The sequence below is a fragment of the Nothobranchius furzeri genome, chromosome 13 (genome assembly GCF_043380555.1).
Source record: "Nothobranchius furzeri strain GRZ-AD chromosome 13, NfurGRZ-RIMD1, whole genome shotgun sequence".
Lineage (NCBI taxonomy): Eukaryota > Metazoa > Chordata > Actinopteri > Cyprinodontiformes > Nothobranchiidae > Nothobranchius > Nothobranchius furzeri.
Window position 1 is genome coordinate 44,958,312 of NC_091753.1, and position 144,179 is coordinate 45,102,490.

The 144,179-nt window shown below is 41.3% G+C and overlaps 5 protein-coding genes across 7 annotated transcripts in view; 3 read left to right on the forward strand and 2 right to left on the reverse strand.

The window, feature by feature from the left end:
• Window positions 1–4,041: 4,041 nt before the first annotated feature.
• maml2 (mastermind like transcriptional coactivator 2) lies at window positions 4,042–69,726 on the forward strand. The gene is made up of 5 exons (XM_015951292.3): window positions 4,042–4,671; window positions 55,403–56,587; window positions 68,241–68,405; window positions 68,493–68,601; window positions 68,682–69,726. Exons 1-5 carry the CDS (start codon window positions 4,258–4,260, stop codon window positions 69,521–69,523), a joined length of 2,715 nt encoding a protein of 904 aa, XP_015806778.3. The 5' UTR covers window positions 4,042–4,257; the 3' UTR covers window positions 69,524–69,726.
• Window positions 69,727–73,620: 3,894 nt separating this feature from the next.
• On the reverse strand, window positions 73,621–103,679 carry yap1 (Yes1 associated transcriptional regulator). 2 transcript variants are annotated; one of them, XM_015951294.3, is made up of 8 exons: window positions 103,261–103,679; window positions 101,244–101,479; window positions 88,668–88,786; window positions 88,048–88,161; window positions 80,146–80,303; window positions 76,947–77,074; window positions 74,928–75,040; window positions 73,621–74,065 (listed from the first exon to the last, which is right to left on the reverse strand). In XM_015951294.3, the coding sequence occupies exons 1-8, from the start codon at window positions 103,459–103,461 to the stop codon at window positions 73,830–73,832; spliced, it is 1,305 nt and encodes a 434-aa protein (XP_015806780.1). In that variant the 5' UTR covers window positions 103,462–103,679; the 3' UTR covers window positions 73,621–73,829. The 2 variants fall into 2 exon arrangements, with proteins under 2 accessions (XP_015806780.1, XP_054598591.1); XM_054742616.2 differs by lacking the exons at window positions 101,244–101,479; window positions 103,261–103,679 and adding an exon at window positions 89,388–89,741.
• Window positions 103,680–112,226: 8,547 nt separating this feature from the next.
• Window positions 112,227–121,842, reverse strand: cep126 (centrosomal protein 126). 2 transcript variants are annotated; one of them, XM_015951291.3, is made up of 10 exons: window positions 121,326–121,842; window positions 121,006–121,125; window positions 117,171–117,316; window positions 116,964–117,075; window positions 116,744–116,879; window positions 113,978–115,772; window positions 113,729–113,835; window positions 113,404–113,467; window positions 112,423–112,602; window positions 112,227–112,336 (listed from the first exon to the last, which is right to left on the reverse strand). In XM_015951291.3, the coding sequence occupies exons 1-10, from the start codon at window positions 121,358–121,360 to the stop codon at window positions 112,317–112,319; spliced, it is 2,715 nt and encodes a 904-aa protein (XP_015806777.3). In that variant the 5' UTR covers window positions 121,361–121,842; the 3' UTR covers window positions 112,227–112,316. The 2 variants fall into 2 exon arrangements, with proteins under 2 accessions (XP_015806777.3, XP_070399307.1); XM_070543206.1 differs by lacking the exon at window positions 121,326–121,842 and adding an exon at window positions 118,091–118,169 and having other exon boundaries at window positions 121,006–121,110.
• Window positions 121,843–122,457: 615 nt separating this feature from the next.
• Window positions 122,458–138,289, forward strand: trpc6b (transient receptor potential cation channel, subfamily C, member 6b). Its single transcript, XM_054742615.2, has 12 exons — window positions 122,458–122,719; window positions 126,132–126,900; window positions 126,983–127,156; window positions 131,831–131,995; window positions 132,226–132,442; window positions 132,551–132,778; window positions 133,684–133,948; window positions 134,750–134,945; window positions 135,057–135,263; window positions 135,357–135,410; window positions 137,945–138,020; window positions 138,128–138,289. The coding sequence occupies exons 2-12, from the start codon at window positions 126,163–126,165 to the stop codon at window positions 138,280–138,282; spliced, it is 2,475 nt and encodes an 824-aa protein (XP_054598590.2). The 5' UTR covers window positions 122,458–122,719; window positions 126,132–126,162; the 3' UTR covers window positions 138,283–138,289.
• Window positions 138,290–142,740: 4,451 nt separating this feature from the next.
• Window positions 142,741–144,179, forward strand: part of pgr (progesterone receptor) — an 8,381-nt gene continuing 6,942 nt past the window's right edge. Inside the window, exons 1-2 of the mRNA XM_015951289.3 lie at window positions 142,741–143,633; window positions 143,856–143,965. Coding sequence (XP_015806775.1) covers window positions 142,741–143,633; window positions 143,856–143,965 — 1,003 coding nt within the window. The remainder of the gene's footprint in view (window positions 143,634–143,855; window positions 143,966–144,179) is intronic.

Below are 144,179 nucleotides of genomic sequence, written 5' to 3' on the forward strand. Positions count from 1 at the left end.
CTATGGAAACCCATTGTCCATATATTTATGTCGATGGTTATATCTTGTAGCACAGGTGACTAATCAGTCGTTGCCATGAATGCAACAATACTGGTTTAGTTGAAGGGGAGAATGATTGACTTCAAATAGTTTCTGATGAGGTTTAGGATTTTAAAATGCAATGCAAGTGTGCCCCAGGGCAGCTGCGGCTTCATTGTAGCTCATCGCTCTCATTGTATGAATGGGTGAATGGCTGACGGTACTGTAAAGTGTTTTGAAGTCCTCTGACTCAGAAAGGTGCTACAAGTGCAGGTTCTTTATTACTTATCACTTAGAAATGAGAAAACTGCAATGAAACACAGGTTGAGACTAAAAGAAAACAGATTTAGGCATGGCTTACTGGGCATCATTAACGAGCAAGGTCACCGCCTACCAGAGCATAACTCCACTCCTATTTCCTGTTTGAAAATTGAGCCACAAAGAGGTGTTGCCTAGCAGACTGAGAGGACAGAGCCCCCACCACACACACACACACACACACACACACACACACACACACACACACACACACACACACACACACACACACACACACACACACAGAGCTGCATTGTGACATCATGTGGTACCAGCTCACGTCATAGGGTACCTCTTAGCAAATAGCGATGGCAGATTTAAATTCAAATGTAGTGCAGAGTTTTTACCTAAGGGGGGCGCAACACTGTCAGTTTTAGACAGAATATTTAAATTTTAACTAAGATGCACTAAAGTGCAAAATTATTAACTACGTGTACAGCACAATCAGACACTCATTTATATTGTTTGTCAGCAAAAAATAAAATAAAATAAAATAAAATAAAAAGGTTGATATGGGGGTGACTTGCTCTTTAGGAGTTGCCATTAAAGGTGTGGAACACTGAAAAAAACTTTTAAATCTTTTTTCTGATTATGAAAAATTAGTCACTGAGATTTTTCATGCAGGCTGAACATGAAAATAGTCTTTTACACCCATCTCCTGCATTAACTTCTGATAAAAAAATAGACTGAATCTCTAGGACTTGAAAAACCTGACAGATCTATGTCACACTGTCACTTAATAACATTCATGGACTCACTTATCTTGACGTGTAGATGGTTTAGCGCCCAGAAAACAGCAGAGAACGTTCCGGCTAGTAGAAACTAACCATTAGCATTAGCAACATCACATCACAGCAGAAAGCATTCAGGCTTGTGTTATTTGTGGAGACAAAACATCTACAGGTGCTGGCCAGTAAATTAGAATATCATCAAAAGGTTGAAAATATTTCAGTAATTCCATTCAAAACGTGAAACTTGTACATTATATTCATGCAATGCACACAGACCAATGTATTTCCAATGTTCATTACATTTAAATTTGATATTCATAAGTGACAACTAATGAAAACTCCAAATTTGGTATCTCAAAAAATTAGAATATTCTGAAAAGGCTGAATATAGAAGACACCTGCTGCCACTCTAATCAGCTGATTTACTCAAAACACCTGCAAAGGCCTTTAAAAGGTCCCTCAGTCTTGTTTTGAAGGCACCACAATCATGGGGAAGACTTCTGACTTAACAGCTGTCCAAAAGACAATCATTGACACCTTGCACAAGGAGGGCAAGACACAAAAGGTGATTGCTAAAGAAGCTGGCTGTTCGCAGAGCTCTGTGTCCAAGCACATTAACAGACAGGCGAAGGGACGGATAAAATGTGGTAGAAAAAAGTGTACAAGCTCTAGGGATAACCACACCCTGCAGAGAATTGTGACGACAAACCCATTCAAAAATGTGGGGGAGATCCACAAAGAGTGGACTGCAGCTGGAGTCAGCGCTTCAAGAACCACCACGAGGAGACTCATGAAAGACATGGGATTCAGGTGTCGCATTCCGTGTGTCAAGCCACTCTTGAACAAGAAACAGCGCAAGAAGCGTCTCGCCTGGGCCAAGGACAAAAAGGACTGGACTGATGCTGAGTGGTCCAAAGTTATGTTTTCTGATGAAAGCAAGTTCTGCATTTCCTTTGGAAATCAAGGACCCAGAGTCTGGAGGAAGAGCGGAGAAGCACAGAATCCACGTTGCATGAGGTCCAGTGTAAAGTTTCCACCGTCAGTGATGGTGTGGGGTGCCATGTCATCTGCCGGTGTTGGCCCACTCTGTTTCCTGAGGTCCAGGGTCAATGCAGCCGTCTACCAGGAAGTTTTAGAGCACTTCATGCTTCCTGCTGCTGACCAACTTTATGGGGATGCAGACTTCACCTTTCAACAGGACTTGGCACCTGCACACAGTGCCAAAACCACCAGCACCTGGTTCAAGGACCATGGTATCCCTGTCCTTGATTGGCCAGCAAACTCGCCTGACCTTAACCCCATAGAAAATCTATGGGGTATTGTGAAGCGGAGGATGCAATACGCTAGACCCAACAATGCAGAGGAGCTGAAGACGACTATCAGAGCAACCTGGGCTCTCATAACACCTGAGCAGTGCCACAGACTGATCGAGTCCATGCCACGCCGCATTACTGCAGTTATTGAGGCAAAAGGAGCCCCGACTAAGTATTGAGTGCTATACATGCACATTCTTTTCATGTTCATTCTTTTCAGTTGGCCAACATTAGAGAAACAAACATTTTTTCATTGGCCTTTAGAATATTCTAATTTTCTGAGATACCAGATTTGATGTTTTCATTGGTTGTCACCTATAAATATCAAAATTAAACGTAATAAACATCGGAAATACATTGGTCTGTGTGCATTGCATGAATATAATGTACAAGTTTCACGTTTTGAATGGAATTACTGAAATATTTTCAACCTTTTGATGATATTCTAATTTACTGGCCAGCACCTGTATGTAGCAAGTCAGAGGTAGCGTCGTGCTGCTGTTATCCAATCCGAGGAGAGATGTCCAAATATCAGGAAATAAGACTCCAAAAGCTCATCTGTGACGTGGATCACTAGTTCCAATGTTCTGCCATTTATTCCTACATAAAACCACTGCAAATTAAATGTATTGATTAAATTAGTTTTCCACACCTTTAAATGTTAGGAAGATATTCCAACACCAGTCTTATTGAAGCAAGATTATTGAAAAAAAATCCTTTAAAATAATCATGTTGAAATCAGCAATAAGCAATGACAGTCCCATTTGTAAACATCAAGGAAAGGTGTGTGCTGCTGAACATCAGCAACCCAAAGACAGTTAATAGTTCCGCTTCGAGCTTCAAAATGTTTAAAAACCAAAACTAAACTAAACTGGAGCAAAAAATAAAAAATAAAAACAAGTCCCATTTTCTTATGAAAGATTTTTTCCCCCCAAACACAACAAGAAATCTCTGAATGTCTTTTACTTCCCTTGGAGAGAAGTTCCCCCTTTCCGCCACTGGAGGGGGCTTTTGTGCCCAGCTTCTCCCATAAGAGTGCATCATGTCAAAGGAGGAATGTTGATACAATGAGGGTCTGTGTAGCAGCCCTGCTGCTGCCTCGGTCTACCACACGGACAAATGACTGTCAATGGACTGTTTGAGACGGATCTGAATCGGTTCCTATAACGGCTTCTCGCGCTTCGCCTCTCTGCGCTTTCACGTCCACATTCCTCTCTGGTTGGAGATGGAAAACAGACCGGAAGGATTCTTTTCCAAACAATGATGTCGTGAGTCTTGGAAGTTTTGTGATTTTTTTTTCTGAGTGTATTTTTTTGAGGGATTCCTTCCCTCGTTAAATTATTATTATTATTATTTTGATGGGGGAGATTCGCTGACTTCCAGACGCCTGGCTCCTCGTGAGGAAGAGGAATCCAGATTTAGCTGAAAACGTTCCTCTTGGATGTGGCGTGAGCCGTTCTGGTGAAACTGCGTGTGCGTGCCGCGCTTCTGAATCATCCGAGGGATTCATGCTGAACGCAGCCCGTTTATCTTTGCGCAGAGGTCGCGTCGTTAAGGCAGAGCGGATCCATCCTGCTGCGACTCTTTCATGTTCGTAAATCATTTCACATTTAATTATAGGCGGACTCTGACGAGGCTGGGAAATAACACCAAACTGCAACTTTGAGACTTTTTAAAGACACATTTCATTTGGATACACTTTTCTTTATACATTTATTCTTTTTATAACAGGTTGACCAAAAATATATATAATTGGTGACGTCTTTCGATAAGTTGCTTTATTAATATGTATATTTTTTTATTTCATGGCGCTTTTGTTTTCATGATTGTGGCTCAGAGGACTTGAGCGTTTGCAAACTTATCAGGGATCTGCGGCTATGATGGGAGAAGCGACCCCGGCTCAGTCCGCCGCGGGGACTTTTGTGCCCATGTTGGGTGTCGGGATGGGAGGTCTGCCCGGTGGGGTCGGTGGCGGACCCATGGTGGGCCCTTCCAGAGGCTCCGCGGTTCCTCAGCTGCACAACGCCATCGTGGAGCGTCTGCGCGCCCGCATCGAGCAGTGCAGGAGGCACCACTCCACCTGCGAGAACCGCTACCAGAGGGGCCAGGCCGAGAGCTTGGACCGGGAACACGAGAATACGCTTCATCTGCTCAACATCGTCCACCAAGGTCCAGGGAACCGTAAGGCTAAAGGCAGCCGGGGATCGAACCAGCAACCTCCTGATTACAGCAGGACCAACGGAGAGCAGAAGTGCTCAGAGGGGGAGCAGAAGATCTCCACGCGTCACGTGGTGAGTTATGGATCAAAGACTGAATTAATGTCATCAATGAAGTTATTTATAGTAATTGTTATAGTGGTGATGTCTGCTGGTTCTGGAATGAGGGGAAGAAAAAGAGAGGCTTATTCCCAAATTCTTCAGGGCGGATCTACGATTTTTTTTAAGGTGGCAAAGCTTGGGGTTCTGGGGGTCAGGATTAGCCAGGCGCGTTGCAAGCTTTTCAAAAGTGTGGGGGATGTTGTCTGTGCCTAAACTAATTTTATGTTATTCATCTTGTTAGTTTAATTTCCATAATAGCGGAGCAGGTGCGAATTTTAGACGTGTCGCACATGTCTCCGTTTTAAACATGTTTAAACTGTTCAGAATACAAATCCAGGCTCTGTCTCGTTAGATTGGTGTAACTGAAGTTTGTACTGAATGAAACTACATTAATCCATGTTGAAAAAAAAAAGGATCCGATTAAATCGTTTCCCCCTCATTTTACAGTCACGGAGTACAGAGCAGTGCGCGTGGCTCTGGGGTTAATCAAGTTTAGTTGTTTCTCTTTGCAACAATCTTCACAAGAAGGCAAAACAGTTAAATGGCAGGTTACAGATATTTCCATTTGACTGTTTATTTTGACCGATAAACTCAAGGATGTTGGTTGTTTTGAAAGAATTACCCCGACACACACTGATGCGCATGGATGAGCTGACATTTTAATCGTTAACGCACATCGCGGAGGTAACTAAATCAATCAAGAAATGATTCCCATCGGAACGTCAGAGCTTTATACTGGACACTGTGCTCAGCACGGCTCGGAGCGCACACGGTGGACAGTGGGCTGAAGATCTATAGAGGGGTTCGCAGCGCAGTGCAGAACCACGGTAAGCGGTAAGATTTCCTCCCACTGAAGCGGACTGGAAAGCCGGTCTCTCTGAGGGATGTGTCACTTGGAAAAATGTTCTCTAATTATGAAACTTTGGCTGAACAGCGCTTGTTCCCGTCTCTAATACGCTGGTCTGGTTGGTTAGACCAGTGTTTGAAGTGGAAAACACACACACACACACACACACACACACACACACACACACACACACACACACACACACACACACACACACACACACACCTATTAAAATAATGCTGATAGCGTGGACTAGATGACAGGTGATGGGTTACGTATTTAACCAAACAATGATCAGGCTGCTGTAAAATGTAATCTCCATCCACATCCAGACAGAATTATCCTCTATTCTTTCTCTATTTGCTCTGCTGTTGTCTGGGCTGATGTAGCTGACGGTGCGCGCGGCGCTCCTAACTAGCGGCTGATGCACATTTTACGCATTTGGAGAGGTGGGCTGGATGCTTTGCTTTTACTGGAAGATGGTCCACTTAACGCACGGGTGTAGACTACATATTAATGACAAATGAATGAAAATTAAATTGTGAGGTTTTACTTCATATTTTAGAAATTAAAATGACAGGGAAACACATTTATGACGTCTTTTTAAACTAAATTTTCTAGCGCGACCTGCCTGCTTCACTTAAGTCACTGCTTATTAAGGTCCGTCCAGAATTACCGTGGCCCACCCAAAAATGAAAACCTGGCGCCGCGCCTGTTATAAACCTCTGCAAATTGTTGTTCTTCACTCTATCAAACTCAGACTTTGTACAGCTAATGTCAAGATGTAAAATTATGAATTCAGTCGAGCTCTTCCGTCCCTCCCTCTCCTGCTCTCATTGAAACCCGACTTCGGCTGTCAGAAGCGGGAGGTGAAGAAGGAGATGAGGCAAACAGAGTGAGTGCGACATAAAGAAACCAGACTGGTGTGGAAGTGAGCAAAACAGCTGGAAAAGTGAGGGTGTCAGTTGAACGATCTCAATAAGAAAAATGTGGGTGTTGCCCCCCCCCCCCCCCCCCCCCACACACACACACACACACTTTTTCCAAAGTCAAGTTTTGACCCCTGCACTTTTTACCATCCAAAAACAATATTACACTATATTAAATTGACACTAGTTGAGCTATAGGATCAAGCAGAAAGCAACCATTTGTGTTGAAGCCTGTTTCCCATTAGAACATACTGCAGGGGCGTGTCCGGGCAGTGGCCTGGGGTAGCACATGCCGCCCTTGGAATCTGATTGGCCACCCCAGGTGCCACCACACTAATTTACTTTTAAATAGGCTTTTCATTGTCCATCACCATTGGTGCCACCCATGCACAAAGGTGTGCCTCGCCTGGGCCACCCCATTTTAAAAGATCTGGACACGCCACTGACATACTGTAAAGATACCCCCCACCCCACCCATGTCCCCCCCACTTCTAAAGTGAAAATTACATCCATGAGTGCACCCTTACCTTCTTTCCATCAGCCATTTGTGTTCAAATATGGAGTTAAGTTAACCACCCCATGTTATTCCTTAAGCCCCCAGTGTCACCATACAGTTCAGAGTAAGTACTGCAACTGTAGTCTTGTTTAGGTTGGCCCACCCTTGCGGCCTAGTTTTATTCACAATATTATTCACAGCCTTCTCAGGAACGCAGATGTCTTCGGACAAGTGGGCGGGGCAAAAGAAGCATGGAGAAGTCCATGGTGTTCCCCTTAAATAAGTAAACCAGGGCAGCCGTGAGCAGTGTTGGCTTTTAGAGTCTCCGATATGAAGCACATGGTTCCCTACTGTCTCACTGAGAGTGCTGTGTGCTCCTCACAGCAGCCTGTCCTTGTGCTACTGTGGCTGGAGCAGTGGTTCCGAGCTGCAGTCAGAAAAGATGTGTACGTGCACGCAGACTGATTATGAATCACGCATATGGGAAGCCACTGCTAGCCCATTTTACCCACCAGTCACATTCTCTAGTAGGTAGGCATGAACTTCAGTGGGTGTGTTGGATTGGCTCCACACGAAGCTGACCGCTGGGGAGCAGGTCTGACATTTTCAGTTGGCTGAGCATGAAAAAACGCACAGATTACCCAGATGTGAACAAATTTTACCTACCAGAGCTGGGCTGGGCCGACCCATATGTGAACGCCCTATAAAGGGAGCCCACATGTATCAAAAAGGCAATAGGTCATTGTGGTGGTACCTGCACGGCTGCGGGGGAGAGGGAGACACTGCAGCACTGACTGCTTCCTCTTGGTCACACAGACACCACAACATTTATAATTTCTGCCTCCTGCAGTCGGTGTCTCTACTGCTTCTATTGCTGCTGTCCACTCCTTTCGCCACAGCTGTGCGTGCTCCGCCACAAACATCGACTTCCAGCTGTCCATCCAGTGATGACATGAGGTTAGAGCAGAGCAAGCGACCTAAGGGGAAGGGACATAATTTCCCAAACCCAGCAAGGCTGCCACAGACAGAACCAGCGCCATGCCATGCACAATATTTGCAGGGAGATGGAGAACTTTCACGTCAAAGCGCAAACGCAAAACTTTTTTTGCATGTCCCTAAACAGCTACGGTATTTGAAGATGGTTCATGACTGTGGAGAGTTAACCAGTTTATGTATACAAACATTCAAGCCAACAGAAACATTTAGAATAGATGTTAAGAGTTATTGATGAAAAAGGACAAGTTTGTAATCTAGATACACAAAATGTGATCCTACACAAGTCAAAATAGTACAGACTGTGCCTTTAATAGGAATTTAAACAGTAAAAGAGAAATGTTTACCCATTATACTGCACGAGTGCTTTTATTTTGAAAATCCCAGGACAGTTATGGTTTTCTCTGATGTCAGACTGCACCACTCCAATCATATTACGTTTCCTTTACTTTGTAAATGGTAAAATGGTAAATAGCCTGGCCACTCTGACCACCACCAGCAGGCAAGTAAGTCTTGCCCAAGAACAACGACAGACTGAGCCGTGCTCAAACCTGCAATCCTGCGGTTCTGGGGCGGACACATAACTCCTCTGTCACCATCAGCCCAACTTGCCCTAAAAATTGGTTACAAAGTCTAAATGTAACCAATACGGATCACACAAAAGTAGAAACTGAAATTATTTGCAGACACTGATGGGTTATTAAAACAAAGTTAAACAATTTTAGTGGACTAAGCCCTAATAATAATAATAATAATAATAATAATAATAATAATAATAAACTCCATTCCTAGTAATGGTGATAAAAGACAGTTGATAGCAGATTGCAAAGTTTGCAAAAACAGTCAAGTATGAAGGAACAGTTTTGGGGTCACTGGGTCATGGAGAGGTTTTGTATTTCCTGCACTCTGTATCAACATCTCTGCTGATCCAGACCAAGTGATGCAGGTGCATTTTGTATTTCATTTAGCCCATTTATTATGCAGCGTTATCTTACTTCGTAGCACAGAAAAGTCAAGTTTCTTTCCGCCACTAGAGTAAATAAATGCTCTGGAGGTGGTTTGGGCCACCTGTCGAAATAACAGCTGTTTACAGTGTGAGGATGAAATAAAAAAAGGCTATTTTTTTTAATTCTCAGGTCAGGAGCAAACAAGCTTAAAGGGCATTGCTGTACGCCCGTAGCCTTACAAAAAATAAATAAACGGATGAAACACGATTTTGATGTGATCAAAAGCTCAGTTTGAACCAACTTTCTGCACCATCGCAGGCAATGAAACACAAGGTTTATTCTGTTTTCTCTCATTGGGCATAAGGGAGGTCAGCTTCTAGACCGTGATTCATTTCCCAAGCAGCATTTCAATATCAAGTCAAAAGGGCGAAAGCTTGCAGATGTTCCCTCTCTGAATGGAAAAACAAACAATAAAACTTTTTTCTTTTTTTTCAATAAACCCATAAAAGGGCAGCTCTGATTGCTCTGCACGTTTTATTTTCATACACTAGAATTGAGCTTGCGATTGCATCATCTATGCATCATGCAAGTCACTCCTTCATCCAGATTTGTAAAATAAAGCAGTTTCTCTGTTTCTACTCCTCACCCTGTTCGCTAAAGACACAGCAGTAAAGGATGATGGGAGGTAAGACGCAACAACACTGTTGATTATATTGACTGTCTAAAGGAGGTCAGGGAACATCATTATCATGCACCGTTTCATTTTTACTGATGTTGGAGCAGTGTGTTCTATATAAAACTGATGAGTGCAGCAAGATGTGGGGAGGAAATGAAGTCCTGGCGGTCGTGTTCGCATCAAGCCTGAGGTTAAAGTTTTTCACAGCTCGGGATGAATTTGGTGAAGCGGGACAGAAACCGGTGCAAAAAAACCTGTCGTGATCTTCCCTTCAGTGGCACGTTTTACAGAGTACATCCTCAGAAGTCAACTTTAAATATGGCTTTGTGTTTATTTTTTATAGCTAACATTTTGCTTGGCGCATTTTGAGGTGCAGCAAACATGTTTTTGTAAATTACAAAATATGAGGCCACATCTGTGCAGGTTATTGACGGTTCGCATTGGAATTTGAAATGGAAAGGTTTACTGTGTGTGTGTGTGTGTGTGTGTGTGTGTGTGTGTGTGTGTGTGTGTGTGTGTGTGTGTGTGTGTGTGTGTGTGTGTGTGTGTTTAACACAATGGATTATGACTGGTTCAGCGTTCTGAGCTAGCAGCACTTAGCAGAAAGGCTCGTTGAGACAAGCTTAGCAAGGGATATTCTTCTAGATGAATTTAGAGATTTTAAGAAGGAGAAATCAGAGCTTTGTTATTGACTCAGACTAAAAGAGAAAAAATACAATAATTTCCATAATGCTTGGTTGGACTCGCTGAAAGCCTTCGAATATTAATATTTTAGATTGCTTTTCCCCCACCAGTTTGTTTTTGTACCTGTATCGGTAAAAGCACAGAAATAGGTCACACGGTAGAGCTTACCAAACGTCATTCCCCATATTAAAACATACAGACATTTGTTTTCATCAGATCGAGATCCAGCGTGATCTTACACTGTCAGCGAGACGCTTGGTGAGTATGGAAACTAAAAGGCCACTGATGCAGCCCCACTGCATGCTAGCATGCCATGTATTGTCATAGCCTATTATGTGTCTAACAAATGGCTCTCTAAGCACCTTCTTGAAATATTTGCTGACCGTGAAACGGTTTGAGCCACAAGGCCCCCGTATAAATGTTTGGAGCCTCTGAATACATTTCCTGCACGTGTTTACTTTGAGTCAAACAGGCCTTGAAAATGCAGTAGGCGAGGGAAGCCTGGTGATTAACAGTCCTTGTGTGCTCTGGGAGGATTTTGTTATTACCCAGTGAAAGATCTGGGAACAAGGGTTGTAGAATGCTGGTGCGTCGCCTTTGTTTTGCATCTTCCTCGAGGATGCAGTGTGACAGAGTTCTCCCCTCTTTGAAATCTGTTTGACATGATTTCAGGACAAATGACAGCTGCAGATGTTGTCTTTGTGCTCATCAGAAGACCAAACTGGTCACATTATTAATTTAGACACACGTTCCAGCCGACCACTGGATTGACAACTTAGTCTAACAGCACAGAGAGACAGAAAATCCTTGTAGTCCCTCGTGGCCGTGTGGAGTATGAGGATTTTTTGCCTGAGCGAGGGTGTGGGGTGGGGTGTGAGTGTTTCCTGGCATTCCAAGCTTGGCTGTTGAGCAGCCTGATTCAGAGCTGCCGGTACTCTGATCTCAGCCAGCCTCGACTGTGATGTGAAACAATTAGCTCTAGTCCTGGGGAGCCACCCACGGTGAAGCCCATAGCTAACCCTTCTCACAGATAGGCTGACGTTTTATTTTTATTTTTTAGGAATAACTGGTTATCAGTTGCTCTAAGGCCTGTTTTTAGGTGAAAGGTCAATTATCATTGCCGCCTTTTATTTGATGGCGGAAAAAAATTCCGCGAAACAGCAAAGCCACGAAGGATGTAAACACATCTGCTAATCTCTTCCCTCTATGAGGAATGACTGCACATTTAAAGATGCACTTCAGTCTGAGCTATGATGAATTAAAACTTTTGCAAGAGAAAACGCATTTAGAATGTACACAGAAGATTAATAAATAAAACTCTGTTCATGTGATAATTATGCAGATTTTTTACACAACTCCTTCCAATAATCTAAAGAGGTGCCCGATTATCACAACTGCTCAAAAATTAATTGGATCAGTTATTAAGAGTGTTAAGAGGGGTCTGGTACACTTGGAAGGATATTGGGACCAGTCCAATGACATATCGGCGATATTGGATCATCTTGCCCCAATTTCAAAGATAAACAAGAATGCTAGCCAGGCAGAAAGTGAGATTATGGAAGGGCGCTAAATGCTACTCCTCCAAATTTGTATACTTTAAAGTCATGTTCGATGTCAAGAGGTTTTGAGAAGTTTTTCAACTGACTGGGGTACTGTGAAAATCAGATTGTGTGTTTTTGTCGTGCTGCAAAACCCCACACACAGTAGGACCAGAACTGTTAAATTCATGATTGTTATTGCCACATGTGGGGTCTCTCATCTGAAAATTCTAAAATCCTGCTGTGTGAACCAAGACCAAGTTTATTTAGGGCGTTTGTTCACAATTTATAATAATTACTAAGATTTTAAGAATATACTGATGCACTAAAATCACAATATTTTTTGTTATCGATACAGAATCAGTATTTAAAAGTGCATGGATTTTTCGTAGAGAACAAACATTTGCTGTACTTTTGTGTGCTGCATTTCAAACTCTGACTGCTAGATGGCAGCAGTTTTTACTGCTTTGCAATGGTAACCTTCTCCTTTCTGGAACCTGTCCCCTAGTGGATGAGGGGGGACTGCATTTTTTTTGTCACTTCCACCTTGGCTTCAGTTTTGGCAGGCAGAGTGAACCTCTTGCTCTGTCACTTTTGTCCCTGCTGTGTCCGTTTACAGTTTATGCACCACGATGACACTAAGGAGTGCCAACTACTGTAACTAGCTTAGTGGCCTAGTGGTACGAGTGTCCGTCCTGAGACTGGGAGATTGTGAGTCAAATCCACTGTCGGGTCATACCAAAGACTTTAAAAAAAATGAGACCCAATGCCTCCATGCTTGACACTCAGCATTAAGAGGTTTGATTGGAGGGTTAAACCACCAAATCGTTAGAGTGCAGACATGTTTGCACCTCACCACTCCCCACAGGAGTGGGTCAAATGTGGAGATTTAATTTCACCGCACACACCCACACACCAGTGTGCGTGTGACGACTAATTGGGACTTTAAACAGTGCCGTTTGTTTTGTAAATGTGATGCTAAGAGGCAACGGTCAGCAGGAGGGGTGAATGCGCTATGTGATAGTGGCTTTCAGTTTCCACTGCATGGCATGCTTCAGTATCTGAAAACTGAAGAGAGTTTAAGTCCTTTTCCCAATGTTGATTAGCTGTGGTGGCCATCTTGAATTTGGTTGACTCCAAAAGTGAGTCAGCTGTATGTCTGATGAAGACTTTAGCTCAGGGCTGTTCATTTCCAGGCCTCGAGGACCAGTGTCCAGCACATTTTAATTGTTTCTCTGGTCCAACACACCTGATTCAGTGGTTGAATCACCTGTGCAGCAGTTCATCAGCTCCTGTTAATCACCTCGGAAATCAGGTGTGTTGAAGCAGGGTAAAAGCAAAACATGCCGGATACTGGCCCTCAAGGCCGGGAATTTAATAGCCCTGCTTTAGTTGCTTCTTTAAAATCTATTCTGTAACTCGAGACACACACACACACGCACACACACACACACACACACACACACACACACACACACACACACACACACACACGCACACACGCACACACACACACACACACACACACACACACACACACACACGTTCCCTTCTTCAAATTCCTTAATGAATTTCACCCAACTGCCCCTATGTCAGAGTACATTTCTCCTTCGTTTGCGTGACTTTTTGGAGATTAATTTCGGGCCGTAACATGTTTCCAAAAATATGACTTCTCCCATCTCTACAGGCCTGTGTTGAATCCTCTGACACCACATAAACGGAAGGAATCATCGCAGAAACATCACAGCAACCTTTTACTGAAACACAACCAGATTTACAGACTTGTGCAATAAAAGCTTGGAGCCACATTACATTTTCTTCTGGACATTCCACAGCCATAACCCAGGGCAGTTCGTAAAAATTTATCACCAAATAGTTTTAAGTAAACACAGCATGTCTTTGGGGAACAGAGACGTGGCATGTTAATATCGCTGTTTCCAGGAAGCCGTTTCCTACGCTTGAACGTTACACACCACGTCTTCTGGAAAAATTAGGTAAGAACTCACATCTAGATTCGGCAGTAAGTTATATTTTTTACATTTGCAGATTTGCTCTAAACCGCTTATGATTATGATTCATGCACTCTCTAGAGGCTGCTTTACAGGCTTTGACAAGTTTCTACTTTGGTGGCCGACCCAGACACCAGATTTAAAGTGACACAAATCAAGTTTGCTGATGACTGAGATTTCTCACTGGAGCCTTATTTTTTCACCCCTTTCTCTCTAGACAGCTTCATCTACTAGGGATGATCTGAGCAGCCATGTTCACTGCTATAAATTGATTTTGTTGGTGTGTTACTGAAAGGCAAGGTGGCTTAATTCAGGACATTTAGCAACTCCTTCTGGTATTAATGTGTGAGAGTATGTCAGATTACATTTTATGTGTATGAAATGGTTTTAGGCTTTCTTGAGATGAAATAATTTGCTCTGGCAGTTTTTAGGTGACTACCCAATTCCAAACGGTCATATTAATTATGAGAGTAATAATAGTAAAAGTTTTAATGAATGCACATCAGTGGCTTTATTTCTCAACAGTTCACCAAGATTCTTTATAAGAAGATGTTGTAAAAGTTTTCAAGAGGTGAATAATCACTTTGGAGCAAAAGTCAGATTACAGCATCTCAAGTTGTTCAGTGCAATCAGTGTTTGGTGCAAATAAAAATAGGAAATAATGTGCACTAGTGGACATTTGTCAGTCAGTACAGCAGAGGTCAGCTGGGATTTGAAATGAAATGTTACTGATTGCACAGTTTTAGTAAAAAAAAAAAAAAAAAAGGAAGAAATATCTCATTTGATGTGTTGGATCACAACTTATTCCCATCAGCATGAATAGTATTATTACCTCTCAAAGGCTCTCTGAGCCATTTTTATTTAATCGGTTTTGCTGAAGCTAACATCTAAAATCAGTCCCCCACTGGGCTGCAACTGTTGGGAGATTTACTGGATGTAAAATTGCTGGAGAATATGCAAATTATGAGTTGGAATGCATCAGACATTTTTGCAACCAATTACAAAACTGCAAGCAGCTAATTTTCTTGAAGTTTAAACAAAAGTGCCTTTATTGTCTCAGTTTGGAGTTTGTGCTAGTTTTTATTTTATTTATGTTTATTTAGTCACCAACCTTACCAGCCTCAACTAATCACACAGAAGTATTACAGGTGGATTTCCAAAACCAAGAAGCACTGAGACCGTTTTCATAAGAAATCCATTGAATAATATATTTAACAAACAAACCCTGCAAAGCCATGCAGCTCGTGATGGTATTAAAACACTTTGCAAATGTTTCATGACATTTTAGAAACTCTCTTGTGTAGGGATGGGTACCTTTGACATTTGAATCGATGCGGTACTAATTCCCGGTACCTACGAATCGATACCGGTACTTAACAGTACCAGTTTTCGATACTTTTGAGTGTTTATTACTTTAATTCTCTTTTATAATTAAATATATATTTTTCTCAATATATAACAATATTTGATAAATATCACGATAAATAACATACAACTGTTTGTATTTTAACATCGTCCTTGTAGTTTTATAAGCTGATAATTAAACTGAAGCAAACATCTTTACTGTGAACTAAATTTACTGTGTATCTTCATTCCTTTTGCCATCTTTTTTCATTTGATTTTTCCTACTGGGAAGTTAGAATTTCCGAGGAGAAAGTGAACGCACCATTAGCTGATAACAATGGTAGTAATGGAAGCTAACATACCAAGCTAACGTTATCTTAAACAGTTCATTTAGCTGCTGGAGCAGATTAAAACGATGATGCCTCACACTTAGATCGTTGTCACTGGTTTCGTCTTCACCCGTCACATTTAGTAAAGTGAAGCCAAACTTTAGAGCGCGTTCATGTTCTTCTAGTCGGGATTTCGGAGTTCTGAGGAGAAAGCGAATGCACCATTAGCGAAACGGAAGCTAACATATCAAGCTAATTATATTTACCTACTGGAGCAGATTAAGATGAGGATGTCTCACTTAGATCGTTGTCGCTGGTTTCATCATCACCCAGTTACCCATCACATTTAGTGAAGTGGACCCAAGCTTTAGCCTGCGTTCTTTCTACCATGCTGCTCTGTTTACAACTGGTTCGCAGCGAGCGACGACATAACGCTCTTGCGCATGCGCAGCTGTCTTGGCAAGTTCTCGTTATGATGGACGGGTAACGAAACGAGGCACCGTTTGAAATGAGGTGAATCGGTGCTCGGTCGGTACTACGGAATTCAGTCGGAACCTTAAAATGTACCGAATTCGGTACCCATCCAGTCTTGTGAATATGTATCTTCTCCCCAACAGTTCCAGTAGCCTCATGGCCAAGATAAACTTTGCATTGGTGTTATTGTTGTTGCCGTTTTTATTGCTATTGTAGAGGTGAGGACGCAATCCAAAGGCAGTCAGTTAATTCTAACATACATTTTAATAAATCACACTCCAGCACTCCCAACAAGAGGAATCTTCTTTAGTTTAAATGGCAGGTGCGGCATCCAACTTAAGGTGCATTTCCACCACCTACTGTGTAGGAGTGTGAGTCAGAGTGAGGAATACTAAATAAAATCAATCAACTATATTCTTTTAACTAAACTACTTTTCCTAAGGAATTCCAACTCTAAGTTATAAATTCTGTTATCCCCATTTAACAAAGTCCTTAAAGTCAATACTCAAACTTTTAATTTTTCTTAACATTTTTCTATATACCACATATTACTACAATAACATAAAACATGCTCTACTGTTTCCCGATCTTTTCCAAATTCACACAAACCTGTAGGATTTTTCCCTATTAAAGAAAAGTGCTATTTAAACCTGTTTGTCTCATTCAGTCCCTTGTTTCCCTTGATGTCCCTTCACCTACTGTATATAAGGTGTCTCACATCACATTCCCCTTGTTGGTGTTCAGAACTAATCAGCAGGTGAGTCTAATAAAGTAAAGTAACAGAACATGAGGGGATAAACTGGAGAACCAAGGTAAAGAATCACAAAATAAAAAGACGTAAAAAATTAACCTATGCAATAATGAATAATATTAACACAGAGGTAAAGAAATTCTTAGTATAATTTCATAATTTGATTGGATTTAATTCTTTTCATTGCATTTTGCATTAGAGATGTCGAGTTTAAAGAAATCCAGGTTCAGCAGATTTGAGTGTCTGCACCAGAAACGGTGCTCTATGAATCTGGGACACCACAGTACCTGCCAAGATTTGCATTTTCCTTCCCCTCCTGAAAAAAAAAAATAAAAACACTTTTATCTGTTTTCTGGACCAATTTAGATTTTGTTAATAATCTCTGCTTCTGTAAGAAACACATAGAAAGTAATAAAAATAATAAATAAAGGACAAAATAGCAGAACAAAGGAGAACCTCAGAATGGAGACAGAAGTTTCCAGACGCTCAGCGGGGCAGTGAGGATGTGTGTCAAATCAAAGGCATTTATGGATCATGTGTTATACAGTATCTGCAGAAGCAGTGCCACAAGACCCCCCTCCTCTTTCCATTCCTCCATTTCTACACCCTTCCACACACAAAACCCACCCTGCTGCACACTCCTCATGTTTTATTCAGCATCCTATGGGATGACTGTATTTGTCTTTGAAGAGTGCCGCAAAACATCATGTAGTAAACCCGTCTCCCTCTTAGTCTTCAAGGGATGGTACCATGTAAGTGGAATATGCTGAGAAGAACACACTCTTCTGACGGTCCAGGTGGGCCGGGCCTACTGTCCTGATTCATGAGCTAACAGACAGACTTTTAGGGTAAATCCAGCCTGCAGTTTTATTGGAACTGCTGCCTTTCCGAGACGTGAAGCGCTTTCTCTCCACAAGCATTTCCCAGCTGTCCTTGGCAGCCGTCCCCAGCCTCTAACAGGAGCTTACAAGGCAACAGTTTTACCTTGAGATGAGAACAGTTTAGAAAATATCAAAGATCAGCATTTGCTAAACAACCTCCCTGGTGGTGAAACTTTTATTTTTGTGTCAAATCAGCTTATTTACTTTCATTAATTATCATAATAGTAAAAATAGGCGATAACTTTGTATATTCTCACGTATTAAAAGCTGAACAGAGCTGTTGAAATAATATGAATAGCATTTTTATGGCAATATAAAGTGATGATTCATAATAAAAAAGATAGTTATTGACCTACAAACCTTCTGCACTTCATAATTTAGAAGCTCCACTATTTCACCTGTACTAATAAAACAGGTCCTCTCTACAGGCCGACTGATTTTTGTTTTTCTATTGCCAATACCAATAGGTTAGGGTCATGGTCAGCTGATGGTCAATTTTTACGGTGGATATCTAGACGTTTTTCCCCTCATTTTCATGCTCTGTCACTAATAACATCAAGTTATTCACAAATTTTCTGAAACTGAATCCGTTTTTGACCCCCAGTGAACACCGGGTGAGTCTCAACTGCAAAGCCGCTCCTCTGCTGTGCTCCTTGCTCAACTCACGAGATCACAAAATCTCTCCAGACTTCCGCCATCCTCCTCGCTTAACTTGCAAGATCACAAAATCCCTCGAGTTTATGCCGTCTGCCATTAAACCAAAAAGAAGGAAATCACGTTTGATATCGCTATTTGATGTCATATATGATGTTGTTCCTCTCCACTGCCACGATTAAAGCCGTGAAAAACACACCCCTGCAGTTATGGCACAGTGCTGGAAGTAAATAAGCCGTTAGGGTCACACGTATTGATGTAATCCTTGTCGATGTAAAAGTGCATCACTGCAATAGACTTTTATTTTGAAAATAACCAGGGGTTTTACATTGAAACGTGTGATTTCCTGTCTAACCCTATGTTAACTGTGGAAATTGTCCCAGAAGTGGCTCGTGGCAAAAATAGAACCCAATCTTGTCTTTAGCGGCGCGGTGTGCTGCTTCTAGGAAGCACCTAAAAATTGCCGCGTTTGCTGGTTTGAATCACCCTCATAGACTCTAATAGATTATATTTGAAGAAGTGACATTCCGCCGCCATCCCGCGCCGCTGATGCTTCCAGTGTGCAGCAGGCTTTAGTGCTAAGTGTCAAATTTTGTGCACTGCTTAATGTTAAAATCAGACATCTAAGTAAAATTAATCAAACAAATTAGTAAACTGACCAAATATTAAAGGTGTGGTTTACTCATTTATTCACAATAAACGACGCTCAGTTTCTCATAAACAACAAAGACAGCAGCGGAGTATCCACGTCACACTGTGAATTAGCATTCATGGACTCACGTTCTTGACTCACGACGGGGAAGGCTGTTGTTGGTTTAGCGTCTGGTAATAAGCAGAGGACGTCTTGGCTAGTTTAAGCTAACTGTTAGCATTGACAACTCCACCACATGGCAGAACTCCTCTAGGCTTGAGTTATTTGTGGAGATAAAACATCCACGTTACAAGTGAGTGGTAGAGTTGCGATGCTGTTATCAAATCTGGGGTGAGATGTCTAAATATCAGGAAACAAGACTATAAAACAAGTTGTCTGAAGCTCAGCTGTGATGTGGGCATCTTTTATACCCAAGAAATGGTGCGCTACTTTGTCCTTTATGGTAAAACAAGTTGATTGTGTTACCAGACTTGGTTTTTCCCTATTGTCTGCAATTTTAGCAAACGATCATTTGTTTTTTATCAAGCATGTAAAAATCTAAATATTGCCATGCTGGTGAACTACTGTCACCTTTTTCGGGAGCATTTCCTTCACTTCTCTTTGCTGCAACATCTTGTTTAAATAATGCGCTGTCTGTTTTGGTCTGCGAGGGGAAGAATTGGTGACATCCCTGGCTGTTATTAAGCTACCTGATAAGCTTTAATGAAAAAAGAAAGGGAACTTTTTATTAACTTATTTTTTTTCTATTGCACTACACGCCTATTGATAAATGTTGAATTATTGTCCGGCCCTAATTTATGTCTAATTCTTGTCCTGCCCGATTCAAATACACTTACATTTGAAACTGTAATCCTCTTCTGATTCGCTTGCCATGATTACAAGAATAAAAATGTCCTATTCGGCCCGCAATGACTCTTGGGATAATTTGATCATATAAGGATACACTAGACCCATCCATGAAATATCGACACATTATGAGCATCCTTAGAATTTGGACATCTTTGTTGCTACACTGTGACATAATCAGCCTTCATCTTCACAATAAAGTCAATATTTGTTCTATACCTGTACATGTTTTCCCATACCTCAACACAATACATCATATACGGAATAATGAGGGTAAAATACAATAAAGGCGTACATCTTTTGTTCAAAAAACACTTGCTTTGTATATAATTCCAGTAGATTTTTTCTAACTTATTTTTATGTATTGCATGTGTGGCTTTCAACTAAGCCTGTGATCTAAAATTACTCCTAAGAATTTAACATAATTTTTTTTCACTGTTAGATGCAGCACCCCCAGATTTTAGCTTTACTTTAATTAAGTGATATCTTTTTAATGTATTTTAACCTAATCAAGTCTTCTTCTACTACTGTCAACAGTTCTCTTATGGCCGATCCAGAAAAAAAAAACTAAGTTGTGTCATCCGCAAATGTAATGATTCTTAATTTCTGGAGTCACAACCCAATATCATTCACATATTGTGTGAATAATTTAGGCCCCAATACAGAACCTTGTGGAATGCCACAGGTAACTCTTTTAATATAAGGAGCCTAAGTCACGCCCATCTACTTCCGGACCATGGCTCCCTGGAAGAACAAAAAAATGTATGCAAGTCAATGGGGCTGAAAATGCAAATTTCCAATTTCACTTGTTATGTGCCATGGATTTTACATATGATGTCTGTGGATTTTAAAGATGCATTATGACACTAAGAACACTCTTATTTTCAAAATGGGGAGAAACAATACTTTAGATTTTGTGTGAAAATAAGTCCAGGACTAAAAATGTGCATCACCAAAGTGACGTCACCGAACCAGACACGGAGAAAAACAGAGGGAAAATGGCTGCAAGTTCAGTGAACCTCAAATCCTTCCTTCAGGAGGAAAGAACCACCATAAATCTGGACATGTGGTAAGTAGCAGCTACGCTAGGGGAGAAGAGATTATGAGACGTTCAAATATCTGATTTGTAATTACAAACTATCACAGGCTGATGAATCTCAAAGTACCTGATTGGTGTGGTTGAAGCACACTTCATTACTTTTCCGTTAAATTGAAGTACAACATGTGTATCATGAAAGTTCTTCTGGGGACCCATGAACCGACTGGACAGGGAAGAGACTATTTGACATAGTATTAATAAACTCTACACACTGAAGTCTGTTACCTAAGTAATGCCTTATCCAATTTAGCATAAGTCCTCTTATACCATAACTCGCCAGTTTATCCAAATACAAAATGGCTGACTTTATCAAAGGCCTTACATGTAAGGCTTGACTTGAGCTGAGCGGGACCGGAGCGAGAGTTTGGATTGTTGCATGTATTTATGACCCAAGAGCGGAGTGACTGACGCCGGGCAGATAGACACGCGTTTGCTCTAGGAGTCAAACCGTACAAGGCCAGTGAGCACGGCGGCTCCAAAAGGAAACAAGCTGACTCACTATGAGTCGGCAGGGTGAGTAGCTTGGGCTGGTCTGGTCAGAACTGGGTTGAGTAATCCGATAGGATTGGGTAAGGACTCGGAACATAGTCTGGTTAGAACGATGACTGAGTGATTTGGTGTTGCGCTGCACTTCCTTATGAAGATGTGGCGGGTGACGTGAGCCGGAAGGCTGGCACTGGGAATGCTGGGTGGTGGAGTTTGACTGGGCTGAGTGTGTGTGGGTTCCTCCGGGGGAGGATGTCGAGGGCTGAGAAGGAGGCAGCGTGACATTACACAGATCAATTAAAACCCAACATCATATTGTTTATTATCCATAGCCGTAACAACTTCTATAACATAACATCCACAACATGTTAACCAGTAGTTGACGTACATCCATTCACGAAATCTTCTGAGTTTCGTGGTTCCTGAGATGTTTTGGTAACAGACAAACAAATAAACACACACCCTAAGAGGCAAAAACATTTTTGACCATCATTTGCATTTCAGCAGCAGACTATAACAATATTTATGGCCTATTAAGTTTGTGGTAAGTGGCTCCAGAACCAGGATGGAAAGCTTTCCTCTACTTCTATTAAATAATTTAACTAAAACTCAAAAATGAGTCTAAAAACGACGTGCAACTGTTTAAATTTCCCTGTCGAAGCTCCGTCTGTAAATTAGATTCTGCAATAGGCTCTTGTGAATATGTTTAGACAGTCGTTCCACGGTTTGAATATAAATTACCCCAGCACTCAGTGTTTCTATGCAAGTGAACATTTCACTGGGTAATTCATTGAAATTCTTCTATTCCCTAGGGGTTGGGATTTAGAAAGTCCCTATTGTATCCCTTTGTTGTTGATTTGTGCTTTCAGCATGATCCCAGTTGTTGCAAACGGATATGTTTAAACTGAAGATATGAGAAAAATGGAGGAAAAAACCCTCATCTGTGCTGCTGATGTCAGTGGGGACTCACAGTAAGATTAATAAATTAGTGCACCTGTGTTATTAAAATCACTTGGCATCAAGTGTTTCATTAATTTTCAACATCTGAATTCAGGCGTTAAAGTAAGTAGGAAGCTCGGGGTATTAACACAGCAAAAAGGGCGACTACGTCGGCGTATATTTTTAGAGGGCACTCGTGGAGGGATCTGTTCATGCTTGATGTGATTTCTTCTGCTCAGGGAGCTCTTTGAGGTTTGTCAAGTTTTTCCTGCTTGATTTAATTGAAGAGGGGACAGAACTGTGTTGGGGGGGAGAATGGGGGTGGAGGCCTTGGAGTGTCTGTCCGTGAGCGCCGTGCTACCAAGTGCTGAAACCGGAGCCCTGTGGGAACAAGCGTGTTCAGGTGTTCATGAGCAAAGCATGCACGGTGGTACGAAGGGAGAATGCGCAAAATGAGAAGGAACCTGCAGTTCCCTTCCCAAGACTCGAGAACCGGGCATTGAATCAAGCTATTATCATAGATAATCTGTTTGCTTTTGTCATTTCTTTTGTGCTTCAGTTTGACAGGGTTGAATGTGTTCAAGCGCTGTTAGATCTGTGTTTGTATAAACAAGAACTTATCTGGAACAGTTCTCACATTTTATCTTTTAAATCAGCAACTTGATACCACGTTGGCGTTTCCAGGGCTTGTTGTAGCTGCTGCTGTAAACAGATCAGATTATCACAGCTGCCACTGCTGAACCAAGTGCGGATGTCCATTTATATTACTCCATTAGCATGCTGTTTATCCGCCTTTTACTTTTCTTTCCTTACTTCAGGTTGTAAGTTTACTACATGGACTATTTGTCTAAACCAGCTTTCATTGCCAAGAAAACAACTGGGAAAAACAGCAAAACTTCTAACAGCCTTTTCTCCCCAGGGTCATTATTCTCCTCAGGAAGTGAGTAAGTGGGCTCCTGATGTCACCAGCGAACCTACTGCGCAGAAAACGAGGTTGAACTGGGAGGGAGTAGCGAAGGGCCCTGCTGGATCAGAGTTCAGGCATGTTTACATTACAGCTCAGGATTTTTCTCAGAGCCTGGCCAAGCTGCAGAAGTTCCCAGGCTCCGGAGTTGCAGAGTGCTGAAAAGAGGCACAAGCTTTCACTTCTTCTTCTCCTCTTCTCTCCCGCTCTCTGCTTGTGCTCGGGGGTATAAGTCATAGTTCAACTCCATTTGCATTGTGGTAATGTTCTGCTCTTTGTAAAAGTCATCCATCGGGGAATATTATGGATTTGAAATAGGTGAAAGTCACAAACCCAGCCGACAGACTGAGTTTGCGCGCCCTGGATCATGTTTCAGAGACTGTTGTGGAGATGAATATCTCGAATAGCAGATTTAACAACTAAAAGTAATTGTTTATTTTCTTTTTGTATTTGCCCCTTGGCATACTTTGCGTTTCCTTCTGACAGAAAATATTTATATATTCTTGGCAATGAGAAACACAGTCCAGTCTAAATTGATAAATATTATAAATGAGATCTAAATTAAATAATCAATGTAGGACTGGGATGAGTTGTTTTAAATGTTACATGGATACTGAAATTACAAAAATGTGTAATTAAGAATAAAAAAAGACCACTCAGTCCAGATGCATTGCAAATGCTTCACCCAGTGCTGTGGGTTTACAAGCATATTCAGGCAATATAATTATGACTCACTAACAAAATGATTAAGGCAGCTGAAAATATTTTTGCGTGTTGTTCCCAATAAATCTCAATGACCACTGGAAACTCATAAATTCCTTGTGGGATTAAAACTGCAACTGGCTAACTTTTGGAGGTAATGATGTCTACCACAGCTTCTCACTATTGTCTAACACAAAAATGGCTAAAACTCAGGTCATTTTATAGATAACATGCTATAATGGCTTGTGTTAGTAGCTGAGAGTTTTTCACGTACTTTGCAGCTTCAGTCTTTAATTTCAGTAATAATTTTATTTCGTATCTTGGAATGTGATAACAGTTACAACAAGTCTCAAGGTTGGTTAGAGGTATTTTTGAGGCAAAACAAATTAATACCCAAGCTCTTTGTTATAAACAAGCATCACATCTCTGACATGCTGTATTTTTACTATCTAGTAGGGAATTCCCACTTTAGTGACCTTGGCTGATTTGGTTTTTGGAACATTTTGTGTTTGTTCTACAGTAAACTTTTTATTATACTTTTAGCATTTCTGAACATTTTTTACATCATTTCCATATATTTAAATCTAAGGATGCAAGAAAATATCAGTACACTGAAAGATCATGATCTTTCATGTTATAGCACTCAATCAATATTCGAAAGAACATTTTATTGAGAATTCACCTGCTAAAATTTACTTATTCAAGTTTTTGTGTTTTGTGTGTGTGGTGTAATTCAAACTTCAACTGCTAGGTGGCAGCAGTTTTTACCTCCATCATTTTGACGGAACAACAACAAATCTGGTTGTGTCTTGGCGGCTGGCCTGAATTTTCAAATAAAATCTTAAAAATTTAAAAAAATTGCAAATATCATCTGGCTTTTAGCATTGCAAAATATCTTATTGTTTCCTGGCCTGGCAAGTCATCCAAATATTCTATTTTGACCACGACTCATAAACAGATCTCAGTTGTGGGGTTATGGTTATGGGTTATGTCTTTCAAACTGTCTTTGCATGCTATTGGACAACAAGCAACGTGACATGACGTACTCACCGCTACCAAAATCAGTCAACGGGGCAGTTCGCCATACACTGCTGAAGCAGGCGCAAATACATCCCTTTTCTAAATAAAGGACTTAAGTACCTCTATATCTGTTTTTGACTCAAAGAAAAGCCCAAGCCTTTCTTTCCACCGGATATGAAAGCAACGCATAACATAATAGTGGCGTATTATCTGCGGGCTTCCTCCCACCCAGGAGCATTTCAGATGAGAAACAGGACCATGTTTCTGTAGCAACAGTAACGAGCAGGGATAAAGACAGCAGCATGCATCCAAAAATGTCTGGTTTTTTTCTGTTCTGTTTACATCGGCTACAAGGGTTTCACAGAAATGGCATGCGTTTATCTACATGTGTACTTCAAAAGTTTCTGCGTGTTTTACACTGCTTTCATGTCTGACATTCCGTTTGGCCCGATCTACGCTGCGGAATTTGACGTGTTTTAGAAGCGTATCATGTAAAAATAGACTCAAAACGTAAGGATAGCGTGCCTTCGCTTCTGGGACGCGCCCAAAACGTTACACTTAGCTGCAGGTGGACAGGAACCTGTCCACTATGATGGCGGCTAATTGCTGTGTGGTACATTTCACAACACTTTCACAGCAGTGGAAAGGAGAGATGACCCCTTCTTTCCACCGGCTGTGAAAGCGGTCACAAAATGTAATAGCGGCGTTTTTCCTGTGAGCTCATTCCCAACCGGGGACAAGTGATGTTACAAAATCATGGGATGTTGCAAAAGCATGGGAGACTAGCAACACTACATGTGAAGTCCACACACAATAATAAGCAAGGATGAAGACAGTTGCATGCATCAAAAAAGTCTGTGGTTTATTTTCTGTGCTGTTTACATCAACTACGAAGGTTTTAACAGGAAATGACATTCCTTTACCTGCATATGACTTTTAATTTGAAACTTTCCAGATGTTTTACACTGCTTTTGTGTTTGACTTCCTGTCTGGCGTGATCTAAACTGTGAAGTTTGACATGTTTTGGAAGCTTAGCGCATAAAAAATAGACTTGAAACGTAGGGCTGGGCGATATGGCCTAAAATCAATATCACGATGTATTGAGGATTTCACCTCGATAACAATAAATGGACGATAACTACAGGTATGCACAGAAACAAAAGTTGTCCAATAGATGGGGCTGTCACGTGTATTATGTGGAGTCACATTTTTACGTAACTCAAGGTGGTACAACTTCTTAAAGTGACATGAATGTTGCTAACCTACGCACATCTTTTGATTTTTGTATTGTCAGATTTATTGACATAGGAAAAATAATCCCAATTAGTGTCAGAAATTTCGATAACGATACATTTTCAATTTATTGCCCAGCCCTATTGAAACGTAATGATAGCATCCTTTTGCTTCTGGAATGTGTCTAAAATGTTACACTTAGCTGCCAGTAGAATGGAAGTCCTCCACTATAATGGCGGCTAATTGCCAAGTAAATTTTGTGACGCTTTCACATCCAATGGAAAGTAGGGGCAAGTCTAAATAGCACAAAGTTGATGCCAAAGTTGTTTGAAATGAGCCATCACCATCTTTGTTTTTTTACTCGGTCACAGTAACATCCCACCCTCCAAACCGACAGGGTGCTGTGATTGGCAGATTTCTAGAGTTGTTGTCTCCCCATGGATTGTATTGCATTCTTCCCAATACACATCTCTATTTAAAGTAATATAATTTTTAAAATCATGATTATTGGAAGTATCTGTATATTGTGCCACCATTAAATTTAGTAAATATTCAACATAAACTTCCGATTTTGAGTTTTGTTCAGCTCCTTCAGAGACAGAGATAGAGGTCCGGAGGAGTTAACATTGATGGGTTTGTGTCTTGTCTCCAGTTCTGCCAGTAAAGCCGAGAAGTGGCAGCAGGAATGTTTGTATTAGTGCTCTGTGGCGAGAAGTCACTTTACTGAGCTATGCTTTGGTGCCTGCTCTCGCTTCATCTTGCCTTCAGGCACACAGACGCTGCTGTTGCATCTCCAGCACTTATGGGAGGTGAAACCAAAGGAGGATTTCTGGTCTTTATCTGTCCTGTCGACTCAATCTCAAGCAGTTTGTTTAACAAGAAACCAGCCTATAAGAGCACAGGGGCTGGCATAGGTTTTGTTTTATGGGTTTTCAGTAATGTTATCTTTAAATGTAGTTATTATCAATTTCTTACATTTAATTTTTCTCTTTGTAAAGTATCCTGAGATGAGTTTTTGTGGAATCTGAGTAAAATTCAACTAAAATATACCAGCTAGGTCAAACCTTGTTGAGTTTGGATCACAGAACAAAAGTAGTACAGTTGACCTCAACGGTCAGATCTTAAAATAAACCTCACACTAACAAAACACAATGATATTTTTCTTATTTGCATTTTTAAAAAGTGTATATATATATATATATATATATATATATTAGGGGTTGTACGAACTAGTCGACTAGTCGACTTCACGGCTCTGTAGTGACTTTTTATGCCTGTCATCAACTAGTCGCTGTCACGTGATAATGACTGACAAGATGCGGTCCTCGGAAAAGACAGCAGGTGATGAGCCCCTGCGCGTCTGGATCGAGGCGGAGGCGACGCGCTGTGCGGTACTGACACCGGCGGTAAAACGGACATTTAACCAAACTGTGACCTTTTCCCTCTTGCAATTTAACCTTCCCCTCACCCCCATCCTAATCTTAACCAGTTTGTGCATGCAAAGCTCTGATCGTTGACGTGCGCTCCAGACATTGCGTCCTGAGCACCGCCAAATCAGGTGTCACCACCTCAAAAACAAATTAAACACGCGATCTTCATGTCGGCTCATTTCCTTTCATGTTTTCTGTCTGTTATTTGTGCCTGATGCGCTTTGTTGCTGCGGAGCGAGGCGCATCACCTGTAGTCCTCCGGTGACACACCCCCAAGATTCCACTATCTCCACTCCGCTCCGCTCCGGCATGAACTCCGCAGCAAAAACTGTCCCGTTGTAGTCGGCCGGCGAGCAGCGGCACGTAGATCTTTTAGAACTGCAGTTCAAAGGTAACTCATAAGGTGAATATATATGAACGCAGGTAGCAGTTTTTCTTTAGGATTGAGAGGAGATGCAGGAAGATAATAGACAGGCAGGACAGAAAAATTGTCAAATAAAAACAAGTTAGTTTTTGTACCTGGTGGTTGCAACAAACAGACACCACTGAAGGTAATCAGAAGTGAGGAACAGAAAATAATTATTCTAATGTTTAGAGCAGCAGGAAAGGCTGCAGGCGCATCAGTGAGTTTGCGGTTGCTGCGCAGGGGGAGGTGGGAGAGGACTGAAGTAGGATGCAGAAACTACCGTTGTTAAAAGAGATGTGTTAACTTAGAAAATGTGGGCGCAATTTTAATTGTCAAAAACTCCAGCGAACCTACCGATCGCCCCCCCGCCCCCGCCCCCCCCCCCCCCCCCGCCACGCCCCCCCCGCTTCCGGCGTATGACGTCATCAACGACTAGTCGAAGTCGACTCGACTTTCATTACTTGACTGTCGACTTTAAAAACAATAAAGTCGTGCAGGCCCTAATATATATATATATATATATATATATATATATATATATATATATATCTATATATAGATATAGATATATATACAGGTGCTGGCCAGTAAATTAGAATATCATCAAAAGGTTGAAAATATTTCAGTAATTCCATTCAAAACGTGAAACTTGTACATTATATTCATGCAATGCACACAGACCAATGTATTTCCAATGTTCATTACATTTAAATTTGATATTCATAAGTGACAACTAATGAAAACTCCAAATTTGGTATCTCAAAAAATTAGAATATTCTGAAAAGGCTGAATATAGAAGACACCTGCTGCCACTCTAATCAGCTGATTTACTCAAAACACCTGCAAAGGCCTTTAAAAGGTCCCTCAGTCTTGTTTTGAAGGCCCCACAATCATGGGGAAGACTTCTGACTTAACAGCTGTCCAAAAGACAATCATTGACACCTTGCACAAGGAGGGCAAGACACAAAAGGTGATTGCTAAAGAAGCTGGCTGTTCGCAGAGCTCTGTGTCCAAGCACATTAACAGACAGGCGAAGGGACGGAAAAAATGTGGTAGAAAAAAGTGTACAAGCTCTAGGGATAACCGCACCCTGCAGAGAATTGTGACGACAAACCCATTCAAAAATGTGGGGGAGATCCACAAAGAGTGGACTGCAGCTGGAGTCAGCGCTTCAAGAACCACCACGAGGAGACTCATGAAAGACATGGGATTCAGGTGTCGCATTCCGTGTGTCAAGCCACTCTTGAACAAGAAACAGCGCAAGAAGCGTCTCGCCTGGGCCAAGGACAAAAAGGACTGGACTGATGCTGAGTGGTCCAAAGTTATGTTTTCTGATGAAAGCAAGTTCTGCATTTCATTTGGAAATCAAGGACCCAGAGTCTGGAGGAAGAGCGGAGAAGCACAGAATCCACGTTGCATGAGGTCCAGTGTAAAGTTTCCACCGTCAGTGATGGTGTGGGGTGCCATGTCATCTGCCGGTGTTGGCCCACTCTGTTTCCTGAGGTCCAGGGTCAATGCAGCCGTCTACCAGGAAGTTTTAGAGCACTTCATGCTTCCTGCTGCTGACCAACTTTATGGGGATGCAGACTTCACCTTTCAACAGGACTTGGCACCTGCACACAGTGCCAAAACCACCAGCACCTGGTTCAAGGACCATGGTATCCCTGTCCTTGATTGGCCAGCAAACTCGCCTGACCTTAACCCCATAGAAAATCTATGGGGTATTGTGAAGCGGAGGATGCAATACGCTAGACCCAACAATGCAGAGGAGCTGAAGACGACAATCAGAGCAACCTGGGCTCTCATAACACCTGAGCAGTGCCACAGACTGATCGAGTCCATGCCACGCCGCATTACTGCAGTTATTGAGGCAAAAGGAGCCCCGACTAAGTATTGAGTGCTATACATGCACATTCTTTTCATGTTCATTCTTTTCAGTTGGCCAACATTAGAGAAACAAACATTTTTTCATTGGCCTTTAGAATATTCTAATTTTCTGAGATACCAGATTTGATGTTTTCATTGGTTGTCACCTATAAATATCAAAATTAAACGTAATAAACATCGGAAATACATTGGTCTGTGTGCATTGCATGAATATAATGTACAAGTTTCACGTTTTGAATGGAATTACTGAAATATTTTCAACCTTTTGATGATATTCTAATTTACTGGCCAGCACCTGTATATAGATATATAATAGGGTAATAGAATTTGAACATGTTTACTTTTTCAACAAAGTCTGTATTCTAATTTTTTTTTTATTGTTTAATGATTTTATTTTATTTTTATTTTAGGTCAGTGTATGAGGTAAATGGATGCCGGGACTAAAATATGCTTTATCAAGCAATTCACTTGGCAGGTAAATGAGTTAATTATGTTCAAGTCGCAAGTCAGAAAACTAGTGGGATTTGCTAATTCTAGTGCTCCATGAAATATTAACTACTGTTAGCAATACAAACTATAATAAAGTATTTTTTCATTTATTTAAATACTATAGCAACAAGTTTACGAGTAGTATTTATGCTAATGTATGCAAATGATTGATTTACTGTGATACAAACTGACAGAAGTAAAGATAAAAGCTTTATTTCTGCAGATATCACATGTCATGCACATTGTAACACTGTTAGATTTTGAGGTCTGCACTTGTCAGGGATTTCCCAAATTGGAGCAGGACAACAAATGGAACGCATCATTAAACCTCAGATAAATACCATGACTTACTGAGAAAATGTGTAGTTTTTATCGTTAGTCTCTGGAAAAATCCATCGAAATGTTATTGAAAATGAATTAAATGATGCCCAGTTGTTGAAACATTTTGGCATCTATGTAACATAGAACCATAAAAACTAGGTCAAAAATACATGGGAGCAGGTCTAACAGTGTTTTTCAATGCCAAGGAACCTTGCCTTGATGTCTTGGTCCCACCCCAGTTGCCTAGATACATCATCAGGAACCGCTAAGGCGTCTTCCAATGTTTATGTTCTACCGAGGCTTCTGTTCTCAGTTTGTTAGCCGTTAAGCTAGCTGAGCAAGGATACACGGGAGGTGTCTTGTAGCCTAGCCTTGGTCCAAAATTTCCCCGAATACGCCGCTGTATTTTCAAAAGGATGTCAGATCAGGAGCCAGCAGCTACTTCGGGGGGAAATTTCAAGTTTAAATGTAAGTCAACTAATTGTAGCTATCTGGCTGATATCTAAAATGTTTTTTAAATCCAAAGCAGTTATCTATGGTTGGTTAGTTGCTTAGTAGTTGCAGCTTCGGTGGCTAACGGGTAGTAGCTTACATATTTAATTTAACAAACATATGCACAATATTTATATTGAAACTAATCCGTATAAAATATAACATTATCTTCCGTGTCACGTGACGTAATGTGACTGCCGTGGAAGCCGCAGTCACGTGATGCAGTCTGTTCCATTTAACCATTTTCTTTGACCAAGGAAGGACAGTGTCCTCTTAAGCAAGGCGCCTGGCCTTGCAAAACATCACCTTGTGAGGCCAGGTGCCTTGAAATTGAGAAACACCCAAAGTCTCAGGGTGACGCCATGTTAGACACCATGTTTCCTTCTACTGGAGCCCTTAAGGACAAAATGCATTTACCGATTTTTAACAAACAGTTACAAAGCTTTTGCCATTCATAATTATTGTTGTTTTACACATTGACTTCTTCACTTGTTGCCAGTGATAAAAGGGAGTCTAATGTGCTTGTCATTTTGTTGGAGGTTGCGACCCCAGGGATTTTTGACCCTAATGGTCATCTGTTGGTAAGGTCTTACTCGAACACAAAAATACCACTTACTTGCAATGATTTAGGTTTGTACTGCCCCCTATCGCCAGGGAAAATACACACCGTCATTTTAAAGAGCCCCCTTTATGTGTTAAGTCAGGAAATTGTATTGTTAAATTTTATCTCATTCACTGCCAGCCGTTTTCTGATCGCTAATGGCCTTCGCTGCCAGCGTTTCTCACCGTTTTACTGTTTTTTTAAGAGTCACAGAACGTTGCGCGCTAGCATGATGTCGACAACCAAAACAACCAAAACAAAGAGGAGACTCACCTCTTACATCAGGAAGAATCTGCGTGTTTCGAGCGTTATCCGTTCTTTCATTATCCATTGTCGAATTGTGATCGGCAGACGCTTTTCCGGTTCGCACCTCACCTTTTTTACAGGAACGGCCCAAAACGATCTCCTAACACATGGATGTTCTGCTTCCTGATCATGTGATCTGTGACGTATGCGGATGAAGATCGGCTTCAGGGCTGAGATGTTTGTTCTCTCAGCGCGGGGGCTCGTTCTGATGCTCAAACAGTAAAAAAATGCAAATGACGACTTTAGTCGTCATTGGCAGTGAATGAGTTAATAATGCAATTTATCTTTTAAAATCCTGGTCATTTTTTATTTAGTGTAACTGAGTGGCATGTTGAAATGTATGCAGTTTAAGTAGATATTTAGAGGGGTTGGAGGAAATAAAAAATTCCTATAATAATAATTTTTTAATTGCATTGAGCTTTCAGAAGGAGAAAAGGTTATGAAATTAATATTTATCACTTATTTGTCATGCAAAATTACAAAGATTTTACTGTATGCACATATTAGCCACATATAACCCCTCTAAATATATGTGATCTTGATATTTTGTAAACTAAGTGTTAAACAAGTAAAGAACTTTTTTCTGCGGCCGCGTTTGCAGAGATAAATCGTGATACTGCATTCTTTTTATAACAGTTAGTGAGAAAGTGGGGTTATTATGTGTGCACATGCATGATAACAAGAAAGAGAGAGTGAAGAGAACATTCCTTTCTCACTCCCACTCTCCACCACCACACCCCCATCGCTACTCGCTGCCACCCCACCCCCAGTTTCCTTCCTGTGCTTTTTTTAGAGTCTATTGGATGTTTTTCCCACATCCGGCAACGTAGCCAGCCTTTTCATGCCATAATCTAACAACGTGGTGTTTTGTGGTTCACTTGTGCAGAAACATGGACAATTGTTATGAATTCATTGGCTTCCTTTGTCTAAAACCTTCAACAGTCCTAGCCACACAGGTAGGGCGAAGTTCCTAATGTGTGTTTCTTTCATGTTTAGTGTTCAACACTAACTGAAGACACTTGACCACACTGAGAATAATACTAATGTTTGGGATTTAGGCGTATTTTTCTTCAAATCAAGCTTCAGCACAATATTAAAAATGTACAAAAACATTTACAAACATGACAGAAAGACACCAAACTTGATGGAATAAATAAATGAAAATATATATTGTTTGTTGAAACATCAACAGGTAATTTAAACTTTCAATATTCAAAAACAATGCGTTTGAAACAATAATCAAAATAACAGAAATTTTGTCTTTTATCAAATGTTTGTTTTTCTCTAATTTGAGGTGAATGTGTTTTTTTAAACAATAATGAATGAAGGAGCAGCCTCTCACACCTGTTTCCTGTCAACCCGTTTACTCACCAGATCACAATCAAGCAATAATCCCTCCCAGCATAAAAACTCCTCAGTTTGTTCAGGTCCATTTGTTTTGTTTGTATGTGTTTATGTTTTCGTGGCCTCATCAGCCAGCCTTTATTTCAATTTATCTACATCAATATTTTGTTTCTTGCTCAAAAACACTATTAAGTCACATGACAGACAGGGATTCAGACACCACATGTTACTGTAGCTTGCAGGCTAGCTAACGTGTCGCCTCTGGAAAGGGAAATTGTTAGTTTGGTGCCAATTTAAAACTGGACAGCGAAGGCAGAGCAACAGCCTCTTTGTTGGCACCTGGGCATTTATTTACCATAGAGGACAAGACGGAGCTGGATGACACACAGCCTTCAAAACAAACTACTTTGTTTTTCAGCTTTTCCCCTCAGGCATCACCCTGTCTCCATTAAATGACATTGTCTTAGTTCACTGCAGCAACTCGGACAAAAACACAGAGCTTGCTGACAGGGAAAGATATGCTACTAAAAAGACAAATTGCTGACAGACACCCAAACATCTGGTTTTCTCCTGCAGCACCTGAGCCGACTACAGTTATCGGTGTCGTGCAGAGAAAAGTGAGCTTGCTGGCCGTGGAGCCGTGTGCTGCCCCATTGAGGGAATGTGCATCACTCACTAATTGAAGATGTGAACAATCTGAAATATGAGCAACGACGCAACTTTAACACTAACACATTTTTTACCAACGTATTTATGAGCAAGTGAACGTTTTTGGCAGATAAACTAAAGAAATGATATAAGTACAGAAAGAACAATCAATTGTTATATAGTTTTATTTTTTCACTGAAGGATAATCTAAAATTGTTCTCTACCCATTATGATGAAATCATGATGTTGTGAAACGATGTGGTCTTGGAGACTTTTGGGTCCATTTGAGGTTTATTTTCAATTCAAGAGCTTCATCTACAGGATCATCTTAAACGGATTAAATGAGCAACTGACCCACACAATAACTGCTGCACAAACCTATTGTAATTCTCATTTCAGTAGCTAGTACATTGCATTATTCTGAAATAAATTTGCAAAGCACTGCTTAAAATACAGACACTGTTTCAGCGTTTGTCCCCATTGTCATCCTACTGAATTAATTCCCTGGGTAAACGGGAATTTTCCTCTCTGTTATGCTGCCTTGGCTGAGTTTGAATCACCAGGCTCATCTGTTTTGCCTGAAGAAGTCAAAGCGATGAGGATAAAAACAGCTGTCTAGTCAGTGAAGAGACGCCCTGCCAGTTGAGCTGTGAAATCCACACAAGTAAGCAGGATAATCTCTTACAGCCAGACCAAATATCCCATCCTGCAATGGAAATGCTGGTTTCGTGCGTGCAGCCTTTACCTAACATGGTGTAATTAAATGTGACTGCAGCTTAAGGTCTAAAAAGGCTCCATGAATATCATCACATTTTCATTTTTGCCTTTTGTTTGAATGACGTTTTTGTGGACAGTGTACAGGGCTAAAAAGCAGCATTGTCACTTGCTTTTAGGACCATCACAGCTGGTGTTTACCAGCTAGTGAGGTTGTTTTCACCTCATGAGTCAACCTGTCCTTGTGTCTGTGCATCCTCATGAAATGGTCTCGTGGTGACACCTTCTGCAGCAGAAGTACAGCAGAAGTTATTTACAGTACTCCACAGCGACAAAATGTTGTGAAATACATCGTAACAATTGGAATTGTCATATTACTGAAATTGGAGGTGATCTACCGTATTTTCCGGACTATAAGCCGCTACTTTTTTCCCACACTTTGAACCATGCAGCTTATAATGAGGTGCGGCTTTACAGAAGATTTTCCTTCACCTGCCAGGGGGCGCTTTAGCAGAAAGTGAAACAGGTGGAAGTCAAAAGTGGAAATCGAAGAAAGTCGTCGTCGTCGTCGTCGTCTTCCTCCGCTTATCCGGGTCCGGGTCGCGGGGGCAGCATCCCAACTAGGGAGCTCCAGGCCGTCCTCTCCCCGGCCTTGTCCACCAGCTCCTCCGGCAGGACCCCAAGGCGTTCCCGGACCAGATTGGAGATGTAACTTCTCCAACGTGTCCTGGGTCGACCCGGGGGCCTTCTGCCGGCAGGACATGCCCGAAACACCTCCCCGGGGAGGCGTCCAGGAGGCATCCTGACCAGATGCCCAAACCACCTCAACTGGCTCCTTTCGATCCGGAGGAGCAGCGGTTCTACTCCGAGTCCCTCCCGAATGTCCGAGCTCCTCACCCTATCTCTAAGGCTGAGCCCGGCCACCCTACGGAGGAAACTCATTTCGGCCGCTTGTATCCGCGATCTCGTTCTTTCGGTCATTACCCAAAGCTCATGACCATAGGTGAGGATTGGGACGTAGATCGACCGGTAAATCGAGAGCCTGGCTTTCTGGCTCAGCTCCCTCTTCCCCACGACAGATCGGCTCAGCGTCTGCATCACTGCAGACGCCGAACCAATCCGCCTGTCGATCTCCCGATCCCTCCTACCCTCACTCGTGAACAAGACCCCGAGATACTTAAACTCCTCCACTTGAGGTAGGACCTCTCCCCCGACCCGGAGGTGGCAAGCCACCCTTTTCCGGTCGAGAACCATGGTCTCAGATTTGGAGGTGCTGATCCTCATCCCAGCCGCTTCACATTCGGCCGCGAACCTACCCAGCAAGAGCTGAAGGTCAGAGCTGGATGAAGCTAGGAGGACCACATCATCCGCAAAAAGCAGAGACGAGATTCTCCTGCCACCAAACTCGACACACTCCACACCACGGCTGCGTCTAGAAATTCTGTCCATAAAAGTGATGAACAGAACCGGTGACAAAGGGCAGCCCTGGCGGAGTCCAACCCTCACTGGGAACAGGTCCGACTTACTACCGGCTATGCGGACCAAACTCACGCTCCTCTGGTAAAGGGACTGAATGGCCCTTAACAGAAAGCCACCCACCCCATACTCCTGGAGCGTCCCCCACAGGGTGCCCCTGGGGACACGGTCATAAGCCTTCTCCAAATCCACAAAGCACATGTGGATTGGTTGGGCAAACTCCCATGCCCCCTCCATCACCCTTGCAAGGGTATAGAGCTGGTCCACAGTTCCACGGCCAGGACGAAAACCACATTGCTCCTCCTCTATCTGAGATTCAACTATCGATCGGACCCTCCTCTCCAGTACCTTGGCGTAGACCTTTCCAGGGAGGCTGAGGAGTGTGATCCCCCTATAGTTGGAACACACCCTCAGGTCACCCTTCTTAAAGATGGGGACCACCACCCCGGTCTGCCACTCCCTAGGAACTGCCCCCGATGACCACGCAATGTTGTAGAGACGTGTCAACCATGACAGCCCTACAACATCCATAGCCCTGAGATACCCAGGACGAACCTCATCCGCCCCCGGGGCTCCGCCGCTGTGTAGTTGTTTGACTACCTCAGCAACTTCTGCCCCCGAGATCGGACAGTCCATCCCCAGGCCTCCCAGCTCTGGTTCCTCCTCGGAATGCGCATTGGTGGGATTGAGGAGCTCCTCAAAGTATTCCTTCCACCGTCCGACTATAGCCTCAGTTGACGTCAGCAGCTCCCCATCCCCACTGTAAACAGTGTGAGCGAGTTGCTGCCTTCCTCTCCTGAGGCGCCGGACAGTTTGCCAGAACCTCTTTGGAGCCGATCGATAGTCTTTCTCCATGGCCTCACCAAACTCCTCCCACGCCCGAGATTTTGCCTCGGCAACTGCCACTGCTGCACCCCGCTTGGCTATCCGGTACCTGTCTGCTGCCTCCGGAGACCCACAGACCAGCCACGCCCTGTAGGCCTCCTTCTTCAGCCTGACGGCTCCCCGAACCTCTGGTGTCCACCAGCGGGTACGGGGGTTGCCACCACGACTGGCACCGGCCACCTTACGACCACAGCTAGCAACAGCCGCCTCGACAATCGCAGAGTGGAACAAGGCCCACTCGGACTCAATGTCCCCCACTGCTCTCGGGACGTGGTCAAAGCTCTGCCGGAGGTGGGAGTTGAAGACCGTCTTGACAGGTTCTTCTGCCAGGCGTTCCCAGCAGACCCTCACTATGCGTTTGGGTCTGCCAGGTCTACGCGGCATGTTCCCTTGCCATCTGATCCAACTCACCACCAGGTGGTGATCAGTTGACAGCTCCGCCCCTCTCTTCACTCGGGTGTCCAAAACATACGGCCGCAGGTCAGATGATACGACTACAAAATCTATCATCGACCTGTGACCTAGGCTGCCCTGGTACCAAGTGTACCGGTGGGCATCCTTATGTTCGAACATGGTGTTCGTTATGGCCAAACTGCGGCTTGCACAGAAGTCCAATAACAAAACACCGCTCGAGTTCTGATCAGGTGGGCCGTTCCTCCCAATCACACCCCTCCAGGTCAAGCTGTCATTGCCCACGTGAGCATTGAAGTCCCCCAGCAGGACAATGGAGTCCCCTGATGGAGCACTATCTAGCACTCGTCCCAGGGACTCCAAAAAGGGTGGGTACTCTGAACTGATATTTGGCCCATAAGCACAAACAACAGTCAGGACCCGTTCCCCGACCCGAAGGCGCAAGGAAGCTACCCTCTTGTCCCCCGGGGTAAACCCCAACACACAGGCAGAGAGTCTCGGGGCTAACAAAAAGCCAACCCCAGCCCTCCGCCTCTCACCCGGAGCAACTCCAGCAAAGTAGAGTGTCCAACCCCTCTCCAGGTCTCGGGTTCCAGAGCCAATGCAATGTGTCGAGGTGAGTCCGACTATATCTAGCCGGTACCGCTCAACCTCTGCCACAAGCTCCGGCTCCTTCCCCGCCAGCGAGGTGACGTTCCATGTCCCAAAAACTAGTTTTCTTGTCCGGGGATTGGACCGCCAAGGCTCCCGCCTTGGTCTGCCACCCGATTCACATTGCACCGGACCCTTCATGTTCCTCCTGCGGGTGGTGGGTCCACAGTTGGACGAGCCCATGTATCCGGTTCGGGCTGGAAGAAAGTGCTCATTTTAATTTAGCACATGCAAGCAGCCGGCACGACGAAGAATTTTTTTCAAGTCCATACCCCCTCATCATGATAACTACACGTATGAGTTCATATGATGCCGCATTTAAGTTGAAGGCCATCGATCTGGCAGTAAAGGAGGGAAACAGTGCTGCCGCACGTAAGCTTGGCATGAATGAATCCATGGTTCGGCGCTGGAGACGGCAGCGGGAAGAAGCCAGCTTCACCCGGGGATGATGACAGCAACACGGACAGCGACACTGACATGGCCACAGAAAAGGTATGTGACGAAGCTCTTCTGAGGCTGTGCAACTCCGACACTGAAGAAGATTAATGGCTTTAGTGCGCAAGAGGAAGATGAGAGAGAATGACTTTTTCTGGTAGGCTGGCAAGTGTGTTTTATTTACTAACCAGGCATGTTTTGTGTGCAGTTTTTATTTTCTAATCACCCAGGGCTTATTAATGCTGTGTCAGCGCTGTTCTTTTCTTCTAAACATGCAAATTACCGGTAAAAACGTGTCAGTTCTGTTTTTATTTTATAACCATCCAGAAATTTGAATGCTATCAGTGCTCACCCGTGTTTAAAATTTGTTTTGTTGAATCAAAACAACAACGAAAATCCTCCGTGTAGCGTCTTTCTGTCTACTTATCTTATGTTATGGCCATACATGCGCTGGAGACCTGCATGTGGCTGCTGCACTGCGACTTGTATTTGAGTGTGGCGTGTGTGTGTGTAGAAAACCTTTTTTTTTTGTGTGTTGGTGCGGCTTGTATTGAGGTGCGCTCTATAGTCTGGAAATTACGGTTGTACTATAGTATAAATCACAAACCACTTAAAAAAATCATACAAATATATACAAGTCACTATATATAGTTATCTGTAACATAGACAAACGGCATTACTATAAAAGCAGCGAATAGCTGCTGCAAAAGCCTTGATTCAAGCCTGTTGAAGTTTTGAAATGGGACCATATGAGAAAACATTCCTGACCACTCCTCCAAAGACGATCCCTAAAACCTTATTTTCTAGACAGCGTTGTTGATTTCTGTTTTCCTGTTGAAATGCAGTTCCCAGATTTGCACAGAAAACACATCTAAACAGAACACCAGCTGCACACGAGACCAAAATTCTTGTAAATCCATGTTTACAGTTTCCAAAACAGATTTCTGCTACTTCTATTTTTATGTCTGCCCCTGGCACTAACGAGGTTCTATAAATTGTAGTTCTTAGGTTTCACTGTAGACTCAGACTGGCTAAAGCTGCTAAGTATCTAATTGGTTATTTATTTATACAAAATAGTCAGTTGCAAAGTTTTCAAATTGTGTGAACATATACACGCACTTGTTTGTTTGGTCTATTACGGCATCTTGTTTTCAAAGTGCGATCAAGCAGCTTATAATTTCTAGGAGTTATTTATGAGATCAGGTGAGATGTGGTGTTTTGTTGGCGTAAATCTGCTAAATCATTTTGAAGTAACTGTTGCTGTGCCCTGCCCTAACTGTTGGAGAGCGTCTGTGATCACATCATGGGAAAGTTGTTTTTTTCCCTCTTGAACAAATTACCTGAGAGCACACTCTGTGTTTCTGTCTCACCAGCTGCAACATGTAAAAAGGCCTTAAGCCTGGGTTTACAATGCCTACCACACACACACACACACACACACACACACACACACAAGCTGCTTGCATGCAGGAACTTGCTCAGATATATAAGCTTTTCTACCTTGAACTCTTGTCACTTTGATAGTTTCTCCTCACAGACCCTGTTGGGCAGAGTACCTGCAGGGTTAAAAGAAAATTTAAGCAACTCTACAAGGAAATGCTGATGTGTAAAGCACTGTGAATGACCAAAAGCTGAAAAACAACCTTTGCAGCATGCAACCGCATGCAACCACAAGCTCCCTAAATGAATGAGATGCATTTGTTTGATACAGGTGAAACTGGAAAAATGAGAAAATGGAGCAAAGGTCTATTTATTTCATTAATTCATCTTAAAATGAGAAATCATCTAAGGGCTCAGGAAGTCCTTGCAGGATTGTGGATTCATAGAGTGTGACACTTTGAGTCTAGAATACAGAACTTTTTCACAATATTGTAATTGTCTGAGATTTTAAGTTTTGGGTTTTCATAAGCTTTATGCTGCCATAATCATCACAATTATAATAAAAGCTTGAAATACTTGGGCATGCGTGTAATGAGTCTATCTCATACATTAGTTTCGTCGTTTTAAGCTGAATTGCTGACATGAATTAACTTTTGCACCTAATGTTTCAAGTTCAAAATGTATGTTGTACCTGTCTGTCGTGGTGATGAGCGACTGGGATGCCTCCCTGGTCAGGTTTTCTGGGCATGTCACACTGGAAGAACCACAGGAGGACCTAGGACAAGGTGGAGGAACTATTAAGGATTTTCTTTAGTACCTACTCAGTCTGACTCAAATACTTTTGGTTCAGTTGGACAGCCATTTTTCCAGTACCTGCTTTGATGTGGTTCCAAGCATACTGAGGATGTAAAAGTCAGTGACTGCCTGTCACTGATTGGCCACATTCAGTGAGGTATAACGGCATTAGTTTCAACTGGCCTGGGAATGCTTTAGGATTCCCCAGAGGAGCTGGCCCAAGTGGCTGGGGAGATGAAAGTCTGCGACCCCACTCTGGATAAGCACAATGGATGGATGATGGGTGGTTGTTTTGGGCCTTGGAGCAATTTTAGATTAAATGCCTACTGTCCTTTCCCCCAATATCTTGTATTCCTAGAAAAATTAGTGTCCAAGTGAACCAGGACCCCCATGCTTCCACAGTTTGCGTCATTCCTAAAAGAAGGCCCTGTTTAACTTTGTTATTCCTGATCGCAAGACTAAATTTTGGAAAATTTGCAAAGGAAAAATCTACTAATTCTAAATGTTTGGACATAATGGAGTTGGAATGAACATCCATCCATCCATTTTCTTCTGCCTATCCGGAGTTGGGTCGCGGGGGCAGCAGCCTAAGTTAAGAGACTCAGACTTCCCTCTCCCCAGCCACTTGGGCCAGCTCTTCCGCGAGGATCCCAAGGCGTTCCATGGCCAGCCGAGAGACATAGTCCCTCCAACGTGTCCTGGGTTTTCCTTTAGGTCTCTTTCTGGTTGGACGTGCCCGGAAAACCTCACCAGGGAGGCGTCCAGAAGGAATCCTATCAGACGCCCGAGCCACCTCAACTGGCTCCTCTCGATGTGGAGGAGCAGCGGGTCTACTCCGAGCCCTTCCCGGATGACAGAGCTTCTCACCCTATCTCTAAGGGAGAGCCCAGCCACCCTGCGGAGAAAACTCATTTCATCTGCTTGTATCCACAATGCCCGCATCACTGCAGACCAGCACCAATCCGCCTATCAGTCTCACGCTCCATCTTTCCCTCACTCATGAACAAGACCCGAGATACTTAAACTCCTCCACTGAATGAATATAACACAGTTAAATTGGATATAATATTTGGACTATGCTCTATAATAAATAAACAAAAGCATAAACTGAGAAGCTTAAATGCATTTCCTGTTGGTCAGATCAGCATATGGTCACTTTGGTGAATTATTTTGTGCATTTTTCCATTTTGTAATGTTTCTCTATTTGTTTGTTTTATTTTATTTTTTTAACTAGAGCGACTCCAAATTTTTTTGTATTTATTGATTTCATGAAACTTTTGGACAGAAATCCCTAGATGTACATCCACAACCGCTCGGCTACAGTTAAACAATAACAAACTCTAAAATGGTTGTAAATGAGTCAGTTTTACTGACAACGAGCTAAAACTGGATGTTCTAAAAGCCGACAGTTATTCACAACAGAGATATTGCATTAATGCTCCACATGATTGTGCATTTTATGGTATTTGTAAATAAAATAAACTTAGTTTAAAACTCTTGCTGCATTATAGCTAATTGTTTGACCTGAGCCAAGTAGATAAGTGGTAAATGGAACTGAATGAAAGAAGTTATTTCACATATGAAATGTTAGAGAACTATATCTTTAAACTGCTTGGGTCTTGAACCGGACTCTTGCACACAAGCTCCATCCATCATCCCTACATCCACCCAACGGTTTGTTGAAATAAACGCTTCCAAATGATGTTTGCTTGGTCAATATGAAAGTGTAAAAACAGCCTAGCAGCAGGCAGAGTAGCCCTCTGCTGCATGTGAACAGGAAGGATGTGTGCTGATAACATTCACAAAATGGCACAGCGACAAAACACGGGGGACAAATTGTGTTTTCTAGGCTGCTGTTACCCGAAAATCAAATCAATCAGCTTTTCTTTGGACACATGCTGTTTTTATTTATCGTTCCTTAACTAATATCTGCCAGTGTCACGTGATCTTGTTTTTGCCGCTCTGGGAAATGTCAAGCTGATGATTAATTTTATAAAGAGGTCACATATTTTCTGCACGATGCACCCCTGGTGCCCCCCCTCACACACACACACACACACACACACACACACACACACACACACACACACACACACACACACACACACACACACGCACACACACACTCTGTACAGTTTCTCCTTGGTTGGCGTCGGAGCTCTGCAGATCTTTCCGTGTCCGTTTCCACCAGCGCCAAGCTGCACAGACCTTATTTGGAATGTCAGGGCTGACAGGAGTGGGAGTCAAACTAAGCTTCCCACTCGTTTATGTTTTCCCTTTACTTTTTAGCTGCAGTCGTCCTTTTTTAATAATAAAAACCAAACTGGATTGTTGTAGAACGGGAGTGCAGATGAGATTAGTTCGACTAAATTTGTGTGAAGTGAAAGCTGATGGCTAAACTCAACAAGTATCCTCTTTTCAACTGGTAGATTTTTCAAGGCTTTGTCCACTGAAGCGGTTTAAAACACTAAATGTGTTTTACACACACACACACACACACACACACACACACACACACACACACACACACACACACACACACACACACACCACCCTCTAAAAGCATGAGGCTTATGAAGACCTGGCTGAGGGAAACAGCATTAGCACAGCGTTAACCACTCAGCCCAGGTTTCCCACGGGATATAAAATGGATCCTTGTTTCTCGAGGAAATTACCACAGCAACGCTGCTGAAGAGCACTTTGCAGGGGCCACATCAGATATTGACAAATATTGCTTCCTGTTTAGGAAATGCAGTCGCTGCACTTCAAATGGTGCATCAAGGAATTCCCAATCCAAATAGTGGCGTAAAAGAACAAACGAGGCAAAAGAAAAGGCTTTAAGGAAAATATTTGAAATGATCTAATCAGAGCAAACTCTAGAATCTGAATGAGGCACACTGCTGGCATTCCTCGCATTGGACAATAAAGCTACATGCCGCCTTTGCTTTGTTGTGGTCTGAGTAATGACTGGAATGGCTCAGGACTGTGTTGCTCAACCGAGAAGTGGCCGCGTTGGCTCGCGTCGGGCTACAGCTGCATGCTGAAGAGCAGCCAGATGTTTTAGATGGCGAGTTGAGCCGAGCGAGCAGGAAACAGTTCTGCATGCCATAGGAATCGTCTTTGAAAACAGGAAGGCAACTTGTTCCCTACTTATGGCCCTTTTCCTGTGGCATGACCGGAGGTTGGTCTTGTGCTGGACAGTTGCTGGAAAAAAAAAGGTGTGTTTGTCCTGATTTATTACTTTTTTCTCCGTAAAAGTGATTTGTGTCTGTTCAGCATGCTTAAAAGTCTGAACTGTTACCACATAGCTCATGAAACTCACAGAAGCTCTTCAGTGGATTTAAATCTAAGAGTGATCCAATTAATTCAATTAAAAATGGCCGCCACATCCCACCAAGCTAAGAAAACACAACTTGGCTCATAGCTGTCAAATTATACAGATACTGAAAATTGTTAAAGGTTTTTAGCTATAGTAGCTGAGAGGCACGAGGAGCATCAACAGAGTTCTAAAGCCTCGCTCAGTCTGTCGCTGTCGTCATGTCCTTGGGCAAGACACTTAACCCACCTTTCCTGCTGGTGGTGGTCGGAGGGACCGGTGGCGCCTGTGTACGGCAGACTCGCCTCTGTCAGTGTGCCCCAGGGCTGCTGTGGCTACAATGTAGCTCATCACCGCCAGGGTGTGAATGACTGTGTTGTAAAGGGCCTTGGGGGGGGGGGGGGGGGGGGGTTCCAGGACTCTAGAAGGCACTGAATCAAATACAGGCCATTTACCACTGGATGGTCTTGGTTTAAAATTCTGACATAAAATTAAGATTTCCTTACTTTACTCGTTTAGTTACTTACCGTAAGTTAATAACCTTACTTACATTACTTAGTTATTTGCATTGCTAAAGCCCGGACCACACTGCGTTTTTCGGCTGTCGCACACAAGTTCTCATTTCACACCATGAGAACTCCAGAAAGGTGGTGCGCTGTACTTTGCAAGACTTCAGTGAGCCAAAGTGCACAACGTCTTGCTCCAGCAGCACATGCTAATTTCACGAGCGAACCCCCTGAAAAGCGTACGTCGGTAAAAGCCGCCGGCTAACCAGAACAAAGCTGAAAAGAGTAAAAAGCGCTGACATTAACACTTCTTTTATTAGACTCTGGACCGAACTCCAAAAAGAATTGGTCCACATGTTCCTGTGTGTAGCTTCCGCTAACGCTAATGTTGCTAATTTCACCCTTGTATTATGGTCTTGTCAATGGGTGTATTTTCATTGGTCGATTGCAGACGGGAGTCGTAGGATTTCAAGCAGTGCTTGAAGACTGTTGGAGGCCGACTTTGGTTGTGAGAGTGCTCGATAAACTGTCGCAGAGCCCGTCACACTAGGCAGCCGCCATTTTTTGTCATGATTCTTTTCACGACAAGGGATTTGCCTAGGATGGCCAAAAAATGCACAGTGTGTTCCGGGCTTGAGTAACGTATCTTACTTGGTTACTTACATTCTTTAGCTTTAATAATTTAAGCTTTTTCCAAAGGTTGAATTATTAAGATTAAAATCTAAATGTGTTTGTTTGATCCACTACTTTTTAAGTACAGCACAGAAATAATAACAAAAAAGATGTTTTTGCTGGTTTAAGCCTTGGCTGTTAAGATTATTTTAATGATTAGATTTATTGTCCACACTTATACGCCTTCAAGCAGTTTCCCTGGGTGAAAACTATTTCTTGTCTCCGGCATTCAGAGTGCGATACACCAGCTAAAAGGAAACATGACATTGGGATAGATTCTTCACGTTCTTTCATTTTTGCTGCCCAGCATGAAGCCCTTAAAATGTGGCTTAAGGGTGTTCCAGGCTCTGGCGCTGAACCAGTGATAATTTAAGCTTGTCGGACCATTACATTAAACCCTTTGATCTGTGGCAGCACCATTGTCTGTAATGAAGTTGACAGACGGGCCCTACGTGGTTTTCTGCAGACCAGTGTGAGCTTATGGCTGGTTTGTTGCCTTTCTTTTGCATTTACTACATAATAATGAAGATGTGACATTTTATGGAGAGAAGAAAACTAGCTAACAAGGCTAAAGATGCAACAGTTGAATAAATGTTTGCTTTATCTAAGTTTCAGGAAAGCACTGCAGTTCCTGGCTTTACATTACTTACTGAAGGAATCCCTTTTGCTGGAAGCTCCGGCGTGTTGCACCGGATTGTTGGTGGATCCGGGAAGCCCTCAGCCCTGCTCAGTAAATGTCTCTGTGGTTAAGAATGACATGCAGATGAGCGGCGACAGCAGTGTCAGGAGCTCTGTGAGCCACATGGCCATGGGTGATGTGATGTGACAGCCTGTCACTGCGATGTTGGTGACCTGTGGTATGTCTGCAGTGCTGAAGCCTGCATGGCTGGTGCTGCCTTAATGCCCTGTCAGAGTCACAGCCAATAGTCTAATCATTGCATCTGACAGGAAAATATACTCAGTGGAGACGATCCACACGGCCTACCTTGATAAAGAACAGGAAAATTGATGTTTTACATTTTTATAGTTATTTTTGACTGTCCCAAGAATTTGCTTTCACCTTCTCCATTTACCTTTTGTTGAAGGTGTCATAAAGGCTGCATCTCATAACACTTGTAGGTCATTTTTAGCTGCAGGAATGATTACAATAAAGGTTTTTAATATTTAAGTTGCATCTTTTAAAAATATCAAGTCTCCCTGTGGAATAAACAATCATTAACCATTAAAAATAAATTCTATTTTCAGTAAACAATGGTTGATTTTTCTTCAAAAGAGCTCATCATTTTTACTGTTTCCCAGAGGCTGTTATACCCTTCTTTTTCTCCTGCTACTGCTCATCTTGCTCTCCTGCCTGCTCTCTGGAGGGCAGCCTCAATCTAATACAACTGTGTCAGGAAGTGTGGGGATGCAAAGTGCTGATGAGTTGAAAGTAGCCCACCTCTGCAGTGTGCTGCTTCGTCCCAATACACACCAGCTTTAATAGAGAAGCATGAACTTCTGCTCACACCTCCCTGTGCAACGTTGTGGCACATGCCCTACAGAAACCGATTAATTGCGGTTTTTGTGGATAGCTCCAGAAGTGGTTGCACCAATGTGAGATGGCAGTACATTTGTGTGGAAAGAGTTCGAAACAAGACATTAAAATTGTCAACTCGTTTATCAGCTTGAAATTGTGTAGAAAAGTCGTCACCCTCATAGTCCCCCCCCCCCCCCCCTATTAGCAGACAAAGATAACCAGAGTAAATACAAAATTTGATTCACAAATGATTTCATAAACCAACCCATTCCTATTTCACCTTGTTAAATAATGAAATAAGAGAATAATACTCATTAGCAACGTCCAGTTGGTTAAAATTAAGGTCAGAGTAGGCAAAAGATTCCCCAGGCAAGAAAACCCTGCTCGTCATTTACCGAAAACCATCCTGATGATCCCCAAGACTTTAGAGAAAATATTCTGTGGACTGATGAGTTAACGGGAACATTTTGGAAGGTGTGTTTCTTGTCACAATGTTGAAGCTGCAATTGCAAATTTACAAAATAAGCTAGCTTTTACACACACGGTCACCCTAACCCTGACCCTTCTCGTCAGGTTCAGTCCCTGCGCAGAGAGCGCTAAACACCAGTCGGTCCAAACATCTTTTTTTCACGTGACTTTGAATGTTTTTTTTTAATTTTTGGCATTGGTATAATTGAGCGAAGAGCCTCTCTCACCAGTGGTGTTCTGTTGCAAAATTGCAAGTGCCTAATGAACAGAGGACCAAGGGAAGTGTGGACATGTGGTGGTTCGGTGAGACGGACAACCAGATGGTCCAGTAGTTGCTTTCGGACTGAGCTGACATGTTTTCAAAAAAATTCTATTGCAGCTTTAAAACTAACATTACATTTTAGATTAAGAACATCAAACCAACATGGTAGTGTGATGGTCTGGAGCTGCATCACAACCTGGACAACTTCCTGTAATCGATGGAGTCATGGATTCTGTTCTCTGTCAGATAATCCTGAAGAATGTCTGATCTTTGACCTTGAACTTGGCACTAATGAAGCTCAACTACAAAAATTCTGCAGAGAAGAGTTAAAATTCCTCCACTGTGATGTCAGAGACCCACTCCAAGTTACTGTAAATGCTTGATGATTGTTATTGCAAGAAGTTCGTTCAAGCCAGTTGCTAAATTTAGGGGTTCATTACTTTTTCACAGAAAGCCTGGTTGGCTTGAAAGTCCTTTTCCCCCTTAATAAAAGAAATGATCATTTGTAAACAGCATTTTTTTTATTTACTGAGGTTATCTTTATGACTAAATACGTTTTAATAGAACTGTAGTGTTGTAGCAAAGTATTTGCAGAAACTTGTTGAAGAGCAAGTAACCCCTACCAGAATCAAACTCCACTCCCATTTCACGTTTGAAAAATTTGCCACAAGGAGGCTTTGTCTGGAAGTTTGAGAGGGCGGAGCTGCTAACAAATACACACACACACACACACACACACACACACACACACACACACACACACACACACAGGCTCACAGCGAATTGTGACATCATATGGTACCAGCTAACATCATAGGGTACCTCATAGCCAATAGCAATGGCAGATTTAAATTCAAGTGTAGTGCAGAGTTTTTACCTGAAGATGACTCAAGACTAACATGGCAGGGCAACATGCTGATTATCACTTGTAAGTCGCTTTGGTCAAAAGCGTCTGCTAAATACATAAACACTAACAGTTTTAGGCAGAATATTTTAATTTTAACTAAGTGCCAAATTATTGACTACACACCATCATGTATAAAGCTTATCTGCAAAATTAAGTTGATTTAGGGGTGACTTGCTCCTTAAATGCAAATATTTGCAATTATATGTTTTTGTCTTTTGTGAGTCGTTTAGCTATATTTACTTGTTTTACCACAATGTACTTGTGAACAACCTTTATTATACTGTAATGAGATTATTCATGTTTGTGTTATTTAAAGCCAAAGATGATGTCCTTCATTGAAAAGAGCCACACAGGCAAAGTTATGATAAGTTTGAGACATTTTTATTTGATTAAAACCATTTTGTATCCATCTCTATGCAGTGCTGGGTAAAACGAACCATAGAGAATCGAACACCCCTGACCTGATTAGGCTCTAAATTGCTTTGTGAATGAACATCCTGCAGCTTTAGCCACAGCCTCTAAATAATTCAGAAAATAAACTTTATCTGGGATACTTTTTGGCTAGAAAACGATGGTTTCCAGCTTCAGAGAAAGAAAGAAGAAATTTCAGAATTTAAGTGAGCTCTGCACATTTCTCCGAGTGGAAGAATTTTGTATGATAGCTGATCTCTGACACTGGTCTAGGGGGGCTCTTGTTTCTTTTCTGGCAATGAATGAGCTAAAAGTATCCTCATGCAACAGTGTGCAACCTGCAGACCTGCATAAATGTTATGTCTCCCTAGGAACACAATACTTGTTTTCCTTTGAGTTTTTTTTTTTTTTTCATGTCAGATGCAGAGGGGGAGGTCTCCGGTTGTCTCAGGAGACGATTGCAACATGCATCGGGGTTCTGGTGAAACGATAAAGGCTGGTGAACTCAGCTGTTTTTGTTGAGCCACTCAAACACCCAACCAATGATTCAAGACCTGCAAATACTCCCAAACCTCCATGCTTGTATCTGAAGGCTGTGCCAGTGGACTGACAGATGATACCAAGAGGTCTGGTGTTGTGTCCCTGTGACACCTCACCCGGAGCCCCATCCACTGTGCTCAGCATCACCACGCTGCTCAGCTTGACACACCAGCACCCGGCCTTCCAGCTCCCATGAATAGATCATCTCCTTTGACACGCTCAAGGTCGTGTTCTTTAATGCCGCTGCTTGAAAAGGTTACGTCCAAAACCGTAAATCCTCCTCTCTCCTTCAATGGTGTCAAAGAAATGGGGGGAAATGAAAAAAAAAATCATAAACAGCCACTCATGTACTGTTTTATCAAGACTGAGGCAATTAACTGTGAGAGAAAAGACGTGTGCCCTAATATTCTTTATAATAAGACTATCAGTACATAATGCGTATGTTAAAGCCTCTGGTGTAGCAGGAGTCACTTTCAAAGTGATTCAGAGCATCTGAGCTCATTAAATGTTAATCAAAAAAGTCTATTTTCAGTTCACTTTGAGATCATTCGTGAGGATGTCAGGCCAGCGACGGCAGGAGGCCGCTGCTTCTGAGAGTTGTGTGAACAAGACTGTCCTTTTTTCTGGAAAAATATCTTTTCTAACAGATGGTTTTAACACACACACAACAGTTTTCTAACCGCCAGAAAATCCCATCTGCACAAAGTTGATGCATCCTCTTATTTTACATAACGATTCACTTTTGACAAGACTACGTTTTGAAAGCGGGAGCGAAGCAGCCCGGTTTCGCGGTGGCTTTTGCAACACATGCACTGTCTTTTCCATTATTTATGACGTGTGTTCACAGACGGAGCCTTGAACTATGAGCGGTTCTCTTGTCTGTCTTCTGAAAGAGCCCTGTGGAATGAGCAAACACACCAGAGGGGTTGTTTACATCTGCAAAAACGGCCAAATTCAGCAATGAGTAGTCGGGTTGATCATGATCATTAAAAATCGTATGACTGACTTGCCGTTGTAGTGCCGTGTATTTGCAATTTAAATAGTTTCAAGGTCTCTTTGTATCAAGTTAGTACAAGCATTAAGTCACATTCCCAATTAACAAGAAAGTTTGTAAGGAAAAAGCTTACAGGTTTATGTTTTTGCCAAAAGATCATTTATATTTTTGCCAGTGATTGCATTCCATATAACATAAAAATAAACATAAAAGTGTACATTATATTTTAGGATGTACACTGTTGCATTATATATTTGTGTTATGCTATTTTAATAAGCATAGATCTGAAAGAACTGATCAAATGTGCTGATCACCTATTTTTATTTACGAGTGTAAAAGCAAAAAGCAGTAAAGCGTAGTGCTTTTGGTGCAGCCAGAGATCAGGTCCAGATCAGTAACTCTGAGTTTAACATGCAGGCTGTAAATGAAAAATTCTCATGCCCCATCTCCTGCATCAGCTTCAGGTAGAACATAGACAGAAAAACGCTCTGTTCAGAAAAGCCTGACAGATCTACGTCACTTAGCATTCATAGACTCATCCATCTTTGCTCATGACGGGGAAGGCTGTTGTTGGCTTAGCGTTTAATCTAGTAAAAGCTAACTGTTAGCATTAGCAACTCCACAACACAACAGCACTGCTTCAGACTTGTTATTTGTGGAGATAAAACATCAATGTTGCAAATTAAACAGAGTCAGTGGTAAAGTTGTGTTTCTGTTAGCCAATCTGAGGCCAGATGTCTGGATATCAGGAAAGAAGACCAGAAATCCTGTCGTCTGCTGTCCCTTCCTCCTCTGGCCGACTTCTGTCTCATCAAACTGGCACACCTGAGCTTATTTTCTCAATTCAATTCAATTCAAAGCTTTATTTATAAAGCGCCTTCTGCGACCCTATCAGGGAGCCCAAGGCGTTGTACACCAGGGGTCCCCAATCCTGGTCCTGGAGGGCCGGTATCCAGCAGGTTTTGTGTTTTTTCTGCTCCAACAGACTTGATTCAGTGGTTGAAACACCTGTGCAGCAGCTCTTCAGGCTCTGCAGAAGCCTGGTAATTAGCTGCTGATTGAAATCAGATGTGTTGAAACAGAGTTCAAACTAAAACATGCAGGATACCGATCCTCCAAGACCAGGATGTACACAGTATATAAGAAATGTAAACCACAATGAATAAATAGATAATAAAAGCATTTAAAATAGTGCAAAGAGGGTAAAACATTCACGTAGAAACAAATGGATAAAACAAGGGATTAAGTGACCAATAAAAACAGGGAATAAACTCAACATAAAAGAGGGCCGACCTCAAACACGTACAGGGAACGCCAAGCGGAAGAACTGGGTTTTCAGGCTACTCTTAAAAACCGGCGGAGATGGGGACAGCCTAACTGAGGGTGGCAACTGGTTCCAGAGTGATGGAGGAAAATCCATAAGTTTAAAGCAAGAACGATAACACACCCGAAGCCAGTGCAAGGAGGCCAGAACCAGACTGATGTGTTACCACTTCCTGGTCTCAGTCAGAAACCTGGCTGCGCTGTTCTGCACAACCTGTAGATGACGCAGTGATGACTGACACAGCCCTGCATATAGAGAGTACCTGCTCCAGGTGGGCTCTCGACAGCGTAGGCTTGATTTTTGAAAGGCGACTCAGATGAAAGAAACTGGACCAGATCACCGAGTTGATGTGAGCATCAAATTTAAGTCCAGAGTCAGTTTTCATCCTCAAACTAGCGACAACTGATTTCTTTTGTCCCAGAGAACGACTTACAAGGCATTCATTAAAACAGTGAGTTAAGTTGACCTTTAAGCAACAGTTAGCTCAGATCTGTACACCAGATAATCTCAGTACCATTACACATCAGCTGTTTCAATGCTGCATATTAAACTGTTGCTGACTCTGTCCTGCACTGCTTCATCTTCAGGCTGCTTTGCTGCCCACTTCCATTCCAACTCCTTGTTTCCAGACTGTCTGACTTAATGAATGTCATGTTTGTGACCGATGCTGCTCTGTTCTGTAGTCTGGGTTCTTTTGCTGCTGCTTTCTCTGCCTTCAGGCATTTTACTTTATACAACGAAGGGGAGGGAGGGGCTGGAAGAAAGCTATACCGCCAAATATGAAACGCTATAAATTGTTCACCTTATTATTATAACTTTGATGGAAATGGCCCTGACTGAATCCGCTTTGTCTGAACTGCACTGTCCAGTGAGCCCGTCTGAATTTCATGTTTGAGTGGAGGCAGACTGCAGTAGGCAGTTTAATCTCCGTAACTGGTTTTAAACTAGCACAAGGTATTTTATCCTCCCTATTACAGCGAACAACGGAATGAGCTAAAGGGGATCTTACGATGCTTTGGTTATTTATCAACAGGACTGACCATATAACAGGTGTTGTCACTGAAGGAGAGAGGAGTGTCTAGAGACAGGAAGTAGTTCTCTGACCAGAGCAATGCTCATTATTAACCTGATTGGTGAACAATTAGTGGTCGATATTCCGTATTTAAAATATAATATCCATCATCCACCCATCCATTTTCGTCCAGTAATCCAAGGTAGCAGTGGAGGAGCAGCAGATCTACTCCAAGCCCCTCCTGGATGACTGAGCTTCGCTCCCTACCTCTTAAGGGAGAGCTCAGACTGCTTGTATCTGTGATCTCTTTCTTTTGGTCACTTCCAGAATCTTGTAACCATAGATGAGGGTTGAAATATGAATCAACCAATCGAGAGTTAATATTTTCACGATAGACCGGTGCAATGCCCACATCACTGCAGACGCAATACCAATCCGCCTATCGATCTCCTGCTCCATCTTTCCTTCTTTCCATCTAACCCTAACCCAAATTCAGAATTCTGAGAAAAAATGATGGACTTCTGAGATTAAATTCAAAACAGTTATGTTGTATAGACTTTGGCGATATCATGGTAATATCGTATACAGCCGGTGTTTGAAAACAGCAACGGTATCTGTGGCAATGCCATCATGAAAAAATACAATCTACTTAGTAGATATGGATTAGATGTAAAAAAAAAAGTAATTTAATGTGTAAAATTGATGTGTGGTTGAATTTTCCTTTTTACTTAAATGTTTTGGACGACTTTCGGAGAAGGTCCATAAAGTTTATAAACATGACGCCATCATGTGACGGCGCATAGAGATGGGAGAAAGATGGTCGATTGCAACTAACTTGGTTTAAAAAAAGAACACAACTTCTGCAGACTCGAAGTGTTTGTGGTTCCAAGCTGGTAAACACAAGGCTATGTGTAAATTGTGCAATAAAAAGGTGACGGCAAGGCCCCGTTGTTAGCCCAGAGGAGCGCGCCGGAGCTGAATTTAGCCCCGCAGGCAAAGTAGTCGATAACATGCAATGTTGAGCTGGAAAAGTAAATCTGCTGGTTAAAATTACTTAATTTTATTTTGTTGTATGACAAAAGTTTGCGGTTTTAAAGATGTCTAACTCGTACCTTAAACCTGCAAACGTTTGTCTTGCAAAAGAAGAAAACTGAGTAATTTTAATTTACAACAAAGACAAAATGAACTTTTTTTAATCTAAACATGCTGGTTTTTCTGGCTAAATTTTTTTATAAGCCATCTTTTAAATAATAGTTTTTAATATGTGTGTTTTTGTTCCAGTGTTGGTGTTTCGGTATTTATTTTCTGAACGGTGAAAGTCCAAGCCAACAGTTTGGTAATGCCACTTGAGGATTACATCATAATTTTTATTTAGTCAGGGTAATAACGTACATCGTGGTAAAATGTGGAGGAAGTTTGACGATATAAAAATTTGGATACCGCCCAAACTTAATGTTGTATTTGTATTTGTAGTCAATCATTTCTCTGTGTTTGCATCGTATTTACACAGTAAAATTTTTATTGCAAAAAAGTTGTAAATCAATTGAAATATTTTTTCATTTCTTGCTTTTGTGCTTTTGTGTGTTTTTAGAAAATGAACAGCCTTAACTTCCTTATTTTTGTTCTTCTTTTCTCTTGTTGTGAATGTGATTGATGCTGTCACACCTAACTTTCTCCACTGCTGGACGATAAAGGGATATTGCATTCTATAAATAGTGTTTATCAGCATGAGAAACCAACAGTGGTTTTAAATACCAGAAATTAGGCACCAGTCTGTAACTGATGTGGCTAGCCATAAGAATTACTGCAGACGTAACTGAACTGTAGTCCAAGCAGAGGTATTACTAACAGGGAGAGGGAAGAAATACAGGGAAGTACAGAATTCACTCCAACCCTCAGGCTGTGAATCATCTTAATGTAATGTTTGCCAGCAGGTGGAAATGACTCAAATTTGTTCCCACAGTGAAATAGACAGCACACACTGATACTGCTTCTGTACTCAGGCGAGTGCATGGTCAGATCCCTTTGGTTTCCATACAGGCTACACATAAAATAATGTCACAATAAGCCTTTTTGTGTGCATACAACAGTGTGAGATTGCCGCCAGATAAACTGTTTTTCAATGAACTGTTGTTAATGACTCATAGGCTCTAAAAAAGTTTGTAACATGAAATGCACACTGTTAAATTTTTGCAGCCTCACGGAGGAGTTAGTGAGTCATACGTAAATGAAGTCATAGGACCATAAAGGAGATCAGATATCGGCACCAGCATGTTGAGCTGAATCTCGGCCACATACGAGAAGCTCTGCTATCTAGCGAAGCACAATGGAGGAAAACATAATATATGCAAATTAGGGAAACAGACAAAGAAGCTATTCTTCTCTCTGCAGACTGTATCAGATTCTTAACTATCCTCTCATCCCATCCACTGCACTCAGACTACATTGTATCAAAACATATTTCTACTGCCTCATTGAAGATTTTCAAACTAAACAGAAGTTTTGTGGATTATTTTAGTTTATACACTATTCTATTAAGTAAGGAAATGGTATACAGGTCTGGTTTTTGTTTGTGTTTTAAAGGTGTAATTTTATCATGTTGTATTTTGCAGATTCATGGATCTCTGCGAAGGAAGATTGTAGGAAATGCAGCAGGACACGCACTAAAACAGAATGAACTTCCCCGTGGTTTCCCTGGATTGGACATTAAACGCGTCCGTGTGGACACTGGCAGTGTGAACCACAGTTTGGACCATTTGGGCCGTTCTTTGCAAAGCTCCTCAGACATCAATATCTCGAGGATGCCTCCTGGACTGGGGTCAGACATATTCAATGTGACTTTGAAAGAAATGAAAAAGGAGCCCATCGAGAGCCAGTCTTGTGGCCAAACAAACTCGGAGATGAATTTTGACTTCAAAGAAGAAGGCGGTGGTCAGATTGATCCAGAGCTGCAGGATCTGTTCGATGAACTGACCAAGTCTGTGCCCTCGCTCAATGATTTTGAGCTTGAGAAGATGCTGAAGCAGGATGATACTTTTGGTTTAGACTTGGGTCGGCCAAGTTCAGCAGGGGCTGCTGCCAATTTATGCTCACCAGTGGAGAAGATAATAAAGACGGAGCACTCGCAAGACTTTGGGTATTCTCATGACTGCTCGTCGCAGCTTCGGCCGGCCTCTGCAGGTCCCTCTTTCACACTGACCAGCACTTCTTCTACCAACACATCACAGAAAGCTAATACCCAGGCAGGGCACACCAGAACCATGCCGTGCTGGCCTGAAATATCCCACGCACAGCAGCTAAAGCAGATGGCAGCTAACCAGCAGCAGCCAACTTCTCTTCTTCATCACCACCAACAAAACCCACATGGGGGAATGACCAGCTGGCCTCCAGCCATGAACACCCACTCAACCACCAGCACCTTCCCCAAAGCCAAGATCTCCAGCCCACCCCCTCTTAACCAGCATCGGGTCGGGTCCCATAACAAAGGTCTCAGCAACTGTCTCTTTAAGTCCAACGACCACAATGGGTCCCATCAGCTGGACTTGAAGTCTCTCAGCACCAAGCCAACATTGCACTTCAGCCCCAAAGCCGCCCATCCTTCCAGCCAGCCTATCTCAATCATGACAGGCTCAGCGAGCAAGACAGAGCAGCAGCAAGCGTCTCAACCACCGGGCCAGAATCAGCAACATTCCACTCTCCACTTCCAGAACCAACAGATCTCGTCGTCGGCAGGTCTTTGTCTGCAGCCTAAGTCTGTTTCTGCAGGGCTGCCATTTAGACTTTCCCAGCAGCCTCCGGTAAGAACTCTGTCCACGCTTTATTCACGTTTCATGACAAAACGTTAAAACTTAAACAAAAATTGTGACTTGGGTGTTGATTGTCCTCATGTGACACCTAATAGACCTTCCATCTTTCAAGGCAAATAATCTGCAGTTGTATAGCAAAAAGATTTCGATTTTATTAGGTTAATTCAAATATATAGCGTTGTGGTTTTACCAGAAGCAACACGGTTAAAGCTGGGGTCCGTAGTGTGACAGGAGGAGGACATTATGAATTTTATTCATAATTTTTTATCTGTCCTGTCCTGGCAGTAGTAGCAAACAGAATGGTTGATCCGGGTGCAATAATATGCCAGAGCAGTTTTCCTCTACAGCAAGAAGGATGTGGGATGTTCCTCCTGTTGCGCCATAGCCTTTTGAAATGTTTGTGGCATGTTAGACCACATTCACTTATGTATCTGAGTGGACAGGCAAGAAGAAAAGAGACAAACAACACAAACGGGGAAAGAGAGGGAGATTTTGATATTTGAACAGCTATAGCTTCCCCTTTCCTTCCCGAAGGAGCTAAAAGCCACGCCTCATACCACGCACGCAAATAGCCATGAAGCACTAATGGACAAGTAATGTTTTCGATGTGTTCCTGCACATACACACCTGGTTCTAACTGCTGAATTATTTCCTCAGCCTATATCCAGTTCTGCTGGAGCTGCTTTTAAATCAGGTGTGCTGTGTTCAAGCAGGGAAATGTCAAAAACCGGCAGGGATCAGGCACTCTCAATGCTAGCACACCCCTGCTAATGCTACAACAGTGTTAGCTTGATGTTTACGGATTGACAACAATTCAATGCAGGTTGCGGTAGCATTCAGGCTAGGTTGGTGTGCTAAGCTGATACCCTGTAAAATGGCCTGTATTTGTATAGCGCCTTCTGAGGGTTCCTCCGACCACCACCAGCAGGCAAGTCCGGTTGTGTCTTGCCCAAGGACACAACAGCAGCATTCTCTGGCGGGAGCTAGGATCGAACCTACAACCTTCCGATTACAGGACAACCAGCTCGACCTCCTGAGCTACTGCCGCTGTAGTGCATGCTGGGAACTGGGGGGAATTCTCGTTGGGTTGGATAGTCAAATGTAAGCATTTGAGTCGCTTTTAAATCTTTTAAACTACAGTAGCCGGTTTTAATGAGCCAGGACTAAGTTAATAGTAATAACCACAATCTGTAGTATCTCAGTGAGATAGCCAGCATTAGTAAAGTAAAAATACAATAGTACGCCTTCTGTTTGACGTTTATATTTTATAACTATGTAGACACAAAGGAAGTAAACATTCCTTTTTCTGCTTAAGACGTAGTTAGACGGCACACGGCTAAAGCCACTTTAATCTTCCCCCCTCTGGTTTCCTCAGTTTTCTTCTAGCTGCCACCCTGCTGTTTCAAAGAGACATAATGTAATTCTGTTTGTTTGTGGGGTGATTTTTTTGTTCCTTCTAATGTCTGTGCCATTGCACTTGTGAGTCCATTCAAAATGTATTTACCCTGAAAGTGTTTTTGATGATGACACAGATTGCCAGAGCATGGTAAATTAACATGCAGGACTTCTAATTTCTTTGCTTGTCATGGAGGCTCCCTGTCAGGGCACAGATATGCACAGCGGGATTTGCTAATTGGAGGTTGTTAGCTACAAGGGACAAGTGGTGGAAAATGACAGTAATCTGCTTAGCCTGGTGCCGGAGGTTGAATCACTGATTTGTTATGATTGGGGAGATTTAGACTGTCCTCTCTTTCAATTTTTTTTTTGCTCCAACACTATCTGTAGTTGTCTTTGTGTGAAATGATAATGTGAGCCACACAAGAGAGCTCTCATAAACTCTGCAGATCAAGGCGAGCGCTGGAGCGACTGGGGGAGGGGGAGAAGAGAGGGTTACACAAACATTGAAGTAAACAAGTTGGAATGACAAACACATCCTTCCTGATTGATACGTCTAGAACAGCTCACTAGACAAGTGGATATTAAATTTTAACTGTGCAGTTAAAATGTGTGGTTTTTACTTTTTAGAGTAAAGTTGGTCTCTTGGAATGTGGGATTATGTCCAGATTTTATATTTTATACCTGGCTGGAGAAACCTATTGAACAGATGGAAATTAAAATGGCTTTAAAATTTCAGATGTTTGGAGCCAGGAATGAAACAACTGCAAGTTAGAAGCAAGATCAGGCACTTGTTATCCCAACATTCTGCAGGATTCTTGTCATACAGCTCTTGCAAGCCCTTTTACCAGCATGTCAGAGCAGCCAGAGGCTAAATATTGAGTTTGACCTGGTTTTTAAAAGCAGCAGCCTGTGCAAAAGCTCTAACAATGAGAAATCCAGAGAAGCTATATTTCATTGCATTTATATATTGCCTACAACCGCAACCACAATGTTTTCTGTTTGAACTCACATGCGTTGCCGAGCTAATTAGGAGGATGTCAACATTTTAGGATGACCAGGTGTCCCGCATTTTGGATTGTCCTGATGCTCCTGCATATTCCCCCCTTTTCTCCTTATTCCACAAATTAGGTTATTATCCTTCATTTTGAATAATAGTCAGTGCTGCCTGATAGAAGATGATTAATACTTTGTTTATATCCAATTACTGTGAAGATAGCAGTGGAAGCTCTGATCCTAGAGAGGCTGTGATCGATGTCAATCAAACTGAGCCCAGTTGGGTTGAAGCATGGGTAAATCTGTCAGTTATTGTCTCTTTAGCTAAATTCAGAAAAAAACATTCAGTCACAAATAAACTTGGAACATTTTAAAAGAAGAGTAGAAATGTACCTTCTTTAATACACTGTAAAATCTGGTAATTTACAGTCCGTATTGACTATTTACACCTACGATAGCTGATCACATGTAGCCACCACATTATGGTGCAAGAAGGAGCCTAGTCATGCCCATCTACTTGCGGATCTCAGATTCCCAGAAAAAAAAATGAATGCAAGTCACTGGGGCTAAAAATGCCATTTTCTAATCCCATTTGTTATGTGCCATGGATTTCACATATGGTGTCCGCGAATTTTAAAGACCCATTCTGATGCCAAGAAAGCAATCATTTTCGAATGGGGACAAACATTACTTTAGGTTTTTGTGTAAGAATATGTCCAGGCCTAGAGATGCACATCACCAAATTGACGTAATTGAACCAGAGATGGGGGAAAAAAAGCAGAGGAAAAATGGCTGTAGCTAACTTACCCCAAAATTCCACTATCTCCGCTCCGCTCCGCCCCCGCTTTCCGCTGCCGCTCGCTTCCGAACTCAAATTATACTGTACCTGCTCTACAACGGCTCCGCTCCGGTGCGGAGACCTGAGGTGCGCAAACAGGCATGCGCGGGATTTTCGAGATCTTGCGATATAGTCTGAGCACTAAACGCGGAAGTTAGATCCAAACACCCGTTGTGTGGGAGAAGCATCGAAATGAACTGTTTAATCTGCCCAACCTTTGTGTTGAGAGATCAGCAGTGTTTGGATCAACAAAGTGTGACTACTTTGATAGTAGAAACTGTATTTATGGCTTATTTTTGTGCATTTAAAGTTCAACCGCCATTGATAGTTGTTAAAAGTTGTTAAACCTGTGTACATGAAACAAAAAACGCTTTTTGTTTATCGATTTATTGTGAAATAACGGAAGTTGTGCTTGCTCCCTTTCCTGTTGGGCGGTTGTGATTTCTGTCCATTGACTGTGGAGGTGCTCCGGCGTCCGGCAAAAATAGAATCGATCCTATTTTTGCCGGATGGCAGAACGGCGGGCGGCCCACTGCGCCGCACGGCTGCAGTAGTGGAGCAGCTCTGATTGACTACAACAGGACCGTTTTTGCTGCGGAATTCGTGCTGGAGTGGAGATCGTGGAATTTTGGGGTTAAAATCCTTCGTCCAGGAGGAAAGAATCACCAGAAATCTCGCCACGTGGTAAGTAGCAACTACACTGGGAGAGGAGATCTGCGACGTACCAACATCTGATTTGTAGTCATGCTAATTATGAACATTTACAAGTTGATAAATCCCAAAGTATGTGACTGGTGTGGTTGAAACACACATCATTACAGTACAACATCCTCCGATCCTGGGCGTAAGGCACAGAGGATTAGAAAAGAGCTCTTTTAGCCCATTTGACTTGCATTCATTTTTTCGGTCTTCCAGGGACCCATGAGCCGACCAGAAACAGAGAGTAAACAGTGAGCGAAACGAATATTGAAGAAAAGGGAAAGTAGTGCCTGAGATTGTTTTTTGCAATGTTTAGCTCGGCTTTGGTTAGTTCAACCCCAGTTCAGTTATCGGAAGAAGTAACGCACCTAGTTGGGGCAAGAGTGACTAACGGTAATACTGAGTGGAGAGAAAAAGTGGTGACAGAGGTAATTATTATTATTATTTTTAATGGTTTCTACTGGTTCAAGCCCCGTTCATGTGTGGGAAGATTTAGCACAAGTTGGGGCTCATAGAGAGTGATGTTTAGAAAGGTTAAGTTCTAGCTAGCTTACAAACGTTAGCTTCCGTGCTCCCTGCTGTTCATCGACGTAAACAAGTTTCTGACTTTTCCAGGAATCACCCTGCTGGATTTATAACATTAAGTGTTAAACAGTGTTTCACTTTTCACTGGAGCTGATTAAAAAAAATTAGAGAGTCTGGATCCCTACCATTTTTTGTCTGACGTGGTCACCTGGTTCAGATGCTACTCTCAAACCGGGATGGGACAAGATGTCTCATAACAGCCACGCTCATCTTACTAAAAGAATCATGTATTTTTAACACACGTGATCCACTATAACAATATTATTATAATAAATAATTTTCACTTTTCACTACTGCGAACGTTACAGTACATCCTCCATGGTGAAATATCTATCCATTCATTCGGATTATCAATAAGTAAAATAAACACACCACATTTATCATTTCAGAGCCATCACAGTCAGTCCCCATCTTCCTCGTGAAATATATGACCTTTAAACTTACCTGTTAAAAAAGTGTTTGCTGCAAATCTGAAAATACTTTGACGGCTGCTAGTCCGTTTGATTGCTGCAGTGCATCTCCGTCCTCAGTCACATTGAGTTTACATCCTTGTCAGTTAGTGCAATGAACCGTGCAGCAACCATTTTACTGTAAAATCAACTAAATAGAAGCAATAAAAGGCTGCAAACTGTGTTTTTTTTTTTACTAGCCTCACAGGAGTTTCAATGTGTGTAAACGGTCTTTCTGCCATCCATCAGTGTGAAAACGATTGTTCTATGAGCAGCGTGACTTCACGTGCAAAAAGTCAGTATAGGGCAGTGGTGGTAGGGGAGTTAAGTGCTCGCCCCATAGCTGTTGTTGTTTCCTTATGCAAGACACTTCACACTCCTTTCCTGCTGATGGTGGCTGGATGAATCAGTGGGCAGGGCAGCAGTGGCTACGTTGTAGCTCATCACCACTAGTGTGTGAATGTGTGTGACTGGTGTGTTGTAAAGCACATTCAGGAAATAAGACTCCCAATCCTGCCGTCTGAAGCTCCGCTGTGGTGTGACTCACTTTTAGTTCCTAAAACGGTGCACCTGTGTTTTTCTTCCCCAGAGTACGACAAAGCATTCAATCCTACTAGAGACCACTATAAATGCATTGAGTAAACCACCAAATAGTTCCCGAACGCAGCCACAGCTTCAGCTCATCTCACGGGGATGAGTCAAATGTGGAGATGAATTTCACCAGTGTGTGAATGGGACTTTAACTTTAAACGAGTAAACCACACCTTTAAAGCATCATTTGAATAGCGTAAAGCATGGCATACTTTGACAGTGGTCGACTTTTGGTGCTGATCACTGATGTCACTCACTGCCAAAACTGCTGCACTAAGTTGACACTAGCAAAGTTCATAAAGGAAGGAGTCACGACAGCGGAGAGGACTGGGCCAGCTCATTAACCCTGCGACCTTCACCCCTCTCAGAAGCATCCCGGAACATCTCTAGTGGAATTGCAGCTATTATTGTGGCTACAATGCATTTTCTACTGCTATTCAGTGAGATCTTTCTTGACTATCTAAACTAAGATCACTATTTCAAAGCAGATATATTTTATTGTAGCGATAAATATAGATTTATATCTAAATTTCAAATGTGGCATAGATTTAGCTTGTTTATAATATTATCTTAATTAATCAGGGCACCACCAGTTTCCAGAACTGGATTTAATGTCTATATATTTGCATCGTAATCCATCTCGGAGTTAACACCACAAATTAATCTAAAGGATGAATTCTTGACAGAATGCGCCGATTATTCCCGAGAATTTCTTTAGACAATGATGAGGCGTGATTTACGTTTTGAGTTTATTACAACATCTGTTAAGGCATGGACAAAAGGACCAAACACAGCTTATTGTTTCATGCATGGAATTAAGACAATTGTTAACCCAAAGCTTTATGGCAATTATATGGAATAACTGATTTGGAATAAAGTGGAAATTTGGTGACACATAGGATTATAGTAACAATTAGAGATAATTTATGAAACGAGAACCAAGGGAAGGTGTGTGTGTGTGTGTGTGTGTGTGTGTGTGTGTGTGTGTGTGTGTGTGTGTGTGTGTGTGTGTGTGTGTGTGTGTGTGTGTGTGTGTGTGTGTGTGTGTGTGTGTGTGTGTGTGTGTGTGTGTGTGTGTGTGTGTGTGTGTGTGTGTGTGTGTGTGTGTGTGTGTGTGTGTGTGTGTGTGTGTGGCTCGTTATGGCAGAAGAAGGGAGGGGATCTTGAAGGCTAAACGGGAACCTGGGATCGAAATAAAAAACACGCCATAAAGAAATGGACTAATCTGAATTCACTAATCGGGCTTAGCACAAAAGTCAGCCAGATGAGGTGCTTCACAGACCTTTTCCCGTCGCCAAAGAGGTGTCCTGTGGGCTGGTTCAGCCAGGTCCAGAAGCTTGAATGCAGCCTTCAGCCGCCGTAGGACTTTTTGGCACCCCAGCTTAGGTCAACGGTGTCTGTGGTGAATAGAAGGAGGTGTTCTCCCATGGTGGCTTGACTCAAGGTTCCTTCACCTCTGCGGCCTCGAAACGTGGAATTCAGATCGAGGGCCCAAATTATCCCAAACGGAGCCGAATCATCAAACTGTTCCAAATTGCTTTTACTCTTAATATGAGAACTCGACCGAACACGCAGACTTCCGGTTTCACGTAGGAAGTCAAAACAAAACAAAACAGAGTTGCTTCTAAGTTTTACCGTAACTTTTGAGAGCCAATTACTTGACAACCGTAAAGCGCCGGGTTCTGTTGGGCCAAGATGGAAACAGCCCGCAGGGATTTGTGCTTAAGGCAATCTTTACTCTTTTTCTCCTGCCACATGAGGTCTGAACTCTGGTTTTATAAACTTCTTGGTCACACCCACATGTATTTCACTCATTAACCACTTGATGGCACTGTGGCTCTTTCAAATAACCCAGTCTTACCACCATGAGAGATTCATGCTCACAATTTTAACAAAGTTTTTCCCAAATAAAGCCTCAAAAAGTATTACTTTAAACAGAGAAGAACTAACTTCAGGTCTTAAGCTTGACTGTATCACTTTTAGCATGGTTTTGAACTGGTGAAACACAACGGCAGAAGTTTAATGTGAAAGAAAAAACAGCATAAGCTGTTTAGGTTTGTGGCTGATAAGATTTTAACTTAGAGCACCTTGATTTCTAATGTTGAACAACCTAAAACACCTGTTGACTGTGGATAAACAGAAAAATACCAGGGTTTTGATAAAGACTAAATCCTGGAATCTTCCAGAATGACCCTTGAGAAGTTTTACAAGCACCCGGCCTTGGGGAGAGTCAGTTCTTGGCAGGTTGAGGTAAGACAGACCAAGTCCTGATAATGTCCAACTTCTCAATTGCTTAAGGAGGGAAACAAACAAGTCACTTGGTAAAATTTACGCTCCTGGGAGAAAAGGTAGGAGTTAGCCAGATGTTCGAAAATGGTATCTTGGAATTTATACGATTGTAGGCCAGTTTCAGATTCCCCCTTTTTTCCTGCTAAGCGTGAAAGGAACCTTTGTGTGAAAATGTTATTGTTCTTCGTGTAAATCCAAACAAAGTTAATCTGAGGATATAAAATGTGGATTTCCACTACAGCATGTATGGCAAAAATCATTACACAAACATAATGCTTGAAAAGAAACCACTAGCTCCTAATATTAGAACAGCTTATTTAAAAATATGAAGATAATGGGGTTTGTTTTTTGCAGTCAGTGGGGACAGGGTAAAAAATCCAGCTAATGAGGAAGGGACGCCTCACGGAGGGTAAAAAGGAGTGAAATCTTTCCCACAGAGAGCTGAATTAGTAATGCCAAAGAAATAAAGGGCTTAAGAAAATGGCCTTATGAAAATGGCCTGATCCCCAGTGTAACACTAGCAACTAACAAGTGAGCTTTCTCTCTCCGACTGCAGCTGTGAGACTAGTTTTAAACAGCCAGACCTGAGATTTTATGCTCATTTAAAGCTCAAAACAATTTAAAAGTCAGTTTCAGGATCAAAACAAATCTAAATTTAAGCTGTAGATCGGTTTTGACATCATTATTGCAGCTGTGTTATAAAGAGTTAATCAACAGTGTCGACATGAAAGAAAGACAATCCAAACTTATTTAGTCTGATTGAAGAATGTTATTTTTATCATTTGGCCTGACATTGACTCCTAATTTTTGGCTCTGCAAAGAATTCCTAAAAATTTTCACTAAATTAGAAATGGATTTGTTTTGCAGACCAAATGCCAAAAAAAAAAAAACTTTATGCACACTCAAAACTGAAGGAAATGAAGAAAAAACACTGAAATGTTTGTCTTGTGTGCAGCTCCATCTGATGTAGTTATTATTGACTTAGACTTTTATTTTAATAGTAGTAATAGTAGTAGTAGGATTTTTATTAATACCTTGGAACTTTTGGCCAAAATGGGCTGCTTCAATAACTTTATCTATGCGTCCTGTATAGATATAAAGACTAAATCAAACCAAGACGGGATATTTGGCTGCAGTTATATCGAGCAGTGGTTAATTTCAGAGTTGACCTATTCCAGTTCTAGAATCCCTCTTTAAAGCAACACCAAGAGTTTTCCCACTTCTTCCTTCTACTGGTTGGAAGTAGAATTACAACAGTCGTAAACAACCCTTCTGCAGGCTGCTGTAGCTAGCTAACAACAAGCTAGCACTATCAAATGTCAAATTATATTAAAATAAGCCACAATGTAAAAAGCTCCACAAAGAATATGGACAAAAATATTACTACTTACAAGTTTAGTATGTCCGGCCACCACCAGTGACCACCACAACCTACTGGTTGTGCAACGCACCAGGTGACAGATCATTTGCTGCTGTGGCCCCCAGACTCTGGAACTCTCTTCCCCTGAGTCTGAGATCAGTGGACTCAGTGGTCTCCTTTGAAAAGCAGCTGAAAACTCACCTGTTCAAGCTGGTTTTTGTGTGACCTTCATCACCCTCTCCTTGTTCTGCTCTCCCCACCTATTCCACCTTCCTCAGGATCCACTGATTTCCCTCTTCCCTGTTCACTCGCTCTCTTTCTTTACATTTTTAATCACAATTGTCTATTTTTGCTTATTTTAATTATAGTTTTAATCATTTTCTAAATTATTTTTTTATATTTTTACATTTTTTGTTTCTGTGAAGCGCCTTGTGATTTTTATCTTGAGAGGCGCTATAGAAAATATCTTTTCTTCTTCTTCTTCAGTCCGTGATTTCTTAGCCTCCTTCAGCTTCCTCAAACTAGGGTGGGCTGTGCCGATGTTCGCTTTAGCTCTTTGCTTCACTTCCAAAGACATTACGCTGTTATTTTTACTTCCAGACTCCACCATGACGCCAACAAAAAAAAAAAGCTAAATTCTTTGTTTTCTTCTTGTGCTTTTTACTGTCAGTTGGCAAACTGAAAAAGCTAACAGCTAGCCTTTATGTTAGCTTTACATGTGGCTGTATAGCCCATTTGCCCTCCTGCTAGTGTTCCTACCAGTACCACAAAACTTAAGTGCAGTTTTTGGTGTGCAGAGGGCTGTCCTGTGTGAATTTGCTTAAGTTTATGACTCAAGAATCACTGTAACCAGTTTGAAAGCAATAGCTAAAAGTGTTGAACACTTTTGTGCTGCTTTAAACCAAACAGACCTCTAACACAGATACTTAAAACATGGTGATGCACATGGACTTCTGTCTCTTCTGATTAAAGATTGTTACATTTTTGTTGATCTTGTGGCACCACTTCCTCCAGTAAGAAGGATGGGCCCACTGGGTTGGGCTAGCAGGTCACTGTGAAGGGAGGACTTGTTTGCTGGGAAAAGGAGCAGCGGCCAAGTCCAGATGCCGAGGCACTCCCAAGGGACAGCATCCCGAGACCAGACTGGAGGAAGTGCAGTGTGAGAGCAGGCAAGGCTGGGCCTGGATCACTGTCAGCTGCCTGCGCTGCTGCATGATGGGAGTCTAAATCACTCTGCTCCCTCTCTCGAGTCTTAGCCACATGTGGTATTCATTTACGACAAGCTTGAGAAGAATAAGAAAGGCGAGGGAGGGGTGCGCGGAAAACAACTTTTTGACAAGTATGAATAAAAGGATTACTCTGTCTTATGGGCTCAAGTAACTCGTTGGATTTTTGATTACCGAAAGGAAGGAAATAGCTTCTTCCATTTTGATAGAGATGGTCGCTGGTTCTTACACTCTCAAATGTGGTTCAGTGACTTTTTTTTAATAATTCACTAATTAATTGCATTATCTGATTATAATTCATCCAGTCAGATCCTATTCATCCTTCTTCAGGGAATCATAATTTCCACCTGGCCAGTGTCATTTCTTTTAAATTAAGTTTCTTCCCTCCTAATAGCTATTTATACATGCATTGTTTATTTTACTAATCCGTTTCATCCTGGGAAACCTTTGAGTCAACACAGTGACTTGACACCGTACACACACGATGTGTTGACTTTGATTTGCTTCCTTCATCGCTTAACCTGTATGAATTTGAAGCATAGTGAGCGTGTCCTTGTGTCCTCAAGAAAAAGACACATCTCAGTTAGAAGTTCTCAAATGGAGTGCAGGGCTTCCTAAAAAATGCTTAAACATGTTCAGCTAAAGGAAATATAGTGCAGCACTAAAGCGTCTTGCAAAGAATGCCAGGAGAAGAAAATGCAAGGTGAGGGGTGTCTAAGTTAAATTATAATGCCACTGTCGGCTACATTTTAATCAGCAATAATGTCATGCGCCAAATGAATTGAGCGGATGGGATGTCTCCCTGCCAAACACAGCAGAGTGATCAGTAATGAAGAGATTATTAAATAGAGGTAGTCATGGTGCTGACGCTTGACTTCCCATCTGCACACATTTCCCTCTGTCTCAGGGATTCTTTCCACTGTCTTTAGACAAAATTATCAAGGGAGAGGCAGGCCTTGAGGAGCTACCCCCGATAAAAAAAAGCCTCTAGTCTTTCTCATCTGCAGAGGGAGTAGCCTTGACCACATTCTAGAGGCTCAATAGCATCTTTGACAGAAATCAGGTTTCTTGTAAAGCTTTGCCCTCTAGTGGTCAACTCAAGTGTTTGCATTGATTTGATTGAAAGGTTCCCATTTGAGTTTATTCAAATGAGCTATAATAGTGTCATTATTGCAGATTTTGTTGCATGAAAACCCTTTGTTTCTATTTTTAAAAGGCCGCTCCTGCTGGTCCGAGGCTGCAGGCCAATGGGAGCTTAGGAGTCATGACAGCCCAGTCACATTCACAGCCCTCAGTTCCCAGTAACCAGCACAAAGGCCCAGCCAAAAGCCAGTTCATGCATCGACAGGTCAAGCAGCAACAGCACACTATCGTCAATGCAGTAAGCTACTTTGAGATTGTTTTGTAGTAAAAAAAAACAGCATTAGAGAGTTTAATCATCATCCAAATCTTTGTCTTTCATATTCAGGACAAAGACACCACACATGATCAGTTTAGTCGGCATCTTACAAGACCTCCACCAGATTATAAGCTGTCAAGAGGCATGGTGGGAGTTCAGCAAGGAAACATCTTCACTGGTACTTATGTTACTAATTTCTAAGCAATTCTTCCAATTTTGGTGAGCATTGGTGACCAGATTTGTTTGATTTTTCTTTAGGTCAAAACCCCTCCCAGTCTTCCAGTAACGGTCCAGGGAATAACCTACAGTCCATATCTTGCCAACGGCCAAGCGGATCTGCTTTAAAGATGAGCCCTTTACCATCAGACCGAAGATTCGGTATCCGGTCTGATTGCAATCAGAGTCCTTGCATTGATCAGTTCCAGCTGCAAAATGCTCATAATCGAATTGAACTGAACCAAAGTAAGCCTAGATTCCTGGAGCCAAATACACAAGGAAAGTCCTTTGGAATGACCAACGTAGCAGGTGTGCAACACCAGAGATCGACAGCTGACTTGCATTCCTCCGGTGTGGCAGCGCAGGGTCTTGGCGGCTCAATGACAAATGTCGGCATGGGTTGGGGTTCAGCCAACAAGCAAGTGACAACTGGACTCGGTGTTAGGCGTCTACCAAATCCGATGCAGTCGCAGGGTGTGCAAGAGATGCAGAACCGTTCTTACCAACAGAGACACATCGGCCCACCCAACCAGGTTGCACCGGACATCGGGATGCTCCCTCTAAACCCCTCAATAGGAGACGTGGGTCCCAGACCAAACCAAGCCATGGTGGGCTGCCCATCACCGCTGAGAAACCTGAACCAGGCCTCTCCTGAACAGAGGGTACCAGCAGGGAATTTTACAGATGCCATTTCCAGCTCCGGCAGCTACCAGAATAACAGATCCAACCGATTGACCTTTGACTTCCTCCCTGAGGGCGACAACACGGTCCCAGGTATCAACGCAGACTCAGACTTCATTGACTCTCTGCTTAAATCTGGCTCTGGAAATGATGACTGGATGAAAGATATAAATCTGGATGAGATTCTGGGTGGGCATTCTTAAACTTGTATCCCAGAATAAATAAAAGATCTGCAGGTGATGTGACGGAGTTTGTGTAACGAGGGGAAACAATTTGTAAGTAATGTTCAAATGAACTTTTATAAATTCATATTATTATCCATGCATACTGAACTGTTTTGTATTTACTGTGAAAGGAATTAGTGTTTGGTTCTTAGTGTTTGCATATATTTGTTCCTGGTGTGTTCCTCCTGTCACCGTGTTTGTGTGGACTGTATTTCACGCTTTAGTGCTGTTCCTTTAGATTTAAATACAAAATTCACACTGTGAAAACAAAACAATTCTGACACTTTTAAAGACACGTAATGGTTTTTTGTTTTTTTCTTTCATCCTCAATTCAATTACATGCCCCCCCCCCCCCCCCCCCCCCAGGTTTGGAAAGAAAAGATGTCTCCTTCTACTCTTACAATATTTCATCTGTGGTCATTCACTTTAAATAATGTAATCATTATTTTCCCTTATCTGATATTTAATGATTTGGAATAGTATTCAGACATTATAAGACATGTAATTAAATACATTTATTTGAATGAAGTGTTTGATTAACTTGTTTTAATCATTCAGTTTTCTTTGTGAGGCTATTTTTTTTTTCAAAGTTGATTTTCTAAACTACAGTTTTATAGAAATATTCATGTGTAAGAGTTAAATTTAAAATGCAAAGAAAATAATTAACATGTCCACAAAACTACAGAAAAGTGTACATTTGAAAGAAATATAGTTTTTTATGAAATATGTTCATTTTAACACATGATAGCTTTGTTTTTATTTTGGAGTTATACGTATATCAGATAATTAGTCTTTTCTTAGCTTCATTATCGCATGTTATGATTTTTGTGAATCTCACATCCTGTTACATTAATCAAAATATCAAGAATAAAAAAAATCAAAAAGTGGAAAGAAAGTAACAAAATTAAAATGATAAAAGCTGCTTGGGACTGGACAGTTTACAAAATCGCAATTAGTTATTTAGTTAACATTAACAAGAACTAAAATCTACTACCACCACCTACTGGGTAGAACGTGTATAATATACTCGTCACAGGTCGCGTTTCTTGTCAGAAGACTTCATTACCCAGACATCCCTCGGAGACAAAAGCTAAGTCTTTACCCATTTGATTTGTCTTTGGAAAGTTTTAACATATTTCAAATTAAATAGAAAAAAATATACCTTTTTAAAAACGGAAGATGGAAACTTTGTTTTGAAAGTCTTCACTAGAAGTGCGTTGTGTGACTGTTTCTAATACAGAAAATGAGTTTTATTTAAACAAACGGGCCTTATTTGGGTTAAATATCTATATTAAAAGTCAAATGCCCAACTTTCAGAAGAAACAATGGAAAATATCAAAATGAAAGGAGCCGATTTTCCAACCGTGCAGCTTGCTAGATGAGCTAATTTTTTTCTGCATACACTGCCCTCTAGCGGTCAATCAACGCCACACTAGTGAAAATGCCAACAAATCAAAAAACATGACACAGTTCTTATAACCGTTTAAAAATGTTCTGTGAAGTTATGCAGTAAGCAATATTTTGTACTCCCGTGTTTGAAAATTAAAGAGCATGGTATTTACAATTTACTTTAACAATATTTTGTACTTTTTATTGAAAAATTTGAATTAAAAATCTATATGATTGTTTTCCCAACACAACTAATCTACCTGCTGAAGTACAAATTACAGTTGATTTTCTTTTTCTCAACACATTCCTTCAACCACAACACTTTGATTAGAGTTGGTTATGACAAAAACTGTTCGACTATCTAGTTGCTCTTCTCTCCCCACATTTGTGGGGAATTTCAGCAAGTTTTTGTTTCTTCCCACAATTTAATAGACATTTCATGAAAAAAATAAAGAAAAAAAATAAGAAGAAAATTGTTAAATGACCAATAAGAAGAAAACTGTTAAATGACCAATTGCAAAATTCATGAACAAAATGAAATATACAACCACACAAGTACAATTTACCACAAAGTACATACTTTATTCAAGGCCAATTTCAAAGTATCATATGAAGAAATGTATAATGTAACAGAATTTATCGTTCTAAAACACATGCACATACCTATCAAAAAAAGTCAATGTTGGATATAATTCATTTCATGTGCATTTAGAAAACTAAATAAAAAAAATCCTTTAACTTGTAATTAGTTCTACTGCTAATTGTCAGCTAACGCTCTGACAATATCACACTAAGTAAGGATTAAAAAAAACTGAATTGTGACAAAATACAACCAAATGAAAACTCTAGCTGTGCAATGCAAGCACTGTGGTGTACCACTTATTCTAGTTGCTCCCCCTCCCTCCAACACAGTTCGCCCATCTTTGAAACACATCAAAATATGCTTTCAGGATCAGTACAGATAAGTAATAAAAATGGAGTTTCTCAAGGCAAAGTAATTAAAAGATGTCCTCTATTTGAAGATAAATGCACGGGGTTCCATTGAGTTGATGCGACCAGTTTAGAATTAGTTGGCAGCAGAATCTGTGAGACGCCGTGATGGCCTCCGGGAATTACTGTAAAGATCTAGTCATCATGTAAACATCACAACATGATTCGAAGTTATCAATGTGGCTGTAGCGGTTTCTTAAAGTATGTAAACATGCGAGTGCTGCTCAAGGATCACCTGCTTCTTTGTTCTGAATCCTCGTCTTGTTAGGGTTAGCCACTCAAAAACAAACCGTGGAAAACGGTTAGAACTACTCGGCTGTGTCGGTTAACACTTAAAACATACACCAATCATCTCATTAGCTTATACGGTTGTTCATACAGATACTGTTTAACTGGAAGCAGGATGGGTGGTTGGTGTTACTGCTCCTGACTGCAATTTTTCCATTGTTTCTGAATTTTTCCAGTAAAGTATAATAATAAAAATAAAAACACGTAAGCTGTGTAAATATCAGCCATCCGCCAAACCCCGACCTCCGGTTTTTCCTGTAACGTGACTCTAAAGCCTGCTTAAACTTGCCCCCAAGCTGTAATCAATAAAAACACTCAACACAGCACCACACACGGGGTTTCAGACCGTTTCGAACGTTAAAATTCGTTTATACTGTCACATGCTAAAACTGATCTGAGGAAAGTTCTCTATAGAGTCTATAGATCTGCCTCTTTTTGCTTTTTTTTTTTGGTTCATGTTTAAGCAGATATAGTAACAAGCTGCTCGTGATCAACAAAAACACTAATATGTATACGTTTATATATATATTTATATATATATGTATAGTAAAGCAAAAAAAAAAGAAGAATCAGACGATTGGTTATGTTTTAAAAAAAAGTGTTCTGCTTGACTGAATCTTGTGATGTGAGAACAGCTGATCCTGATAACAAAAATGTTTCAATGAATCCGAGTAAAAGAAAAAATCTACCAAACAGGTGTAACGAGATAAAAGAAAAAGGAAAAAACTAATAAAACGAGTGTTAGGCTCGGATAAAGATGATACAAAGACACTAGAGGTTAAAAAAGATCCCCCAAACCACCTTACGTACATAAAATAAAATAGTTTTTGATTATTGATCCACAAACAAGAACATGCGGCTTATATTAGTTAATACAGCCTGATACTTTTTGTTGCATTACAGAAACTGGGTATTTATTCGAGTCGCTCGCGTCTAAAAAAAAAAATACATCTGAAGGCACTTGATCGATCAAAGGTTTAACTTAGGCTCGCTGGCACAGCCAAGCAGCAATGTAGTCGGTCCCCTGGTCCCACCCCCCACGCCCCAAAAAGCAAAGCCAACACGTCCAAAATGGGCTTCACGTTACCGTCACTCCAAATCAGTATTGTTCTTTATGCTCCACATACATCATTTTTGGTTTTTCAGGCTTGTTTATGTTTTTTAAAAAAGGCGCCAAATATAAAGCTATGAAACTAAAAGCCCCAAACACAGTTATGTAGTGCTGCTTCGTGCTATACTGCAAGACAAGAGAGGCTCCAGAGACTCCAGGTGATGAGCAGTAAAAGGCAGTCCTTACGGAAGAGTTCGTGCATCTGCCCAGTTCAGCTACGCTCCGACTAAATAAGCCCTACACTCACCAAAAAGACCTGGGAACAATTTAGGGGCCCTTGCATAAATTGTCTGTTCACAGGCCAGCCTTGAAGACACAGACAAAAATAAAAAATAAAAAAGACCAGAATACTGTCTGAAAAGAGGTTAGCCCTGCACGCGGAGAGAAGTTCAGAGGCTCGCTGAAATGTCTGGTAAAAGAGCAAACGTGGATTCCTTCACAGATGTGGCCAGGCAGATGTTCAGATTGTTGAGACAGGAGGAGTTCAGAGGGCCCCGCTCCGGTCCTCTATAACCATGTCAGGAAGCTCTCCTTGTCGATCTTGGTGGCTGCGAGCACAGACTCCATGTCGCTGAGGATGTCGGAGCTCAGAGGCTCCTGCAGACTGGGCATCAGCTCTTCGCCCTCCACCGCCATGCTCTCGCTCTCCAGGGTGCCAAGATCCACGTCTGTTCCTGGGATGGCGTCCAGGTAGTCAGGGAAACGGTTGGGCTGCGTTGCCATGGAGGGCGGAAGTTGGTCCCCTGATGAATGGGAAAAGATGACAAGTTTGAGATAAAACAACTGAACCAAATCAATCTGCTTGAGGAGAAAAACAAATGAAAGTGATAAACATCTTTTAATTTTCCGGCAAATGATAAAACCGGAATGTTTTTCATGTTTAAGCAAATCTAGAGTTTTAGGGCAAAAATACACAGAAAACGGAGCAGGAATATATTCGGTCTGTGCGAGGAGCCTTGATGTTGGTTTTTTGTCCTAGAGTGGAAAAATCCTGATAGACTCGTGTAGGTACGGTAGCTGAAATGCAACCCCTCAAAAAATAAATAAATAAAAGTCAAACCCTCTTTTCCACCTTAACCTATGACCCCAAATGCATTTAGATAACAGGCAGTAGCAGACTGGCCATCGGGAGCACCGGGAAATATCCTGGTGGCCAGACGAGAGGCCTGCTCGGAATTGCAGACGGCAAGAATTTTTAAAAAGCAGAAACGATGGTAAAAAGTTTTGGCAGAGTGTGACGTAAGAGTCCTCCAACATAAAAAAATATTTCCACCAGTGTGATCAATGTAGCCTCATAATTGGGAAAACCTTCAAACTCAACAGCTGCATTTAAAGATAAACCCTGATGCTAAAAAAAAGCATTCTGCAATCAGATGGGACTGTTTCTTATTGATGTTGGAGGGAAATGGAGAAGCTGATCTAAATTATGATCTAAAATTGCAATTTTGGTATCTTGTATTCTGGAAGATTTGACAAAGATTCCTTTAACAGCATAGAAAGATTAGCAGTAACCGCTCCCAGGATACTAAAAACAGGAGTTATCGTTCTATTTAAATATTTATAAAGCAGCAACTACATGGTAATTACGCCCAGTGAGGAACTCACCTGTATCCATCTCATCCACACTATTCAGGAAGTCATCTGGAGTGCGAGGAACACTGTAGCTGCTCATACTCAATCCGCTGTCTGTGCTCTCATCCCGGGAGTGGTAGGTCCCACTGGGAATGGGGAAAAAAGAGGTAGAGACAAATTGTGGCTTATTAGCTGTCCACCAGGATTTAAATCAACGCAAAACTCACAAGCTTTTATTTCTGACCTTTTACTTGCTCTCCGACATTAAAGGTGTGGAACACTCATTTAATCAATACAGGTGATCCCTCATTTATCGCGGTAGATGCGTTCCAGACCTGGCAGCGATAGGTGAAAATCCGCAAAGTAGGGACACCATATTTCCAGTATTTATTTAACAGGTACGTATTCAGTATTCAGACTTTTAAAACCCTCCCTTTACATAGTACTGTATTTTTACTTGTTTTTTTTTATAGTTTTATTACAAAAAGTGCATTTTATGATGAAATTGATGAAAAAAAAACAGGAATTTCTTGATATTTCGCATAGAATACTGCGAATTGCTGAAAAATACCGCGAATTGGCGAATTTCCCTTGAATAAGGCTCCAAAGAAAAAATCCGCGAAGTCGTGAATCCGCGATAAACGAACCGCGAAGTAGCGAGGGATCACTGTACATTTGCAGTGGTCTCTAGTAGGAATGAATGCCTTGCACGCCGTTTTCTAGGGAGAAGAAATATACGGGTGCACCATTTCTAGGACCTAAAGGTGAGCCACATCACAGCCGAGCTTCAAACAGCAGGTTTTGGAGTCCTATTTCCTGATATTTGGACATCTTGCCTCGGAGCAACTCGACTACCACTGGCGTGCTTCGTAGACGTTTTATCTCTACAAATAACACAAGCCTGGAGGAGCTTCTGCTGTGTGGAGGTGCTAACACTAACGGTTAGCTTCTACTAGCAGGGATGTTCACGAGTCAACATAGGTGAGTCCATGAATATTAAGGAACAATGTGACGTAGATCTGTCAGACTTTTCAAATCCTACAGTTTCACCGTCTATTTTCTATCAGACACAAACGCAGGAGATGGGTGTAGGAGACTATTTTCATGTTCAGCCTGCATGAAAAACTCAAGAGTGACTGATCATAATCAGAAACAACATTTTAAATGGTTCAGTGTTCCACACCTTTAAACGATACATCTGAATCGTATATATGTCGATGATCTGAATGTGTTATTTAGAGCTCCAAAAGTGCTCTCTGGGACCTTCTGCAAGTAAAACAGAGCTTTATTTTTCCCACTTTCCATCGTAGCACACAGGAAAGGGCAACAATAAAAACAGGGACAACAGAGACAAAGGGAGAAAAGAAGACATTTGACGAGCCTATACTAATTAGCAGAAAAATATGTAGGCAGAGTATGGCAGAGGCAGGATGAATGAAGCCTTTGTGAGAGCCAGGGAGTGACGGGAACAGGGGGAGGAGGGGAGATTAGGTCGGCCTGTCTACTGACTGGACCACATGTTCTCATGTCCCGCCGCTCGCCATTCAGCTCTTTCCACACTGTTTGCTCACAGAAGAACGACTGCTTCAACTGTGAAGAAATGCACACCAGAATGAGGTGAAGTCTTGTTAATACATCCCAGTCGGGATCGGGTTCAACTCTGATCCACCAGGCTTCATCTTTGATGCCAAGTTATGAAAGTTCTAGCCAAAAAAGAAAAAAGTGCTGCTTTCATAACCACCATGTACCTTTATTACAGGGGTTGGACACCAGAGGTCGTTATTGTGCGCTACACTGCAGAACATCTGCTGGTCTGTGAGTCACAACCATGTGAAGTGGGTTAAGTTAAGAGACATGCCTTCTGTTTCGGTAAACATTTGTGATTCAGCTCCAGCAGCTCGAGCTCAAATAGCCGAGGATGCGCTGGTGCGCTGGGTCCGACGAGCCAAGCCCAAGCATTTTCTTCGGGCTGGGTGATGACATGCCTTGAGATTTCGCTGCGTTATTATTTCCTCCAGGTGTTCGACAGAGGAGGCTCTGCAGGAAACTAACCTGTTGAGGAATGGGTCAGAGCTGTTGGCAGTCATGGTCCGAGCATCTTGGGCCAAAGGGGAGGACACAGGGTTTGTGGGGCCATCTTGCTCCATGCTGGTGGGGAGCTGGTTCCTCAAAGCAAGCTCCTGTGGATTCATGGAAAATAAATAAACCTGAGCACAAACTGATTAAAATCAGAATCAGAATAGGTTTATTGCCATTGTCAGTGAACAAACAATTCACAAACTAGGAACTTGCTTCGGTACTAATGTGCTACATATAACATGAATAATAAGATTAAAAATAGAATAAAATAGAATCAAATATAATAAAAATAACTAGAATAAGACTTTTATTTAAAATGGTTGTGTTTTAATGAATCAAGTAAAACAAAACAACAAGAAACAAACAAACAATAAAAAAAAACACTGCCGATGTGCTGCACTCCATTTTTCCTGTTTGGAGTGTCACATTACGCAAGAGACCAGTCGGAGACAATTGTTTTCAACACACGCTGCATCAGATAAGGTAGAGGATATGTAGTCATGGCCCCGCCCCACCCCCTTCAATAGGATGACTCGTGTCACTGTTTGGTGATGTCGTTTAAACTTTAACAAGGAAGAAAGAACAAAAAGGCGTCAGCCGAGCGCATAAAAACTTACTCCTCAGGATCTGACCATCTGAGCTGCAACAACAATCAGATCCTGCCTAACCGGAAGTGGCAGAGGGTTAAAATCACAGCTGAACCAAACTAGACCTGATTGTCATGTTGGAGCCGGCACAGGATGTCGCCGTGTCTGTTTCTGGTATTATTGTCACCCCCGCCCCTCCCCTGCAGTTGGAAACCAAAACGCCAAATTTACCATCTGCCACTGGAAGTTACATTTTCCCTTCGGAGATTGGATGAAGACTCGAGGTCCAAGCCTCTTGGAAGAGATTAATGGAGACAGACTTTAACAAAACCAGTACACGAATGGGAGATACCTCTGTTAAAATCTTAGCCGTACACAGGTATATGGAGAGGTATTTGCCCTCTTAAAGCTGCTTTTAAATCGCACTTAATTGTTTCAGATCAGAAAACAACTTTCAATAAAGCAAAACTCAAATAAAAGGCGGAGATCTTAAGTCATGGGTTAATTGTGATTAAACAGATTTTTTGGAAAGCAGAGTTTCGTTCCACTGGCCACACCCAGACCTGGAGAATTAAGAAATCACTTCGATAGAACCTGTTTCACGAGAAGGCTAAACGATTTCAAAAAGCAGCGTGTCATTGTTGCAATAGAACACAGAACAACAGCAGGTCCGAAGCCAAAACCTCCAACTGACCAGGAAGAACTCACAGACCCGTCTCACATTTACTAAAAACTATCCTGGTGATCTTTAAGACTTTTGGAAAAACACTTTGTCTAAGACTTGCCAAAGGCCAAAGTGCATTTTTGGAAATAGGAGAGCTGATAACTAACGTGACAGTGGATTTCTTTCATTTTTAATCATTAATGGTTTTTAACAAAAGTACAAAACACTTGCTTAACCTAAGCATTCATGCAGTTTAAACAAAAACTCGATGTACGATTTATGTTGGGCAAAATGACAGAACCTTCCCTTTGACTGACCGCCTTATTTCTACATTTAAATTTTGACACCAGAATTATTTAATCTTTTGAAATCTAACATTTTATTTTTTTCTACTTATGAAGTTATTGTAACACTGAGTTGTGTGGTGCAATGAAACCAAAACTCAGAGCTAATACACACTATGTGCAGATTCTAGTTGTACTTTATGAAAAATATATAACCGTTTAGCAAAAAACACTAAAACTGCAATAATTGGTGGGTTATTATATTTTCAAGGACTGAATTTATATTCTCTAATAAAGGTTTCAATAAACTATTTTTATTTCTTGTCTGTTAATACTCTTTTTGGAACCTGAACTACTGTTACATTCATTTGACGTGTAATAATGTTTGTTCATAATCTTTTGTAATGTTTTTGTAATTCCATATGCAATTAAAAAAACATATGGACCTCAGGAAGAATAGTCTTTACTTTGATGAAGACTAATGGAGGTCCTCAAGTAAAAAAAATGCAATATTCTGCATATTCTGCCAATCAGACAGAGATGTAAAGGTAAACAGCACAAAGTTTATCGATACAGTGCAGCCTACAGTTTTTATGTGCAAAGGTTACTGATTTAAAAACGCACACTTTCCCCGATAGCCTTTTAGATATCCCTCCAGCAGGCACTGAGCTCAGTGTTTATTAGCTAATAGTCTAGACAAATTACTGAGAAAAAATAACTACATACAGTATAAGTCCAAAAAGATGGTTGATATGACATTTAATAAATGATCTACAGATAATTCAACTTTTGGCTTACAAATAGCTTTATGTTACTAATCCTGCTTAATAAATAACCAATGAAACATTGGTTTTTTTCTCATGCTTCTCTCCAAATTTAAATGTAGTCACGAAATCTTCTCAAACACCATTACTTCCTTGTACCAAATATGGGAAAATCACTGTTTTCAGTTTAGGTGGCGTAGAGTTCACAACCTGATACAGGTTTATATGTCAGCCACACACATTTAATTTCATTTGCATTCATGGAAAAAGCAAAAATCCCTGCAGCTTCGTCATAACCAAAAACTGGAAACCAGCTTTCTCTCTCCGACAATAACCAGACTGTCTGAAACCTGCAGGAAAATCTCTGTGGACTTTCAGTAAGGTCAGCTAGTTCTTCTCACTTTACGCCCCCAGTGCATGGGTCACTTCCTACACCGTGAACTTTAAACAACCCGTGTGAATGGTAGGGTAAACAAAGTCTCCGGCTCACTCATTCATAATCATAAAGTTGTGTTTCTGGTCTTATGACACAGCCCTGAGTAAACCAGTAGACGCCGTCGTTGCCACCCTATGTGGGCGGCACGGACACGTCCCTGTAAGGAAGTGATAAAATTACCACTGATGACTCATGTAGCTTCATAGCAGGCTAGATGAACAATAAAGACAGATCAAAGAGGCTTAAGCTCCACCACTATGCTCATGTACTCATGAGTCATTGACAGGCCTTTTGGAGAATTACGGTTTTGAATTGCTGTTGCCTCGACTTAACATATGAGTCACAGGGGTTTATGGCTCTGTTTTGTACTAGAGGAGCACACGAGAGTGATTTCTCAAAAACTTTTCCCTGAAAGAGTTGGTGTTTTGACTCCTGACCTGCGGTCTCTGCCGAAGCACCTCGTGCTGCTTCAATCGGAGTCTTTCCTTCTCGATCTGCTGCAGTCTCATCTGGTTGACTCCACCGTGGGAGTTGGTAGGCAGCGGTCCTCCCTGTTTCCCTGGAGCACTCTGAGTATTCCTCTGCTGGTTCAGCCCTGAAGAAAAAAAAAAAAGGAAATGCACACAACAGTGTTTAACTGAAAGCAACACTAAAGATTTTTAACACTTTCAAAATGATTTCAATAGTTATTGAGCCAGAAACTGAAGCAACTTCACGTTGGACAGCACTCTGTAGTTCTTTACCGACCAGAAAACTGCTTTTAACGGCTTTGTGGTTCGGGAAGGAACACTCATGGGACTCTACCTGCTTCATGGCGATTAATATAAAGGCTAGCGGTTAGCTTTCTCAGTTTACTGACTGTCAATCAAAAGCACAAGAAGAATTTAGCTTTTTTTGTCGACATCATGAGATGATGAGGTGAGAGAGTATTGTCTTGGGAGGTGAAGCAAAGAGCTAAAACCAGAGTGGACATCAGCGTGGGCTACACTGGTTCGAGAGAGCTAAAGGAGGCTAAAAATTCAAGGACTAATTGTGACCTGGCTTTGTTACTACTGGACTTGTAAGTAATATGTTTAGGCTACTACAGGGATGTTTATGACAGTTGTAGTTCCACTTTGAACCAGTAGGATGGAGAAGCTGGAAACGTGTTCTTTTAAGCTGCACAGAAGCTAATGACAAAGGATTAGCTACAGTGTGATGATTAATAATTATATTTTAAACATCTAAATATAAAAAATAACTCTTATGAGCACATGATGAGTTGAGCTTTAACCCTCCCACTGTCCTAAGGAGTGAGCACCACCTCATCCCTGCCACGTGGACCTCAAGGGATAAACCATCAACCCTGCTCAATGGTCAACTTTCTTCACGGGGTCACACCCATAAAGACAGTGGGAGGGTTATAAGAAAATCTGTCAGATCTATTCCGTCATTCACAACCTAAAACACACGTAGTCTTCAGCAAGAACAAACTCCAGTAGTTGAATAACTGCTACATGATCGCTGTCAGATGGTTAACACACCTGCAGCTCCAGGATCACACTTTCCTTTAAAACTTGGCTGCATCTAAGCAATGACATAACAAGATGAACAGCTTGAGCGCCTGTTGACAGGGTGAACTTGTACAAGAGGCGATCCTGTGCAGCAGGTTGTGTGGGACGAGAAGTCCCGGCAGAGGTTTTCTATCATCCATCTGAAACAAGTATTCCTGTAAGACCTGATCCCCTCCCACACACCGAGACAGGCTTTGTCGGTTTTGCACATTGCATCAGTCATGACTTATCCTTTCATTATGCGCTTTGTTTTGTTTTTTAACCAGGGGCAGATTACTCTCCCAGACCGGCTGCCTCCTGCCTCCCTCTCTGGGCCCAATAGGTCCGTGTTAACAGATGCAATAATGTACCAAGTTATGCAAACACTAATGGTAGTATGAAATGCATTCACATGACAAATGTAATTGTGTTGTTTGTTGGTGCCTTTTGTTATTCTGAGCTGCAGAAGGGGGGGTGGTTCTGATGAAATGGCCTAAATGTATGCATGCGAAGTAGGTCACACGCTTTGTATCAGCGTGGTAAGAGAAGAGTTACAGTAATGGGACCAATAAGGGGGTGCTGTTTGCTTATGTGCTTGGAGTGGGAACCAAAACAAAGCAGCGTTAGTGGCCCGATTTTCATGCGGGGCTGCGTCTTTGAGCCGTCCCGCCCGCCCCAGCACCTTCCCCGTCACCATTCATGTCTGTTTACACTCCTGCAGGAGCTGAATGAACCGTGGCTCTGGGGAAGAGCTCCATGGGAAGCTCTGAACCCTCTAACACATCTCCCCTCCAACCTCCCCACCCCGTGCATGCACACAAACACACGGAGCTCCCTCCTCGCTCCCACACATGAGCTGTACTGAAGAGATGAGTGTGTTTCTTCTCTCCGCCTCTTATCTCCTTGCAAATAGCAAAGTCTTTATAGGCTGGATCTCTCTGGCATCAGGGCACCATTACTCCTCATCATACAGCTCCAGCAAATGGGCCACGTCAACGGCTGGAAATCTGTCAAGGCTTTACACAGGAGCTGTTCTGAACTCAAACGTGCAACGACTGAAACAAAACTAGAAATGAAAAGGAATTTTATTTAACTCAAGGCAGACCACGTCAAGGATTCACACCCCAAGACAAAACATGAAATAAAAACCATTCCTATTGCAAGGAAATATGCACCAACGTGGATGATACCAAAGCGGGGAATTATAACAAAGGTTGCAGCCGGGACTGCGTGCACATTCGAACTTTCGGAGGGGTTAAATCAGCAGCACATACGGGTGGTGACTGCTGGTGGGCTGGGCAGATAAGAAAGCAGCTAACGCCGCCTGCCTTTTGTCTTCGTCATGCACGCCTACAACACAACGCGAGCCCTTATCAGGCCATCACTCTGGAAGGCGCATTGCACCGCAGGATCACCTGGGGCCAGGTAAAGCTCAGAGCACGCCAGCTGTGGGAAGCTCTCAGTAGGACCTGGGCACAGCGCCTTTCAAGATCTAGTAAATATTTATCTTCTGTTGGTTTTACAAGTAGAAAATTAAAGAACCAGCTTCTTGGGAAGAGGCGGTGTTCTTGGTATGAGCGAACAGCCTGGTTGTGACTCAAACACAGTTTATTATTATTATTATTATTCACTCCTTTTAAGATCGGCGTAAAACAAGACAACATCAACAAAGCAGAGCAGAATATTTGGTATCATAACAGATCCTGTGTTTAGGTGTTTTAAATCATTTTAAATTCGGATGTCCTCGTTAAAGAAAAGACATCGGATCGAGGCGTTTTATTGACAAGACTGACAAAATCCACCGCTGATCTAAATATCGAAATATCGATCGAGGGGTTGTCGTGCTTTTTCTATTTTGGCTCCAACTCTGTGGAACGAATTGCCACTGAGCATTAGGCAGGCACCATCCCTTCAAGTCTTTAAGTCTCGTTTAAAGACTCATTTTTATTTGATTGCGTTTTAGCGCTAGGGTCATTTGAATTGCCCTGACATCATGGTTTTAACTATTCTTTTTAACCCAGATGCTTGATTTTATTTTGTCCAACATTTGTTTTTTATCGACTAGTCTTATTCCGATATCTCTCTTTATCTGTAATAGTGTTTGCTTGGTATTTTATGATTTTATGTCTTTATCCTGCTTTTATGCCCATGTACTGGGAATATTTTTCCTTTAATGATGTTGTTCAGCACCTTGGGCTTCCGATAATGTTGTAGAAGGTGCTCTACAAATAAAATTTGATTGATCTACGATGGTCTAGATCCGGGGTTTCCGTTAACAGGTGATCAACGGGCTTCTGAAGAGCTCGAAAACAGAATGGAGACCAACAACCAATGAAGATGAGTGTCTAGTTACAATTTAATCATTGATTTTATTTTTTTATTTTTTAATCTCATCTTTTCTTTTGTTGAAATTGTATTGTGTTTGTGAAGCTCTTTATGATTTTTATCTAGCAAGGCACTAGACAAAAACACCTTTTCTTCATAAATCTGAGTTAGTTTCACTTTGACTCTGCTAAATCCTCCACCGCAGCATGAACAAAAAGTTAAAATAGTAATGAATTAACACACGTCTCATTTTAAAGTGTTTTTTTTAATCAGCAGTCGTGTAGTTAAAGCAGTTTAGACACGTTTACGTTTCCTGTATTTATAAACACCGTTTGGAAAGCTGTTTGTAAACACACCACCAGCTGTGTTTATGGATCCTGGTTATTTTTAACTAATTAAAAATACTGATAAGAGATAAATAAAGAGCACCCACAAACAACGACTGTTGTTTACGACGTTTTTTATCAAACATTCGGTGGTTGTGAGAATCAAGTTAAAGTTAAAGTCCCATTAGCTGTCACACACACAGGTGTGTGTGCGAAATTTGTTCTCTGCATTTGACCCATCCCCTGGGGGAGCGGTGAGCTGCAGACACAGCTGCGCTCGGGAACTATTTGGTGGTTTAACCCCCCAATCCAACCCCTTAATGCTGAGTGTCAAGCAGGGAGGTATTGGGTCCCATTTTTTCAAAGTCTTTGGTATGACCCGACCAGGATTCGAACCCCTGATCTCGCAGTCTCAGGGCGGACACTCTACCACTAGGCCACTGAGAAAGGTGAGAGTCAAGAGAGATGAGAGCTCTGCTGACGTGTGTAGATAAACTGTCTCCCTACACTGTGATCCTCTCTAAAAACATCCATGCTTTGATCGAAGTTTAAATTTAATAATCAATCTTAAATTGATGGAAAAATCACGACTGAGACATCCTGAAATATAATGGAGATTTTTTTGATATGACATTATTGCAAGGAAGGAGGAGAAGGAACAACAACAACAACAACAACGCATGTTTTGTCCTGCTGGTGAACCAATCTCCTAACTTAGTCACTGCACCTTTACGGCTTCTTTGCTGTTCAGCACCTCTTTAGTCCTTGAGGAGGAAGGCATACTTATCCTATCTGTATTTTTTTCCCTCCGTTCCTCCCATTTTCTTCCTTCCCCTTTCGCCTCCTCCCTCCCCGACTCCCCCGCCCCTTGAAAAGGTCTGGAACAGATTAAGAGTTGGGCCGCAGAATAAAGAGGCCTGGCAAAGATTCAAGTCTGTCTGGAGCTCGAGCGAAATGGGGCAGTGCCTTTGCAGGGCCTCACATGGGGGAAAGCCAGCCGGCGACAACCCTTAGTTAAAGGAGCTCGGCTGCTTTTCTTCCCGAAGCTCAAATTAGCCTCCATTATCAAAGCAGCTGCCTTATAATTGGAGACCTAAAAAGTAAAGGAAGAAAGATGTAAATCATAAACTCAAAATATGGGTTAAGTCCTGAGAAAATAAAGAAATGATTAAATGCAAAAGGCAAGTTCACTTCATGTGAGAAAATACACATTTAAGGCACATCATGAGTTAAAAGTCTGTCTAGCGCTCACTCGCTCTCAGGGGCCCAGCCGCCTTGTGTGTTCAAGACTTATAAACCTTCAAAGCGTTTGCCGATCACAGTCGCCATCTCCCTTCCCAGCTGCCCCACTCCCCCTCACAGCTTTGTTTTGAACTTTCCAGCCTGCCCTCGCCGCACCACTCGATTGCTTACAGAGAAACTGCACTTCAAGTACCTGCTGGATTAAAATCAAATGCTAAATCTAAACAGCTGAACAGATTAGCACACGTTGCTTTTGTGAACTGGGGTGAGCTCCCCAGGGAGCTGCTGCAAAGAAAAGATGGCACCTGAAGCAGAAGTGAGTCAGAGTGACACACACGGGAGCCTCGATCCGTGGAAGCTTTCCCAACTCACCGGGGGACGAGCTCATTCTCGTAGACGGCGAGAGGTTTCAGCACACGTACCTGGCCCTGTCGCTAATTCAGCCGACCCGGGCCAACGCACACCGAGAGCCAACTGTCAAACGTTAGTTTGACCTGAGGGATTAATGGCTAACTCAGCTGTTGCACCAAACACTAAAATGGCTGACAAAAGGTTAGGTGAGAGTTTCAAGGGTGGTGGGGTTTCAACAAATCTGGTTTCAGTCAATAAAACGTCTGCCGAGTTATCCCTGCTATGTAGAATAAGAAAACGAGCAGAGCGCCACGGGAAAAGAAACGGCGCCTCGTATCAGCGGGAGGATTTTTAAGTATGTCAAAAACTAAAGGTTTCTTAATTTTTTGATACACTTTTAATCCAAAACCCTTTTATGGGATATTCCTATTTTTGGTTGTAGAATAACTTCTTAAAATGTGATTGAACGTGTCCTAGATGCAAAGTGGGACGTCACTCTGCTAAATTTACGCTTCAGATCCATTTTTCTTTTAACGCACGCTTCCAGAACGCGTCAACCTCAACAGTTTAGATCCATCCAGAAAGGAAGTCAAACAGGAGAGAACGGTAAAGCATCCTGTAACTTTCAAAATAAGACACGTGCAGATTTCCTGTTCCTGTGGTACCTATGTAGCCGAGATAAGAAGACCAAAACATAAAATGCAGACCATTTTGAATACGTGCTGCCATCTTTGTATTTGCTTGTTAACTTCCAAAATCATCCTTCATCTTAGCCCACAAATCTAGACGGACAGTAGTAGAAGCTACTTCTGCATGTCGGTCTGGCCACGCTCCTTTGGAACCTCCGCAGCCTCGACCAGTCTGGTGGCCAATCACAGCGCTCTGTTTGGTGGGCGGGACGATGTGACTGAGCGAAACGGCTTTGGAATCAACTTTGGACCATTTAGTCTTGGGTTTTTCTTCGAGTCACAAGAAGATAGAGGTACTTAAGTCCTTTATTTAGACAAAGGTATGTATTTGCATCTTCTTCAACAGTGACTGCCCCGTTGACTGACATCCATGGCGGTGAGTATGTCACGTTGTTCGTTGTCCAATAGCATTTGGAGACAGTTTGAAAAACAACCGTAGACTCCACCCCACAATCAAGATCAGTCAATGTGTTGTGGCTGAGAATATATATTCGCATATTTAGGATGGCTCACCAGGCTGGCCTCGTCCAGTTGGAACACTTTCATTGCAGATTTGAATCTGAAACGCTCCCAGTGGGATATGATTGGACGGCTGGGGTCATGTGGACAATGCAGCCATTTCATTACGCAACCGGTGGAAAGCCTAGGTTAGGGGGAACGACCAGTGGTGCCTCCAGAAATTTTTTTCTGCAGATGCTATGAAGGAGCTAGTCTTTTTATTGAGGGTGCTATGAAGGAAGTGGTCGTGCGTACCTATTGTTCTCTAAAACACCTTCAACACTAGCAGATACACATGCGTGCACAAAACCTCAACAACACCTGAAACAATCATTAATAAACATCATAAACATATGAACAATCGCTGACTTTTCCATGAAATCATAAACACAAACAGCCACACAGAAAACCATCTATAGTGTTGCAAGGTTAGCTAACGTTAGTGTTAGCATTTCCAGCGGCAAAACCCTCGACTGCTGCGGCGGTTGAGGGTTGACTCCATCCAGATCCGTAGGTTTTTGTGGGTCTGAGATCACTTCCAAACATTCATTCGTTTCTGACTGAACCCGTGGAAATGTGGGCAACAAAAACCGATCCATTTTACCACTAGCTCTACCTTTCACTCGTTCGCAGGTGGAAAATGAGGTCAAAGGTTAACATCAATTTCCTGTTTTGGTTGAAGTTTTTACTATCTATATGATAATTTACTGATTATTTTTGTTTTGTATGTTAAATATGATCACATCCACACGTTAAATTAAAATTAAATTGTAAAAAAAATAATCTAATATTTACTTGGGGGTGCAATGACTAATCCAGGGGTAGCTATAGCGCCCCCTAGCATCACCACTGGGAACGACTATAAAGAACAGGCGACTGAGTTCCACCGGGTGCATGAACAGCATGCCGCGGCAGTGGCAGCTGCATTGCAAGATCACATTAGACATCCATCCATCTCTATAACAACAATAGATGGAGACACTGACAGTTACCAACTGGTATTATGGTAAAAAGGAGGTGCGGCGTCATTTATAATGTTGTGATTCTTTGCTGCCAAGAAAAAAAAAGTCTAATCTTTTGTCCTGAAAAACACACCGATGCTCTCCTCAAAAGATGACGGAAAATTCGCCATTCAGTCACTGTCACAGACGTAACGGTTACATGGTTAAGCAATTGAAAATTTGCACTTGTCTTAATAAAAAAAGGTAATGGACCAGATGGTGTAGTATGCAAGAGTCTAATAAAAGCTTCAGAATCATCAGATTTTGTGTAAGAAGTTCCTCTTCTGAAGACGGAGCAGATGTATTTTACTTTAGTTGAGAAATAAAAAATAAAAAGAGATGAAACCAAAAGATTCCCGTCTGCAGCCAGCTTACCATAGCGTGGCTCGAGTCGTGGGTCAAGCCAGGATGTGGTTTTGTTCTTGTGGTTGATGTAGTAAATTTCTCCCTCTGGTGTTATGGCTTGTTCCCAGCCTTCAGGGAGGGGTCCTGAGGGATAACAGGGAAAAATAACATTGAACAAGTACTGGAAGTTGGCTGAATGCAGGAATTTCTCTTTACTGATATTGTTTCACAAAGTACACCAACGAACATTGAGAAGAATACGAAGCAGCGTTATCAAATGTGTGCACAAACAGAGATTAAATCAGGTTTATTTAATCGTCTTTGAGTGAATCACCGTTATCTGTCCCTGACAAACAAGCTCGTCAGCATCTGAGATTTTTTTTTTTATTATTTACCAACAAGCTAACAGGTTGAGCGGTATCAACTAGAGACAAAGAGAATGACGTCATCTGTTAAACTGATCTGAGTCACAGAGCTTCCAAACTAACAGAAGGACGCGTCCTGCCTCGGTCTTACCTCACCTGGGGCAAATTCCAAATTCCAAGTTGTGCACATTAGTGACAAGTAAGAACTAGACTGAGTTTTTCCTCCATTAAAGCAAAATTTAAGTAAAAACTTCACGATTCTAGCTAGCTGATTTTTGCACATACCACTGGTTGGGTTCATGAGAGTCTGCTGCGGGACTGGAACAGAACTTGGAGGAGAAGTCTGGTTCATCTGGAGCAAGGGCTTGCGGGGATCCTGCCAAGTGGTCGTTTTATCAATGTGGCTGCAACAAGAGCAGATGGCAAAATATACTTTAAAACACCTTAATCTATGGTCACATCCAACAATGTTACTTCATCTTTTTTCTGACCATCTCCGCATAGAGGGGACAGGGCAGGGGTGGGGTAGGGGCATTGTGTGCACTCCCAAGGCATTGATAATTACTGCTTTGTTGGCACTTGTTTCTTGATTAAGATGGAAAGCTAATACAGGAAGCCCTCCTCTCCCAGGCAGGTCCCCCTCTATTGAGGGAGGGTCAGTCCCAGGGCTCAACGCAGGGGGTCCCTTTTCCTGGAAGCGGCTCGGACACTGCGGAGTGTCAGGGGCTTTAACAATCTGGCGCCACATTTACAAAGCTTTCACCTGCTTGACAAAGGCGCAGACTGAGCTACGACCTAAAACCTAGCTATTCCCTTTTTTTTAACCATCCTATTTAGAACACACACACACGCACACACACACACCATCTCTCCCTAAAAGGCACCAAACTCCAGCAGCTCGTCTGCGCAAAGCCACTTTTTAATTGTAGTAAAGAGACTTAAGAGACAAAAGAGTTTATTTATTATGCCATGAAATATTCCCTTTAGTGATCAACAAAAACTCACTGTGTTTCTTTTAACAGCTTGGTGTTAATTTGATCCCAAAATGCCATTAGAGCAGATTTTGGAACAGCTGGATGAAGCGAGAGATTCAGTAAGTTTCCCTTGGCCCGTTCGGTAATCCCAGCCCGCCTGTCTGCTCTCGATCCCAGGCCAGAGAGCGAGTGGGCCTGACTCAGCACTCCTCCCCCTGACACAATGAAACCCATTCTGAAGCCCCCCGCTTGTTTATGCTTTATTGATCAAAGGAGCTGCCAAATCCCTTACCAAACCCTCCCCCAGAACCACCAACTCCTCCCTCTCCCTCTCTCACACACACAAAAACACCACAAACCACGCAAGAAAAAAAAAAGGCTGGATCGGCTCCAACTGAAGGTGGCCTTTCAAGAAAGCGAGGTCACGTGGAGCAGAATGAACGACTACAGAAAAGGAAAACCAGTTCTATAGATTTGCACAAGCTACAAGAGTTTCTGTGGCCCTGCTACAGTCACCCTCTGCCCCTCATTCCTCTGTAAGACCTGACAATTATTAGAGATAGAAGGGATCTTTTTGCGTTATTTGGGGGGGGGGGGGGGGGGTGGAAAATCAGAGGGTACCTTCAAAATAAAGGGCCAGCACAATACAGGACACCAAACAGGAATCAACAGTGATGGAAAAAAAAAGAAAAAGTAGAACATCACGTTCTACCAAATGCTGTTGTTTAGACGCCAACTTTGTGTTGTCCAATTCGTCAAAAAAAGATAAACAAACCCAAAGTTCAAAACAGAGGCAACGATAATCAAAAGTCTGTGCGTTATGAGCTGCACTGTTCTACATGTGAGAACAGAGAGAGAACAGGTTAATTAGTGACCAGGAGCCAGTAACTCATCACCAGCTTTTAAAACCAAACGATAACCCCGCTCAGTCAAGGTGGCCCGAATGGCCGGCTATGGACCACTTCCTGTGGGCGAAACCTGAAACAAAACAATGCCATGGCAACTGTCAGGATGGCTGGAGGCCACCAGTTGCTGCTAGGAATTGCAGACGATCTGTTGCAACTGTTCGCTGTTGCCTTCCTATGAACACCACTGTGGGCGCGGCGGGGCAGGGCAGCCCCCTCCGTCGCGTTTCTCCTACAATCAAATCTTTCAAAACTTCTCCCTTTTTGCAGAATTTCACACTGATCGTCAAATACTAAGTCACCATCTTTTACTAGGTCTTCACGCGTGTCATCTTACTACGCGTAGATCACAAATAACCCCAATGACTTCACAGATTCTGCTACCAGCAGATCAAAGTTTGAGCTGATGCCAGACGTCGTATTTACGCCCCTGACAGTACTCTTCTTCTAAGCTAAATGTCAAAAGCTGCTTCTTACTGGCATAAAACAGGCGGGGGGAGGGAAGAGAAGCCATGCAAGTGCAGCAATGATGAAACACTCCCACAGCGGAGTTGTCACAAATGTTAAAAATGGGATCCTGAGGCCACAGGGGCTCCACCCAGGGAGTGTGTGCTCGGCTCAGGAGGATGAGTTTGGAGCACGCTGAGGGAGGCCAGATGTAATCACTGCTGAGAGTTTTAGGATGGCCACCTCCTCTCTGGTTTGACTGGGGATGCCTGGCTACCTCTCTGTCAGCGGGACATCATAAAGGGAGATTATTTGGGTGACCTCTGTGACCCCTTTGTGGTTTTAAGTTTCACTTTGAGTGATGGGTTGTATCGCTAAACTTGCTGATGAAAAAAAATGTAGAAACAGGCAAGGCAGATGCTCTGCTTTAAGACGAATTATTGTCCATTTGAATTTGGTTAAATTGGAGCTAAACAATGATTATGAGCAAACTCCACTTCAGCCTGAGATCTCCGTGGAAATGCCCTTGGCGACGGAGGAGGCACCAACGTCTGAAACAGAGGTGTTACATCAAGACTTTGGTAAATACCAGCCTGGCTTTCTCACAGTCCTGTTTGTGTGCCGAGCCGACAGGCTTCAGTTGGACAGGAAGGTTCTTGTCTGTGTGTGGTCAATAAAGCAAAAGTCAAACACAAAGATGCTCCAAATGAAGGCTCCACACAGACTTCCCAGCACCATTTGTGTCCGAGCATGCGGCTTCTCTTTGGAGCCGTTAAATATGGGCTCCAATTTGTGGATTTATCATTTAAAGCATTACAGAGAGAGAGAGTAAAACTTTAGTGATTTGGAGGTTAGCCAAGCCAAATTGGTAATGAAATAAAATACATTTAAGAGAATCTAAAGTCAACAATGATGTGGTTGTGAGTCTGACATGGAGGTTGGTACCGTACTATTTTTCTAGAGTGCAAATGTCTGAAATGAAGGTGCTAAATAGCATTTAATAGACAAAGGTGAAGAAAAAAAACATTCTGAGCTGGCAGACATGCAGTGTGATGGGCTTAAAGATGCAACGGCAAATCTGCAAAACAAGCTTTTAAACATAAACATCGTCACTGACCCCTCAGCGTTCCCATCGGTTGTCATCCCCAGACCACTTCCGCCCGATTACTGGAACCAGCATTGCTCGAGAAAACGAGAGTGCTAAACACCAGTTACTGTTTTCTATGTCCAAGCGTCTTTTGTTGTCCGCTACTTCAAATGGTGTTTTTCTATTTGGGAGTTTGGCAGTTTTTCCAAAAGTGGAAGTGGTAGCAGCTGACCGTTTCTCCTCCTCTCATATTATTGAGCGGAGAACCTCACCAGTGGTGCTCTGTTGCAAAATGCTCGTAAATGAGTGGAGGACCAATAGAGGTGATGAAAAAAATCGATTCAAGTCTGAATCGGGATTCTTATTTATTAAAATTCAGAATCGATTCACAAAGGTTCAGAATCGATTCCAGGAACTCAAATGTTTGGCATGTTACATGTTCGAGATGCACTTTTGTCTGTTTTTTTTTATCTTTGTTAGGCGAGTTAGTACTCTGTTTACTTTTGCGGTCCCATAAATTGGGATGATGTAGTTTTGAATCTGCTGATAAGTGGGGACTAGAATGTTTGTTTTTTCCATACTCAGAAATTTGAGATTCTCATATATATTTTCTAAGTTGATAAGGGAGTACTCAGGATTACTCATGTGTTTATTTGAAGTTATTGATAAATGAGAGAACACATTTTCCTTTGTAACAAATCTGAGACTCTTTTTTTAAACAGGTTGAGGACTCAAATGTTAAACTTGTTTCCACACATACTTAAAAAGTATTTGATCATATTACTTTCAAAGCTACTGTTAGATAACTAAAGATTTGTTATATTTTACAAGGTAAGCAAAAATAAATGTTTCCTTTTGGTCAAAAGATTGTTTCTGTTTACAGTTTTAGAATCACTTCATTTTACCTGTAAATTAGCTTTTTTTTTAGCACGACCAGTTTAAAGTAAAATAAAACATTTCCCATAGTTTTAACTAACTTGCACAACAAAGTAGTTAATCCTGGAACTGACACTCTTTGTTAATATTGATTGTGAATCGATTTAAATCGAGAATCGATTCTGAATTGAATCGACACCCCGAGAATCGGAATCGAATCAAATTGTGAGTTGCTCTGAGATTCACATCCCTAAGGACCGAGGCATATGTGGAAGTGCAGTGGTAAGGCGAGACCGACAACCGAGCCATGTTATTGGCTGAGGTTTTTAGACAAATAACAGAGAACCACTTCTTCATTATTATTATTATTATTATTATTATTACTGTTGTTGTTGTTGTTGTTGTTATAATTATTTCATTTCCCAAATGTATAGCTATACTATGTTAAAATGTTGTTAAGAGAAATTGAAAAAAAGTTTTAGGCTAGCTTGTTTAGCAGGTTTGCCATTGTAGCTTTAATCAAAGATCAGTCAAAACTCAAATATCTGATTAGCTTAGAACTGGGGAGTTTGTTGTTCAGCCAGAGTTTTCATTTCCAATCATCACTTCTAAGGTAATCAAAAGTCTAAAAGTATGTTTAATTACAGGTTTTTTGGAGATAAATCAGCAAATCACAGCCATAAAATATGAAATCTGCTCTCAAACCCAGAATAAGTGTGCTTCTAATCTGATCCCAAAATTTTTACGATGACTCGTTCCTCTATTTACAACATCAGTGACTGGAATACAATTAAAACATGCTTGAACTGAATCCAGTTCACCCTGGGAGATTGGGGGATATTTTAAATTATTACTTTAAGACAAGTTGCTGCTCCTCAAAAGCGATTGAATATAAGGATAAATTAGCGTAGCATTGGGGAATTAAGAAAAGCAAACACACCCTATTCATTTGAATAAAAAAAAGAAAACGCCCATTGAATGCAAAGCAAAATATCTTTAAAAGCTCCAGTCACCTTAAAACAAAATGTGTTAGAAAATAAATGAGTGATTATCTTATTTTTTCTTTATTTCATAAAAAATAATTTTATCTTTAAAAGAGAAATTTAATATGAAAGATTTTGCTGCATCAGTGTCAAAGTAACTTCTGATTTCTCACCATTCTTCAGAATCGGAAGGGTTTTGTTGCCATATATGCGAGAAATTACAACATTAGGAAATTCATCACTGTTTAAATAAAATGGTGACGAGTGAGTTACTCTGAAGGCGAGAAACCAGGCTCAAAAAACATTTAGAGTTCTAAGTGTGAAAAGACAAAAGTGTCCGTCCTCACTGAGCTCTACCTGCCCCTGAGGGCAAACAATAGCCCCTCCCTCTGAGCTTTCCTCAGCTTAGGCCTGACTTCCCACGAACTAAAAGCCCCTTTCAAAGCTGCATTTAATAAGCCCCGGAAACAGTGATTACCTCTCTAAGTTCACCCGGTGTGTCTAAATTAGAAACCTTCATTAGTATATGAGCCAGCCGAGGAGACTGCACCCCCCTCCCGTCCCAGAACCGAGCAAGGTGACCCAACCGCGGTGCCCCCGCGGCCATAAATCAAAGGCCCTAGTAAACTGCTGCAAGAAAGAGGAGTAAAGGTCAACAGACTTTGTTGACAGTCTTGCAGGCTTTGTTTTTATGCACCAGAAGAAACAAAACAAAGCAAAAAAAGTTGAATAGCTCATATTTAACCCACTAACAGCACTGATTATCTCTTTGTTTACTTTATTTCTTTTGATTATAAGCTAAAATAAACACAATTTTCCTGCCTGCACGATTAAAGCTACAAAAGCAAATTTGGAAAACAAACTAGCTTAAAACATTTTTTCAGGCATCTTAACCTTCTAACATTGTATAGCCATGAATATAATGTGGAGGGGAAAAAAAGGCAGCTGCATTTCAACTTTAGGACAAACTACCAGAGTCCCAAAGAGAAAAACACCACTTGAAATCATGGAAATAAAAAATAAAAACATTTGGTAGGAAATCGTGCCTGGTGTTTAGCACACGCTCGTTTCCTCTGGTAATGCAGATTTCCGATGCCGGCGGATGTAGGATGTAGCCCAGGGATGATACCTGATGGGGGGGGGGGGGGGGTGAGCGTTCCATGACCCTGTTTGCGTTTAAAAGCAAGCTTGTTCAGTAGATTTACTATTGTACGTTTTACACAACACTGAAGAGTTTTTAACACTTCAAACTATTGCTTTCAAACTAGTTTCAGTGGTTCTTTAGTCATAAACTTGATCAACTTCACATTGGACAGCAGTAAGTAGGCCTCTGCTGACCAGAAACTGCACTTTAAAAATCAGCTCAGTGGCCTAGTGGTAGAGTGTCTGCCCTGGGACTGGGAAATTGGGAGTTAGATTGTTGGTCGGGTCATATCAAAGTTTTAAAAATGGGACCCAATGCCTAACTGCTTGACACTCAGCTTTAAGGGGTTGGAGTGGGTGGGGTTAAACCACCAAAGTCCCCAACTGCAGCCATTGCTGCAGCTCCCCGCTCTCCTCCATGGGGATGAGTCAAATGCAGAGATGACTTTCACCAGTGTGTGATGATGACTACGGGATTTTAACTTTACAGTTTCATGGTTTGGGTAAGAACACTAGTGGAAGGTCTCTACCCACTTTAAGGCAATAACTGTTTACTGTGCCGATATCTAATATAAAGGCAAGCAGTTAGCTTTTTCAGGTTTACCGATCATTGTTACAGCCCTGGGCTGTTTGTTTGTTTCTGTATTTACAGTATGTCCTCCGTTTCTCCCTTCCCTTGTGTAAGGAGAGAGATGCAGCACCTTGGCTCCACCCACACCTGCTCAGCTCCATTTGGGCTCTCCCAGCTGTCCCAAATAACAATCAGCCCTGCCACTGCATAAACGCCAGCCAGCCCTCAATTTCAGGGAGCAGCAGACCAGAGAGGTTTTCACTGTTCTGTTGTCTCCTGGGCAGCATTTGTTAAGTCCCATAGTCATCCTCACGCACTGGTGAAATTCCTCTCTGCATTTGACCCATCATCCCCATGGAGGGGAGCGGTGAGCTGCAGCAGTGGCTGTGCTCAGGAAATATTTGGAAAACTGTGTTCATGTAACAACTTAGTGTGATTTTGACTGCTTTATGTAAAAGTCTCTAGATTAACCGCTTTGCATCATCTGTGTAAAGGAACCATTTCATTTGCTTTGTTTCAACAAGACATTTCGACAAGTTTGAATTCATTTGGTTAATTAGAGAGGTTTGTCGTATTGTTGTGACTAGTTGCTGCTGATTTGTTCTTTGTTAACTTGGGTTTCATATTTATGAATCCTTTTATGCAAATAAATTAAATTATATTAATTTTAACACCACCAGGACATGTGTCCCAATTGTACCCCGGGCCCACTAGACAGCCTGGGTCGTAACAACCGTCAACAAAAAGCACAAGTAGAAAAATGAAGAATTTAGACTTTTTGGTGTTTGCATCATGATAGAGCCTAGAAGTAAAAGTATGAGAGTAATGTCTTTGGAGGCTAAGCAAAGAGCTAAAACCAGAGTGAATGCTGGAGCGGCCTACTCTAGTTTGACGGAACTAAAGGAGGCTACGGAATCACGAACTGATGGTGACCTGGCTTTGTTGCTACTGGACTTGTTAGTAATAATATTTTTTGTCCAACAGTGTGGATTTTTTAACTTCATCACTTACATTAGTATAAGTTGGCTTGTGTTACCTCATTATTAGTGTTAGCTACAGCAGGTTGTAACAAGGTTAAAGGCAATTCTAGTTCTGCTTTCAACCAGTAACAAGGAAGAGCAGAAGACTTAAATTCAAGGTGTGTGTGTGTGTGTGTGTGTGTGTGTGTGTGTGTGTGTGTGTGTGTGTGTGTGTGTGTGTGTGTGTGTGTGTGTGTGTGTGTGTGTGAGATCAATCAGGGATGATAGATCAAACACATCAAATTAGTCAGCATTTACATGAATATTTAGTTGAGCGTTGAGGTGAGGGGGGAAATGGTTCAACAAAGCCCCTGCTCTTCCGGCTCCACCTTTTAAACTTGTCAGCCATTTGTCTATTTTTGGTGCTCACATGAGTCTCAACAGGCCTGCGGTCTGAGTTAAGATCACTGTTACACCGCTGGGACAAAAAGAAGGGCCACAGATCGGCCCCCGGCCCTTCTTCCAGACATCTCCACATGGCTGCCATTTAATGCCACTCACACAAAGGAGGCACCATCACAGCTCCATTCATTAGAAAACCGGGTCTGACTTTTAAAAAAGAAACAAGGACGCAGACATCTGCTGAACTGCTGTGAGTCACAGCAGCCGATCATTCCCCAATAAACGATCCCGGAGTGCCCCAATAAACTGCCGCGGAGGAGCATGAAGAAACAGTATCTTTAAAAAACTTTCACCCCGACTTGATTTATCTCTGAGGACAACAGCAGTCGGAGAAGTGAAATGTGAGCCTACACTCTGCTCAGTTCGCTCAACTCCCCACCCCCCACCAGTCCCAACCACAACCCAGTTGCCCACCCACACAAACTCCAGCTCCGATTCCCTCCCTCTGCAGCACGGCTATGTCAGAGAAGCTCCTTTTTATAAATTGGGGGGGGGGGGGGCTAGCAGCTTTGCCGATGCCACTGTTTATTCCAGATCGAGTGTCTGAACTTTGATGTGGAGTGTTTGAAAGATGTGTTTGCCTTACATGAACACAAATCCTGCAGAACAATTATTGAAGTTTCACAACACAAAAGCCAAAACATAAATGTTTTATATATATTTAAACTGACACGCTAAGAAAGGCTGGATGAATTTAATAAAATGCAGTTTTGGGGGAAATTAACAGAGAAACCCTTTTCTTCTATTGGATTTCTAAATAAATGCATTGGATAAAAACTAAGAAAAACGAGTATTTAAATAAGTTCGTATCTTTTGTGACATCTGCATGAACTACAAGCACAGAAACAAATTTTCAAACTAAATTTAAAGTTTCCACAACACCTCTGATCGTTTTCACTCTACTACCCATTTTTAAAGAACGTTGTCAAATTGGACCAGATGTTCACCAGATGTATGACCTTACAAACATCTGGTAGTAAAAGCTTTTCTCTGTTACAAATAACTTAGTCCAGAGTGAGACCGCGTTGCCGAGGAACGTTCCCTAAAACTGGCAACATTTACCTTTTATAAACAATCAAAAGCAACAATTCAAACCTTCTCCCAACCGTAACCTTTACATAACCTTACATCAACACAAAGTTATGTTAGATTGTTTTTAATTATTTCAAAGACACTTTATATAAAATAAATTTAAAAAATGAGTCATTGGGATTACGAGTAGTCTACACCCACCTAAAGGATTATCAGGAACACCACACTAATACGGTGTTTGACCCTCTTTCACCTTCAAAACTGCCTTAATTCTACGTAGCATTGATTCAACAAGGTGCTGAAAGCATTCTTTAGAAATGTTGGCCCATATTGATTGGATAGCATCTTGCAGTTGATGGAGATTTGTGGGATGCACATCCAGGGCACGAAGCTCCCGTTCCACCACATCCCAAAGATGCTCTATCGGGTTTAGATCTGGTGACCGCGGGGGCCGTTGTAGTACAATGAACTCATTGTCATGTTCAAAAAACCAATTTGAAATGATTGGAGCTTTATGACATGGTGCATTATCGTGCTGGAAGTAGCCATCAGAGGATGGGTACATGGTGGTCATGAAGGGATGGACATGGTCAGAAACAATGCTCAGGTAGCCCGTGGCATTTAAACCATGCCCAATTGGTACTAAGGGGCCTAAAGTGTGCCAAGAAAACACCCCCCACACCATTACACTACCACCACCAGCCTGCACAGTGGTAACAAGGCATGATGGATCCATGTTGTGATTCTGTTTACGCCAAATTCTGACTCTACCATTTGACTCATCAGACCAGGCAACATTTTTCGAGTCTTCAACTGTCCCATTTTGGTGAGCTCGTGTAAACTGTAGCCTCTTTTTCCTATTTGTAGTGGAGACGAGTGGTACCCGGTGGGGTCTTCTGCTGTTGTAGCCCATCCGCCTCAAGGCTGTGCGTGTTGTGGCTTCACAAATGCTTTGCTGCATTCCTCGGTTGTAACGAATGGTTATTTCAGTCAAAGTTGCTCTTCTATCAGCTTGAATCAGTCGGCCCGTTCTCCTCTGACCTCTAGCATCAACAAGGCATTTTCGTCCACAGGACTGCCGCATACTGGATGTTTTTCCCTTTTCACAACATTCTTTGTAAACCCTAGAAATGGTTGTGGGTGAAAATCCAGTAACTGCGTAGATTGTGAAATACTCAGACCCGCCCGTCTGGCACCAACAACCATGCCACGATCTAAATTGCTTAAATTATCTTTATTTCCCATTCTGACATTCAGTTTGGAGTTCAGGAGATTGCCTTGACCAGGACCCTAAATGCATTGAAGCAACTGCCATGTGATTGGTTGATTAGATAATTGCATTAAGGAGAAGTTGAACAGGTGTTCCTAATAATCCTTTAGGTGAGTGTATTTTTTTTTACCTTTTTGATTACCATCTGTTGCTGTAAGAACACCACAAAACAAGTTTGAGTGAATGTCTGTGTAAAAGTAAAAAACTTTTGAAAGCAAAAACTAGCATGCCAAAGTTCCATTATTGCTAGCGTGAATTAGCACCTCCAATTTAGAAAATTGTCCACTTTTTCATTTGTTGTTTAGCAACAGTGCATTCACGGGCTGAAAAAAAAACAAGCACAATCTGAGTTTTAGTTTGACGATCTTGCTGAATAATGGCTAATTTCAGTCAACAGATGACATTTTTTGTTGCATCTCTAAACAGGACAGATAAGCTAACAGCTAGTCTGAGTACAGAAACCAAAATCAAAGTATTCTGTTGTCTTAAAACAACTCCAACTTCCTAAATATTGCAGTGGTTCATGCAAACTTTGGTAGACATTTATGCCACAGTCTAATTGGCATCATACGATTATTTCAACTGAATTAATCTATTGAGGAAATTCTTACAAGATTTAAACCAATGTGCAGTTTTAAAATAAGCAGTAAAATGTTTCAATTTCTATTGACTGCTATGTCCTTTTAAGATGGCAGCAATCCACTTTGGTCTTGATAGCAATTTGATGAGCTGTTAGCTCATCAATACTGAAAGATGTCAAAGCCGGTATTTCAAAAACACCCCACCCAGGAAGCTAGCTACAACATGGCAAGATGGTAACCATTTACAATTTTTGCACAGAATCACTAGCCAAGTGAATTGGACCAAACTCTTGTTTTGCAAAGTTTGGTCTAGGAACCTCCACAGCCCCCTAGCAGCATTTTGGTGGGCCAATAACAGCTCTCTATCAGCTTTGTGGGCCAACCAAGCCGCTCTATTGGTTTGGTGGGCGGTCTGTCTCGTTGACCAACCGTTGCAGTAGCACGTCATGTTGTTCGTTGTCCAGTAGCGTGCAGAGATCATTTGAAAGACAACAGTAGAACCCGCCTCACGACAGAGAGCCGTCAATGGAGCGTTACTAGACTAAATAACATATTTATTTAGTCTGGGTTGCCAGGCTACACAAACACACCAAAATGGCAGAAAATGTCTTCTACTTAGCAACAGGCTGAAACATTTACTCACTAGCTGCATGATTACTTTAGCTCGCTGGTGCTGAGAAGATCTGCTGGTTTGCTGATGAGTACAGCAGGACTGTCTTAGGCTGCTACAGTGGTCCATTGTTTCTACTGAAACTTGAGACCAAGAAAAGCAGCACCACATACATGCAGAGGAGAGGTCCCTCAAGACTTCTCTTGTTTGGAGACACCACCAGATTGAATAACCTACAATCCAACTTCTGCAATTGTCTCCTCCTGGGCACACTGACCACTATTGTGCACTGTAGCTGATTTGAAACGTATTGTCAGCATAATGAAGACTGAACAGAGAGCTTCAGCATGAGGGGAGAAGCTGTTCTGGTCACTTGTCTGCACCACAACAGTTAAATCTGTTTAGTCTTACAGAAGATGTCTGAAGTTAGTTTGAGTTTGTGTTTGTACTATTGCTCCTCTAGACTGCAACTGTTGGCGGCATTCGGGAGGGAGCCAGATTCTCGATTTCTTTGAGCGAGATCGTTCACGTTCCACTGGAATGTCCGTCGTGTGAATATAAAACTATTCTCTGTTTCGTTGTCATGAGTCACAACGTGCAGAATGTGCAAAAGCACTGTAGGGAGGAGTTGGTGAGTAAATTATGACAAAGAAAGTTAGCCTGACAGTAGCACAGCTGTCACGATTTCCTGTTGCAAAAGTGTCATATTTGCATAATTCCTCTCAATTTTGGGTCACTAATAGTTGCAGTCCAGTGAAGTACCAGTTCTAACCACTGATCTCTATGGATTGATGAAAGCAGAATGAAATTTAATTTTAAAATGACTCATTAAGGATCATTTACAACTAATTTCCAAGTTTTCCCCTCGGTTAGCTTATCCCATTGTCATTCCTTTAGCTGCAGACATTCCATGATTTCCAAGGACCGTATGAAACAAGAGGCTGGCTGCAAGCATACTTACTTGAGAAAGTATCTCTGGCCAGAACTGGTCTTGGCCATCTCCCACCCGGCGGGCAAAGGCACGTCATCAGGAATCTCGTATGAGGACTGCCGGAGATGCTGGGGAGAGGCACCTGCTGGGGCCAGTCCAGACAGGGATCCTGCAGAAACGGCTCCTAACTGCAGGGAGGCTGGAGACGAGTGGGCACGGACATGGTGGGGGATGAGCACCCCGCCACTCCCAGCATCTGTGCTGGCCTGTGAGAAAGGTAACGATCAAATTTCATCAAATTCCTTTTGAAATGCTGGCTAGTTATTTAAAATTTTTAGTAAATATTTATTAATGATAACTGCTGCTTTTCATATAACTGTGTAATCTCAAGTTCTGCAACAGCTTAACTTAAACTGTTAATGAATAATTACCCATTGTAGACAGTTGTCTGAGCAGCCCGTGTTTGGAGAAATAGTGTTTATATACCACAGGACTGAGCACAGCCAAACCAAGATGGACAACTTCCATAGTGATTCATGCAAAATTATTTTGAACATTTAAACACATTAAGTTTTATAATATACAATAGTAAAAACAGAATTTAGCAGCAGGAAATTTTTCATATTTCTGCCAAAATATCAATGCAAACTAAAAAAGTGTTTTAAAAGAGTCGAATCAATCTGAATTTGAACTTTCGTAAACCTTTATGCTGCTGTCTGTTTGACATTACATGGTAATTTGGACAAAAATATTAAAACATTTTTGCCAGTGAAAGTTCTGGGAGCATTATATTTAAAATCCCTTTACAATATGGTGTACTTTGTAAACAAATAGTTAATAAATGTGTAATTAATGAATATGGAACACTTTATAAAGTGTTCATTATTCAACATTGAGAAGGAGAGAACAGATTCGGCTCACTGTTTTGCAAGAAACTGATCAGTTTTACATAGGTAACACTTTAAAACAAGGGTCTCTTTATTAGCATTACTCTGTCAGTGCATTACTGAGCATTAATAAACAAAGTATCCCTTATTAATATTAGTGCATTAACAATGGACCCGTTCATTAACGTTTCTGATATTATTAACTGTCCTTAAGGTTAGGACAAAGGGCCGGGGGGGGGGGGGGGGGGGGGTTGCTAGTAATGCATTACTTACTAACATTAATATAAAGCAGTTGTTAATACTTCATTTATTCATGCTTATTAATGCAATAAGAAGCATTAAAAAAGGGACCCTTATTGTAAAGTGTTACCATTACATATCTATACACTATTTATTTTGGGCAAACTAATGCTCTGTGGAATTAAATCCCACTTTTCCAGAATGCACTGCAGAGTTAATAAGTCAGCTTTTTTATCTCCATTTCTGTAAACAGCCGTTGTTGAATTGTTTATCATTTTAAAGGGGAAAATCCTCATTATTAATTTACTTTTCATTGTATTGGTGAATCAGTAAGCTTAACTGTAATATTTGAGTTGTTTATTTCTTTATTCGGAAGTGCAGCGAAGTCCTATCCCCTTCCTGGGCCCTCTGAGGAGATGAAAGGCCTGAGTGGGACAGGAGGGAGCTCAGACTTGCGCATGCGCACTCGTCATAAAACTTGAGAGTTTTGATAGGAGGAGGAGGAGGGGGGGGGTACTTCACAGCACTGAACGTCCTTCGGAAAAAAAAACTTTTTAAAGTCACATGAGTTTGATTAATCGTCATTAAGATCGTTTGATTAATCGTGATTATGATCGTTACATTTCTGTAAACAATTACCCATAATTACAATTTTAAAACACGTATTTAAAGAAACTCCAAAGTTTACAGGAAACCACATTCTCCCAAGAAGTTTCCGCGGACCAGTTAGTTCACAAATTAAATCCAAACAACAAACTTTGTCATCAAACAACGATTTGTTTAAATAAAGGAGTAAAAAAAAGTTTAAAAGCTGGAAAACGAGACGAAGAAGATGGATAATGAACAGAGTGGAGGAGAGAGACAGGATGGGCCCTGATTTAATGGAGATTTCTGAGAAGGAGCGATCAGGGTGGGCTTACTTGTCTGGAATGGGACTTGGGCTCTGGGGGGTTGAAGAAGGAGTCTGGAAGCTTCCTCTGCCTCATGGGCACAGAGTGGGGTATGTTGGCGCTGCTCGGGTTCATCACGATGTTAAAAAGCGTCTCCAGGTCCGTCTCGGAATCCCCCCGGACATGGACGATCTGGTGTCCGGCTGGAGGGTTGTGCTGGCTCGGATCCATTGTCCCAAAAACTGTTGCTTCAACTTATCAAGTATCTGGAAAAAAAAGTTGCGCTCAGAAATTTTCAACCAAAAGGGAAACTTGAGCCAATCCCAAAGTCTGGACGCGCAGCAGGAAATCTGGAAATCTCGACGCCGCTCAGCAAAACATTCTTTGATTCATTTAAAAAAAAGTTTTCTTTCTTTTTTAAAATTTCTTTTGAAGTTTGTTAGCTGTCAAAACCTGCAGTAAAAAGCTGCGTTTGTGTGTAGTTTCCAGTTGACATACTTCTAGAAAAGCGCATATCTACTCCACACTGGAATCTGTTGTCCCAACTCAACCCCCCTACAGGAAAAAGAAAAACCCGCAAAGTCAGCCGCAAAAAGGCGAAAAAAACAACAACATGAGCGCTCGGCCGGAAGAGTCCTGCGGCTCTAAGGTCGGACAGCTTTAAATCATGACCTTTCAGAGAAAATAGTCATGGTTAGTTGTGTAAATCTCCACTTCTCACTGGGAGGAGGAAAAAAAAGTTTCTTCTCGGTGCGTCTAAACTTTGGGCAGGACATCAAACTTTATTGCTCATGGGACGCCTTCCAGGGGCGGAGCTGATCCAGTTGGGACCGGAGACCTTAAAGATACAGGCACAACAGGCTGGGGCCTAAACTTCCAAAAATGATTCCCATTTGGAGCTACAGATAAAAGTGAGGACAATATTATGAAATTCGTGTTTTAAAAAATGTTTTAAAGGGACATTTTTTAAACATTTTTTTCTATTTAAAAGTTACAATCTTCCTTTATTATAGTTTTAAATTATCTCAAATGTGAGAAATAAAGATTTTGTTCAGAAAGACCGATGAGCTAACTGCTAGTCTAAGTGCAGAGATCAGAGTTCATTTCTGACATACCTTTGTAATATTATATTTATTCTGTTCCACCTAGACTAATTTGCATTTGTTTGCTTAAAGTTTTATTTTCAATTTCAGACATTTTCTATTTTTTATTTTCAGTTTTGAACCAATGAACATCCATACATGAGTTTTTTATTTTTTAATTTCTAAAGCCCAGGTAATCAGATTTATTTTTAAATTGCCCGAAAAGAATTTCACTCTCAGGAGGCTAAAAAAGCTCCTGAAATATTAATGGTTTATGCAACATTATTTTACAAGCTTTAGTCATAGTGTCAATTTCAATTTGTGCAAACATTTACTTGGAATCTTTGGTTATTTACTGTAAGCAGAAACACAAACAAAGCAAATCTTAATTTTTCTTAATAGACTAAAATTGACCATGAAATACAATGAATGATATATTCAAGGCTCTTTAATAATTTAGCATAAAATGATGTGACATTTTTAGAGAATGGAACAATTGAATCACAGCAATGTGCTCAAACTAGCCTTTTGCACACCAATCCAGAGAAAAATAAACACTTTTTCTCCAAATAGAGACCATTTAGGAGTATGCAGATCAGTTTGTTTTTACTCAAAATTACCATTTAAATAGCAGAATATTAATATAACAGGTGGATTTATTAATATTTTAGCCAAAATAACTACATAATGACAGTGTAAAGACTCACATTGTTATTAAATTACCAAAGGAGATTCATTTAAAGTAAGTGAATTTGTTGTGTGAAAGAATAAAGTGAAACTGCTATAACACTTTAGATTGTTTTATTGCTCAGATCACATTTTAATACAATATAAAGAAAATGTGAAGCTAGATATTAACATTTTTATATGTGAAGAAATTTTCCCAAGAATCCCAGTAAATCTAAACCATTTTACCCCCTCATCAGTGTGTGCAATGGAGCTTTTTATTCTCTCACACTCTCTCTCTCTCTATTTCTTTTACAGTGCTCATGAAAAGTAAACCCATTCAGTTCCCACAATTGTTATGCTAATGAGACCCCTCTTCCATTGAGAAATCATTTTGTCAAGATCCTCCCTCTGTGAGAGCAGAGTCCCTGTTTCATCTTTTCCCATACATCCACTGAATAAATGATTATGAAGCCCTATTAAATACCAGCAGACACGCTAAAGCTCCATGCATTAAAGCATCCTCCCTGATCTCTGTGAAGTCGAGCTGAAAGTGCTATTTTAGATACAGAAACCAATATTTAAGATTGTAAACATATTTATACTTCCAGTAAAGGTGCTTTAAATAATTCTAAATACTATAATAAAGTAAAGGTTTAAATGCACCTCATGTTTGCAGCTATTTATTTTAGAAAATATTTTGTGACAACTATGTCTTCAGTCAGTTGAAGCTGACCAAAGGAGATGAACTGCAGAGGTGATGAAGCTGCAAAGAGACCACCCACTTGGAGGAGTTGGTCCACTTCTGGTCCACATGTCTTCATCCGGGTCTTCTGCAACAGGATATCATTTCTGTTTGTTTCATTCACCACAATCATCCTATTCCCCAGAGAGGTAAATGTGTCCGTTACTGTCCAGCTCCTTTAAAAACAGTTGGTGTCATGTTTTAATTTAATGTAGGGAAAGAGCTGCTACAGATACAACAGATGTGATCTTTACTGCCCCCTGCTGTGTGGATGGAGAATTACATCAGATAAGTATTCATGTTTGTGACATCAGGCTCACTTCCTGCTCCAGATAAATCTGTAACGTACACGATTTTTTTTAAATTTACACATTTTCAGAAAGTTTTTTTAAAAACATGATAAAATGTTATTATCATTTTATAATTGTTGTTCATGCTACTCAATTTTCTATTTTTTATTTGTTGTTCTGATTGTTGAATGTTGTGCATTTACCAAGCCCCCACAATGCGGCTCAAAAATTGAGCCCAACCCGGAAGTACCCAAAATTGCAGTTCCACCCTCATCCGCTGGGGGCTGGTGTCAGAAGCGAGCAAATCCTCATTGACTCTCATGTTAAAAATACCAATTTCACAGCAGAAATAAACATGTTTACAGCCTGGTACCAAAACATGTTTTTGGTTTAAATGATCTAGTTTACACTCATGACAACTCTGAGGGGGGTGAATTTTTTTCTCACTCTTCTGTTTAAGTGTATTAAAAGCCTACAATTCTGTATAATTAATGAGCATCAGACCCACGTGACCACAGAGCTAGCTCCGGGGAAAGGCCTCAGTAGAGCCTCGGTCTGGCTTGGAAACTGTTCCGGGATTTTGAGTTTATGTGTGTGTGTGTATTCTTTTTTGGATATCATTTGTGCAATTGTTGGACAAAATGACTTGCTGTGGCATTAATTGCACTAATAGAGCGTCCAAGGAGTCTCACTTCATTTTTTTCGGAAAGTAAAATTATATTTATGTATTTTAGGTCACTGCCGAGCTGAGCTTAGATTTTAACATGTACTGTTTAACCATGAAAATTAAATGTAATAGGGTAAAACCCAGTGCATTTAACATATTGCTGCACTTTAGAAAATGGGTTGAAATATAACATGTTGGTGGAGCTGGGTTCCGACTATCGGCTTGTGGAGCTCTCGGGAGACCGATGTTTTCCACCCGTTTCTCCCCTCCCCGCAGCTTGGTGCATCTCTGTCTGATCGCGGCTTCTGTCTGCTGCATGGGCTGCCGGCTTTCAGCAGCTTTCGGGAGACCTCTGTTTTCCACCTGGTTTTACCCAGCGGTCAGCCCGGCGTATCTCTGACTCAGAAGCTCTGGTGTTGTGCACAGTTAACTCCGGTTGTAGCTAGGTTGCTACCTCCGTTAGCTTAGCTCCCACCTCCGCGTTAGCTTTGGGTTAGCTTGTAGCTAGTTCGACCGGGTGTCATCAGTTGATCCCAGCCTTACAGCCCCACCCTCAGCTCCACCTCTCTTCCCTTTAGTGGAATTGTCTGGGCTTGACGGAACCTCTGACATGGTCAAAATGGCGGTGGTGGCCACCTCCCATTTTAGCTCAAAAATGTGTAATTGGAGTCTATGGAAACCCATTGTCCAATATTTATATATCGATGGCATTCACATGTACTTTTGTTATTATATTTCTTCTACCTCTTTTCTAAGAGTATGTTCTGCACGAGGGAATTTTCCCACTGTGGGATTAATAAACTATTTTATTCTACTAAAAGAATGATAATAATAAATCACTTGTTTAGAAAATAAAAGCCTAAACATAGGCTTCATTTTCCAGTTGAAAAAGTAGTTTTTTTTTAATTGCAGCAAAAAAGGACACATTTTTTGCTTTCTGTGTTAACCATTGAGATCATATTATTCTGTCTCTTTACCCAAACGTCTCAGTGCAATTTAATAGGCAGTGATGAGATTTTAACCAATTCAGGTGCTCATTCCTACACCCAAAATAGAGATTTTTACATCAGATGTGACATTTTCATGTTGCTGTTTATTTTTTCTGCGAGAGAATCGTTTACATTTAAAGTATTTAATTATGTCAGGTTACCAGTTTTAACACCATGTTAAGATTTTAACATCCTTTCAGATGCATTCAGAACCTGGTAAAACGGTAACTCTTCTTAGTTGATAATTAATGAAACAAATTAGACATATATGGTGCAATTTTCACATCCCACAATTTAACCCTTGCTTCTGTTTATTTTGTATAAATATACAAAAATGTTCTGTTTTATTTGCTTTGAAACACCTACACAACTGTTCTCAAACTGAAGCTAACATGCTGTCTTCACTCGGGTTTCCTGTAGGAGATATCAAAGGGATCTTCCTGGAAAAAGCAAAAAATGTAAAAGTATATATTTCCACAGGCTTCATTTAGAAAATACCAAACCTGCCGCTGCTCTGTGTGTTCAGCAGATTGCAACAAAGAACAAAACTGTGAGATTACCCTTTTACAACAAACCGCAGCACAGGCTTGAACTTGTAACAGTGAAAATCTTTTCCTGTATTTCAGCACTTTTGCTCTTTCTTGTTGAGTTTAGGAGTTGTGCTGGTTTAGAGATTAAATCTCATTACAGGCCACTCAATTTAAAATCAAATAAATAATCAAAGTCCATTCTGATAAGTATAAAATAGGTGATGTAATTCCTCGGTAAAAAACAAAATGTCTACTCTAATACTGTCTTTTTCACTAAAAAGAAACAAGTTTATTCTAAAATTTAAAGTAAGGAAAACAATAATTAGGATAATGCTTCATTTCTGATTTACTGAATGCATCTTTGTCCCACCAACACCTGGATATGTTACATTTCATTTAATCGACTATCTTTCCTCAAAAGGAGTCAGCTGGTGCAGGCATCACCTTACGGAAGAGACATCACCTCTTTGTGGTTGTTCTGTGTGTCGGTTTAAAATAAAAGGGGAGTATGCATGACTTTATATGGCAGTGATATTTAATTGTCACACCATTATTCATAATTTCCTCCTGCAGTCAAACCAAAAAAAAAAAGGTTCCTCTGCAGTTAAAGGAGCTTCTTGCACTTCTTGGAGCATGTCCCAGCAGGCTCAGCGAGGGGCAAAACCAGACATGCTGTGGAAGGAGGGGCAAATGAACTCGCCTTTACCCCCTGATGCACCCATTGTTTGGTGATGGAGACACAGAAGCTTTAAAAAATAAAATAAACCACCTATAAACCACCTAGAATTAAAGACAATGTGCAGGCTGTCTTTATTTGATGTTGTCATTATTTAGGAGCATAATACAATTAATAAAACAAAAGTTTAAATTAACAGTGAATGCTATTTCAAAAGAAGACTTTGGAGGCCCTCTGGCAGCAAACTCAGCTTGAAGCACCTGACCCACAAGTCACAATCCTCTGTTTCACAGTCATCAAAGGAAGATAAACGCACCTTTGAGACTGCAACGCCTTTCTTTAGACACGTTTTTTGGGCTCAGTCAACTCAAAGACCGTTACAAGAGTCAGACGGCCACATCAACTTAACCTAGGCAATTAGCCATATCTTGATATGTTTATTTTTTTTAATTTACTGTCCACGCATAAGAAAATATTTTCATTCTCTAAATCTGTGACCATAGTCTTGAGTCAGAGATGAGGGTCTGCCTCAAATGGAGGAGTTTAAGTTGTTACTCAATAAACTAGACTGATACTCGGTTAAGAACGTCTCCTTTATTCCGCCATGACACCGTCGAACTCCCACACAAAAAGGCCATTCGTCCGGAAGCAACCACACACTTCCAGAATAAAAGCATATATGCCAACAGGACATTTGTTTAACATAAAAGCATTATTAACATAAGTATCGTGGGGTTTTGTTCACAAGGGGGGGCAAGATGGCGCAGGAGATCAATATTATTATTAATATTATCTGCAGTGATGTGGACGTTGTACCGATCTGTCCTGGCGAAGAGAGAGCAGAGCCGGAAGGCAAAGCTCTTGATTTATCGGTCGATCTACGTTCCTACCCTCACCTTTGATCACGAGCTTTGGGTAGTGACGGAAAGAACGAGACTGCGGGTACAAGCGTCTGAAATGAGTTTTCTCCGCTGGGTGTCTGGGCTCTCACTTAGAGATAGGGCAAGAAGTTCGGTCATCTGGTATGGGCTCGGAGTAGACCCGCTGCTCCTCCACATCAAGAGGAGCCAGTTGAGGTGGCTTGGGCATCTGGTTACGACGCCTCCTGGATCCCTCACTGATAAGGTTTTCCAGACACATCCAACTGGGAGGAGACCCAAAAGTAGACCTAGGACACGCTGGAGCGACTATGCTTCTCAGCTGGCCAGGGAATGCCTCGGGATTTTCCCAGAGGAACTGGCCCAAGTGACTGGACACCTTGCTCTGAGCTACTGCTGCGCTATTATAGGACTCTAGAAAGACTCTAGAAGGTGCATAACAAATACAGGCCATTTTACCATTCATCACATAGTTTCCATTATATGGCCTACCATTAAAAACTTAGTGGAGTAGCTTTGGCTGACAATTACAAACCACTGATTTAATATTATCTCTAGTATGAAATTTGTCCTTTGTTGCAAGAAAAAATAACTCATTACAGAGGTTTCCTGGTTTCTTAATCCTCCCACTGTCTTTATGGGTGACCCCGTGAGGAAAGTTGACCACTGAGCAGGATTGATGGTTTATCCCTTGAGGTCCACGTGGCAGGGGTGAGGTGGTGCTCACTCCTCACCCCTGCCACATGGGCCCATGGAATAATGGGTCACACCCATTAGGACAGTGGGAGGGATAAAAGTAGCAGGGTATATAAAAACTTTATCAGAGTGCACTGGACTCATTTTACAAAGCATGTGAGTCTTGCACTCAGCAAGTTGCTGGCCATTATTTTCCTAACATATCCCAACACTTGGTGAGGGGGGTGTTAACATGCAGTAGTTAGGACTTTATTTCTAACAAATGGAAAGCAAGCTTCAGGCTACTTGTTTAGCAGTCTACATATGACACCTCCACTAGAAGAGTGCCATGACTGCAGTGCTATACATTCTCATGTCTCCTAATTAGAAAGGTTTGACTATGGGCTTAGTTAGATCTGCAAGAGACTCCTCTCCAGATAACAGCTGAACTATCTTCACCTCTTTCCTCCTCACACTACTCTAAGAGCACACCTGTCCTGCTTCCCTGCTACCTGTGATTATAAATGGCTCCAGATTTTAAGATTCCCATTTCTAATGTTCCGAGAGTAGAAGCAGGACTGTAGCGATTGACCAAAATTGGCAACAAGTTAAGCAAAACCCCCACTCTACTCCACCATTCGCCCGCCACCTTTTCTTCTATTTTGTCCTCTATCTCTTATCCCTCTTTTTCTGCCAAAAGACCCTTTAAAATATTAAATCAGATTTATGAATGGTCACTGTATTTCTATCCATTAATATCCCATGATTGACACAAAATAATGCATTTGAATTGGAAAAGAGGTAGAGTGTAAAGTTTTAGGTTTGATGGATGTAAATAATTCTTTAAACACCATTTTCTTATTGTAAAAGAGCGGTTGACACCAAGTTTGCTCAATAAAGAAAAAAATACATTGTCAATTCTGATTGGTTTGCGTTGGGAGGAAGCCGGAGCACCTGGAGCACCCGGAGAGAACACACACATGCACAGGGAGAACATGCAGACTTGCAGAAAGACCCCAAGCCGGGATGTGAACACAGAACCTTCTTGCTGCAAGGCATATATATGTACAGTATATATAAATATATGTATATACATATATATATGTATATACATATATATATATATATATATATATATATATATATATATATATATATATATATGTACAGTATATATATATATATATATGTACAGTATATATATATATATATATATGTACAGTATATATAAATATATGTATATATATATGTACAGTATATATAAATATATGTATATATATATGTACAGTATATATAAATATATGTATATATATATATGTACAGTATATATAAATATATGTATATATATATATATGTACAGTATACATAAATATATGTATATACATATATGTATATATATACATATATTTATATATAGTGTATATATATATACATATATATATGTATATATATATATATATATATATATATATATATATATGTATATATATACATATGTATATATATATATATATATGTATATATATATATATATGTATATATATATATATATATATGTATATATATATATATATATATGTGTGTGTGTGTGTATATGTATATATATATACTGTACATATATATATACATATGTATATACATATATGTATATATATATATATAAATATATATATATGGACAGAAGTGATGAATTGTTATAAATAACATCACTGAACACCGTTTGCTGAGGATGATTAATGTTTAAACTCTTCTTTTGCCTGAAATAAAAAGAAGAAATGTTAAAAAAATGATACCTATATGAACATCTATTTTGTTTATTTAAGCACAAAATTACTTATTTTTTCTCACAAAGGGCGATTTGGTCCCTGCAGTCACATGTGTGCCAGATTTACACGTGTCCTTGCAAATCTTCAAATATAAAGAGAAGATATTATTTTCCACAGTTTCATAATATTATCAACAACTAAGCAGCTCAGTTGATGCAGAAGACTCACGGTAAAGCTGGTGGTTGAGTTTGTCAAGAGAGAGAAGGATTTTCTTCTCCTCTGAGGAAATAGGGGCGAGCCCCTGCTGTTGCAGCACGGTTCCAGGCCTCAGCGTCTCCGTAACGCCCACAGTTTGATTCTCACTCAGAAGGCCTTCAGCCAGGTAGAACTGAGCTGTAGTCTCAAAACCTGAAACGACATTAGAAAGAAGGCCCCTTTTTCTTTTGTCACAGTAACACTGCTGGACCTTTCCATTACTGTCAGGTTTGTATACCAATTTAAAATGTTATATTGTCATTTTAAAGGAGCAATATGTAAGAATTTTACAGTGAAATAATCACAAAACAGTCTTAATGCCTCAATCTTGTCGGAAGGAAGGTTACATTGAAACAGATTTCCTTGTCAGTCGGCTAGGAGGTTGTCAGTTTTCCTCCTTTCAAAATAGCCAAAAAGGGATGTAGCCTTTGTTTACAATCTGTGAGTCCACGCTTGCCAAATCTGCAGTTGCATTTGTAATTCTACACTGGCCAGCAAGATGCAGCAGTGTGTTTAAACATCTGAATCCAGCAACAGGTGCAAACCTAGTTGTTTCTTGTACCCCTAAGGAGCCATGGCCAATTTTTGTTTTACTCTGATATCGGCTAAATGATGCTACATCCTAACATTGAGCTAATTATGAACCTGCACAGTCAGCTCTACAAAAATCTCAAGCTACTTTTTGAATTCCCAGCAACTTGATTTTACAGTGAAATTTATTTATCTACTTATAAACTTACGGTGTAGGACTCATCTTTGCTTGGTATCTAGAATCTTCTGGCACTGATCTGTAGCTAGCAACAGCCATGACAGAAAACGGCAGTGAGAAAGTCACTGATTTGTTTGGAAATGAGCTGCAGTAACCAAAGTTGACCACAAGATGTCCTTACTTCATTCTTACATAATGCACCTTTAAGTAAAAGACACTGAGAAAAGTATATGAAAAACCTTTACCTTCATTTAAATTTGTGCTACAAGTACTTGAAACTGCTTTTTGCCCAGAATATTGTCTTGTAGGCTACAAAAAACAAAATAAAAATGTTAAACCATATAACTTTCAAACTGAGTTTGCATTGTATGGATTAATTTGTATTATATATTTTATAAATTTATTTCATTGATACTTTTTTTCTGAATTTATAAAATAGTCTTTATTTTTACTCATCTTGTCTTGAAAAACTCACATTTCTAACAAATTTTTATTCAGACTAGTCGACTAACTGACTTATCTTAATTATTTAAGCTCACTGGAAAACTTCCTAACAATGTGCAAATGTACCCGAGACATCCGAAGAAGTCTCCTGCTTCCTGACCCCGGAGGCTGTCTGCTCTGGTCAGTGCCAGGTTTCCTTGAGCCCTGTCTGCTCTCCTGAGCATGTTTTTTACCTACGGAACAAAAAACGGTTTAAACGTATGAAGAGTAGTGTTGAGATATAAATTGTTATGGTTTGAAACTAACGAGCCTGAGGGACACTACAGATACAGTCAATTTCAAAAACCTAGCCTATGTTTCTGAAGAGCACATTACCATCCTTTGTGTGTAAGGCGCTACGGACACCGTGCCACAGCTGTGAAATCTCATCATCTGTGGGAGTGATTTCCAGTGCGTTGCCATTTTCTCTTCCTGTCTTGTTGTGAGACTCCTGATGACCTGACATGGGCATGCTCTTCGTGTCACCCTCTGAAAGGGGGCATGTGCACAAGTGCGGTTGAGGTGTGTACATAACAGCACAGTCTGTTTTGATTACACGTTTGGGAGGTGAGAAAATTCTCACTGAGTTGTTCCTGGACAGGCCCTCCTCTACAGCCCGGGCCTGTTTACAGTTCATGCCATATGGAGTGCTATTGATGTGCATTTTTTCTTCCACGGACTCTGTCCTGGGAGGTGGGCGGGGCACCATGACCATCCCTTGGGTTTTGGCAATCTGATTCACCTCGGTGGCAGATTGAGGTCGTATGACAGTGCCCTTTCTTGTCCACGAGGGAACAGGACCCTGTCCAACTCTGGCGGAGCGATCTCGCTGAGGGACTTTTGGGCCATTGGTCTTGGTGCTGCTATGTGCCACCTTGACCTCGTGATCTTGTTCCAGGGGCAAGTTGACTTGAACTCCAACATCTGCCCACGCTTCTTTGGTAAAGTGATATCCAGCAGAGGCAGCCGGGGTCAGACTGGGTTCAGACTTGTCAGACGCTGACTCTGTAGTGAGTCTTGGCTGGTGGTCTTTTCTCGTATGGACCTCATCAAACCAGCGCAGCTTCTTTTTTATACCGTTGTTGATCTCCACTTCTTTGGCTCTTGCTCTTGTTATTTCAACACTATCTCTTATTGCTAATGCTACACGTTTTGCAAAAGTAAAATTCTCAGGGCCATATCTACATGAGCCATATGGCGACATATATTTGGTCTGTTTTTTAAGGATTCCCTTAATAAATCTGACTTTGCTTACTGGATGAGACGAGACCTCTGGAGAAGGCTTACGTCCGTTTTCCTCCTGAGGACATTCAGAACACTCTCGTGTTTCTGAATGAATATTGGACAAACTAGCATTTTGCAGTGATGCTGTATTTATAGCTTTCTCAGCTTTGAGCTCTGAATTTAAAACCTTATTGAGATTATTCATGTTAGCACATGGCTCTTTTTGAGACGACAGGTAGTAGGCTTCTTTTTCTGTTTGCATGAAAGCTCCGATGAAATTATCTGCTGTGCTTTTTGTTTGGGGAGTCCAAAACAAAATGTCCTTGCCATTTTTAGAAGTTTCAGACATATTTGTGGCTGACTGGTGTTTCAATCGATTGTCATCATAAACGTCCTGCTCTTTTAGAATAAAGACAGCCTTTTGTTTGGGAAATGAGGACTGGACTGTGTCACTAGGATCATCTCTATTATTGTGAGTTTTTTCAGAGTATTTTAACTCAAAGTGCTTGGGATCTTCATTGGGAAGTTTACAATGAGTTAGTAAGTCGCTGTTATGTGGGGTAGGCTTGTTCTCTGTTGTAGTTTGTTCCTCATTAGAAGTGAATTCCCAAGAAGCTTTAGGAATACTGGTGTCCTCACTGGTCCAATCAGAGGCAGCTTGTTTTTCCTGCGTAGGTTCATGTAGTTTTGGTAGTTGGGCAGAATTTTCATCAAGAAGCATCATTGCTGAGAAGGAAGCTGAAGTTGGACACAAATCATTTTGTTCTGAATTGGTCTTCCTGAAGTCAAGCGGAAGTGAAAAGTCGGAGCACTGAGGATCCGATGGGCCTTGATCTACGTCTTCGTTCTCCAAGCTGTCTTTACTTGAAAGGCTGTCGGAATGGCAGCAATCAGAGCCATGGCTGCCCTGGCAAACACAAACAAAAGGCTTATTAAAAACATAACAATAGTGTATAATTTTACATGAAACCCATGGGTGGACTGCAAATGTAAGATTATAGTTGGACTCTATTGATTGGGAGATTAAATACTCAAGAGTTGTATTTTGATCAGGACACAAAAACAACATTTAATGCACACAACTTCATTTAAAATATTCAAATATTTGGGGTCCCATCCTGTGTTGAGCACTGAATGTCCAAATAATGAAATAAGAAATGTTCAAATGTTCCTACTTGCTGAAACGGTGCTCCAGAGGAACGTACGGGTCTAAAGGAATATTTAACTAAAATTCTCAAAAAAAGGCGAATTTATTCATGTTAGGAGTCATTTATGTTATTCAGAATTTGTATTACAATATAAATTATGAACTCTGTTTAAACTGAGATTTCCTTTTTAGCAACTGGGAGGCAATTATGACAAGACTCAATCAATCAATCAATCAATCAATCAATCAATCAATCAATCAATCAATCAAAGCTTTATTTATAAAGCGCCTTCCGCAACCCTGCCAGGAAGCCCAAAGCGCTGAAAGACTGCCCAAAGACTGCATATTATATACATTTTATTTCATTTCAGTTACATTTCATGGAAAACCACATCTACCTAAGGGTATAAATGCAGTTACCCTGATCAAGACATTGATATAAATGATCTTTTTGCAGTAGATCATGCAGGTAACTCGTCTGAGATGCAAGGCTTAACATTTGCCCCCCCACAAAATACAGTAGAATAGAATATGCCTTTACTGACCCTCAGTGGGGAAAATTTGGAGTCCCAGGAGTAACATGAGGGTAAAACATTAAGAATAAAGAGTAAAAAAAAATAAATAAACAGCAGAAATGCTTAAGAAACACTTAAAAGATTTAAAATACACAAGTTCCACTAAAACACCTCCTTGATAACACACGCACATGTTCAGATAATGAAACCAGATACCTGCAGGCTGTCATGCTGAAGCGTTTCTATACTGGACACCTCTTGCAGCAGTTCGGCGTAGGCCTCCACAGTAGAAAGGGCTTGGCGGTGGGAAGATTTAGAAACAATGGGAGGCTTAGGTGATGGAGTGCAGGTTCTTCAAAAGAAAACCGAAAACAAAAGCTTTTAAATGTGCTATTACAATGAAAACTGTGTAACCTTTAAAATGAGCTTGTTTTACCTGCTAATGTTTGTGGTGTTGGACAACAGAGACGACTGCTGGGTGTGTGAACCAAAGGTTCCTTGGATCTGACTGAGTGCATCTTCAATATTTGGAAGATTTCTTCTAAGAGCTGTAAAAAAAAGACAAAGAACAACTACAATGTTGCATCACTGTTGATGCATCATTTGTCATTTTTATGCAAAGTGCAAAAATCATAGCACCAACGTTTCCTGTATCTCTGCGACGGAGGCAGATGGGCTCTTTGGAAGCGCTCCGTGGCATCTTGTACTTGCTGTTTACGCTGCTTCAGGATCTTCTCTCTCACACGTTGCTCTTCAACCTTCACCTGATTCCGTCTTTCATCCAAAGCCCTGGGCCATAAAAATAATACAGAGCTGAGCACGAGCCCGATAAACCATTTAACGCGATGCTGATTCTATTTGATAAGGATAAACATGAGTCTGTGCTATCATACACTTTCAGTCATTAATGAATAAATGACACCATGTTCACCACAAAGATGGCTGAGGACTCTGAAAATATCAAAAGTAAAATAATAAATGTGTGTCTGTTAGCTTGTGTTGAGTACAAAGCAGATGTTTGTTAACAAAATTGTGTAAAGGGATGCTATATTTATGGAAAATGTGCAAAATTTGACATAATAAAAATAATACTTTAGTCAAATATAGCATTTTATGACTGATAAACAATTAACAATCTAGCCTGGGTTCATTTTTAGCACATACGGGTGCAGATCCATCAAATCTATTATGATATGTTAAAAAATGTCTAATTCATTCAAGAATATTTGCAATCGTACTTCTACTGACATTAAAGGTGTGGAACACTTGTTTAATCAACAGAGTTGCAGTGGTCTCTAGTAGGAATGAATGCCTTCTAAGTCGTACTGTGGGGCAAAAAACACCCATGCACCAGTTTCAGGAACTAGAAATGAATCCCATCACAGCTGAGCTTCAGACGGCAGGATTTGGAGTCTTACATCATGGACCTTCAACTATCTCACCAACAGGCCACAGTACGTGAGGCTAAACAACTGTACGTCTGAGGTGGTTGTGCAGTACTGGAGCTCCACAGGGTACGGTGCTCTCACCCTTTCTCTTCACCTTCTACACCTAGGACCTCACCTACAACACCAGCAGCCGTCGTCTCCAGAAGTTCTCCGATGACTCGGCCATTGTTGGCTGTGTGTCTGAGGAGAATGACCTGGAGTACAGGTTAGTCATCGTGGGCTTTTTGGATTGGCGTGAGCGTAACCAGCATCGCCTGAACACCAGTAAGGCAAAGGAAATGGTGATTGGCTTCCACAGAAACACTCCTCTAGCCTGGCAAGCCAGACTAAATAAATGTATTATTTAGTCTGGCCACGCTCCATTGACGGCTCTCGGTTGTGGGGCGGGTTCTACCGTTGTCTTTCAAATGATCTCCGCATTCCACTGGACAATGAATGTGACATACTCTTCTTTCACTCTGATGCATCATCCCACCCACCAGACATATAGAGTGCCCTGATTGGCCCACAAAGCGGATAAAGCTCTGTGATTTGTTCACTAAGCAGATAGAGCACTATGATTGGCCCACCATTATGGACCAGCCACAGCTCTTTATGTGTTTGAAACCCCTCTAGAGAGCTGTGATTGGCTAGCCAGAGTCCTGGTAGGAGCTGCGGAGGTTCCAATGGAGCATGCCTAGACCAAACTTTGTAAAGCAAGAATTTGGTCTAGTTCACTAGGCTAACACTCCTCCTCACTCACCAGTAAACATCCAGACATTGAGGTGGTGGATACCTTTAAGTACCTGCATGTTCACCTCAACAGCAAACTGAACTGATCCCACAACACAGATGCTCAGTATGAGAAGGGCCAAAACCACCTCCACCTCCTGAGGAAGTTGAGGTGCTTTAGAATGAATTCCAATCTGCTAAAATCCTTTTATCACTCTGTCAAGACTGAGACTGAACAAGCTAGTTAAAGAGCAAGTCACCCCCAAATCACATTTTTTTTGCTGATAAACTATATAAAGGAGTGTCTAATCATGCTGCAGACACTTGTAGTCAATAATTTGGCAGTTCAGTGCATCTTGGTTAAAATTCAGATATTCTGCCTAAAACTCTGTGTTGTGCCATCGTCAGGGAAAAATTCTGCACTGTATTTGAATTTAAATCTGCCACCGCTATTGGCTAAGAGGTATGCTATGATGTCATCTGGTACATTATAATGTCACAGTGCCATTGTGAGCCTGTGTGTGTGTGTATTTGTTAGCGGCTCCGCCCTCTCGGTCTGCCAAGCAACAGCATTTGTTGCATTTTTCAAACATGAAGTGGGAGTGAATTAAGTTTCTTGTAGGGGGTGACTTGCTCTTTAAAAAGGCTAGCTCGGTTCTGGGCTGCTAACTAGATTCAGTTGAGGAGATGTGAGAATGGAGGATGATGGGGAAGATGACCTCCATCTCGGAAAACCCCTCCCACCCACTGCATTCCACTGTGGAGACCATGGACGGCTCCTTCAGAGGCAGACGGAGACATCCCAAATGTAAAACAGAACACAACCGTAGATCTTTTATCCCCTCAGCAGAAAGCGTGTATAACTCAGTTTAAGTTGTACTGGCATTATCCTGGTACACAATGACATCAATGCAATACTCAGTATATGTTCAATTCTTGAGCGATATCAGATTTACATAGTATGCCTATGTCCCTTACAGTGTGCTGCATAGTTCTGGAATCCATGTTTCCTTTTTATTTGTTGTTTTTATTGGTCGAAGGTCACAATAATAGTTTACTGCCTTGTGTGTTTACCTGTAATCTTGTTATTTTTCTTCTTCTCTAAGTGCATGTGCTGCTGTAGCAAGGGAAGTTCCCCACTGTGGGATGAATATTCTATTCTATTATTCCTTTATATCTGGACATCTCACCTTGGTTTGGATACCAGAAACGCGACTCTACCACTGACTTGAAAGGCAAATGTTTTACCTCCACAAATAACACAATTTTGAAAGATTTCTGCCATGTGATGAGGTTGCTAGTGCTAATGATTAGAATCTACTAGCTGAGATGTTCTCTGCTGTGTCCTGGATGCTAAAGCAACAACAGCCTTCCCCATTGCGAGTCAAGATGCGTGAGTCCATGAATGTTAAGTGACAGTGTGAGATCTGTGCACAGACATCATATACATAGACACCCTGTGGACTGGCACTACCAAATGGAGCTGCCTAGTGGCAAGCCGCCGTCTTGGATGGGTCTCCGTTCAGCCCCAGTGCACTAATTTCTACAGAGGAAGGTGTTTACCCAAATAAAAAACACATTTCACTATGCTTATCAGAAATTCTTACATATGGTATGGCATGATAGTTAAAATATAAATAAATAAAATGAATAAAAATATAAAATCGCAAAAAGGTAGGTTAGAATAGTCAATAGAAATCCCACGCAATCTGTTTTCAATGGTGTGCTGGTTGTTACAACTGTAAACTGCATAAAAAAGGGGCATAGTTGCCCACCCTGCATTGACTTGAGTTGGGTTTGCACAGTGAGGAGCTCACCCAATATGGCGGCAACGCTGTTGTGCTTTCCAGCTCCCAATGGGGCACCTATGTATTATGTATTGTCTATGGATCTGTCAGGCTTTTCAAATCTTAGTGTTTCACTATGGAATCTCGTAGGCGTGGTGCTGAAATTTCAGCCGCGGCGCAGCACCACGCTTCAGCCTATGTAGAGGAAACACTAGTGTTCCACACCTTCAATATATTCTTCATAGTCATATTTAGCCTCACCTGATAATAAAACACATGTAATGGTATTAAAATGGATTTAGAACTAATAGGAGAGAAACCGTTCTAGCTTTCGCCATCAGAGAAGAGACCGCTTCAGTAGAATGGAGCTATTTGCAGGTCTGCAAGATCCTGCCAACAATTAAAACGGCACACACAGAACCAGAAAGCAACACCTGACCTGATCAACGTTACTTTCTGTCAGATGAGTAGCTAAAGAGGTTTGGGTGGCAGACATGGTTCATTTCAGTCAATGAATGCAGGGAAAACTCACTTTCTACGTCGTTTGGTTTCCAGGGAAAACCTGCGAGCTCTGACTTTGCATAACTTCTGCTCCTGAACCAAAAGTTGCCTCTCATTTTCCAGATTTCTTTCATTTCCCAACCTGTACTTTCTGTAAGTATTGTTTAGGATAGAAACTTTATAGATGATGGAAATTGTTGACTTCAGTGACCTTATTATTATTGTTAATAATAATAATAATAATAATAATAATAATAAATGCCTCACAAATGAAAACACTATTGTGTTATTGTAAGTTTAAGCACACTGCTTCAGCTAATGGGAAACACTTTACAACCATGTGTAGGATACGAGAGGTAGGAAAAGTTTTCCCGGTAAGCTTGCATCCTTCCAAGCTTCGGACGTTGTGGTGACACCGAACAGAAGTTCCAGCTCTGAGCGGTGTCCCCTTTAGCTAACGTTAGCCACACCGCTAAATGTTAAACTCGTTCATCCGTTTTCAAGAGAAAAATAAATGTGTAGAGAAAAAAATCGAATCCACATGGTAACGAATGTCCACGAAACATCGGGCTTCGTTGACGACGCAAAGAAAAAAACGTATTTCGAGTTCGTTTGTGTACAATTCCTCCTCCGTAGTAACCGAGGACGCACTTCCTTAGCAACCACAAAGGTTCTGGCATGCTGCCTTCAGATGCATATGAGAGTCTCGTAAAAAGTCAGCTCATAACGTATTGCGTCGATAAACTCTACTAAGCTTCTTGGAAAACATTTTACAATAAAAAAAGTTCAGTTTTTATACACCATAAACTTATTTAACCCGTTTTCTTTGTTTGGGATGTTGGGTCAAGGCGCTATGTCCACCTAGCTACACTCTGTTTTGTTGCCTTGAAAGAATGGAGGTTATGCGCCCTCTGCTGGCAAAAGCTAGAACTACACCCTAGAGGTCACGACTGGGAGATGCTGCTCCCCAGTGTCTAAAAGCTGATACTACAACTCTGTTTTATCCATTTACAAAGTCTCCTTATTTTGATGCAGCTTTCAAATGTTTCTTTTTCTTTTTCTTTTTTTTGTGTCCTTTTGGGAATTTCAATTCCAAGGAGAAGGATGAATCATAGAAGGAGAAGAGGAAACTGGATTTATAAAGTTGCAAGATTTAGAAACACTTTCTCTAAATTCTTTCAAAATGAAACACTGATATTTTTGTGTTGGCAACAGGAAACCATGCTCTAAGGGCCTTTTCCTTTTATTATTTAGCTAAAAACTTATTATAAACTGTATTTCTGTGCCAGCATTAAACACACTTGTGTTGAAAGCCTCGCATATTAGTGAATGTGTGTTTGGTGCCTTTCCGCCCTTCATACTTGATTGCAAAATGTGGTAAGAGGATTTGAGAAAATCCGCTTTTTCATTAGTTTGTTGTCCCTTGGAATGCTGGATTTTAGGGCAAAAGGGACACTTTACATCTTTTTATGGGATCTAAATCCATTCAAGCTTTACATATGTTTTAATATCTATATTTGGAAACAAAACATAATTTTGATCCCAGGACACACCCTAAGTACTGCTGGGAAACCGCCCACTGGGTGCACAGATGCAGCATGGAGTGCTATAACTGGGACGCATGGAGAAAGCCAGTCAGACAGGTGGTCCGTGAGGTCCAGATGGACATTCTTGGATAACATTTTTATTCTAAAAGATTTTAAACCAAATTTTTTGCCTTGTTATTTGAAAGAGTCATCATTGAGGTGAGTGTAAATTTCGTTTGGATAGTTTTTAATATAGTAGGAACCATTATTTCTATTTTCAGTGAACAGATCCATCTGTTCTAACTTGACAAAGCAACAGATCACTAAGTTTAAATAATTCTCCAAAATCCAAGCAAGCATATGTACCTTTAAAAAGGGAAAAAACAAATTTCAGCATTCATGTTAATAATTTCAGTTTCAATCTGGAAAGCTGAGTTGCATTCAACCCTGGGCTTAATGCAACATATTTGATCTTATGGCAGAGAAAAATACACATTCCCTGCTTGAACTTTTCATAACACCCATGCAAAATCATGTTAACATTCATTAGGAATAAATAAAGGGGCGTTGTCATCATTTGCCATCTGCATCCATTCTGCTGAAGCAATTAGCCCCATAACCACATTATTTAAGCATGAAGTCATTAACACAAAGAGCCACTGTCATAATGTGATTGCTTCTCCGATTCACGTGTTTAACGTCACACTTTAATAGTGTTACATGGGAAAAAATAGATATTTTAATCATTGTTCTAAAAAAATTCTAGAAAATTTAAATAAATGTGTGCTGAAGCTGAGTGGATCAACAGTGCCCTGCTGAGTGATTAAAGAGAGCAGATGATGAAGCCATGGGAGTGTCACACATGTATAATTCACCTGAGACCAAATGCATTCTGTTCTTACATCACAATCTGCCTTTCATGGAGCTGAAACAAGTAAACAAACTGATATTTCTTCAGAGTGAGAGTTTAATCAGAAATCCTTTAGCTAGAATTAAGACCGTCGAGCATTTGAAGAGCAAGTCACCCCCTACCAGATTATTACTCAACTCCCACTTTCTGGTGGAAAAATGCAACAAATGCTGTTGCCTAGAAGACCAAGGGTGCGGAGCTGCTAACAAATACACACACACACACACACACACGCACACACACACACACACACACACACACACACACACACACACACACACACACACACACACACACACACACACACACACACACACACACACACACACACACACAGGCTCACAATGACATTGTGACATCATATGGTACCAACTAATGGTCTAGGGTACCTCTTAGCCAATGACAATGGCAGATTTAAATTCAAATGCAGTGCAGAGTTTTTACCTGACAACAGCAGAACACTGACAAGTTTTAGGCAGAAAATTTAAATTTTAACTAAAATCCACTAAAGTGCAAAACTATTGACTACAGGTGTCTGCAGCACGATTAGACACGCATTTATGTAGTTTATAGGAAAAAATAAAGTTTATTTGGGGTGACTTGCTCTTTAAGCACTATTCTTTTACAGTTTTTTTCTGTTTCATGCCATGCACCATGACAAAAATCATGAAAATTATTCATCGGAACATATCGAGAACTGTGTGTCATGACTTTTCATATCAGTGCTGTACAACATGGACAAAATGAACAAAAACTGTGGAGAAATTTAAACCCCAGTCTTCACAAAGAAATGTCATTGAAGTTGAAACAGTGTTTGCCTTTTACATAAGTGAACTGGCATTTTGAAATTATTTAAAGTTTTATGATTTTTTAAAAAGATTTATCCACAAAGAGTTTGAATAACACTGATGGATTAAAAAAACCACAAGTGTGTGGTGACTTTACTAAGCCACTGGTGGTTACTATAGGCCCTCTGGAACTACTGGGTAATTTTACCGGACCTTCACGGTTTGCACGCATCTCCGTTTCTCTGACCTGGCCCGACAGGACCACTTTCTTGGCCCTTTCAGGACACAAACACATGATCTGGAGTATATACCTGCAAATCCCCTGGTACAGACACATGGCGGGACTTCAATTCAATTCAATTGAATTCAATTAATTTCAATTCAAAAATACTTTATCAATCCCAGAGGGAAATTGATTGCTGTAGTAGCTCAGAATAATAATAATAATCAAGTCATCAAAGAGTTATTGTATATTACAATGGCTGTTGGCAGGAAGGATCTCCAGTAGCGGTCAGTGTTGCAGCCAAACTGAAGAAGCCTCTGACTGAAGACACTTCCGTTGTCGGACAGTCTTGTGAAGAGAATGCTCAGGGTTGTCCATCATTTTCTTGATTCTCTAGAGAATCCTTCTCTGCATTATCTCCTCCAGTGGTTCCACAGTCGTCCCCAGAACAGAACCAGCCTTTGTTATTAGGCTGTTGAGCCTTTTCAGGTCCCTGCTTCTGATGCTGACCAGCACCTGATTTATCATTGCCCATTATGATCGATGGAAGAGATGGTTTGAATTTCCGCTTTCTCTGTCTCCATTTTGCTCCCGCTCTGCATCCACGCTTCTTGCGTTTTAGCTCATTTGGGATTTGTGGCTTCAGTTGAGGTATTATTTCAACCTTTCCTATGTTAATCAGCTGCTCCCAATTGTAAACCAGCTTGTTACCATGGTTGCACATCATAACAAATGTTCAAAAAGTGAAAAAATTGCAGTAAAAATCCTCTCAGCTTCACAGCACCAGAAACCGAAAAGTAAAATGTCAATAAAATACAGTTTTCTTGAGAAACTAGAATAAAAAGTGTCCAAAAAAGGCAAAACTTACATATAGTCAACAGAGCTACTCCAACATGCAGCCACCCAGAGCAGTGCAGTTCCAGACTTGTGGTTAACTCATGCTGATTGGTTGTAACTCAGCAGAAAATGTGAAATCGGCAGACATCGCCAACAATTGGTTCTTGCAAAATTGAAAGAGCTGCTTGTGAAGTAGAATGGAAGAGAGAAAAAAAGCTAGTAGCATTCACGCTGCTTTGAATCACTGTTACTTAACTCCCAATGGTGAAAATATGACGGAAATCCTCCACAATGTCATAATTCGTGGTGCGTTGTGGTCTCAAACACAGCACTGTTAAAAATTACGCTTCTTTTGGTCACTGAACATCACACACAGCCGCTCTCCCTGTCCCTTGAATGGATTAACTTACAGTGTACTTTAACAGAATAAAACATTTAATGTTATTAATGTTCAAAGACCTCCAGAGAAGCTGGCCCAAGTGGCTTGGGAGAGGCAAGTCCGGGCCTTTTTGGCTACTGCCCCTGCAATCCGACCCCAGATAAAAGAAGGAAAATGGGTGGATTGATGGATGGGCAGAATGTCGGGAGACACCTGTTGTCACTGATCAGTGACGTCATTCATTGCAGAAATTATGCAAATTTGCTGATGTCTTAGCAAATTCCTAAAACGGTTGATTTTGTATGGAGACAACAACTTCAAGGACCGAGCCATGGGATTTTCACACATCTTCCCTCACCACAAATTTCTCTGAACTCCAATAGTGGAAACACATCTCACGATGGCCCAAACATACTGACAGGGAGAACTTTTAGCATTTTTTGTCCATCCCAATAAATGAATCCCATTACTTTGACATGCTTATCTGTGTTTAGATGGAGCCATAAAAGGAAAACCACAGTGCCGATGGGACCTGAAGACAAACCACTGAGATCACCTGCTCAGAGGGCTGGTGATCTGTTCCAAGCTAAGTCTTCCTCTTGCCTTTCTTTGATTGAGGAAATTTTTCTAGAAGCTGTGGAATATGGTGATACCTCCAAGGTGAGGCAGATGCTAGAGGAGCTTCCTCACCTCAACATCAACTGTGTAAACTACATGGACCAGAATGCACTGCAGCTGGCAGTCATTAACGATCATCTAGAGGTTTGCAAACTTCTACTTGAGAAGAAGGAGGTTGCTAGAATAGGGGATGCTTTGTTGTTGGCCATATGTAAAGGTAACATCTGGATGGTGGAGGTCATAATAAGCCACAAAGCATTTGCAGATAATCAGCGGCTGGTTAAAAGCTTCAGGCAAACAGAGATGGAAGACGATTTATTTTCTAATGATGGAGGTCGCTCTCGCTTCTTCCGTGACATTACTCCTATCATCCTGGCATCTCAATGCCTTGAGTATGAAATACTGCATGTACTTCTTATGAGGGGGGCCCGTATCGAGTGGCCCCACGACTACTTTTGTCAGTGCAGGACCTGTAGTGACCAGCAAAGCTGTGACTCTTTTAGCCACTCACAATCCCGCATCAGTGCATATAAAGGTCTAGCCAGTCCAGCGTACCTCTGCCTTTCAAGTCAAGACCCAGTGATGGCAGCTCTAGAGCTGAGCAACGAGCTCGCTGTTCTGGCCAACACGGAGAAGGAGTTCAAAGTGGGTTGGATTAAAAAGCTCTTTATACATCATTATGCATCTCGTTTGGGACTGATTTTTGTGTTGCCTCTCTGTGTGACAGAATGATTATAAGAAACTCTCCATGCAGTGTAAAGACTTTGTGGTGGGACTCCTGGATTTGTGCAGAAACACAGAGGAGGTAGAGGCCATCCTTAATGGTGACACTGACTCTGAAATCTCTGGAAGACCAAATCTCATCAGGTTAAAAATGGCAATAAAATATGAAGTTAAAAAGGTAAGCATGTGCACTCTGATGCAGATCTTGTTGTCTCTGTCTTTTTAAAATTCAGTTCAGTTTCTTTAGCGTGTCAGCTGACCAAAGTGCTGGACAATGAAATAAATTGTAGCTGTCTATTGTCACTTAACAAGCTGAAACTACTTATGAATATGCCCTACCCCTTGATGAGTCATTGAAGTCGTTAGATCCTATTTTATGGGAGACAGAAAATTATGTCAATAATACGTCTATTATGTCAAATGGGAAAGAGCTACATTAAACAGAGGAGGAGGCATCAGGTTTCACCTTTCCAGCACCTATGCAGCTCTAAACCTAATTCCAAAACAGTTTCAGTCTAGGTCACACCCTCCTACATCTAATCAAAACAACCATACAAGTCCTCAGGGGGTAGGGAAGAGGGGTATTCATAGGTAGTTTCCGTTCGTTAAGCAATAAACAGATACAATTTATAATCTCGACTCTCCATATTCCAGTCAGAATTTACAAAGCTCCTCGGATGAGAAGCGAAACATCTTCAATAAACCAAAGCAGTTCAGTCGCCTTTATTCAAACCTCTTTGGATCACCATGACCTGGATGACTTGGAACAGAAAGAAAGAAAGAAAGAAAGATTATATTTTATATAGCACCTCTCAAGATAAAAATCATGAGGCATTTCTCAAAAACAAAAAAATTTAAGTATAAAAAAAAACTGATTGAAATTATCTTTAAGATGAGAAAAAAAAGTTAATTAAAAAAAGTAAGGGAAGGGAGAGAGAAAATGAATAGGAAAGAGGGAAATGGTAGATCCCAGGAAAGGCGGAACAAGAGCAGAATAAAGGAAGGGTGATGACGAAGGTCACGCAAAAACCAGCTTGAACAGGAAAGAGGGAAATCAGTGGATCCTGAGGAAGGTGGAATAGGTGGGGAGAGCAGAATAAAGAGAGAGTGGTGAAGAAGGTCATACAAAAGCCAGCTTGAACAAGTGAGTCTTCAGCTGCTTGATAAAGGAGACCACTGAGTCCACTGATCTCAGGCTCAGGGGGAGAGAGGTCCAGAGTCTGGGGGACACAGCAGCAAATGATCTGTCACCTTTGGTCTTTAGCCTGGTGCTGCACAACCAGTAGGCTTTGATCACTGGACCTCAGGGACCTGCTGGGGGTGTAGGGACTAAGAAGATCACCAATGTAAGATGGTGCTTGTCCATGTAAGGCCCTATAGACCAGAACCAGGATCTTGAAATGAACCCTGAAGTTGACTGGCAGCCAGTGAAGCTAGAGGGTGATGTGGGTGTGTTTGGAGGACTTGGTCAGAAGCCGAGCACAGGCGTTCTGAACCACGTGTAGACGGTTCAGGGAGGTTCTGCTCAGACACGTGAAAAGAGAGTTACAGTAGTCTGAGGAGATGAAGGTGTGGAGAATAGTCTCAAGATTAGAGCGGGACAGAGTGGGACTCAGTTTAGCAATGTTCCTGAGATGGAAAAAGGAAGAGAAAACAAGAGAACTGACATGAGAATCCAGGGTGAGAGCTGGGTCAAAGGTCACACCAAGGTTCCTGACAGGATTTGCACTGTATCTCAATTCAGGGTCTGCATCCTTCGAAGGACCCAGCCTACTTGGCCGACGTGGGCTGGGTCCTCCGTCGGCCAAGTAGACCGGATGTTAACGGCTGTGAATTTGGACAGGCCTAGCCTTCATGAATTCCCACCACTCCCTCGGCGAACGCTCCGTCGCCTAGCAACCGTGGAACCGCTGAGCAGAAGGGAGAAGGAACTTTAAACGATGGAGCTCAAAGTTTTATTTAGCTTTATAATCATTTCCTTGACTGTTGGAGAGCTAATTCAGAGAAAATACTTTCGACAAGCTGAGCCTGAGCAAAGATGTGATAATAGTTTTTAATACTTTCTAAGGGTCTTAATTTGACCAAAACCGAAGACACAGCGGATACCCTGTAATATTAAACAATTCACATTTGTAAACAAAAATAAAATTCAAGAGTTTAATACAGAACTGATTTTATTTAGATATTTCTTTTATATGTACATGTTTAATCTTTCTTAACCATTTTTTCTAGCAAGCCTGTCAAAATTCTCCCTTCTCTCCTTTGCCCTCTGCTGCTCTGCCTCCCTCTGCAGCCTCACGTCCTCCCTGATCAGCTCCAGAAGCTGGTCATCGCTGTCACCTTCCCCTGGATGCCCATTTTCTCCAGAACAGTCCTAACAAACATGTAAGAAAAAAAACAGGAAGAGAAAAGATAGAGAAAAGAGGACAACGGGTTATTCCTTTCATGTTTTCGCAGAAAAAACAAAACTCAAACGACAGTTTTTAAAAATATGAGATGTTGTTGTACCTCCATGCCACAGCCGCCGAGTACTTCGCTCCAGTGATCATGTGGTCCGTCTCCACCCTAAGCTTAATAAAGTCTGTGGTTTTCTCTTTTGTCCCTAAAATACAAACTTCTATTAAAATCAGGGGGAAAACGTAGCGGGAGAAGTACGACACCGAGCGGCCGAACATACGAGCCGAGACCGCAATACAAGCACTTTTACTGTAACATTTCAAACTAAAATAATGTTCATGGATCACAAAAAGCCCTTAACCTAACAGTTTTCAAGTTTATACTTACATTTAAATGCGCAATCCTCTCCGACAGCTCCCGGTTCACTGTCCGCCGTTGTTTTTAAAAGTTCTGCCGTCCGGCCCTCAAGGCATCTTGGGAAATGTAAACCACTGAAGGATACACCGAACCCATCCTTCATACAGGCGAAAAGAAGGCCGGATTCGTCGACCGCATTTGAAGGAGTCTTCGATTTGGGACAGGCCTAGTCGCAGCGCTGTGACGTAACCGGCCGACGAATCCGGCCGACAAAGGATGCAGACCCTGAATTGAGACACAGCTCTGGTGTGACAAGCAAGCTGACCAAGAGAGTGTCTGACTTTGAGAACCAGCTTGTCTGGGGCACAGATGAGGATCTCAGTCTTATCTTCATTCAGCTGAAGAAAGTTCCCAGCCATTCTTGTTTTACTGGATTCTAAGCAGGTGTGTAACAGCTGCAGCTTCGACATCTCATGGGGCTTGAAGGAGATGTACAGTTGGATGTCATCTGTGTGAAGATGGTAGGAAACTCATTTAAAAGAGCTCAGGATGTGCTGAAGATGAAGCAGATAGAGGAGGAAGAGCAGAGGCCCCAGCACAGAACCTTGTGGGACACCATGGGTAAGGGAGGTGGTGGAGGACCTAAACTTGGAGATAGCCACAAAGAAGGATCACTCAGGAAAATATGAGGAGAACCAACCCAGAGCAGATCCTGATAGGCCTACCCAGTCTCTCAGTCTCTCCAGTAGCAGGTGATGGTCAACAGTGTCAAAGGCTGCAGTCAGGTCCAGCAGGACCAGAACAGAACGGTCCCCTGCATCACTGTGACTCAGAAGGTCATTAGAGACCCTAAGAAGAGCTGTTTCAGTAGAATGAGCTCTACGAAAACCTGACTGGAAGCTATCATAGATGTTATGTTCATCAAGAGCAGCTGTGAGTTGTTTAGCCACAACCTTTTCCAAGTTCTTGGAGATGAACGGAAGTTTAGAAATGGGTCTGAAGCTGTTATGGAGAGAAGGGTCAGGACTCGGTTTTTTAAGAATCGGGTGGATTACAGCGTTCTTAAAATAAGCAGGGACCTGACCAGAAACCAGAGAACCATTAATTATAGAGAGCACTCTAGGACCGATGGACTGAAAAGCATTTTTAAACAAAGATGAGGGTAAGATATCGAGGGGACATGCAGAGGTCTTCATAGAGTTAACTAGTTTGGTTAACTCAGGCAAAGAAACAGGAGCAAAGCTATCTAGGATGATGAGCCTGGTTGGAGTCGGGAGAGGCAGCGATAAAGCTGAAGGAGAGATGCTAGATCTAACCTTATTGACTTTGTCCACAAAGAAAGACAGAAAGTTTTTGCAGTCAGCATCAGAGTGGATGGAGGCTGTAGGAGAGGCAGGAGAGACAATGCTGCTGATGGTGTTAAACAGCATCTTGGAATTCCCTTTGCTCTGGGATACCAGGTCGGAGAAATAGGCAATCCTTGCATCTCCGACTGCAGAGTTAAAGGATGTCAGAAGATCCTTTAGATGCAGCAGATGGACGTTGAGATGGGTTTTCTTCCACAAGTGCCAGCATACAGCCTAGCACTGTTCCTTTGACCTCTACCACATGTTCAAGCCTTTCTAAGAATATTGTGATCGACAATGTCAAAAGCAGCACTGAGATCCAACAAGACCAGAACGGACGCGAGATCCTTGTCATGAGAATATCATTTTTAACTCACTAATGCAGTTTCTGTGCTACTGTCTAAAACCTGACTGAAGTTCCTCCAACAGATCATTGGTGTTTAGAGATGCTCCTCCCATACTCGATTAGCCACTCTTTTCTCAAGGACTTTAGAATGGAAGATTATAAAGTGGTCCATAATTCACTTGGTCATTTATTTGAGTAGAGGTTTAATTACAACAACCTTAAAATTCCTTTGGTACGTATCTATTTATCAAGAACAGACAGTTCCTAAATGGGCAGTAACCAAAAGGGATGCTTATTTAAATAATTTGGTTGGGATTGGGACTAACAGAGTTGAAGGTTTAGATGAATACAATATTTTTCCCTCTCAATATCCAACCACTAAACAGTGTTATCTCTCTTGGTTGAGTTTGTGGCACATCCGAATTGCCAACAGCAGCTCCGCTCCATCTGGTACGAGAACTTATCTGGACTACATCAGCAAACCTTAGCAGTAAAAATTCTTCTCACCCTTGGTGTGGCTGTCGGCTTGCCTTTCCTGTCCTTTATTTGCTGGATTGCTCCATCAAGTAAGGTTAGTCACAAAAATGTGAATTTCTGAGTAAAGGAAAATATTTGATTATTTAACATTAACCCAAACTTTAATATTCTGCAAATAAACAATATGTGATGTTATCATAAAAGGCAACATTCCTCATACGAATGTTTTCACCTTTGGTCACTTACTAAATCTTCAATTACTTAAAAATATCAGAGGATCCATCATCTTTTAGATGATTTATTTTCATCATTCTGTCATTTCAGCCAGCAAAACTTATGAGGGGACCCTTCCTTAAGTTTGTGACTCACGCAGCTTCCTTCATGATATTTCTTTGTCTACTGGTCCTGAATGCAGCAGACCGCTTTGCAGGAACGTCGCTGCTGCCTAACATGACCACCCATGACTACCCCTCACAGCTTTTCAGAATAAAGACCACAACCTTCACCTGGATGGAAATTCTCATTATTTCTTGGGTCATTGGTCAGTAGGGTACACTTACACTTCCCTTGAGCAAAAAGTACTTTTTCAACAACAATAAAAAAAAACATGAAACCATAAAAACATGATTTTTATTTTGCTTTCCAACAGGTAAAATATGGGAAGAATGTAAAACAATCTGGTCACAAGACTTAGAAGAATATGTCTCAGATCCCTGGAAACTTCTTGATTTTAGTATTTTGGCCATTTTTATGGCTTCCTTCATTGCCAGATGGATGGCGTTCTGGCACGCATGTTCAGCACAGAGATACATGGATGAGCACTATGATGACCTGATCAACGTGACGCTGCCCTTTGAGATACGATATTTCCAGTTGGGTTAGTGAGAATGAAATAATTCCTTAAATTTGCGATTCAAGAAATTGTTTATTGTGATTTGTAAAAGTATTAAACCAGTTCGCCTCTAATACGTTTAATTCAGTGTTTTTTTAATTTAATTTCCTTATTTCAGTGAAACAACATAAAGCTGAAATGTAAATTATTGATAAAATACAAAGAAAACAAAAATCAATAAGTTGGAACGTGGATGTCATTTGGGGGGTGCACGGGGGACAGGCCCCGCAACTTTTTCATCAGTCAGTTTAGATCTAGTCACAATCTCTACTTATTTATGCTGAATTGAGGTAGAACTTTATGTAAATTAGGTATACTGAAAAACATTCCAAAACCTAGTGTTACATTTAGATCCTTGGGGCAGCGCCAGGACAGTTTCTTTGCTTCTTCTTGCTTTACTCTAATTTTGCGTACGCAAGGCTAGACGCTAATGTTGAGCTAACAATGCTAACGGTAAATTAAAAGCAAATAGGCTGCTCTAAAAACATCTCAACCTATTTTTACATTTACCAACAACTCATTATTACAGTGAAATGTATTTATCTGCTTGTAAACTTACTGTGTCTCGTCTTGGCTTGTCATCTAGAATTGTTTGGAGCTGTGAGCCGTAGCTAGCAACAACCATCACACTCATGGAATGATAAAGTCCCCCGTGTGTTAAAAAATGTGCTGCACCAAATTTTACCACAATATGTAATTCTTACTTAATTCTTGCATAATGCACATTTAAACCAGGTGAAAGAAAAGCGAATAACTTTTGTATTATCTCGCATATTTTTAGCTACTGCACTTACATTTTCTCTATCCAAACTAAAACAGATGCAGTAAAAAAATAATAAAATACAAGCTTGACTTTGCCATCCTCACACTTCTCCTGTCTGTTTTTATAGCAAGAATTCACTGGATGCCATCGGACCCGCAGCTGATCTCTGAAGGCCTGTATGCAATCGCTGTCGTTTTGAGTTTTTCTCGCATCACTTGCATCCTGCCGGCCAACGAGAGGTTTGGGCCGTTGCAGATATCTCTGGGGAGAACAGTGAAGGACATTTTTAAATTCATGGTGATCTTCATTACTGTTTTTGTGGCGTTCATGGTGGGAATGTTCAACCTGTACTCGTATTACCTTGGGGCCAAACACAATGTGGCTTTTACAACGTAAGTGCTGATCGTAAGCTGCTCAAAATGTACAATACAGTCTAGGTCAATAGTGTGCAACCTTTTTCATCCAAAGAGCCATTTTCAATCAGTCCACTGGAATACTATTTGTTTAGAGCTGCAACTTTTACTTAAACTTTTAAAAAAACTTTAAACTTAAAAAAAATACAGTTTATAATTTTGAGCTAAGGATTTTTTCCCTTTTTTCACATAATCCTAGGAATAACATGAAGATTCTGAGATCAAAGTCGGAAATAATGTTTTCCCTCTTCCATAAATATCTGCCATATATATATATATATATATATATATATATATATATATATATATATATATATATATATATATATATATATATATATATATAAGTTGCAATTACATTTTTCACCTCTAGATGGTGTCCTCTGAGTGAAAAATTTAAACTTTAGCATGACATTTCTTTTCCCCATGTGATGTTGACGTTTATGTAAAATTATGTAGAAAAAAAGGTCTAGGTCACACCCTCCTGCAACTAATCAAAACAACCATTTATGGTATTTTTAGTATCATGCATTTATGGAAATTTAATGAAATTGTTCCATCAAAAATCTGACATGCTGCTTGATCCTCAACTTGCATTATATCTACATTTGTAAACTTGAATTCGTTTTATTATCTTATGGCCAAAAATATTCAGAGCCATTGGCAAAAACCAATAAAGCCACCTTTGGCCCCAGAACCTGAACTCTGAAACCTACCTAGATGATGCAAGACTGAGGCGTCTGTTTACTATTTTGTTTGTCATTTTTTCTGTTCTGCCAGGGTTGAAGAAAGTTTCAAAACATTATTCTGGGCCATCTTTGGATTGTCAGAAGTAAAATCAGTAGTCATCAACATCAACCACAAGTTCATCGAGAACATAGGTTATGTTCTGTATGGGGTGTACAACGTCATCATGGTGATTGTGCTGCTGAATATGCTCATAGCAATGTTTAACAGCTCCTTTCAGGAAATTCAGGTACACTAAACCAGCACTTTTTTTTATTATTATTTTCATGCCATCTATAAAAAACATCAATATTTACCAAATTCTTCCCATCTCTAACCTGGTTCTTATCTGATGCTGCAGGATGATGCTGATGTTGAGTGGAAATTTGCCAGAGCCAAGCTGTGGTTCTCCTACTTTGAGAACAGTGGGACCCTACCCGTGCCCTTTAACCTCATACCCAGTCCTAAATCTGTTGTTTCCGTCTTGTTGGCAATAAAGAAAATTATCTGGATTGTGTTTTTGAAAAAGAGTGGAGAAAACTCGAATGATGAGGCGGAGCTTAACAATGTGAGACATCTGCAAAATATATTCTGCATAATATTTTTCTGACTGGTTACATTAATCTTTCAAATTTTTTTCTTCATTTTATTAAATATTTAGTTACAAACATGTGAAGGACAGAAGAAATTCGCTCTTAAACCTGCTCACCATCAGGTAAACTGTCCTGTTTAACTCCAAATAATCTCTCCTAAGAAAAGCTTTGCACGTATGAGCAGTGGCTCTTACAGAACATTGTCATCGGCGGACCAGTGGAAATTTTGGAGTGGCACACCGAATTGGGCCGTTTGGTAAATCTGGGGGGGGTTGGCCTGTAGCTGTGGATTGCATTGCTCTTTCATTCATTTTCATTATAAAATCAAAAGGCCTGTGCATTCAACATATTTTTCCCAAATTTTCAAAATGGGAATATTTCAGAAAAAAGATACAATGTTTTTATTATTTCAAGTTGTATTGTTTTAAAACTTTTAAACATTTTAATTGTCCTGTTGCTGTTTCAAAAACATATCCACAAAAACTGTTGATATATATATATACTCAACAAAAATATAAATGCAGCACCTTTGGATCTGCTCCGATTTTTCATGAGATGGACTTAAAATCTAAAATTCATTCCAGGTACACAAATTACCATTTCTCTATAAAACTGATCACAAATCAGTCTAAATGTGTGCTAGTGAGCACTTCTGTTTTGCTGAGATAATCCATCCCACCTCACAGGTGTATCACATCAAGTTGCTGATCTGACATCATGAGTAGTGCACAGGTGTACCTTATACTGCCCACAATAAAATGCCACCCTGGAATGTGCAGTTTTGTCTCACAGCAAAATGCCACAGATACCACAAGCTTTGAGGGAGTGTGCAATTGGCATGCTGACAGCAGGCATGTCAACCAGATCTGTTGATTGTGCATTGAACATTCATTTCTCCAACATAAGCCGTCTTCAAAGGCGTTTCAGAGTATATGGCAGTACATCCAACTGGCCTCACAACCGCAGACGACGTGTAACCACACCAGCCCAGGACCTCCACATCCAGCAGTTTCACCTCCAAGATCGTCTGAGACCAGCCACTCAGACAGCTGCTGAAACAATTGGTTTGCATAACCAAATAATTTCTGCACAAACTGTCAGAAACCGTCTCAGGGAAGCTCAACTGCATGCTCGTCGTGCTCATTGGGGTCTTGACCTGACTCCAGCTCATCGCCGTAACAGACCTGAGTGGGCAAATACTCACATTCGATGGCGTCTGGCACGTTGGAGAGGTGTTCTCTTCACAGATGAATCTCGGTTTACATTGTTCATGGCAGATGGCAGACAGTGTGTGTGGCGTCATGTGGGTGAGCGCTTTGCCGATGTCAGTGTTGTGGATCGAGTGGCCCATGGTGGTGGTGGGGTTATGGTATAAGCAGGCATCTGTTATGGACGAAGAACACAGGTGCATTTTATTGATGGCATTGTGAATGCACAGAGATACCGTGATGAGATCCTGAGGCCCATTGTTGTGCCGTACATCCATGAACATCACCTCATGTTTCAGCAAGAAAATGCATGGCCTCATGTTGCAAGGATCTGTACACAATTCTTGGAAGCTGAAAATGTTCCAGTTCTTGCATGGCCAGCATACTCACCGAACATGTCACCCGTTGAGCATGTTCGGGATGTGCTTGACCGGCCTATACGACAGCGTGTACCAGTTCCCGCTAATATCCCACAACTTCGCACAGCCATTGAAGAGGAGTGGACCAACATTCCACTTGTCACAATTGACAATCTGATAAACTCTATGCAAAGAAGATGTGTTGCACTGCATGAGGCAAATGGTGGTCACACCAGATAATGACCAGTTCTGAGTCCCCAGACCCCCAATAAAAAAAAAAAACTGCACATTCCAGGGTGGCCTTTTATTGTGGGCAGTATGAGGTACACCTGTGCACTACTCATGATCAGCATCTTGATGTGGCACACCTGTGAGGTGGGATGGATTATTCAGCAAAGCACAGGTGCTCACTATCACACATTTAGACTGATTTGTGAACAATGTTTGAGACAAATGGTAATATTGTGTATCTGGAATGAATTTTAGATCTTTAAGTCCATCTCATGAAAAATCGGAGCAGAAACAAAAGTGTTGCGTTTATATTTTTGTTGAGTGTATGTATGTATATATATATATATATATATATATATATATATATATATATATATATATATATATATAATATATATAATATATATATATATATATATATATATATATATATATATATATATATATATATATATATATATAAATTGTGATTTATGAAATACATTATTAAATTAACTTCATTGAAAAAAGTCTATTTATTGACTTTTCTTGATTAACAAAAATTAATGTTTGGTTTTTGTGAACATGAATGTGATATATTTCGGGGGTTGGGGAGGTGATCTTCCCTTGGGGGACGTTAACTGTTTTCAAGGGGATAAGCAATGGCCCCCACTAGCCACCTTTTGGGGCGCCACTGCATATGAAAAGAAAATGTTTGCATAATTGTAAATATTTAAGCTTAAGTTCCTGAAGTGCAAATAGAAGAAATAACCAATTTGCCTTTTAAAGCACAAATTACTCAAAAATATAATCAACAAAACAAGTTGTTTTTTACTTCAATATAAAATTTTTGACTCAAACCACTTTCTCTCAATACAGAAAGTGATAAACTCTCTCATAAAAAGGTACATAATAAAATCCCAGAGAGAGAAGGACAGAGATGGCATAAATGAAGGTACATTTTCTGGAATCAGTTGTTTATTTCTGAATCAGCAAATTACAGAAAAATAGAAGAACAAAGTATATCAGAATTTTTTTTCCAAACTTTCGTCTGTCCTACAGGAGAACTGAGGAAGATCAAACTGGACATCTCAAGTCTTCGTTGTGAGCTGCTGGAAAGAAAGAACTGTGATGTTAACACACTGATGGAGCTGGTTAGATGGTTGGAGGAAGTCATGGATGTTCAAGAGATGGATGGGTCAAACAAACACTCTTAAAACAGAAAAATAGACAACATTTAAAAAATTTTTATTTAAAAATTATTTGTCACGCATTCAATATTTTCACTAGGCTGAGGGTCTTTGTGTGATCAGATAAGGCCTCTGGTTGTCTCGTTTCCAGATCAAGCTTTGTTATTTCTTCCATTTTGAATTCCGATTACCACTTGGACACTGGCCAGGTCCTATAGTTGTTATGGGATTAATCTAACATGAAGAAAACGGGCAGACAAATTTTTTGCAGATAGTTTGGAGCAGCAAGACCTGGAACCGACAAGTTTTGCGTTCTGGTATCAAACTGGTTTTGGTGAGTCACAGAACTATTGGTTACACATGAAGAATATTTTTAGCCTTTTGTCAAGTGTGCATCTGTGGAAAAGTTAGACCCAACTTCCTGAATGTCCTGTGGTTGGAGAAATTAAGTTTAAACTTATAAAGGACTAGTCCAGTCATAACCAAGTGTTAAAATGGCTCCAATCACCTAATATTTATGGGGGCTTAAATTGAGTTTTATGGTTATTTACAAGCATAAAAATCCCTATCTGCATCAAAATTGAGAAAATGCAACAGTTCTGTAAACATTACAGTACATTATTACATTAAGTAATGCAAAGTTAAAGGTGCAGTATGTAAGAATATAGTGAGATATTTACAATGAGAAAATCCCAAAAGAGTCTAATGTTTCAGTCATTTCAGGATGAAGGTTGTTAGGAAAGTTAGCTTCAAAATCAAATAGTTCAAAGTTCAGTTCGTACATTTTGAAACAAACTAGCAGATTTTTTATAGAATTAAAATTATTAAAGCTGAATTTACGTTATTATGTACACACAACACACACATTTACAGTTCTGAACGGTTCAGTTCATACATTTAGAAACAAACTAGTGAACGTTTTGGTAATGATTTAAAAAATTTAACTAAGTTCACCGTTCCAAAAACACCTATCTCCTGCATTAGCTTCTGATAGAAAATAGACAGTAAAACTCTAGGATCTGAAAATCCTGACAGATCTATGTCACACTGTCACTTAACGTTCATGAACTCACCAACCTTGACTCGTGATGGGGAGGGCTGTTGTTGGTTTACCATTCAGAAATCAGCAGACAACTTCCCCATTTGTAGAAGCTAACCATTAGCATTAGCAACACCAGCACACAGAAAAACTCCTCCAGGCTTATGTTATTAGTGGAGATAAAACATCCACGTTGCAAGTCAGTGGTAGATGTCCAAAAACCAGGAAATAAGACTCCACATCCTGCCGTGTTGTGCTGCTCTCTGCTGCAGCAGACTTGTCTGTGCTGATCCAAGTGTTTCTGGGCTTTTTTTGCCACTACACCTATCCTATCAGAGACAAATGCAAATATATTAAATAAATGAGTGAACCACACCTTTATTAAAGCAATGCATGTGACAAAAAAGTCTCTAACAGAATAAACACAAGCACAGATCAAACTAATCCACCCCTTGCATAAATAAAAGTAAACATTTATAAAGTGCCAGAAGTTGTGATTTCAAGACCGCTTTTTGTTGCCGTCAGCGACACGTACAGATAAAAGTCTCCAGAAGAAAACTGGGCCATTGGAGCATCTGAAGCACACATCACAGATATGAGTGTGCCAATGTTATCCAAGAATTATGTGAGAATCCTTTCTGATGTTTACTAAATCATGACGCAGGAGATAGGAGCAAGGACTGCATGTGCATCATGACTGCAAGCATCAGCCACATCCTGGACTGATTAACTTGAATAGTAAAACCTGTCCTGTCATCTAACCAGGATAACAGAAAAGTACATTAGATCAGTCAAATGATGTAAGAGGTGCCGTAGTAGAGTTTCCTTAAGAAAATCACACACAGAGGATGTTCATCTCAATGTCACAGTCTTGTATACGCTGTGTTACGCTGTAGTAACAACATTTGATTAGAAACTTTTGCTGTATGCAGCTTTGGATGGATGCAGCTGCAGGAAATAGAGGAGTGGGAAAAAAAACCCAAACTGATTAAAAATGTTAGGTGTGTTTGTGTAATCCTTGCTTAAAGGAATATTTTGGCTCTTTTGAAGAAAAAAGATAACTAATTATGATCATACCTATTGTAGATATGCCTTCAGAAACAGCCTAATTTCAGAGACATAAGCTAAACATTACCAATGAGCTAACAGCTGGACAAAACCAGCAAAGATTACCTTGATTCATGCCGTTTTTACTCATTGCCGTTGATGTTGCATGGATTTTATTTGTGTGAAATTAAAATGATCAGTAGCAGCAAAAGATAAGACTTCTAGTCCATCCCACGGTTCAATCTAAAACTAGTCTATGTTGTCTTAAAACAACTCTGCCCTTCAAAGATTCACAGCGGTTCATTTGATTATTTTATTAACTTAGCTCTAACATTATCATAAACCATAACATCAACTACGATATCAGGATGATATGTTTTCCTTTAAACAGAAATGTCCTAATATTCTTGCCAGACTTGGTCATGGCTGCATTGTAAGTGCAACATTGCTGCTTTTTTATGCAAATAACAAAGTAAGGCTAAATCAATGGCAGGCTTTAAGCTGGCTGGAGGGTTGTCAGTTTTTCTTCTTTAAAAAAATAAAAGCAAGAACAAAAAACAAAACAAAAAAAACAACAACAACGTAGTTTCTGTTTACAATCTGAGAGTTTGTGAGGTTGCCATGTCTCACGCAAGCTAATGCTGCAGCACCAACATTTTTAATTCGACACTGGCAGGCAGAAACCTCCAGAGTTGTTTTAAAAATGGAAGCCAGTAAACAGGAGTGACCCAGAAGGTATTACTTGTACCCCTAAGAAGCCACAACATCTTTTTTTATTTTCTAATATTGGGTGAAGCAAGCAAGAAGCTAACACTTAGCTAACAATATTGTTTGTCAGGATCTGCTCCTCCTGCCCCTGCTGTCTTGTTAAGTGTTAACTCATTCACTGCCAGCCGTTTCCTGATCGCTAACAGCCTTCGCTGACAGAGTTTCTCACCGTTTTTACTGTTTTTTAAGAGTCACAGAACATTGCGCGCTAAGATTATGTTGATGCCAAAACAACCAAAACAAAGAGGAGACTCACCTCTTACATCAGGAAGAATCCGTGTGTTTCAAGCGTTATCCGTTCTTGTTGAATTGTGATCGGCAGACGCTTTTCCGGTTTGCGCCTCACTTTTTTTACAGGGATGGCCCAAAACGATCTCCTAATACATGGATGGTCTGCTTCCTGGTCATGTGATGTGTGATGTATGCGGATGAAGATCGGCTTCAGGGCTGAGATGTTTGTTCTCTCAGCGTGGGGGCTCGTTCTGATGCTCAAACAGTAAAAAAATGCAAATGACGACTTTAGTCGTCATTGGCAGTGAACAGTTGGATCTAAAATGGCGACTTTAGTCGTCAATGGCAGTGAATGAGTAAATGTGTCTCACCTGCCCCTCATTACCTGTCTATCTGATTGCTTTTGTGTATTTAAGCCCTTTATTTATGCTCCTCTTGCCTTCCTGTCATGACATATACCTGCCATTATTCTAGTAAACTGTTCTTTTTGCCAGTCTGTATGCCTGTCCTCCTGGGTTTAGCTCTGAACCTAACCCCACTTCAGGACATTGTTTGTTTAGTAAAATAACTTTATTACACACTTTGAAAAACACACCAGGGCCCCTGGTCAATCATAAATAGAAGTCCATGGGTTCTAAAAAAAATTCCACTTTTGATGTTTAGTAACAGTTTTAATTATTTTCTTGACACTTCAACTTTAATATGAAATTTAAGTATTTCAGTCTAGTGTTGGTTGGAAATACATTTTTTTTTCTCTTTGACACTCAACCACCCCCACCGTTTTATGTTAATTTCTGTAAAATGAGCCATTTTAGGGATTTTGTATTCAGTTTGTTGCAAGAAATCCACTCAGTTGTTTTCACTCAGCGGATTCTGGGGCATATCTCTATATTAGTCCAGAATTATTTATTTATTTATTTGCAGCCGTGGATGAGCTCATGCAGGGCGGGGACAAAATGACCCCATGGCAGTGACACCCTCCTCCTCGGCTCTGCTGTGAGGGCAGCATTACTGTAACTTCATCCATAATCAGCAGATGGATTCAGCTTTCCATTTCCATGGTTTTGGGGGATTGAATTGCCAGTCGCAGTGAGGAGTAACAGAAGTCTGTCAAGAACAAATAAGATTAATTTAACTTTAAAACATGACACGGACAGCCACGGGAAGGACTTTGAGATTTAGTAAATCAGAGCGGGTTTTCTTCCGGATTGAGGGAATATTTGCGCTATAAAGTTTGCGTTATTGAAAAACCGGTTACTGGCAGTAATCCCTGTTCCATGTAAAAATAGTCAACAGCTCGACAGGGAGGAGGATTACTGGAAGGTCTCCGAGTTGCAACTCCTCACACGCCTTTCAGCCTCCGGCGCTTCCAGGACACCTTTTTGCGCTTCCAGCTGCAGATGGAAAACATGGAGAACAAAAATAACGGGAAGATGAGCGCTGCCAGCACCACGTCCACTGCAGACTCCACCGATTCTAGAGTAAGTGAGCTGATTGAGGCGGGGTTCAGCAGGTCCGCTGCAAAGTTACCTGTAGAGTCGCGGTCCCTGGCGTGCATGACCTCCGCGCGTAATTTTGGGAACGCCGGTGCGCTGATCCAAGGTCTGAATCCAAGCGGGGATTACGCGCTTTACAAAGAGTGCAGCATCCTTGATGCTCCGCTTGCTGTAAAACCGTTTTACGAGCGCAACAGTGAATTTCTAAAGAATGATAATATTCCGTGGGAAGATTTTATAAAAGCTCAGAGGACGACCACCGTGGCCATACCCGGGAGTTTGAACCTGTCCTCCAACTCTGGAGCGTGCAAGTTCATCAAAGATGAAAAGGAGCCGTCAGTGATCATGGACACCCCCTGTCCGAGGTTTGACCCTCCACCTGAGATACCTGCCCTCGACACCTGCTGTGACGCGGAAAGCAAGCAGCACCTGGCGCTCGGAGAGGGAGAGTCCTCCAGCTTCTCCGCAGCCGCCGCGGCGCCTCGGGCGGACCTGCAGGGCTCCCCAAAGTTTCTCATCGATCTTAACCAGTCAGAGCAGCTCCTGAGTCCTGCGAGGTCCGACTCGAGGTGCGCGCAGAGCTCCAAGGCTGGCATCGCCCTCGATGGCAGCGCGCAGCCACCGGCGCAGCAAACAGTTTACAAGACTGAAGCTTCACGGTGGCAGATCCAAACCGCCCCGGGCGAGCCTCTGTTTTGGACGGCTGGAGAGGACACGTTCCCAGCTGGCAGCTACGATGGGATCCAGAACCAGACCCCAGCTCTCAGGAACCCATCACCCTTCCCCACATTCCCAGGGTAATAAAACAAGGTTCATTTAAGATTTAACACAAATTAAAATAACGATTCATGTTGTAAACTTTTATGAGGATGACATAAAAACGGGAAATGGTGTGTAAAAAGGTAAAAAAAAAAGAAAAAGAGATAAATTCCTGATTTGTGGGTTTCTTGATTTAACAAAACTAAGGAAAAAATTGAATATTTCATCAGTTCTTTTCTCCCTTATGATTCTTTTTCTAGAATGCAACCTCAGAGGCAGTGTGTGATCTGTGGGGACGAGGCGTCTGGTTGCCACTATGGAGTTTTAACCTGTGGGAGCTGTAAGGTGTTTTTCAAAAGAGCAGTTGAAGGTGAGCAAAAATAAATAAATAATAAACAAATAAGTAATTTCCAGAGCAGATCATGATGTTGTTGACACAATAATAACTTAATAGTTGATAAGAGTTGGAAATTGAAAATACACAGTTAAATTGAGTGCGATGCTTTTAATTTGAAAATATCAAATGAAAACCCTCCAAATTTGTCAAGTTTTGTTTTATTGCTCTGGTTTTATGTATAAAAACA

Excerpts from the sequence above, each read along its gene's own strand:
- maml2 (XM_015951292.3), top strand. The coding sequence starts at position 4,258 with ATGATGGGAGAAGCGACCCCGGCTCAGTCCGCCGCGGGGACTTTTGTG. Across the intron at positions 56,588-68,240 it reads GACTTTCCCAGCAGCCTCCG|GCCGCTCCTGCTGGTCCGAG; the intron begins GTAAGAACTCTG and ends TATTTTTAAAAG. Across the intron at positions 68,602-68,681 it reads GCAAGGAAACATCTTCACTG|GTCAAAACCCCTCCCAGTCT; the intron begins GTACTTATGTTA and ends ATTTTTCTTTAG.
- yap1 (XM_015951294.3), bottom strand. The coding sequence starts at position 103,461 with ATGGATCCGAGCCAGCACAACCCTCCAGCCGGACACCAGATCGTCCAT. Across the intron at positions 101,480-103,260 it reads CCAAGTCCCATTCCAGACAA|GCCAGCACAGATGCTGGGAG; the intron begins GTAAGCCCACCC and ends CCTTTCTCACAG. Across the intron at positions 74,066-74,927 it reads TGTGGATGAGATGGATACAG|GGGACCAACTTCCGCCCTCC; the intron begins GTGAGTTCCTCA and ends CCCATTCATCAG.
- cep126 (XM_070543206.1), bottom strand. The coding sequence starts at position 121,108 with ATGAAAGAAATCTGGAAAATGAGAGGCAACTTTTGGTTCAGGAGCAGA. Across the intron at positions 116,880-116,963 it reads AACACCACAAACATTAGCAG|AACCTGCACTCCATCACCTA; the intron begins GTAAAACAAGCT and ends TTTCTTTTGAAG. Across the intron at positions 115,773-116,743 it reads TTCAGCATGACAGCCTGCAG|GGCAGCCATGGCTCTGATTG; the intron begins GTATCTGGTTTC and ends TGTGTTTGCCAG.
- trpc6b (XM_054742615.2), top strand. The coding sequence starts at position 126,163 with ATGGGACCTGAAGACAAACCACTGAGATCACCTGCTCAGAGGGCTGGT. Across the intron at positions 127,157-131,830 it reads TAAAATATGAAGTTAAAAAG|TTTGTGGCACATCCGAATTG; the intron begins GTAAGCATGTGC and ends CTCTTGGTTGAG. Across the intron at positions 133,949-134,749 it reads CACAATGTGGCTTTTACAAC|GGTTGAAGAAAGTTTCAAAA; the intron begins GTAAGTGCTGAT and ends CTGTTCTGCCAG.